Source organism: Talpa occidentalis, unplaced genomic scaffold (assembly GCF_014898055.3).
Source record: "Talpa occidentalis isolate TD23 unplaced genomic scaffold, MPIMG_talOcc4v2.1 talOcc4.13, whole genome shotgun sequence".
Classification (NCBI taxonomy): Eukaryota; Metazoa; Chordata; class Mammalia; order Eulipotyphla; family Talpidae; genus Talpa; species Talpa occidentalis.
The window spans coordinates 8,167,392-8,311,570 of record NW_023601322.1 but is presented as its reverse complement, the minus strand read 5'-3'; the positions used below and the strand labels follow the sequence as shown (position 1 = coordinate 8,311,570).

The window sequence follows — 144,179 nt, the reverse complement described above, 5'->3', positions numbered from 1 at the left end:
TTTAATGCTATTTAAAAATTATTCATTACTTCTTATATGGACATTTTCAGATAGAACACTAAGGCACTGCTCCAAGTGCTAGATAAATTAGAATATATCCACATAATTCTTAAAATAATCCCATGCAGTAGAGATGACTGTGGAGTAAGTGGAGGCACAGAGAGGTGAAGTAACTTACCCAATGTCACACAGCTGGGGAGTTTTAAACTCAGTTATACTCAAAGTCTGTGCTTTTAGCACTAAGATGTGCCCCAGCACAACCACTATTTGCAACATGTCAAGGAAATCTCTATAGGAGCAACTGAGCAAAAATTGAAGCACTATTCTTATTTCACGTGGTTAATAAGTGAAATGAGGTGTGCTTTATATATATATATATGTGTGTGTGTGTGTGTGTGTGTGTGTGTGTGTGTGTGTGTGACTTGACTTCTTGACTTTTAGTGTCCTGGGAAAGCAGTCTCCATGATGCATCAAGAACAGAAGTTCAACATGTCGGTCATTAATGACCCACCGATGCAGGTCCTTGAACTCAGGTATCATGGCGGCATTAGCATGTACATCATGCTGCCTGAGAACGAGCTCTCCCAGGTAAGCTGCTGCTGTCACTTTTGCTGTTGGGAAAGGCTTTTAGGATACTGTTAATTCTGTGTTCATCCATCAACTTGAAGATTTCAAGTCATTTGGAATACTAGAGACTTGTGCATTTATTCATTGACTTAGCAAATATTCAGAGCACCTACAAAGTGCCAGGCATGGTTTTAGCTGTTGAGATTTTACTAGCTTTAAAGTTGGGACCTTCTGAAATCTCAACTATGGAGTGACCAGGGCATGAAGTTCAGTTTTCCTTGCCCTTAGCTATGAAAAACACTTTTTTGGTGTATTATTGAGTGATAAGCTAAAAACTTCAGGTAGCAGGAATCGAATGGCATTTTTTGTGTCTTTGAGTGTTACAATGTATGGTCTCACTCTGTGCTGAGCCTCCAGGAGAAGCAGAGGCTAAGGGGTTACCCTGGAGGGGTGTAGCAAGAGCTAGGACCAGTACAGGCCAGCAACCCCCCAACCCCCACTGCCTCACCCTCAGGCAAAACAGAGATCATGGTGGTAGCTCAGGTCCCAATCCCCTGTCAGCCCTGCGTCCTCTTCTCCTTGTGAATTTGGTCCCCTGAGTCTGCATCCTGTCTCAGCAGCGGGGATTTCGCCTCCCATCTGTGTGCTTCCAATCCACAGGGATATTTATTGAGCCACTCACTGTGTGTCAAACCACGTGCTCTGCATTTGGTTAATGAGATCTGATTTGATATGAACAGCCAGGAAGCTGTCATGAAGTTGGCACTGGTAAATCTAAAGTGTGGCAACATGAAATATTGTTACTCAGTAAGTCAAAAAATTAAGTTGATAAGCGTAACCGTCAGATTTTATAGCTTTAAATTATTTTAACTTCAAAGAATCTGCAATAATAGATAAGTTGTTCAGATAAAACAATATATTTATATATTTCAGAAGATAGGTTTGTTCTTCTGCTTATGTCCTGAATTTTTTTTCTATAGTAGATTGTCCTAACGTACAGATCAGGTTTTTTTAAAAGCTAGAGATCCACCTAATTCTACATAACTCAATAAAGATGAAAATGTTGGCCAATCAGTGGGTTAAGTGAGGAAAAAATTGTAACTGAGATTAAAAATTGGATAGTTTTGCAAAATATCCACAAACTGGACATAGACAGAAAAGTTAAAATACACTAAACTTGATGATATAAAGTTAGATCCTTGAAAAAAATACAAGTACGGTTAAATAGCTGTGAAAAGATGTTTAGGATTCCAGAGAGCCTGACTTCAAGAAGAAATGTCCACATGTAAGGTTTGTAAACAATGGTCATTAATAATCTCCTCGTGGTAAGCCTGGAATAATTATGTGATCATATTCTCAGCATTTAAGAGTCGGTAAATTCAATATGTGAATCATTTGGGGGCAGCGAGGGTGCTGGAGAGAGACATGGGCTTGTAGCTGAGTAACTGAGTTTCCTCACTGTGGCCCTGGGCTATTTCCACTGTCTTGAGCATCAGCTCTTTCTTGCATTAGGTAGCAGCATCCTCCTGGGTCGGCTCCCAGGCATTGGGGGTGACTGTGCTGAGAGATACTGATCACCCAATCCTGGAGGCTAGAGCTCTGGGCTCCTTGCCCCAGAAAGCTGGAGTTGCACTGATTACTCCTGCAAGCTGAGAAGCACTATCATTTACTGAGCCTTTCCTGTTGAGAAAATGGCCAGGAAACACTAATATAAACAATCATGAGCTCCTTTCTTCCTCTGAGGCGCTGATTCTCTAATTCCTCCCCCTGCTTATCGCTGATGATATGGCTCTAAATTGCCCTTTACATATTCCTCCAGGTCGAAAGCAAACTGAACTTCCGGAATCTGATGGACTGGACCAATCCAAAAAAAATGAGGCCTCAGTATGTGGAGGTCTTCCTTCCTCAGTTCAAGATAGAGAAGAATTATGAACTCAAACGTCATTTAAAAGCCCTGGGGCTGAAAGACATCTTTGATGAATCCAGAGCCGATCTCTCCGGTATCGCTGCGGGAGGTCGTCTGTATTTGTCCAAGCTGATGCACAAGTCCTACATAGAGGTGACAGAGGAGGGGACAGAGGCCGCAGCTGCCACAGGAAATAACATCATGGAAAAGCAGCTCCCTGAGTCCACGGTGTTCAGAGCCGATCACCCATTCCTATTTTTCATCAGGAAGGATGACATCATCCTATTTAGTGGCAAAGTCTCCTGCCCTTGAAAATTCAATTGGTTTCAATTACAACTATGAACAAGGAAACATCAAGGAAACACTGCCAGTGACAGATCTGAGTTCCTCTGGAAGCAAGGGAGGGTTCCTTTGCATTTACTTCCTTCTAACAGTGCTTGGCAGGTGATTTTGGTGACTTGACTCTTTTCAGGCACCTGGTCGATTGTCCCAAACTCAGCTCTTAGCATTTCTACCACCATCTGCCATTTCTAATCTCATTGTCTATCTACCCCCGCTCATTCTTACCTCTCCCCCATAGCCACTACTTGCACACAGATTTGAGCATCATCTGGGAATTAGAGGGTGGACTGTAGGTCATGGCAATGTAGAAGCAGACCTAGGGCTCATTCCTGAAACTCTATACTTATCATAGATATTCTAGTTTCTTTGTAAACCCCAGGGAGTAAACCCAATTGCTGGAAATAAGTGTGAAGGATCATTCTCCCTTGCTGACCTAAGAAACCATTAGCATTTGCTTTAACACATCTTATTTAAAGCCAGGGTCTAATCTGGATGCTAAAAATATGCATTCGATTACATGCAAAAAAATGAAACACCATCTTACACCTTACACAAAAATTAACTCAAAATTGGACTAAAGACATGGATAAAAGAGCTGAAACTACAAAATACATTGAAGAAAACAGGTAAAACAATTCATGATATTGGCTTCAGATTCATTGTTGGGGATTCATCTGCAATGGCAAAGAAGCAAAAGCAAATATAAACAAATGGGATCACATCAAACTAAAGAGCCGCTGCACAGCAAAAGAAACTATCAAAACAAAAAAGACACCCTACTGAATGAGAGAGAATATTTGCACATAACACTTTTGACAGAGGACCGATATCCAACATATATAAAGAGCTCATACAAATCAACTAAAGAAAACAATCAAGAAATGGGCAAAAGAGCTAAACAGATACTTCTTCAAAGAAGACATACAGATGGCCAATAGGCACATGAAATGAGGCTCGTCATCAGTAACATAGGCATATACAAATCAAAACCATGATGAGATACCATCTCACATCCTTGAGAATGATCTGCCTCATAAAAGACTAGGAGCAACTACCGGTGAGGATGTGGAAGAAAAGAACCCTCATATACTCTTAGTGGGAATATAGACAAGTCTAGCCTGTATGGAAAACAGTATGGAGGTTTCTTAAAATATTAAAAATGGATCAACCATATGATCCAGCAATTCCACTCCTAGGTATCTACCTGAAGAATATCAAAATACTAGTCTGAAGGGATTGAAGGGATCTATGCCCTCCTTTCTTCACGGCAGCACTATTTACAAATACTAAGCTATGGAAACAGCCTAAGTGCCCGGGGGCAGAGGAGTGGATCAGAAAAACATGGTATATTTCTCTATAAAGGAATACTATTCAGCTATAAAACAGATGCACTCCTGCCATTTGCAACAGCATACATGGGCTGGAGAGGATAATGCTAAGTGAAATAAGCTAGAAGGAGAAAGACAAATACTGAAAGATCTCACTTATATGTGGGGTGTAGAGAAACATAACAAAAGTCAGTCAAACCAACAATAAACTCATAACATCTGACTGCAAAATTGAGTCAATAAGAGGGGGAGGGTGGCGGCATGGGAGTGGGGCAGGAAATGAACCCAATGGCAGATGGTGGGAGATTGTTGGGGCACTGGTGGTGGGCGGGGTGTGAAAATATTAATTTGTGGAGTTTTGAACCTATAACTCCTAGAGCAAATACAGGATGTAAACTCATTTCATGTCAATAAACAAATTTGGAAAAAAAAGAAAAAATATGGATTTGGGATTGGGAGGGTCAACCAGTACATTGCATTAATTTCAAGTTTATATCTTTTAGTTTCTCCTTAATAGAGACAAAATGTATATAGTTTTCAAAGATCAAATACCTTTTCACTATTACCAGTTTTTATTTGCAGTATATTATTTCAGATGCTGTGTAGTTTCAAAGTTTTTTCTCTAATTTATCACATTAAAGAAATGTAACACACCTGGACACTGTGATTGCTTTCTTCTGCCTCATTGTGGGACTCTCAGCACTTTATTTCCTAGACCTAGCAAAGCAAGGAATGTAAAAAGAAGCAATATATTTTAAATATAAATCTGATTTGGTTCAATGTTACTAACTTATTGCACATGAAGTTACATTTACAGATACTATGTCAGCCTTCTTAAATGGAGTTTATTAAAGAAGTAGAATTGAGGAGTCAAGGCCTGAACAGCCTCCAGAGAGGCTGGGAAAGCTGCTGGGACTCTGCATTTCTAGGAGGATTTTATACAATTTGCAAGGGACACATCTCAAGGATCCATGCACAAATACAAGAATTTAAATATCTATTTTTAAGAAGTTCAAAAATCTGTCGAATATCAGCCATAGAGCCACTGGTTAAAAATATTCTAGGCATCCCTAAATGAAGCATTCCAGATGGAGTCATTCATTGTGGCACACAGAGAATCACGAGCAAGGACCAGGTGGGTGCAATTGTGGAAATGGGATCCAAGGGTCACCACTCACTATGATATGTGCGGTTAAACATCTAGGACAGTAGACAGAGACACGCCCTCACTCCTAGCTATTAATCAGACTCTTTACAGACAAAAGAAACCAGCAAACGTTCTTTTGTTAACAACAGTTTACAAGTGTGCACAGTAGCCACTGAACAAGTTCAGTCATCTCCATACAGTCACCTACTGAATTATTAGCTGTTCCTGGAGTCCCTGAGAGAGCAGCAGCTATACATGAACCAAAGTCTCTGTGAAGCTGATAGAATTCTTTCTCCATTGTTATCCCCTCTATACCCCCTTCTTCCTTGCAGCTAAGTCTTCCTCAAAATGGAAAAGTGAAATTCTCTAAATTGGTGGACAATCTGACTCAAGCTGTGTGTCTTTGAATCTAAAGAAGACTTTGCAGCCACTCACCTCCAGGGCATGGGGACCCTGCTCCTATTCTGGCTGCACTAGTGTTCCTGCCTCTCCTGGGCACCTGGATTTGGTTCTCCCAGAGGTGGGGGCTGTTCAGAGTGCTTCAGGAGGGGCCTGACTCTTTGATTGGGCGAGGTCTCCTGAAGAATATAGCTCATCCAGGCTGCTGCTCACTGAGGTTATGAATAATTAGTTTGTTCCCTCCCCTCCCCCTTCTGAGGCCCTGGGAAGGCATGGAGCCCTGGCGCTGTTTCTATTCACCTGTATGGATTTTCTTTTCACCCTTTTATGGTGAAGTCAAACACCCCTGATTGTTTCGGTAGGGGCAATTGCCGTTTTGTTTTGTGAAGTTTATACTCCAAGCTTTTATGGCTGTGTATGCGATGATTTCACGAAATTCACTATCAATCCTCGAAAATTTAATAAGGGGAATGATTTGGATGTGCTTCCGGTTGTAACTGTATTTGGAATCCGTTTTTATGTTACCTACACACATGGGTCTATGTAATAAAAATACAGAAGATCTAAATCACATCTTTGTCTCTCGATTGCCTTGAGTTTTCTTCTTTCACTAATTAGCTTCTTCTTCCCCTGGATGTGCTTGTAGTGTGAACACCATTTTATTGATGTATGTGTGCCTGTAATTTGATAAGAGGAGCTAGTGTGAGTGACTGGATTTGATTTTAATCGCACACTTTTTTTTTCTATATCAATTTTGTAAATGGCATTTCCAAGATCACCAGTACTTTAGCTCAACCAATAATTTTGGGGAACTGGAAGAAATAGTTTTTAGTAGGAATCTTTCAATATGCCTTCATCATCTCTGTTTATTATAGATGGAATGATGAACTAGTGGAACAGTTTCTCCTTGGTCAGGATTAAAAGTGAAATGAATTTGAAATACTAAAGTCAAACTCTGAATTTAATAATATGTAAACTTGAGAAAAATTAAATGCAAATACTCTTGTGTTCAATTTTATTCTGTTTCCATCTAGGTGAAGAATAGTTCCCAAATGTCTTGCCCGTAGTAGGTGCTCAATAAATACAGGTGTGTGGAGAGGGAGAAATAGTGGACAATGAAGAAGCTGTGAGAGAGTCTTTACAAGTCAACTTGGGTTGAGTATGACTGAGTCACTCTCTCCCTTCCAAGGGACAGACAGTCGGATGACTGGTGTGCCACCTACTCCGGTGCATGATTCAGGTTCTGCAACCAGAGAAGGCAAAACGTTTGGTGCCAAGGGCATAAGTCAGAGAGTAACCAATGATATTATCAGCCAGTAAATGATAATAAGATTCACTTATGAACACAACCCTTCATTCTTTGACATGTATTTCCTGCTGTGTTTCACAACTGGGGGTGGAGGGTTAAACATAACTAAGGGACAATACAAACGAGTAAGCCTGGATTAATTTTTAAATACTTTTTGGAAGCTCAGCGTGCCTTCTTACACCAGGATTATCCAGGTCAATAAGTGCACGCTTCAGTGAGTGTCTACACTGCAACTTCATACAACCCGACTTGGGCTCCTGCCTAACAGCACGGAAAGTTTTTGTTTTTCAGATCCACCGTTCCTCTTCAAAATAGTATCTTTTAAAAAATGATAAACTAAACAAAGAAGTGGAAAAAGAAAGATGCCTTTGAAAACGGTCCTTTGTTCCTATTATAGATGCTTCATTTGAATGAATTAAAAGGAACTGCAAATTCTTGTAACACAAAAGTAGATCTGTTTCCTCCTTTGTTGCTCTGATGACAGACTGCCTTGGTCAAATGAGGACTAAGTTTAAGGCAATAAATCTGGTTATTTAATCCACTGTCTTTTGAATCTAAATAATAGATACCCTCAGTCAAACTCTTGTGTGTGCTGTTTTAAAATATATTGAGGTTTGCAAATGAGAGATGACAAAATGGGGACTGTCAAAAAGTTGAGGTTATGGATTATTTGGGAGGACTGAGGGTGTGCTGTGGTGATGTCCATCTGGAGAGTGTGAGCCTCCACATCACCATGCTGCAAACCCTCGTCACCTCAATGAAAAGTAATAGAGCAAAAAATTGACATGGAGTCAAGTCAACTTTAGGAATAAGAGCTATTCCTTTCCTTGAACATGTGCAGAAGGGAGAACATTCTCAAAGCAATTTCATCACGGGACTCCACAACTACCCAGACAGAAATGCCTGCACCGTAGTGAGTGTTCAAAAAAATAGAAATGCACCTCTTTTTTAGGCAAATGTAACTAAAGATGGCACATCTTTTTGAGTTTTATGGGTACATACTTTTCCTGGAAGACATGACCTTCTGGTATTACTGTGTTGAGGTTACTAAAACCATCTTTAATGACTAGAATACTTACTAATTAAAATTTAGAGTAAATACAGTTTTCCTTTTGCCAATTGTACTTACATGGACATGTGAGCACGGGCTGAGTGTGCTGGACTGACTTGTGGCGGAACAGGACAAGCTTCCACAAGGCACAGCCCCTGCCTGCCAGCGCCCCCACCTGCGAGTGGGGGAGGTGCTTGTCCTCCACGTGTATCAGTGGGGGGTGAAGCAGTCCAAAGGCAAAAACTTCAGTGTGTTCAAATGGTGGAAGAGTGTCCTTTGAATCTATTTTTTTTTTCTAGAAATGCACGTCCTGATGCAAAACCAGAACATCCTCTTTATCCTCGGTCCATACATGTGTAATATGGTGATCCCCAATTTCGAATATTTTCCAATTTCTTCTTAGTGTGTGTAAGATGCAGCGGTTCCCATGCTCAAGCAACCTCTGAAATCTGCAGATCCAGCCACGGTCAAGACCACAAGAAGCCAGTCCAAACCTGGTGAGTTACACCGGTTTCCCTCAGGGAGGCAGAAGCCTTTTCTTTGTGTCTTTAAGTAATTATTTTATCATTGTGTTATCGAAAGTGTAGAAAAAAATTATCTACTTAGATCTGGCTCCACATAAAAAAATACGGAAGTATTTTGTGTATGTATTTTATTTCATGTAGAAAAGTATAAAAACATCTCATTAGAAGTATAAAAGGACTCTCATCAGAAGCTAATTTGTAGCACATTCAGTGATGCTTCAGGTGCGTTCAACTGAAGCGTTTAAATCATACATTTCTCATAACTTAGGATCTGACAATATTTTCACATCAGTAATGAAAGAGGAATTGTTGTCTTGGAACCCCAGACTGAGGACCTGATATCCTAAGTGTGATTACCCCAATTATGCAGTTATGTAACTGGAGGCCGGAAAGAACAGGTCCTCTCAGGAGAGGAACAGCTGGGAGCAATTTGTCAGTTTTCTCTAGAGCTCTTCCTCAAACACAACCAAGATGGATAATTTTATTACATGGGCCTAATCCTGCATAATGCTGTTTTATATGTCTTCTGCCTCTAATGATATGATTCCTACCACGTATGGTCCAAATGTAAAAAAATCATAATATATTTGCTGTGTCTTCTTTTTCCATTCTCACTATATAGAAATATTTAGACTGCATTGAATGACTATATCAATATAAGTGGAAGCTAAAAAATTTGGATTTCAAAAATAATTTAGAAGAAGCCGGAATGCAGATTAACTCATGGATTGAAAATAAAAAAGGTAAGAGACCTAAGGTCTTCCATCACTTTTCTCTCCTTCCGGGGGTAATTTACATTCAGTGAAATGTTCAGATCCTTTCGACTGATGTATATTATGTTACAAAACATTTCCATCACCCTGAAAATTTCCTTACGCAACCACTGGTTTGGTGGTTCTGTTGTCAGAAGTCGGTTGTCTGCTTTTTCTAAATTTCCAAATGAGTGAAATTACACAGCACTCACCCCCAAATATTCCACCTTTTGCTTCTCCAGCCTCATGTTCATGGGCATCTGGGCTGATTCTAGTTTTGGGTTATTATGATTAATATTGTTGTGAACATCCTTGTCAAAGGCTTTTATGTACATATCTTTTCATTTTTCTGTATAAATACTTGGTAGTAGAATTGCTATGTCTTAGGCTAAGGGAGAGATTTAACTTTTTCAGAAACTGCCAGAGTTTTCCAAAGTGGTTGAACCATGTCACATTCCCACCAGCACTGTATGAAAGTTCCAGTTACTCTAAATCCTCTCCAGTTGCTGGAGTTGTAAATAGTCTTCACTGAACTACTTTAGCAAGTGTGTAGAAGTATCTCATTTTGGTCTTAATTTGCATTTCCCTGATGACCAATGATTCCCAGCATTCTCTGTCTACTGATCCCTAATTTATATTGATTTATTAAGTGTTTGCTCCGGTCATTTTCCATTTAGGTGGTTTTCTTTTTAATATCAAGTTGCAGGAAGTCTTTCCATATATTTTGTCAGATATATATGTTGCTAATATGTTCTCCCAGTCTGGGTCTTGTGTTGCTCATTTTTCTAACTGTATTTTTGATGAGCAGAAATTTTTAATTTTAGTGATGTCCAATTCATCATATTTTTTACGGTGTGCGTCCTGTATACTCTCTAAGAGATTTTGCTATGCCAAGTTCACAAAGACATTCTCTTCTGTTTTTGTTTTAATAGATTTATTGTTTTCCTGTTTAGATTTATAATCCATTTCATTGATTTTATGTAGGATGTAAAATAAGGATGGGGTTTTTTCTTCTTTTTTTTCCATATGATAATCCGTTGTTTTAGCACTATTGGTTGAAGACCAAAATAAAGACATTTTTTTCATTTCATGAAAGGAAAGTCCATGACAACTTATCAGTTTTACTCGAGAAGTGAAGAAATACAAAAAGCAGAAAATCTTTATTTCTGCAAATTTCCCAACTTTCTCTTTTGCTTTTCAATGATAATCTATATAATATACTGTTTTGAGTATTTTACATCAATTATCTCATTAAATCTTCCCCAAAGATTATGAGTTAGGTACTATTATTAGCTTCATTCTGAGACCTAAAAAGTTTAAATAAACTGATTAATTTACATACAAATCAGTGGTAGGTCCTGAATCTGAGGTCCATTCCTTGCTCTCAATTTTAGATCATTCTACCTCATGGGGAACATGAGGATGAAATCAGGGAATTTCACTGTCATGGCAATCTCATCATATTAACTGAGAGCTAATTTACTAAAAAACAAAAAAGCCGCACTAACATTTATGGTGTAATTGGATCAGTATGATAGCTTCCCGGAATGGTGGTTTTGTTAGAACTGCAGCCTGGGGAACACAAACCCAAGAAGGACACCCCAAGTTATGTGTCTGACTTGCGAAGGGTGGGGTATGCTTATATACACAAAAGGCAGGGCTAGTTCACAGTCAGGTCTCTGGTTCAGCTCCTTCCTGCAGGTTGGTGTGTCTGAGCCTGGACATACCTGGATGAGCCTGGACGTGGCTGGCCGTGGCTGGCCGTGCCTGGACACTTGTGTGAATGTGAATGAGATCTGACTCTCAGTAGTCTCCCAACTCTGTTTTAGTTACCCAGGCTTAAATGACTCCACAATTATAATGCCAATTATAATGTTTTGACAGTATTAGCAGTGTGAAATTTATATATTTTATAGATACAAAGCTTTTAAATCTATATCCTTATAAAAACTAACTTTCTAATGCATATCATATTTTATAGCTATCCTTACATAATATCTTTTTATACTGATACCACCTGTGACATTCTTAGGAGCAGGATTGCTGGTTAATGAGTACATGTATGATTTAAATAAAAATTGTGGAATTTTTTGAAAAAGTCTGCAGTAATTCACAGCTTTACCAAAAATGTATTAAAAAATAATGTTTGTTTAATCTCCTTCCTGTAAATTTGGCAGAGCTCATTGCATACTATAGGTATTAACATTTATCTTAGGTCTTGCAAATCTGTTTGAAATCTTGTCCTGTCTCTGTTCCTCCCCAACTACATTCTGCTCCTGTGGGAAGAGCTTTACTCCCCCATGTTGTTAGGAGGCTGCAGTATTTCACGCCAATGACTTACCTTTGCGATGTAATTTTGCAAACAGTCTCCATTTCTAGTTTTATCTGGTAGGAATGATCCAGAGAATTTTGAGTATTTCTCTTAAATAATTGAAAATTTGAATTGGACTTCGACATTTTAAGTGATTGGGGGCATGCTCCAACTGCCCACCATTTCAATCCCTTAGCTCAAGTCAGAACCTTTTCTTTTTCAACCATTCAGCCTCACATTTAAGGATTTATTACATCTAGCAGGAACCACTTTCCTTAACTCACTTGATCGGTGACTTGTATCAAGGGCATCTTCCCAATGTTTGTTCATTATAATAAGATTGTTTCTCAATCTTGACAGCTTCACAATTTAGAATTTAATAGCTTTAGGTTGGTTATAGCAATTATAATTTGACAGGAATGAATAAAAATTCAGTAGTGTCTAGCTACCAAGAAATATTGGTAATACTGTACTATTAAACATTTACTAGTTTCCTAGAGTATTTTGCATTGAGTAATTTTGCACACCTGCTATTCTTCAAGTGTCTTGGGACACCCTAATAACACATTCCCAGAATTTGCTGTGAATACCTTCCATTGTTTATGCTGACATCTGGGTCACCATAGTTTCCAAATGAAGTCTGCCAGAAGCAGCCAAAGAGGTATGAGGAGACAATTAATGCTGGCTAAACCGAGGAAGTTATATAAAAAAAAAAAAAAAGATGGAGGATAAGGACAAAATCAAATTGAAAGCAGAACAGGAGAACCTATGAAATGAAGACCTTTGAGAAAATCAACCAAATTGACAAAGCTCTGGAAAGACTGAGCAAAAAGAGAGAGACAGAGACAGAGAGCGAGAGAGATATTCACTGTGCTGTCAACTCCACAGGGGAGCTGCATAAATTGAAAGCATTTTCCTCATTTTCCTTTCTTAATTTTTCTTGTCTTTCTTCATAGATCCAAAAATCCTACCAAATTTAGAAATATAAGTGTTAGTATACGCATTATATATATACTACATATGTATTGCATGCTCACGTGTGAGCACCCACACGCAGCACAGTGCCACGCACAGGTTTCTCCACTTTCAACAAGGAGATTCCATTGCACAAGAAAGTCCCAGCTTCCTCCCAGAGCTGTTGTTCCAGGACAGAATGCCTGGGACTGTCCTCCCTGCAGCTGCCCTACAGATCTGTGCTGAATCATGTGTCTCTGTTTTAAGAGAAATCTGGCATAAGATGAAAGATCCAATTTGAAATGAACTATCTCATGAATTAATCTCTTTGATCTGAACATTCAAAAATTGAGAACAAGGAATGAAGAGACAAAATCTGCCAAAATAGTGAATCAATCATTAAATGGAACATTTAAAATAAGCCTAACTTGGCACTAAGCTAGACCAAGACACCTAGAAGTTCAAAGGATCGGCAGTAAAAACTTATAATTAATTTTATGGGAGCAATTAAAATTTTAGAGCAGAAAATCACGTATTTCTATGTGGGACTAGTATTGTCTGAGAAATAAAATTTAAATATTTTTCTAAATTGCTGTTTGGCAACAAATGTTCTACTTAAGAATTATTTCTAAATCAGAGAATTCTAAAGTTTATAGTGTAGGAACTGTAATTTGCACAACTTCACGCTGGCACTAGGAACATGGAATTTTCTAGAAAAGGATCTTCTAAAGAATTTTAGGAAGCCATGTCACATGCTCTACTACCATACTGGTGTTTTAATCACTATGGTGATTAAAACTAAAGGCAGAGGAAAGGTGTTTATTTGCTTCCAATTTTAATTAATTTTATCTGGGTCCTGATTTGCTTAAGATACTGACACTTGTATTGTTAAATTTGGTAGCATTTTTCGATCTATGAAGAAAGACAAGAAAAATTAAGAAGGGAAATGAGGCAAATACTTTCAGTTTATGCAGCTGCCCTGTAAAGCTGAAAGCACTTACAGTGAGTGATATTCTCTCTCTCTCTCTCTCTCCATCTTAAAGAAACCCAGGCTTGAATTTGACCTGGGATCTTTATTTAAGTGATAATGTACTTTTCATTATATTGTAGCTTTATATGGGTTAATAAAATGGGAAAATATATTTGAAACTTATTAATCTCTCTTAGCTTGCAGATTTAGTGATAATTGTATTTTTGGATAGCTCTTTTTTTTTTTTCCAATGGGCTCCAAAAGAATCTGTAAGAATTCATACATTCAGTCTTGTACATTATTATATATTGCTAAATATGTTGCTATTGTTTAGTATAAATATATTACAATATTATTGTCCTCTATTTTCTGATGCCCACTTCCACTTCAGCTGAGGCGTTTTTAGGGTAAAAATTCATTTCAGTTCCAGTTTATATGCTACTTTTAGAAAATGGAGGGATTTGGATGGGAAGAATTTTTAATTATGCACCTTAGTCAGTTGTTAAATGTCCTGTTTTTTAATCAAAACTTCTCACTCTCTCTCTTTTACATTTTAAAAGAACAGGTTGCACATGTATAGGCTCAGGTGGGCAGGAGAGCTGCCCTTTCAAATCTCTACCATCCAGGAATATGAAGCAGGCCAGCCACCCATCAACGCAATCTAGAATCAGACAAGATTGGGGAAATGTTCAAAGAGAAAAGCAAATGGAAAGCAGGCTTGAAAATGCCTCTAGCAGACACCAGCTTCGTCTTCCAAACAAAGCTTAATTTGGTTTGCTTTGCAAGACTGACTTGCCCTGGGTCATTTCTCATGTATGTCTCTGGAAATCCTGAACAGTCATGAGGTAGCCACCGGGTGATTGCTATCTTTTAAGAAAATCCTAGCATCATAGCCAGGCACTGTGAAGAGTAGTTACATAAGCTGCCTTAGTCCACTGTGCCCGAGGCTCCCTCCAGCTTGGCTGGAGTGTTCTTTCTGCACACTGTCAGTTAGTGTGTAAACAGTACACCAAAGACTACTTTGGTGATTCAACATTGTCTCCCCAACAATTTGAATGCAAGGTGCAGACATGCCACTTTCCCCTAAAGTCTTTAATATGCCTAAGAATATGCACACAATACCATTATCAAACATGAGTTCAATTCAGTCCTGCAGGGTTTTTCCCCACATGTCCCATTTTTATTTGTAAACCCATCTCCCACCGCGAAGGTGCTTGCTTCTCAAAAAAACATGAATGGATTTGCTCTCTTCCTATAGTACACAGAAAAAAGGGTTGAGAATCAGTTTGGAACTCCCTTTGACAAGCTGAGGGTTACTTAGGAGTGAGCTTGCACGCGCTCTTACTGACCCCTAGTGTTTGCTTTGCTGCTTCTGCACTTTTCAAAAGGTCACCCACAAAGCAGAGGCCTGCTCTCCCCAGCACATTTGACACTTTGTGCCAGACGAGTCTCTGTGGCTGGCTGCCCTGTACATGGAAGCTACATCTGCATGTAGTGCCCTTGCCTCTGCCTGCCAGACACTATTAGTGCCTCTGAGGTGACTGTGGAGAATGATGCTCTCTGGGGAGCAACAGGCCCCCTCCCCTGTGGAGAATCCCTCTCTGAGGGAGAGTTGCAACTTAAAGGAACGTTGCTCTTGGATAAAATTGGGGGGCGGGGATGATGCTGAAGGAAGAAAGTCAGAAGGAGAAACACAGATTCCGAATCATTTTGATGGAGGACAGGACTAGGAAAAAAACTGAAAAAGGAAGCGCCACAAGACCAGAAACCTGCCTCACACACGGAGGTGGGGGTAGAAGAGATTAGCATAGCCATTGACACAGCTATGGAAACCAAGATCCTTAGGCACCCACACCTAGATTACCAAGCATAACATCCAAGCAGGTATCAGAGCGCATCCAAAGATAAAAGATATGGAGATTGAGCCCATTGTGGAATGTCCGGTGCCTTTCAGATTCTGCAGTTATCCAAAATCAGCAGCCAACCCGAAGGCTAGCAGGGAGTGAGCCTCTCCCAAACAGAAGACTATATGAGCTCAGCCTCTGCACAAGCTGGGGGCAGCACTGTCTGCTCACCTGTGCCCATGCAGGTGCCTCTTTTCACCAGCTCTCTCCTCTGCAGGGCAGCAGCCTTCCTGCCTGCCCGTGACCTGCCCGGACTTCTCTTCACTGACCTCCCTCTGCAGAGGCCACTCTCCTTGAGACCACCTGCCTGCAACCATGCAGGCCTCTCTCAGCAAACCTGTCCCTTCTGGGGCAGCGCTTCTGCCCACTTGTGTCTATGCAAGTTATTCTTCTGTCCCTTTCCCTAATAAACCTGCCCTTTAAATATAACTAATGTCTCTGTCTCGTGGAGAATCTCACTGAGTGTCGCTGAAAAGGGAGCTCTGGTGAAACTGTTATAGGGCAGCCCCCATAGTGAACGGGTTCCTGGCTGTGGGTCCTCACCCGCGCGCTTACAAGGGACTTATGAATACTCCACTGCAGGCACACACAACAGGTTCATAAAAGGTTCATTTACAAGGGAAAGGGAATTAAGGAAATGTACAACTCAGGGAGAAAATAGGGAAATAAAGTCTTTAATGCGTCCTACCCGATCCGATGACCTGGAAACCCAAAAAGCACTCTCAGAGCTGGCCTGAGGCTGCGAGCTGGCGGAGAGCCAAAATGGGGGAACCTCCAAAGCCCACGTGTCTGGCTTTATACCAACCTGGCTGCTGAACCCCACCCTCAGGTCCCAGCCACCTTCCCTTGGGTGGGGATGGGATTTGGAGTTCCCAGTGTCTTTGGCTTTGGCCTGGGGTGTGGGGGAGTCCACAAAGCCTGTATGGGATTAGCTTTAGGACAGCCTTTTCCCCCTAACAAAACCTTTTTCAGAGTGAACCCAAGGACCCCGCCCTCCAAACCCACAGACTCCAAAAACCACATCAATTTCACTCCTATGTGGAATAGGAGAAACAGAATAAATTAATGCCACTTTTGAGTCAAGATTTGACAAGGATTTTTAAAACAAAGATGGACTACCTTGCTGTGGTAATCAATTCAGTGTTGAAGACAAGTCCAGGACTTGACACTGGCTCAGGAATCTGGAGCCTCAATTGTCTCTCTGGGGCTCTGCTTCTGCTCCAGTGAAAACAGGAAGACAAGCAATAATAGCTTTGGAGAGTTGTGGGGATGGCATATAATGTGCCTGGTATGGTCTCAGGCACACAGTAGGCCCTCCATAAATGATTGTTCATTATTATGGAGGTATTGCAACATTGCCTGTAGCAAAAAATAACCTGAATACTAGGTGTGCCTGTGTTTTTCCCCAAAGTGCTTTTCCCCAAAGTGCTTCCTGCTTAAAATCTGCATGAAGCTTTATAGGGCAGCCCCAATATTGAGCGGGTTGCCTGGCTGTGGGTCCTCACCCGCGTGCTTAAAAGGGACTTATGAATACGCCACTACAGGCACACACAAAAGGTTAATAAAAGGTTATTTACAAGGGAAAAGGAAATAAGGAAAATGGACAACTCAGGGAGAAAATAGGGAAATAAAGTCTTTAATGCGTCCTACCCGATCCGCTGACCTGGAAACCCAAAGTCACTCCCAGAGCTGGCCGGACACTGCGAGCTGGCGGAGAGCCAAAATGGGGGATCCCCCAAAGCCCACGTGTCTGCCTTTTATACCAACCTGGCTGCTGAACCCCATCCTCAGGTCCCAGCCACCTTCCCTTTGGTGGGGATGGGATTTGGAGTTCCCAGTGTCTTTGGCTTTGGCCTGGGGTGGGGGTGGAGTCCACAAAGCCTGTATGGGATTAGCTTTAGGACAGCCTTTTCCCCCTAACAAAACCAAGTGTTCTTAATTTAAGATTCTCTTTAGTCTCCTGTAAAGGTTTCTCTTCTTGTGAAATGTTAACTGTTTCCACCCTCACTCAAGGGAAGTGGATTTTTTGGAGAGTGGTCTGGCAGAGATCTGTCATATTAAAGCAAGCCATTTTTTTTTTTTTTTTTTTTTTTTTGAGGGAGGGAGGGAGGCAGGCAGGGAGAAAGGCAGGGAGAGAGATTCCTCTAAATCATCTTAAGGCAAACTTCCTGAGCGGAGGTGAGCCAGTGTAATTAATTAGGAGAGTCAATTTTTTTATGGAACAAGCCTGACCCCTAGAGGCAGAATAAGCGTTGCACACAAACCGCCCAGCCTAAACGTTAAGTGCTGGTAAATTGTGGTGTAAGGAGACAGATGCTGGCAATTTGGGAGTGTGGGATCTTAATTCTGCACCAATTGCTTGAGCAAAATTCCATATCTCCTTTATCTAAAATGTGTGCTTTTAAATAACTTTATTGACATGTTATGCATACAAAACAGACATATTTAAAAAAGAAGCATTGGATCAGTTTGACAGTTGTGTGTATTTCAGCACCATCAAGATGACAAACATTTCCATCACTGCCCAAAGTTTCTCCTTCCCCTTTTGTAATCTTCCCTTCTTTCACCCCCATCCTCAGACAACCTCTAATCTGTTTCTTGTCTATAGATGATTTTCTATTTTCCAGAATATTTTTTGTAAAAGGAATGATTCAGCATCTACTCTCTCGGGTCTGACTTCCTTTAATTAGCCTAGTGATTTTGAAATTCATGTAAACTTCTCTGGGTTTGTGATTTGTTCCTTTTTTAATACTGGAGAGTAGTACTCCTTTGTATGGATATACCACATTTTGTTTAACTTGAGGTGATCATGATGTGCAAGCTGAAACTCCTAGAGGGAAATATGGGAGAAAACTTGTGTGATCTTAAGATAGCCAATGCTTTCTGAGACTACCAGATGAACACGTGATACATGAAAACCAAACAAAAAAAGAGAGTTAAAAACATTTGCTCTTTGAAAGAAGCTGTTAAAAAAACAAACAAACCAACAGGGCAAGGCACAGATGGGAAGAACCTCTTTGCACACATATATCAGATAAAGGACTTATATTAAAAATATAATGAACTCAAAGACATTCAGATTTTCAAAAATAGACATTTCACGGAAGAAAACATATCAGTGACCAATAAGCACAAGAAAAGGTGCTGTACATCGATTCCCAGGGAAATGATAAATGTTTATTTTAATGCCTCTGAAATTAGTTTAGGTCTTATAATTGATAAGCTTATAATTGATGTACTTCTTTTTATGTAGAATTAATACTTTTATGTCTAGGTGCTAATATTTATTGAGTACTAAGGTTTAGTAATGTGCTAAGCACGTAGAATGGTTAGAGTTAATCTTCACAAAACCCTTTGAAGGACATGATGTAATTAAACTCATCTTCATGGGTAAGTAAATTGAAGCCCAGTGAGTTTAAGTAAGTAACTTGCCCCAAGTCATAAGCTTATAGATGGCAAAACCAGGCTTGGAACACACTATTAGTCTCTGCAGTCTGTGGTTTGATTATTGTGACCTGCTGTTCTTTTATTTTGACATTGAAGGTGAGTCTTTACTAGAGGACATCCAAGCGAGTAGGGCCTCCCCGGGGCCTGATGCTAATTCACTTGATTATATTTTGTGCATCACTACGAGTTAAGCACCTAATATCTAGGAGGTGTTCTATTAAAGGTGCTGCCCTTTCTTCCACTTACTTTGAGACTTCAAAAATTACCAAAGTAAATATTTAAAAATGACAGAATTTAATAAATGTAAGCCAACTTTTATTTTCATTCCTTCCTTGCCTCCTTTTCAACCCTGTCTTTTTTTTTTTAAGATTTATTTATTTATGCATACAAGAGCTGGGGCACAGGCCAGAGTTGTGGGGGGTGGTGAGAGAACCCACCAGAGACAAAGTGGGGAGCAGAACAGGCAGACTGACTGAAATATACTGCTGAGGGGAGCAGCGGGCGAGACAGGAGGGGTCTGCTTCGCCATGTGTGTTGCTCCCTGGCCGGCCAGGGGATCAAATTCGTGCTGCAGAGGCTTCAGATTGCTTCATAGGGCGGTGCTTAACCCCTTCCGCCACCAGGGACGCCCTACAACCCTGTCTTAAGTGAAATCGTTTGAGCGCTGCAATGTTCTTTATCAGTGTTTCTCAACCAGGTGACTTTTGGCAATGTCTGGAGACATATTTGTCGATATTTTTTGGCAGGTGAGGAGGGTCTGCTGATGAGTAGAAGCCACAAAGTGCTGCTCAACATCCTCTAGTGCACACAAAAGCACACCTCGCCCCCCAAATAAAAACCATATCCAGCCCCAAACATAAATAGTGCCAAGGCAGGGCCATCCTGCCATGGGGAGCCCTCAGGATTGCTCCTTACCGACATTGAGAATTGTGAGGGGTGTCAGAGAGGAAGACGTGCTCCCATTATCACGTGGGATCTGATCCATGAGGCAAAAGAGGAAAAAAAAGCCAACTCTAAGATGAAGAACTTGTCACAATAGGAAACAATAGCATTTTTTTTAAGATTTATTTATTTATTTATACAAGCACTGGGTATAGTCAGAAGCGCGGGAGGGTGAGAGAACTCACCAGAGCCAGATCGGGGAACAGAACAGGCAGACTGACAAAATACACTGCTGAGGGGAGCAGCGGGCAGCAGGAAAGGTCTGCGCGCCATGTGAGACCCTCGCCCGGTGGTGGCCGGGGATTGAACTGGCGATGCAGAGGCTGCGGGCAGCTTCGCAGCCCAGTTGCGCCACCGGGGGAGGCCCAACAATAGCATATTTTAAGACTTCATTCAAGGGGGATATAACCAGATAATCCAGTATAGACATACCCTCCTTCCTTAACACAGATAAAACTTGGCTCCTTCAAGATTGGTGGTAGCAGATCATTCTCAGCTGGCCAGTGTCAGCTGAACCTTCTAATGCTCTGAGATGCAGCTAGGTTGAAATCACTTAATAAGACTTAGCTAGAGCTGGAGTCAACAGAACAGACCAATATGAAACTAGATGATGTTTTACAGGCACACTTCTCTCTGGGGCACATCCATTTCTCAGCCCTCAGACTCAGGGGCTGTCTCTTCGTACCCAACACTCTGAAACGGGAACCCAGGCATTTAAATGTCTTTAACTCCTTCTCCAGAGACAATTGCAGTCTCAGCTCTGACCTTTACAACCTTTATAGACCTGAGCCAATGCCTTAATGTCTTTAAGCTTTAATTTTCTCTTTTATGAAACAGAGGTAATAATAGCACTAATATATGGCTAGTGTGTAAGTTAAATGAGATAATACATGTAAATTGGTCAGCACAGGGAAGGCACATGATGACACCCAGCCATCACTATTCATCACCATGTTGTTGCTATTGCTATTAATTGAACCAAAGCTTGTGCTTTTTCATTAGAAAAAAGTATCATCTACAGATAAGGGCAAACATAGGAGAGCACAAAAATGAAGTGGTTATGTTAGCCTAGCATTGATGGTAGAGGACCGTGGGGTGTGGGGAGAAGCAAGAGATGAAGTGATCCCATGGAGCATTCACAGAGAAGGTTCTGGAAAGGATGTTCAAAGAATACAGAGCATGGCGTTGAGTAGCTGGGGTCTTGATTCAGTACCATGCAAGACAACTGAATTGAATACACTCAACATTCAGGAATACCAGTTCCACTCTGTAAAACCATAGCCCAGAGAACAGGACAGACGTGTAAGCCACTACCTGCTTGAATGTGGGGTGAGGGATGCAGGTGTGGGTGATGAGGAACAAGGGAGGGTCTCAGCCCAAGGAAGGGTTTTATCAAAAAATGAGGAGCGAGAACTAAAAGTTACATGAGAAATTCTTTATCCAAATGAGTCGTAGGGCTAGCGGAGAGCTGCTAGGGTCAGAAGAGAACAGGAAAAGCCTCGGAGGAATAGGAGGGCGCCAGAGATAAGGGCAACAAACTTCACAGGGGACGTATCAACACCTCAGAACTAGGGGCGACAGGACATTCTGGAACAAGGATGATAAAGAAAAAGGACTCTAAGATGAGGGCTGGGACACAGAGACTTAATTCTGGGCACAGAGACATTCAGGCAGAGTGAACGAGGCCACTGAGAACTAGCCAATCACACAGACTGGTGGGGCTTTAGAATAATTAGGGCAAGAAGGTGCATATTCCCTGAGGCCCGGCTCCACTTCGGCCTCCTTGCTGCTCCCTGGCCTGGTTCCTTCGGCCTGGGAGTCCCACTTTATTTCTGTTCCTTCTCTCCTTAATAAACTTTTCCTTATATCTATTTCTCTAAACAAACCTGCCTCTTCGCTTGCTGGCCTGAGCGTCAGGGAAGTTCCCGCTGCGGCTTCGTGAGACACCAGCCCGTGGGGGTGTAGTGGTTGCAGCTCAGCGCTGCCCCCGCAGCCTGGGGTCCGGTCCTGGCTGGGAGACTAGGCCTGAAGACCTGACATTATGGCATCACAGAGAAAGAGACAAGGGAAATGTAAAATTTGCCAAGGACAAAGGAGGTCGAAAGCAACAGGAAAACCGAACCATGGAAGCAGACACTGGGAATCGGGAAGGGATAGACACGTCTCAACTAGCTGGGACTAACTGGGTGCCGGGGGGTAGGGAGAGGCAGATGTTCTGCACAGATCGTGCTCATGGAGAGTTTTATGACCATAACATGACATTTTTTAATTAATGTGAAGTAAATCTTCATTTTGAATAGAATTAAACATTTTAATGATTTTTATTGAATTAAATAAAATATTAAATTAATAAATTATTAATGTGTGAGGGTTCACCATCTCTCTCATCCCTGCTTCCCACCTCTACTCTCTTTACTCTTTTTTATGGGGAGGTTTGTTGATTCATGGACTAGCTTCCAGGCAGGAGAAGCTGAGTAATGCAAATAACCAAGATACAATGAATAGAAGGGTAAATTACCTGAGCCACAAAGGACTGATGAAGAGGGGAAGGGAGAGAGGCAGGATGAACTGTAGCATGAACAGCCTTGGATACATGAAAGGGAGCGCGGAAGCTGGGCCAGAGACTGCAGCAGAGGCTCAAAGGCAGGAGCGAGGTCAAGTGTGGGATTAGGCTGGTGTTGACAGCGGAAGAGTTATATATAGATCTATGTGGTATTGCCATGGGTTCCCGACTGGAAATCTTTCATATTCTTCCAAGAGATGGCGGTCAAGGTTGAAATTGCTTCTTGATCATTTCTGGTCACTATGTTGTCAGGACAAAGCGGATAGCTGTTTGCACTTTACTGTTGATATTGAATATAGAACTCAGGTGGGCTTGATGTTAATAGAACCTGGGAATTGTATAAAAAAGACCCAGAGAGAAACATTCAGAAAAGTAAAGAAAAAATTAACTTTAGGCTTCAAAAGGGAAACGAGTATGAATTATGATCAAAGCTTCGAGATTTACGATACATGTTGGATAAATGACTTCCATGTGTCATTTTCATTTTCAGAAAGGTTGAGGCATAATGGCAGATATCAGTACAGCCCAAATCAGAAATACAATGGTTTCTGTCAAGGTTTTATTATGGGAAAGGTTGTCACTTGATGATGACTATGTTATGAATGATCTCAGGATGCAAATATGTCCTCCCTGTGGGTGAAGTGCTTAATCACATTGGAAGCAAGAAGTCAGTTTTTCCCTGCACACCAACAAGATTTCATAGTCTATAATAAAAGCATGATGGACTAACCAGACCTAAGCTAGAATGGGTCGATGCTACAATAAACCGGTAAACAAGAGAAAACCGTGTGAAGAATTAGCAGAAATACATAACAAAGCAAAATGTACAACAGAGAGATATTTGCTTACCAGTCAAGCAGAAGGGAGCGTGCTTTCAGCCAACATCTTTAACTATTCACGTCTCTCCTTGGGAAGTCAAAATAAGATGTTTCCCACTTCTCAGGGATGGAAATGATTACTTGGGCAAATGCTACTTCAATTAAAAAAAAATACTATTCTAAAATGTCATAGAATGATAAGTTTACAAAAACTAACCCAAACAATAATCCAATAAAAAAAGTTGTGACACCTTTTCTGTTTCAAAAAATAACCAGACAATTGTTTTATCTTTGTGTGTTTCACTTGTCAACTCCACCTATAATTCTCTGGTCTGGCATCATGTCTATGTCAACCAGGACACACTTTCTCTCCCATTTCTTGTTATGTTATGCGATGATTTGAAGGAATCAGAAAAGTAAGATTCCTGTGAAGTTTCTTCAAAATGTTCCATGAACTTTCATTGTCCTTCAAACGATGACGCTTCCTACCCGTGTGCATCTGTGGACCTGCATTCTCAGAATACGTGACCACCGCTTGCCACATGCCCCGGCCACTCACTGGGCTGCCGTTGCAGAAATGCAGGAAATGAGGTTGCATGTGGCATGCCCCTCCTGTCTTACCTCATGATTAGAAAGACATCAGGGAGGAGCGCTGGGTCAGCGGCTCTGTGTTAGTGTAGCAATTACTAGACTCTCTGGTGATCTCTCCCCGCACAAGGTGGAGGGTGGGGCTCAAGCAGCAGGCGGCCAGCTGCCAAGGCCTCAGCAGAGATCTGTGGTCCAAGGAGTGGGGTCTGGAATCATTTGGCACTGAGCTTTCTCCCAGGGATCCCTAGGTAGCATTCACATGCTTTAGAGGAGAGGAGTGAATGGGCCAGCCCTGCCTAGGAGCTATTTGGGTACAATAACCTGGGGTACCAGCATGTGGCCAGCACACCAGCCTGGCCGCTCTTCCCTCCAGCTGGAAGGCTGTTGTCAGGATATAAAGATGAAGAGAGCGGCAGAGGCATGTGACTGAGCGCCAGGCCCAGTGGGTCTCCAATTGGCGGAATGGTGATCCAGGACCAGGAACTTGCTGGATACATAGAATCTCAGACTTCACCAAGGAGCTAGGTCATTAAAATCTAAATACTAAGAAGATTCCATCCAATTTGTATGCATATTAATTTCTAAGAAACTCGGTTCCAGAATATTAGAAAATTGATATACTCTCCTCCTAAGCTGGTAGGAAGAATTAAGTATCCAAATCAGGGCTGCGCTGTGGTGGACTTGGAAGGTTCTCTATCTGAAGACTCCCTGGCTTAGCAGCTGACACCAGGGGGACGAAACACATCCTCTGGTGAAAGCTGGGCAGTGCCTACTGCTCTCCTAAGTGCTCTCCTGCCAGGTGCTCATGAGGCACAGACTCTGTGGCCTCCATCACCACTCCTGGAACCAAGGTGGTTTTGGGTATCATGGGAGGGGCAAAGAGTCTAAGGAGGAAAATTTGGATGTGGACATAGCAATGAGAAAAATAGAAAACAAGGCAAGATTTAGAATTGACCCCGCCATTTCTGCTTGGAAGGCATTTTGAGAGTCACATGGAAATCACTTGCCTCAGATTGTCTCTGAGGTGTTGTGACCAGCTCAGACATCGGGAGAAACTGCTGTCTGCATTGACGTAGGTTGGTTATCAAGAGGCCCCAATAGTTCAAAACTGTCTCTTCCACAATGTTGAAAACTCCCCATCCGAGTCAAGATGGTGTCAGTCCACTAAAGCAAGGACACCATCTCTGGAAGGCTGCTGTGGGGGTTTTGGGGGTCCTCTGTTTAATGACATGATTTTGGTCCTTTCCAAAATCACACAAGAAAATAGATAAACTTTCTTATTCTTGTTAGAGTTGTTTGAAAACATTAACCAAGGATGATAAAGAGACTTGAAGAGAATATGACAGCAATAAATGTAACAACACCAGATGGGGAGAGCCTATACTTCCAACATACAGCAATGTCAGCCAATATGGCCTCAGTAAACACAAGCAAGTTAATTTTTAAAAGTGGATTGGTTATTACGAGTGGAAATTGACTTCGCAGAACCAAGAAAGTTGAATCCTAGAAAGTGAGCGATGGGGAAGGATGGTAATCAATTTAATGTACTTACAGGAAGGAAAGGCTGCAGAATTAACAGCACCACTACCTCAGGAATGGAGGGAAGAGCCAGAAATAGACGCACAGATTCAGCCTGTTAAAGAAGCAGGTGACATTCAGATTCTCTCCCACACTCCTAGCCGTCCCTCCCCGACCCAGGTGACCAGAGGTTGATTTTCTAGAAAGTAAGAGACAGAGAGCAACCAGCAGATTGCAGTACACCAGACAGACCTGCTCAGGGTTGCTCTCATCCTCTTTGAGGCAAAAATTTTAGAAATTGCTGTGAGATAACATCTTTGACTTTGAAGTAGAAGACACAAAATGTCCTAAGAAATCGTAGACAGATTTAATTGTTAAAAAACACACCCCCAGTTTTTTTTAAATCGCAAATATTTTTGCAACAAAATGCATAAAGAAAGCTAATAAAATGACAAGAGAAAGACAAATAACAAAACAAACAAAATCCTCCATCCCCAAGTAGGAAAAAAATTCGAATAAGCATTTCCTAGAAGAGGAAGATCACATCGTCATTGAATTATGAAAGAATGTTCCATGTCTTTGGCAATCAGGAAATGAAAATCATGACACACCATTTTATACATGCCAGACTGTAAAAAATTAAGGAATTTGACAGTATCAAGTGCTGGAGAAGTGTCTCTTGGGGATGTGTTTATAGAGTGTCGGTGGGAATATATGCTCAAAAACCACATCGGAGATAATAGTTAGAAACAACTAAAATGTGAACTGACTGCAGAATGGATAAATCACTCGTGATGCTTTAATTCATTAGATGGAGTAACAAAGATAAAACGAATTATACCCACAAGAGACTACCTGGTTGCAGTTTATTTTATTATCTATTTATTTTTATTCACAATGTCTACCTCTTTTGAATCTTTATTTTTGTTTATTTATATTAACTATTAAGTAACATTGCATTATAAACATTCTATACTTCAGCTGTACTTCCTTGAAAATCAGCATGTGTATATATTACAATAAGTTGGACTTTTAGTGGCTGAATTTTAGAAACAGTGTAGAATCGGACAACCAAGTTGTAGAAGACTATAGAATATGTCAATTTTTTTTGTAAACTCTTTGGCATTGTTTCTTATATGCTCTGAAGAAAATGCTCTTGCATTTCGAGTATCAATGTGCAGTTTCTACAGAGTCAGAGATGGCAGCTACAGCATAGGGCCCACCATCTGATCCTGGAAATGAAATTGTATTTGAAGGCAGCTGCACCCACTTGTTATGTCTCCCTGCCCTCCCCTGTCCCCAGGGCTGAATAATGGTGACAGAGACCACGTGACCCTTGATAATGAAGTGCCTACTCTGCCCCTTTACAAAAGAGTTTTCAGATCTCAGCTCTAGAGTATGTATAAAATAATATCTGATTTTTATGAAGCTCACACAAGCAAGTCAGCTATTACTTGGTCAAGCATTCATCAGCGTTTGCTGAAATCAATGAGTTATTGGCCATCAAAAGAGAGAGAATTGAATCCAACCAAGACAGAACAGGAGTCCTCGGATCTTGGCATCATGGGAGGACAGACCTTCAGGGAGCAACCTGCTGGTTAGAACAGGTTGGAGCTCTCAAGTGTCAATATTTTAACAAAATGAAATTGTTTAGACACTTAGGTGTCTGAATGTATTAAAGCAAGTTCTTTCCAGTTAGTAGAAGCTTTGCGGTTGAGTTATTTAAAAGTGAAACTAAACAAAATTTTGCAAAGAGTTAATTAATAATGCTTGGAAAACAAAATATGTAGAAAATACAGTTATAAATGTGGCTGAGCTATGGATTCCCTATACATAGTCATAATGTAAACAACAAATATTGATGTAACCAAATTTTTTTACATTACGGTTTTAGATATATGGCAAGAGGGGAACTGTGTATGTGTATCTCTAAAGACCATGCTTATACTGCTGTTCCTTAAACTTTTGTAGGAAAAATATGTAGGTAAAGGGTTAGCTAAAGGATTTAAAAATAATAGCCTAAGAAGAGGGAAACATTGTATGGTTTTATTTAAACAATTTTAAATAAATGACACAAACGCAACATAGACTGCTACCTGATGTGTTAAGTATGATCAGCTTCTCCCGATAAACAAAATACATACACCAGAACTGGCCTTTCTTTAAAAGAAATTAATGGGGCAAAGTAGCTTGACTGCACAAGGATGAATTTTGTAATCTACCATATTACACAATCGATTTTTCAATTTACGTGAAGTTGTTCATTCAGAAATAAGTGCTGTTTGGCAGTTAGAAGAAAATAAAAATGTCAGCAAACCCTGACATCCAAAAGCTGTTGTGATACTCACAGCTAGCGCCTGCTATTCTCCTGTTAGATGAAAACCAGGTCACAGAACACCAACCTCAGACATGTTACTCTGAGACCATGATAAAATGAGACAAGATAAGGTCATTTCACACTTTCGTTCAAGCATAGACAAAAGGTCACTGGGACACCAAAAAGTACCAATACCCCACTCTCACTCCAGAATGATTGCTACTTCCTTCCCATTTGTAATCTTATCCTTGTTCTGGTCTCCCCTCCCAATAGATAAGATTTGTGGTAATACGAATCAAAGATTTGTACACATACCCCTTTCTGAGAGCATCCAAAGTAGAGTGAACCCCAACTATATGTGAGTTTGGGATGCTGAGGCAGAGGCAGCATGGGGGTGCAGGATCTAACTTAGCACATTGACTGAGAACTTAACTACTTGCTAGTTGCATTGCCAGGTACTGGGGAAGTCCAGAGGGAGTGGCCTTGTTTTAATAGCTACTTAATTAATCCAGAAAGATAGACTCACACGTTGTTTCAAAACTTGAAAGTAAATGAAAGTTACTGTCTGTGGAAAGAGTATTGACCTAGATATGTGGGTTTAACTTCATCTTTACCTTTCATTAACAGTGCAGCAAATTCCTCGACTAAACTGCTCTTCTCTTTGCTCAGCTGTAAAACAGTGATTCCTCCTACTCAAGCAGATACTGAAAATATTAAATAAAATAATGTACACTGAAGTGTTTTATAAATTGTTTGGGACCACTACAATGTAGAGAAAGGGAAACCCAAAGAAGTTGTGAGTTGTGACCGCGTCAAAACCACACGGTTAATATCAGATGTTAGTATAACAATCAAGTAGAGATAATGACCGATAGTTCTTCAATATTATTATTATTGGGTAATATTATTATTATTAGTAATAATAATTGTATTAATGAATGTTTATTTTGATTAGATACTCTGCCTAAACTTGACTTACATTACTTCATTTGTAACAGCTATCCTCTTGGGTATTTTTTTTTTGCATATGGGTGTATGACTTTTAAATTTCCCCTACTTCATAATTTTATCCAGAGATATTGGAACTCATGAGATTTATTATGTTAAGTGATTTTATCAGAACTTTTGGAAATGAGGACATCTGCTTATCTTTTCACATCAATATGATGATGAAAGAGGATCTTTGCTTCAAGGTTATGATGCTGTATTAGCAAGTCATGCACCATAATTTTGACATGAGTCATAGATACAGGATAAGGGTCATGAATCTTTATTAGAAAAGTGGAATGACCAAAAGATGAAGTCTCCCCAAATTTCTTTTGAAACGGGCTTCATGTTCTCATGACCAGGCAAAAAGAAATCTGTGGTAGATTAAGAATGCTTAAATACTTTTAATTCTAAGAGAATGGTCCCAAAGATATATATAGCTGAATGTTGTAGAAAAGTCTAGAATGTTCCTTGAGTAAGTGGTATGGATCTATTTCCTATCTTTCCATGTATTTTGGGTTTCTTAACTCTGCTTGATGAGATGTGAGACTGATACAATGTGCAGCTGGGTCTGATGAGTTAAAGACTCTTTGAACACAAAGTTACTACTATAAAAACATTAAATTAGGACTGCCAGTATTACTCTGAAAAGCAGTGGTGAGAGTGGACATCCTTGTCTTGTTCCAAATCTTAATGGGAATGCTTTCAGCTTTTCACCATTGAGGATGATACTGGCTGTGGGCTTGTCATAGATGGCCTTTATGATGTTGAGGTATGTTCCTTGTATCCTGAGAATTTCAAGGGCCTTTATCATAAATGAGTGTTGTACTTTGTCGAATGCTTTCTCAGCATCTATGGATATTATCATATGGTTTTTATATTTCTTTTTGTTGATGTGTTGGATTACATTGACTGATTTTTGGATGTTGAACCATCCTTGTGTCCCTGGAATAAATAATACTTGGTTGTGGTGAATTATCTTAGGGATGAATTGCTGGATTCTGTTGGCAAGGATTTTGTTTGCTGGAAGGGATCATGCTCAGCGAAATAAGCCAGAAAGAAAAAGAAAAATACTGGATGGTCTCACTCATAGCAGGAATCTAGAAAACCTAAATATGGACCAGGAAAAAGAATAACCATAAGAAAGAAAAAAATCAAAATCAACAAACAACTATGAACCAGAGACACTGTTTGGGGGAGGGGATGGAGGGATTGGGGTCAAAATTGGGGTTGCGATTGTATGGGGAATATAAAAATAAAAATAAAATAAAATAAAATATAAAAACATTAAATTACTGTGCTCAATCCCAGTGAGTGAAAAAAAAAAAAGGGAACACTTCTGTATTAAAGCCATAAGCATATGGGTGTGATCAAGAAACATGACTGAAATAGTGTTGGAAGGGTGTCAAGAGCAAAACCACTGGGAAGAAATATGCTCCTGGCGATAGTCATTCCTTTGACTCAGACTGCAGATAAGCAAGAGATTCAATGGTATGGATTAAGTATCAGGATAAAATAAGCCACCACAAGTCCTGACTGGATGGAAAACTGAGCTCTTCTGATCTTTGGATGATCTCACTGTGTCAAACATAAATCATTCAAATTATGTTCTTTCTCCGAACCAGTATTCTTGTGATCTTATATAATCTGTTACCTGGTGCATGGTGACTAGCACCACATTCAAAAGTGTTTTGCTTTTCCCACTGAAAGTTTTATTTCTGTTTGTAGCTAAGGGTTCAGTACAAAACTTAGAATATTGAGGCAACTGAGGTAGACGTTTGTCCATGAGCTTACTCAGACCTTGATCCTTTCCATCTTAGGTCCTTGCCTCCATCTTTCGTACTCGACACTTACTCCTGCTTACCAGTCTGAGGATCCTAGTTGCTATCTTCCCTCCAAATCCTGGGGTAGAGCAAACATTTCCCCGGCCACAGGCCTGACCTCTTCTGTGCCTATACCAACCCACCAAAGTCAAGGTTTCTGTTTCTTTGACTGTGGAGTCCTGCCCCGAAACTGCTGCTGAAGTCTTTGAGCTCCTAGACCCAAGACTCAACATCCCTCACATCCTGTTCATGGGGCACGCCCTCACTGCTCCCTGTCCTGGAAGTGAAAGTTTCTAATCTACATAGCGAAGGGGAAGAGAAGGAAGCTCACACTTTGAGGTTACCTCAGTAGTGCCAGGGAGGATCAAAATAGGGATACAAAAGTGTGTCTTCAGTTTGTTTTAAAATGTAGTAAATCAGTCTCTCCAGTGAGTATGTATTGTACAGTATTGTGGGTTTGCAAAGTTGAGATACTTAAGTACCTGCTCTCAAGAGGCTTACTAGGGAAGCACACATAGAAAATCAAATTAAAAAATTTTTTTTTCTAAGCACAGCAATGGAAGTGATAATGATAGTAATCATTAATGCTAACTAGCTTGAGTATCCACTATGTGACAGATATCACTTTTCTACAGTATCTAATGTGATAGGAGAAGTCAGAGAGCAGATCACAGATGATCTTGAACTCATGTGAACCCAACTGGGACCTTATTCTGTACTTAAAATGGGCTTACTGAAGAGTTTTTAGGAGGTTAGAAATACACTGTAAATAGATCTAGCTTATAACTTCAGGGACCAGACACTAGGGAATTGGCAATTAGATGATGAGGTCCAGAGCAGACAATTGCTTTAGAGAAAAAAGAGAAGCATGGCAACTCAAATCAGGTTTCAAAACTAAAATCAGTCAGATGTTCTAAGTGATGGACTGAACGCAAATGAAGAGAGTCAAGGACGTCACTTTGGTTTTGTCTTGACGACTAGAAGACAGATGGGGGTAGATGAGAAACAGGACGGGAGAATGAGGCCGAGTTTTGGATGTGCTGAAAATGCAGTGGCCACAAGCGGTCAAGAGCAGACGTCCACTGGGAGGCTGGATCTGCCATCTCAATCCATGGAAAGGCTGAGGCTGGGGGAGAGTAGGAGTCTTTGTGCTGTTCCCCTTCCTCCTGCCCCCATCACCCGCTCATCTATTTCCATATCGCTGCTCATGACTAATTAACGGGGGAAGAGCTGAGCAATAAATTTGCTCCCTCCTCCTCATCTTTACACAAGTCTAAATGAGGTTGTCATGATTTGTACATGATGTCAGTTCTCTGATCCAGCCCTGTGATGAAACCCATTCCTGTCTCACGATTCATCTAACATTTCTTTGACATTTCCTTCCTAGAAATTAATTGACCCATCCAGTCTTTTTAGAGATAACCAAGATCTGAATTCTGTGTTTGAATCATGTATGTATTTTAATACTAAGTGTCAAACAGTTTCTGGTCTTTAACCTACTTGTAACGAAAAGAGATACAGACATTTTTAAGGGAGGAAACAAAAGGAATTGACATGTAGATTTGGAATGCATCTATGATTAGGAAGCTTATGGGTACCTTCTAAGTACCCATGAAAGTCAAGTTGAAATGACTTTTGCTACACATACAGCACTGGCCAAATGTACTAGGAAATTATTAGATAAGACAGAAACACTAAATTAAGATTCTTAAAGTACTATAAATAATCCATTATCCTGTAAATAATCCATGAGGATAACAGAGTCGAATGAGGCATGCAACAGTGGTCACATGCATCCAATGTTATATCATTAAATCCCTTCAAGAAATGTAGTGCTGTGAGCTGCGTTTCTCCTGGTACATGATGAGTGAGTTCGTGACTCACCATGCATTCTTGGGTGCTCTGAAAATGCATTTTCTCTTTGCATGCTTTTGACATGATAAGTTTTAGGAAGGTTATTGGCTTTCTCGAGTCACTGAATCACACAACACTGGTTATCTGTTCCCACAGTCCGCCAACCAAAGCAGCTATGTTGGGGTATCACTTGGCAACAAGGTAAATACTCTGACTGAGGTGTTACACTCCCTGAAAAAGCTTGCTTCATGTGCAAACTTTCTCACACTCATGGCTGGCCCAGGGCAATATCCTAGAATAGGCGAGGTTTGCTTCTGGTGCTTGGATTCCTGGACGTCCTTGCCTGTGGTCTAGGCCCAGTCTATTCAAAGCCTTCTCATTCTTTTGCTTAGCCTCTTCACACACCCCGAAACTCCTTCTGTGACTTTCTCTCCTTCCACTCCCTCAAAACCCTCTCTATGGGAATTTGGACGCCTGTGTTATTTTTCTCTGAGCCATTAACAGATCATGCTGTTTTATTGTCAATTGTAAAGGAAGAATTTATTCTCAGATAAAGATACCTCAAGAAGTATATGTTGGAGGATGCTTGGTCAGGTGACCCCAAATTCACACCATGCAGGGGACCCCTTCATATATATTAGCTTGTGCCAATAATAGCTACTTACGTTTCTACAGTGATCCATTGTTATCTGAAAAGGGTAATTTGTCTCAGTGATCTTTGTTACGATTGAATAGGACTTCAATCTATTTAACCGAAAGTCATTCATAAAATAAGATTACTATGTGGAATTTTCTGTCAAAGTGGGACTTCCTTTTTGATATAAAATTATATCACACATTAGATAATTCCAGAGCTGACATTACTATTGACGTAGAGGTGAGACATTTTCCTAATTTGTATATTCTCAAGTTGCCAGTAAGTCACATGTAAAGGGCAGAGGTGGAAGTACCAGTGCTCATTCAAAGTAGAGAAGAGACTAGAAATGCATCACAATGTGCTGCACATGACTAAGTCATTTAGTGAACACTTAGTGAGCACCTTGATATGAGCCAACTGCCTGTCCCAGTCATTGAGGAAGACAGGGGTGGCTGTGGAAATCACAGTGCTTGACATCTAGGGGTGAGGAATGAATAGTTACCCCCAGGCTAGGTGTTTCCTAGCCTGGCTAGGTGTTTCCAAAAAATAAAATAAAAGAATGTATGCAGTCTCCAAATTAGAATATTAGAACTTTGCATATACTATGGTGGCAATACCTGATGGGAATAGCCAAATATTACTCAACAGAAAATAAATTTAAATAAATAAATCAATAATGGGGGAGAACATGAATTAAAAAAAATAGAATATCAGACTTTTACTCACAAAATTTTCTTACTTGGGATGTTACTTCTCCTTTTATACATGATTCACTGCAGTGCTACTGGGAAGGAAATAAATCCCACCATATAGATATTTTGATAAAGTATTTCTGATTTTAAAATGCACATATATCTATTATGGAAAATACGCTGAAAATTTAAAATTGTCAAGAAGAAGATAAATGCCCATAAAGTTACCACTCAGAGCCAAACTGTTTCTATCTTGATGTAGTTCTTTCAATTCTTTTTCCAAACATTTATGAATAGAGTTGAAATCTTACTGCGCTTATGATGATGGCAAATGCATATTTTAGAAGTTAAGGAAGCAAGAGGTGAGAGACTTTTCCTTTCACTATTCTCAGCTTCCATCAAAGGCCTCTGCTCTACTATAGTTGCATGTGCTGTTCCAGGTAATCTGAGAAACTTGCCCTTAACCTTGTCTCATGGCAGAAGGGCCTCTGGAGCAGCAAATTCTTCTTCTGCTTGACCTTGCTGACAGGGTTACTGCAGTGGCCGTCTAAGAGGTGTCTCACCCTTTGGGTTCTTCCTCTTTCAGAATTTCCAGGACTTTCTTGTTAAGACACTCCTTTTTACCAGTCGTTTTTCTTCTCTGGAGTTCAGAAGAGGCTGCCTTTAGATTAGGCCTCAACTCAAGCTGGAATCAGAGTCTCCCTGTGGGACGTGTCCTCCTTCGTCTCCCTCTCTCCCCTACAACTCTACACCAGCTCTGAGCAGATGTCATACAGCCACTCTGTCGTCGTGGCTTCATGCTTCTCTAGTTTTAGTGCTGTCCCTTTCCAAGCATCCAGTTTTTAATTTTTCTCATTCTTTTCCTTGAAGCCCTCATGCACACACAATCCTTTCCCCTCCTTCCTGTGATACTACCATTGACATCACTCACCTTGACCTCTGTTCATATATTACCTTTTACATCTTTCTCTGATTGGTGTGTGAACACCTTGTCTTCTTATACTGAATTCATATAATTCTTCTAATTGAGGAAGGAAGATAACTCCTAAACCTGGCCACCAAAAATCACCCTGTTTTACTGGCTAATACTGTGGAGCACTTACCTGTTAAACACTTGACAAACATTATCTCATCTATTCACAAAAAACTGTGTCATTTAAGACTGCTTTTAGCTGTAAATGATCGAGGGCCAAAGGTGTGTTAAAATGCTGAAATAATGCAGATTTATTATTCATTGCTCTGTGCAACAATGAGAACAAAAACTAGAGGTTGGTGGTTTCCAGCACGGACTTAGGAGTGTCTGAAGTCAGGGCTCTCGTTTCACATCTCTGTAAATCTCTCTCTCTCTTTAAAGATCTATTTATTTATGCATACAAGAGCTGTGGTGTAGACCAGAGGTGCAGAGAGATGAGAGGATTCAGCAGAGACAGAGTGGGGAGCAGAACAGGCAGATCTACTGAAATACACTTCTGAGGGGAGCAGCAGGAGAGACAGGAGAGGTCTGCTGCGCCATGTGGGTCAGCTCCTTGGTGGGGGATCAAACTTGTGCTGCACTGGCTGACGATAGTTTCATAGTGCTGAGACTTAACCCGTTATGCCACCCTCTTAGGTTTTTTTAATGGTTGTGATATTAACAGTAAGATGTCCCTGCGTCCGATCTTCACACACCAGTACTCAAAATCAGGTAGGATGAGAGAAGAGAGTATAGGAGAGAGAGATTCTTGGTGTGTTTATCGGAAAAATTTCCCTGGACATGCCCAACAGACTGAAAAGTGAGCAAAGCAAAGGGTGGCTAAAATGCCAGGTCCACTCACTGCCAGCTCAGCAGACTGTTTCTAGAACCATGGTAAAGAACCATGGAGCAGATTGGTTAGTAGACAGGGCCAGAAGAGGCCCTCCAGGGGACGGAGGCTGAAAGGGGAGAGAGACCTAGAGCAGCAAGGGGTAGCATGTACAGACACTCACTGAGGCAGCGACCTACCTACTAGTGGGTTAACTGTCCGTGGTGAAAAAATGTTTTCTTTTGTCTCATGAAGGAACTTAAGGGTAGGAAGATCAGTGTTGAGGGTGGGTTTGGATTTTTTCTCTTACTTTTTTTAAAAAAAAATCTTTATTAAAGTAACATTAGTTTATTACATTATATAAGTTTCAAGTGCACAGCATTATAAGCCAACATCTGTATACACTACACTATATTCACCACCCAAACTCTGGTTTGCATCCTTTGCCATAAAATTGACCCTTTTGACCTGATTTACCCACCCTCCTTTCCTCTTTCATTCTGGCGACCACTGATTTGTTCTTATAGTCTAACAGTTTATTTTTGTTTTGTTTGTTTATTGGTTTTGCTTCTTTATCTTCCCCATAGTACTGAAATCATATATGATTTTTCTTACTCCATCTGACTTATTTCACCAAGCATATCTTCTAGGTCCATCCATGTTGTTGCAAATGGCAAGATTTCATGTTTGTTGGCTTGTTTTCATAGCTGAGTAGTATTCCATTATGTTTATATACCACACCTTTATCCACTCATCTGTTGATGGACATTTAGGTTGTTTCCTGCTCTTGGTTATTGTGAATGATTGAGGTCTTTTTCTTTAAGTGACCTGACATCATCCAGCAATTAAAAAAAAAAAATCTGGTAATTTGTCTTGCTGTTAGACACAGATTCTGAAGACTATACCTATACTCTTGCCCTTCTAGTAGTAATGAGGGTTGTGGGTTAAGTAACCCTGGAGATCCTATTAGCAAGGTTGTGGAGAGCATAATATGGTTCTGTGGACCCCAGTCAAGCTGAAATGAGCTCAGGTGGACTTTCTTCATTGACACCCCAGAGAGTTGGCAGAGCTTGTGACACCAGCTTCCTCTCTGTCCCTTTGTTGCACTTCCTAAAACACAGGAAAGAGAAACCGTCTTCAAAATGTGTTACACTTTTCAGTGAATGCTAATGATGGGGCACTTTCAGACTTAAGTTTCTTTTATCTATTTTTACCCCCCCAAATTTCTTTGGCTGTGTCTAAATATATAGTAATTTTAAATCAAGGTTTGAAATCATAATATCCAATCAGCACCTATGATTTTTACCCAGTTATAAATCAACTAAAAATACTCAACTTTTACTAAAAATCAACTAAAAGTGAATTTTTACTGCTTAGTAAAGGATTAGATGTATTTCTAATGAAGGCCAAACAAAAACCTCTTTGGGTGTGGCTTGTTCCAGGGGATTAGGGTGGAACCTGGAATTATTTAAGAAATCATAACAAGAAAATGTCAGACAACTTTAAAATTAAAAAAATACACATATAGAAAATATAATGAAGAAATATAGAAAAATAGAAATACAGAATAAAAAAGGATGTTTTGCTCTTCTTTTCCATGCCTAAGGAGTTTCTTGGGGGCTGCCTTGCTCAAGAGAGAAACTATTCCATTGTCTCTTCATTGTAACAAGCCCACGGGCCATGACTGTGCAAGGTAGGAGGAATATTCTAAAATTTGGTAAATATCTTTAAGCACAGGTGTAGAAGAGGGTGACTTAAAACTGGGGCTGGCAGACTTGAGCTGATTTTAACAGGCATGTATAGATATTGCTAAATTCTTTGGTTTCTGAGTGATGTCATCCTCCTAACCAATTTCCTAAATGGTGCCTAAGCAGGCAAACACATCTTTATGATGTCTTTCTGGTGAAATGTTGAATCACTCCAATCACAGATTAGAAAGAGAGAGAGAGAGAGAGAGAGAGAGAGAGAGAGGAAAAAAAAAAAAAGCTTTGTGGGTGGGTCAGAGCTTTATAACCAGTCCTCACCATGTCTCTACTCCAGTAACTCCTGGAGGATTCTGCCTGTCATCTAACACCTCAGAGAAAAATAAGGTATTTCAGCCATTCCCATGGCCATCTCTATGAAATATGGTTTCATTTCTTTGTCGTCTTTTGTACCAGTATTATTACTATTTAGAAAATTTAAATGTGGGACAGTCTTAGAGGATAAGTAAAAATCTAGAGCTGTTTTCTTTGTACATTTGTTGGTTTGCCTGAAAAGATTTTAGTTCAAAATTTTAATGAAATGCATAGCAAGGCTCACTCTTGAATCTCAGTAGTTGGAAAATATCTACATATCATTAACAAAATCAAAATGTATATTCAATTTGTGATTTCAAGGCTAACATATGTATATTCTTTGCTAGCTAGTGTTTTGACACTGACTTTGATGGAAATTGCGAGATCAATTGAAATGTACTAATTTAAACAATTGAAAGTAATCTAAGAATGGTATATAATGTAATTAAAATATAAAAGATGAACTCAGTGTTCATTTAAAGCAATGAGAAATGGCAGAAATTAAACAGTATTCTGGCTTGGATCATTTCCATATCAGAATATATTTACTAAATTTAATTCAATGATTTGTCTGTTTAGTGAAAGAATCAGCTAAACTGGCTGTTGAAGTGACTGAAAACTCTAATCTATAATTTAATCACCTACAGACAGCCAATTATTAGTTATGAAAGTCATAAAATAACAGAAGTTGCCTTTAATTTTGTGTTGGGGGGAATGTGGTTATTCTGGGTGGCAAATTTCTTTGGAGCTATTGTTTTGTCTTTATTTTCATTAATTTAAAGGGGTTAATATCAAAATAATTTGCATTGTGAGTCACACACAGAAAATTGTTCTAAATGCCACAGCAGAGTCAGATATAACACCAGTAAGCAAGAAGAGGGACTGTGTTTCTATGCCTGTGCTCTTTGCCAGCTGTGCCAAGTTTCAGTGGCACATTTGTCAACCTGTGTTACAGGAATAACACGGGCATCACGGAGCCCCATGATAGTTTTCCACCCGTTCTTCCCAATGGGAACAGCAACCATTAATTAGGAGCATACATTTTGGAAGTTACTGAAGTTGTATAACTTATAGTGTATTAAGAAACTCACAACAGGTGTTACCTGTTCTGGGAGATTCTGACACTTGATGTCACTCCGTGATTTCAGTTTTGCACATTTGTAGGCAGATTGCATCCAAATGTAAGACGTGGACTTGTCCTGGAATCAGGAAACACTGGCTAGGTATGCCTGCACAGATTTCTAGAACCTTCTCAAACCTGTGAGAGGTGTGTAGGAAACGTGCCAGGCTTGGAGTCAGAAGGGATTCAGTCTTGGCTGTGCAGTCTCCATTTCCATAGTTTCAATGGTATAACAGGAATTACTAGACTTTACTAGACATGTAATGACACAGACTAAACAAAATTAGACGGCTGAACGAGGTCAGTAACTGCAACACAGACTTCAGACATTCATTCTTCTGTTAAATGCAGCTAATTATATTAAGAATAAAAGTTAGACTATTTTTAAGAGGTAAATACATCTGGGACCATTGAGTCTTGTTCTTATTTACTGTTTTATTTCCTTATAAATCTGATACCCTAACTTGGCATTCAAAGTCCTCCCTGCTATTTTGTCTTGATACTTAAATTTTCTTAGTGTCAAAGGGAAGATTATGCAGATTATTATAAAGGAGTCAGTGAAGGAAAAGCCTGCATTTACTTTTTCTGACCCTGATCTCTATTCAGAAGGGAATAGAGAAATATTTTAAGTTGTTCATTTTTGTTATTTCCAAAAAGTTTTTGAGATAATTTACCAAAAAAAAAAAAAATACCTGTTCAATAAAATATAATTATATATATGTAATTGTAAGGTTAGTTTTAAATTGGTGGGAGGATGAACAAACAAATTCTTGAATTGATCTAGTCTTAGTGATAAGGCAAGAAGAAAAATAGTGATTTATTTTTTTACTTAATAAGCCTCTCAGGAGCATTAAAGACTGATGAGCTTCCTCTTTGCGTTCCTTTTTTCTAGCACTTCCTAAACTAGTGACTTGCTTAAGCTCTTCCACATAATACTGAGGTTAGACACCAGCCCGTGAGGCAGTGAGGGGTGCTGGAGAGAGTGAGTTTTTGAAGTACACCTGCTTGAATCCTGCTCCGTGGCATATAAACAGCGTGAGCTTGTCCAAGCTACTCCACCTCTCTGCACGTAAGGGCGTAACCTACAAAACCTGCAGAGCCCATGAAGATTAAACGGGGAAGCAAAAATTGCTGGGAGAATTTCAGGGACAAGTTTTGCTTAATTTACTATTTTTATCTTAATAAAATGCAGCTGGGTGGCATTTCAAATAAGAGCTTTGAAGGCACATTATAATCGCTTTCTTGAAAAGAAGAACTCAAGAATCAAGTGATCGCAGCAGAAGTCGCAGGATCAGGGAGAGAAATGATCACTGGCCCTTATTGGGCAGCTCTGCGAGTGAGCCAAGAGCACAGTTGAACGTCAGTTAGCATCTTGGATCCCTCCTGGCTCCTCCCTCCCCAACTCTGGGAAGCTACGGTCACAAGAAGCTTCCTGTAGGATAATGAGCGCCAGCGTCGTTTGGTCTATTTATATATTTTGATAATTATAGGATGTGTTTAAAGTCACTATGAAAGCATAACACAGGGTAGGGGTGCTTCCTGGGTAGCTCCCGCAGGCACCCACACATGCCTTGGGTGTGTCCAACCAGGGGCTGCATGTGGAGCCTTTGGTCATGGAAGGTGTGTCTGCCACCTGCCTTCAGATGACTGATAGCATGTTTGTTTCTCATGCCCATGTACCTGCAGTGTTGCCTGGCAGTGACTCCCTGCTAGGGTGGGTGGGGCAAGAGTAAAAGATGTCACCCCAGCAGTCCCAGTGATAACTCCTCAGGATATGAAGCAACTTTCTAGTGAAGTTGTGGAATGTGTGTATGTAAGATGCGGTTACAAGAGGTGGGGGTAGACAAAAAATACCACCCTTAGATAAGTCCAGGAAATTTGAAAGCGGATCAACCATCTGTGCATATTTGGGAGTATGCGTATTTGCACATATATGCGTGTGGTGTGTTTGGATGAAGAACAGGTTGAGAGCATGACCCTGGAATCCACCCACCTTGTTTCATTTCCTGTCCTACCTCCTATGGCTGAGTGCCACAGTCACTGTTCTTATCTTATATGTGGGGCCATCTGTAAAATAGGGATAGCAATGCCTACCTCATAGGGCTCGGGTAGGAATTTAATGGTTAGTATAGGTAAAATATATAGAACAGCATCTGTTGTACAGTAAGAATTCAGTAAATGTTAAGATTGCTGATTGCTGTCATTATTATCATTATGCGGAGTGCTAGCAAGTGTCACTACTTATCATGTAAATGTTCTCTGTATCTCAGGACTGGCTATATAATATTTAGGATCCAGGGCAAAAGGAAAATGCAGGGCCCCTTGTTTAAAATCACTAAGAATATCGAGCTGGTGATGGCACAGCTCCCTCACCAAGCTTGGGCCCTTGCCGGCTACGTAGGTCATGTGGCCACAATGCTACCCTGCTCTCTGCCGCGTGAACAGAGGAAGAACAGGGACAGAGCACCTGCGCTGTGCTGGGCACAATCTGTTGCGGTCTGCTGACATCACCTGAAATCCGGAGTCATCTCTCAGAGCCATTTTTTTCCTTACCTTCCTGTTCTTCTAGGTTGAAACGATGGAAGAACTTTACGTGGCCAACACAATCTTTGCTCTCAATTTCTTCAAGCATCTGGCAAATACAAGCGCCTCCCAGAATATCTTCTTTTCCCCATGGAGCATCTCCTCCACCATGGCCATGGTCTACCTGGGAGCTCGGGGTAACACCGCAGACCAGATGGCCAGAGTGAGTTTCTGTTTTTGTGTTGCAGTAACATTGCACAATAGCATGATGTGACTTTCACACGTGCCTTGTTGAGAATCAGCATGCAAACACATGGCATAAAGTCCAAATTTATCCTTCCCCACACCACTGCCCCCTTTTCCTGATTGGCCATGTAGACAGTAAGTTCTGATAAACTCCACATTTGGACTGAAGGATTCCTGATCTAAGCTGCACAATAGCTGTGGTCTGGGGTCCCTCGTCTATTACAAGGTGAGCATCATTTTATGTCATCACAACACAAATTCCTGAGATTCAAAGCTCCAAAACAGCCAATCCATGAAAACCTCAACCGTAGATCGCAGAAAGGAGAATTGGGGTTTCTTAACTGCAAGGTGGAAATAGTGAACAGGGACAACATCCTACACTTGAATCATACAATGTGTGTGCAGTTCAAAGTCTCTTGCATGCCATTCTCTTCTGGTTTGAAGGCAACTCTTCCATTTGCAGACAGAAGGACGGGCACCAAAATGGAGTGCCTCTCCTGGGTCTCCTGAGGTTTCCTCACTCCTGGCTCAAGCGGTTTCCTTTTGCTGTGCCCTGTTTTAGGATCCCCATTCATGTCAAGATTTCCTCCTAAGGGTTTTAAGAGAGTGTCATGGAAAGAAAAAAGAAAATCATCTCAGAGCTGTGGTCACACCACTCTTGTAGGTGTCTGGGAGCCACGAGTCTTCAGAGGGCCTCAGCCACCTTAGCGAGGGCCTGTTACCCGAGGGGGACCTGGCATGCTCGCTGGCGTGCCACATCCTGGAGCGGGGCACATGAGGTGTCTCGATGCCAACGCTGCTCCCCCCTTCCTTGGAGAACAGACACAAGCCCAGTCGGGGACCCTTCGGATGAGCCCGGGGCCTTGAAAATACCTTGAACTACTTTGGCTTTGCCCGGGAAGAGTCCTGTGGGAATGATTTAGCGAGTTAAAAATTCACGTGGGTCTGTTATTTCCTAGCCCAGTGCCCCAGAGGCAGCCATCATGAAATGAAAACTCGTTCACATTCTTTAACACGAGCCTTGGACACGAGTGCTCCCGGCACAGGCTCTGGTTTCGCACGCACGAGCTGGGCTTTCAGTCACACCAAAATGCCACAGGCAACTCTCGGGTTTCTGTGAGAATTGTATCTGAGTGTGTCGATAGAGATCCTTCCCAGGTACGTGGTGACCCATTTCAGATGGGCCTCGCTTGATGTCGTTCCGAGAGCACCCTGGCCCCGCTCACACAGGAGGGACCCGAGGAACGCGTTGCTGCTGTGCTCATGGTGGTTCAGGGGTGGAGACTTAACACCAAAATGCAATTGTGTAACCCCCTGACACCAGCAGCATTTTGTGACACAGCTTCCCTTTTATTTTCTTAGGAAAATAGAACCATCGAACTGCATAGAAATCTCCAGGAACCGCCAGAGTCTTGATTTTTAAAATGGAAAGGAATCTGGAGCAATGTATTTTGAGAAAAATGACAAATGAATTGCTCTTTTAAAGTAGAAATCTGGATTTGATAAGAGAGGAAAATGAATGTATTCGTCCCTCTGGACATGATGTAGCCTCTCTGTGTCTGGAACGTGCTTTATCACGTGGGATTTATGCCAAGATTTGGATGGTTTTCTTATGATTCTGTGGCACATCCAGATTTTAAAATTCAAAGGCAACTCTGGTTAATTTACTACTAAAAGGAAAGAAGAGAGACTCTTTGGCTGTAAAAAAATGGACTTCGGAACAGATCTATTTGTATCCGATTTGTGCTGCATGAGCAAAGGTGTTTAAGCCGCGTCTCACTTTCTCACGTGCAAAATGAGAATGAAAACGCATCACTCACAGGGTTGTTTTGGAAACTAAAGATTGTAGGTAAAACATTTAGCAGCAGCAGTTGTTAAAAGTGCTAATACTTCTTAGAGCCTTTGCCAGGGACCTTTCTATGAGCTTTCTAACTGCATGTTTGTACATGTCCACTATGATAAAGCTTGAGAATATAGCAGTGGCTTCCTATTTCTATTTTATGTGCTACCATACCGCATTTCATGTATTTTGTGAATCAAATTGAATTATAGTGACTTTCTAATTTCAAGTACCAAACAGACATAGGACCACTCAGAGGTGCCTGATAGCCATTGGTTTACATGTAAAATAACTTAGCCTGATAATGCAACCCTTTCCTCTAATTCCAATTGTAGGTGCTTCTGTTTAACAAAGTTGGAGCCTATGAAGTGACCCCAGGGACCCCTTGGAACTTTACCGGTTGTGAATTCACACAGCAGATCCAGAAGGGCACTTATCCTGATGCCATTTTGAAGGTACTGACTCATTTTTCATATTTTTATCATTGTATTTTATTTCTGGAATCTTCTTGCCTTATAATCACAATGTCAGACAGGGAATCTTCTTGCTTTAAAATCACAATGTCAGGGGCCTCCCCTGGTGGCCCAGTGGTTGAGTGCTGGGCTGCAAGGCTGCCTGCAGCCTCTGCAGCGCTGGTTCGATCCCCGGTGAGGGTCCCACATGGAGTGCAGACCTCTCCTGCTGCCTGCTGCTCCCCTCAGCAGTGTATTTCATCAGTCTGCCTGTTCTGCTCCCTGCTCTGGCTCTGGTGAATTCTCTCACCCTCCCTCGCTTCTGAATGTGCCTAGTGCTTGTATAAATAAATAAATCTTTTAAAAAAAAATCACAATGTCAGGCAGGGAACTTCCCTCACTCACAGAAAGAAAACTAAGGCTCAGAGGCCTGAAGTAAACATCTCATAGCCACATGGATAAGGAAGGGCACAGCCAGAGAGCAGCCAGACTTCAGACTTTTGGGCCAAGATTGTTTCCAAATCCTAGCAGCATCACTCTGCCATTGGTTGGGTGTGTGTTATTTATTTACTTAAAAACCATGGTAGAGACTCCTAGAATATATGCAGATGGATGCATTTTCAGAGGGGAGAGGCTCAGGAGAGACAAATACTTGAGGAATGAGAAAAATCAGGCTTGACGACTTCATGGAAGGTGACTAACCCTCAAGCATCACTCCCAACTCTGCATCCATCCATGCATCCATCTCAGGTGGTAATATCTTTTATCAATACTCTATTTCCTTAAACACCAGTTACCCAGCTAAATAATAGCAACTGTCCTGGATGTACACCTACTGTCAACCATCTTCTTGAGTTAGGTTATGGGGAGATATCTCCCATAATGCTCTTTTTGGGAATAGTGATGTCCTGTCTGCTCCTCCCCCAGGGGCCATGTCTAAAGGAGTTGGAGAGCACCATTCTGTTTTTGAAATATTTTTTATTGAGTTAATGTTAGTTTCCATTGTTGTTTGCATGATAGAGTGTGCGCTATGGCACCAAAGAACTTAGAGTCCACCGCCATAGGGAGAGAACAATTCAATGTGGAGATTGACCAAGTCTCCTGGGATTTTTAAGAGCCCACCTGCAGGGCCCTGTTCTCTGCTTCACATGGTCACTGTTGTTACCCAGCCCTGCATCTCTCGAAGTAGGTTGAGGACTGAATTCCCCTTCACTTTTGTGGTTTTCCAAAGCCGTGGGTTTCCACACATCATCTGCCTTAATGACAAGATGGAACTTCTAGAAGTGATTTCAAATTTTTAAAGAACATTTCTGAGGCAGCATTTTAAAAAATTAAAATTCTTTAGCAGTGTTGAAGTTTGGGAAACTGAAAAGAACGCTGCTGTCTTCTAAGATGTTGAATACTGCATGATAGAAGTCCAATCCAGAGACAGGGCAAAATTTGAAAGAAGTCATCTTTTTGTAATTGCATAAGGGGCCATAATTAATAATATAGGGGGAATATTCTACAATGCACACTCTGGCTTCATTCTTTTTATCCTTGGACTGCACTTACCAAACAAAACTGTGCTTACAGAAAAACAAATACGTTAATCTTGCCCCACTGTCGGCAACTCCCAGCAAGACTAATTGTCTTACACGCCTTCTGTGGTCACGCTTAGGGGCTACCAGGTCCACATACATGATTACTTTTCACAGATGAAAAACTGAGATTTTCTTCTTGGAATCTGAGTTTAGAATTCCATGAAAGTTTAATATGTGCCCCACTTCAATTTAGGAGGGAAAAGCAAAACCCCAGATGAGGTAATACTTCTGTATTATTATTATTATTACTATTTTTTAGAGGTTTATTTATTATTTATACAAGAACCGGGGTACAGACCCGATGCATGGGAGGGTGAGAGGATTCACCAGAGACAGAGTGGGGAGCAGAACAGGCAGACTGATGAAACACACTGCTGGGGGAGCAGCGGGCAAGACAGGAGAGCTCTGCCGCGCCATGTGGGACCCTCGCCGGCTGGCCAGGATCGAACTGGTGCTACAGAGGCTGCGGGCAGCTTCACAGCCCAGTGCTCAACCACCTGCGCCACCAGGGGAGGCCTTATAGTATTATTTTTAATAAGGACGTTGTACATTAAAGCTAACAAGACAGTTTCTAAATTGTGTCTCCTAAAATGCCAGGAGAAGAGTACACATGAGTACAACGTTCTATTATTGCAATGAAAAGTCAAAGCACTGTTTAAGAAACACCTTGTTTCTTGGTATTGGCTGATCTAAAGATCATCTCCCTTCTATCTTTAAGGCACAAGCTGGAGAGAGAATTCATTCATCCTTCAGGTCGCTCAGCTCAGCAATCAACTCATCCACAGGGGAGTATTTATTGGAAAGCACCAATAAGCTGTTTGGAGATAAGTCTGCGGGCTTCAAGGAAGTAAGTGAACCCTGTAATTGAGATGGCAGGGCCCCAAATCTGTGAGGAGCTCACTTTCAGGGCTGTTCTCAAGGGCTTATTCAGAGAGTTTGCCACATGCACCCCGAGGCCATTGAGGGTATGGGGGGCGGGGTCCTTCTGTCCTGCTTCCTCTCCCTGCCATGAAAGTCCCACTTGCAGAACCCGAGATCAGGAGAACACGACTGATTTCTGGAGCCGTTCTCTCCCAAGTAGACTCCACTCTTATTTCATGTCTATAAACAAAGAATGTTTGCAACAAATAGAGTTGGAGCCAGAGAGTGGGGCAAGGGAGTCACAGAAGGTTTCTAATGGCATCATCTCTCCTTGCAGTCCCTGCCCTCCCCCAAGAGCCAGCCTCCACCTGTACCCCCATATCAGGTCCCCTAATCTGGATAGGAACTTTGCAATTTACAATTGCACCAAAACTTGTTCAATAGATATTCTATGTAACCTTTGGCTTTTGTTTTGTTTTATGTTAAAGGAATACATGCAACTCTCTAAGAAATATTACTCTACAGAACCCCAGGCTGTCAACTTCTTAGAATGTGCAGAAGAAGCCAGAAGAAAGATTAATGTCTGGGTCAAAACTCAAACCAAAGGTAAAAAACTAAGGGAATACTTTCTGTTCTTTCTATTTAGAAAGCTCATCTGTTTTTTAAAGCCACCCTTAAACTTCTACTTTTCCTGGTAGATAAATGGGTTGATTTCTAAGAGGAAAAACAAATACAGAACTATTTAGGTATTTCACAGGTTTAGGAGTTGTTAGGATTGGAAAGGTCCTGGAAAGCATTATCCCAACTCACCGTTCTCTGGCTGTGGACCACCACAAATCTGTGCCCCGGGGGTAACTGTCTCTACCAGGATCCACTACCAGTTAGTGGTGAAACTGGTTTCCTTCTTCAGATCCTTCAACTAACTCTGAAATTCTTCATTTGGTGTTTAAAGAGTTTCCGGACTTAATACAAAACCAATGGATAGTCTTATGTTTATAATATTGTTTCAAATAATAGTTGAAACAATAGTTTGGTGTTTTGTTTTACCACCAAATGGGAAAATTCTATAGAGCTAAAAAAAGAAATAGTTTCTCTAAAAATAGCTGAAATGTTTTAGCGTTTCACTTCCAGTATGGATTTTTTTTTTTTTTTAAGTTACTGTACTGAAATGCTGACAAATCCCTAGTACAAGGAAAATAGGGAAAATAAGGATTATAAAAAGTGAAAGTAAAAACAAAGTGCAAAATTAAGGAGACACATGACAGCTTTGCTTTTTGAAAGTACCGTGAATCATCTTTCTCCTTAAGCATTTGTTGAGTGGCTGTCCATCAGTTGTATCGCCAGAATGCCAAATAGTCACGGAGGCTAATCATTTTACCACATTTTAGAGTAATTTGAGAGAATTTTTAGTTTTATTGGTTATGATCAAATTTTTGTCACATGTATCATATAGTTAAATGAAACATTAGTAGATTTCAATCGTAAGCAAGACTTTTAGTTGCATGGAGGATATAATGAGTGGAGATACGGAACTGGTGAGACTGCTGCTTGCCAGCATGTGAGCTTGGGAATCAAGCTTACCAGCATTGTGACCTTGGGAAGACCTCTAGCTTCTTTCACAATGGTATCCTTTTGTGTTAATAATTCTAATAATTGTCACCTAATAGAGTAGTTGAGAGGATTAAATAAAAGAATGTAGAGGTTGAAATGTTGCAGAGGGTGTTCACTATAATTGGGCATTTCTTAAATCAGCTTTTCAAAAAGCCATCACACTTGGATGTTATCATTTCTGGGGCCATCTCTGGCTCATTTATTAACTCTATTTGTATTGTCATAGTACTTTGCTCTACTTAGCTTAATTATAGAACTTATCACATTGATTGACAATTGATTTTGAAGGTCTCTGCCAGTGTTCTCAGCCCCCTCCAGGACAACTCCTCTCACCTCTTAGGATAGGGTTGGAACAGTTTCTCCCCAATACTGTTATCTTCCTAAAAGACTTTTTTACTCCCTTCTGAATAAAAAAGCTTTGTGAAAACAATATAAAAGAAAGTGAAAAATCTCCTTTCCAAGTTTGATAGTAATTTTAACATTTAACTATATTCTTTCTTCATTTATCTTGAATTTTATAAACCACCTGAGAAATATAGTCTGAGTTTTTCCTCATGCTTTTATTGAATCTAGGGAAAAGTTTGAGCTTCAAGATCAACATCTCTGTAGAGCTTGACAAATGTGGATGCTGAGTTTAATGGCAACTCAAAAGACTCAAGAAATCATAATAACTTTGCAATTTTTTTTAAATAATAGATTTTATTTTTATATTCCCCTTAACCACAAAATCTAAACATGTATCATGTCATCTGCAGGTAAAATTCCAAACTTGTTACCTGAAGGTTCTGTTGATGTGGATACCAAGATGGTCCTGGTGAATACTGTCTACTTCAAAGGAAAGTGGAAAACTCCGTTTCAGAAGAAATTAAATGGGCTTTATCCTTTCCGTGTGAACTCGGTATGGGACAGCAAGATGAATTTTCCTAACATACATTTTAGGACTCTAGACAAAACAGAAAAAGAAAAATTAGGGCCCACTGGTTAATGTTCTTATATAATTCATGCACATTGGACAATTGATTGATTCTTTCAAGCTACAGAATGTGACTCATTAATTTTCTGAGAGAAAATGTGAGTGGTGATGAAGAGCATGGGTTTTATAATTACACAATTCTGCATTCAAATGTGGAATCTCCATTAAATGATGCTACTCATGTTGAATGCATTCCATTTATTGATCAATGAAGATGAGATAATAATAATATCCAACTCAAAAAGATGGAAGGATTTGTTGATGTTTTGCAGGTTTCTTTGCCCTTAGTAGGTACTGAACAAATATTTTAGTACCATTATTACTATGATTATTCTCTATCTTATTAATAATAGTAATTGATCTTGAACTGGTACCATCTAAGAAGATCACAGCCATTGTAAGGATACACAAATAATTTACTTCATGGATTTTTAAAAACTCTATTTCTTCAACTCTAAAGCACAACCCATTCCATGTAATTGTAAACCTCTTGACAACTTGGCATATATGTACTTTCATGTATTACTTTTTCATAATTTTAGACTCAGCGCACACCCGTGCAGATGATGCATTTGCAGCAAAAGCTGAACATTGGATACATAGAAGACCTAAAGACTCAGATCCTAGAACTCCCCTATGCTGGAGGTGTCAGCATGTTCCTGCTGCTTCCAGATGAAGTTGGTGAATCGTCCACTGGCTTGGAGTTGGTAAGGCATTCCAACTGTAATTGCTTTAACTCTAGATAATCTTACTGTTATGATAAATAAGTCTATACTTTAGGAAGTGGTGCTCAGTTCCTCTCAGAAACATGTGAATTTCTTGATAGTAAACGTGGCCATGTGTCAGACTTTCATTCAAAACCTTGTACTGTGCCATACGTGCTACCATTTTGCAAAATTTTCACCATCTATTAAATGTTCTATCACCCACAATAAAGTTAAAGTCAGGGATTTTTAACATTAGCTCTAAAAGTTGTTTTCTTTCTTTTCCAAGCGCTCATTAATTTAATTTTATTTTGGGGATTTGTAGCTGGAAAAAGAAATAACTTATGAGAAGCTCAACAAGTGGATCAGCAATGACACGCTGGCTGAAGATGATGTTGAAGTGTTCATACCCCAGTTCAAATTGGAAGAGCATTATGAACTCAAACCCATTCTGAGCAGCATGGGCATGGAGAATGCCTTCAGCAGGGGCGAGGCTAACTTCTCAGGAATGTCAGAAAGTAATGACCTCTTTCTGTCCCAAGTCTTCCATCAAGCCACCGTGGATGTGAATGAGGAGGGCACTGAGGCAGCTGCTGGCACCGGAGCCGTGATGACTGGGAGAACAGGACACGGAGGCCCACAGTTCGTGGCGGATCACCCTTTTCTCTTCTTCATCATGGACAAAGTAACCATGAGCATCCTGTTTTTTGGAAGATTTGCTTCACCCTAAAATGGAAAGTCTCTCTGTTTGCATAGGATGTTATAAGCCTCAGAATTGCTAACAATGTCAAAAATTTGGAGTTTCTTTTTTATTATTATGTATTTCTGTTTCTCTGAGCAGCTTCTACTAGATACTAACTACAAGTACAGGAATCACTAGACAGCTGTCAATTGTAACATTAGAACCCTTTTAATCATTTGACCCCCTAAATGGGAGTATTATTTAGTTAGTCCTTATTATTAGCTTATTTTATAGTGTTAGCCTTTACTGTATTATTTATTATTTTATATAATGGTTTTGTATTGTTGCTCACTGTCTACTTAATGTAACTGGCACAATTACAGAAACAGGTGAGCAGTTATTTTTCTGTGTAAGGAAATGCATGTACTTACTCTGATAATGAAGTTTGTGTAGTGCGCTTAGACGCCCTTCTATAATAAGAGCCTAGAAGAAAGAATTGAACAACAGGCTAATATTTGTTATGTGCCTTTCTAGCACTTTGTGTCATGAAGATGTGTTGCATCTTGAGTCAAAATTGCATCTTAAGTAAAAAAGATATAAAAAATAAACATGTTTCCTCACAACCAGTTGTTTATTGACATCTCTTTAGGTTTTAAGAGTATAAGACCTGGGCCTCCCTCATGGCCTAGTGGTTAAATCTCAGCGCTATTACCACCATGGCCCAAGTTCAATCCCCGGCCAGGGAGCTGACCCACAGGGCACAGCAGACCTCTCCTGTCTCACCTGCTGCTCCCCTCAGCAGTGTACTTCAGTCTATCTGCCTGTTTTGTTCCCCACTCTGTCTCTGTGAATCCTTTCACCTTCCCCCCCACACCTCTGGCTTACACCCCAGTTCGCTACATAAAAATAAAATCTCAAAAAAAAAAAAAAAAAAAAGCATGAGACTTGCCATCACTTGGTTATCCCAGGAATCAGGCATTGTGGGTGACTTGTGTTTAGACACCTGCCCCCGCAAGGAATCAGAATAAAGGCATGGAGAGAATAACTGACTTTATTGCCAAAAGCCTGAACATTAGAGGAGAGGTGTGGTTTGTGAAAAACTGTTTAGAGCTGCCTTCTCACAGCTGTGCAATGCACAGCAAGTCAGAATAATCTGGGTCAGAGTCACTTGGAGTCTCCCGTGTGTACACCTCAAGGGTAGCAGTCACCCAGACATAGAATCACTGACAGTCACTGAGCTGAGAGTTCAGAGGTGTGGAGATGCTGTGTGCAAGGAGGAGGGAAACACAAGTGGCCCCTTTTAAACACCTGAAAGCACTTGCTGCTTTTGATGGAATCAGAGGTGGAACGTAATTTAAATCCTGAGAACAAGGCAGAGTTGATGCTTAGAGAGCCTCAGTTGACTGCAGAGTCTGCCTGCAGAAGTTGACTGGATCCTGGGGATATCTTCTAGGCCCCACAGCCCTTCCTGGGGTGGAACGCAGGGATGGGTCCCTAAGAGTGTGGTGGCCGGTGAGGGGCCATGAGAGCTCGGCCTTCTGAATCCAAATCCTTGTCTTTACACTTACCAGTCATGTAACTGCAGGCCAGGAGTGGGGTGTCCTCATGCTTCAGTTTTCTTTCATTGTAAATGGATGAAATAATGCTTTTCTCACAAGGTTGCTATAATGGTTAAATGAATTCATGCATGACAAACAAAAGAATACTTAGCTTACAGAGTATTTATTAAATACTAGTCATTTTAATTATTGTCTGTGTCAGTAACAAAACGGCTGGTTTTGTTTCTTAGCTGGTTAAACATAGAATTCCAGAAAATTATATAGTTAATATTTTAAACCTTGAATTATGGTTTATTTCCTCTAATCAGACACTTGAAAATTATGGGTTCTTGCTTCTTGCATTATCCTACTTACTTTTAGATTCCTTTTTCTACGTACTTTAATAATGTTTCATTGAGCAAGGTGATAAGTATTAATTTTCTAAATCATTGTGAGGCTTAAAATACCCATATTTTGCTCTTATTATTGAGAAAGACTATAAATGCAGAATTCTAGGTTCAAAGCACTCTTCAGCACTTCAAGAGGATGCTGTTATTATCTTGTGGCACCAAAGTTGATCTTTGCCACTGATGAACAGAATGCTTTTTCATCTGCAAACTTGCATCTTGCTTCAGTTGTGGGAATATTGGTGACTTCCCTGGTCCCCATCCCCCCAAATTTAAGAAATGAGGTCTTTGGAAGGTAAGTAGGATTAGATTAGGCCATGAAGGTGGTGTAGCCAGTGCCCATATAAGTGGAGGACCAGGACTTCCTCCCCCTACCATGTGAGGACACAGAGGATGGGCAGCCATGAGCGAACCAAGATGAGTCTTCATGAAAAATAGAGCCCAGTGGGCACTTCTGCCAGACTTTCAGCCTCCAGAGCTGTGACAATAAAATTTTGTTGCTTAAGTGTCCCCATAAGTGTATTCTGTTTTCATTCCCTAACTGATAACACCACACCCACTCACTTATCTCTGCCTGGCCCTATCGACTTTCTTTTCTGAATTCCTACTCAATATTGATACACCTGGAATTCATCTGTCAGTTTCAAGACTTCTTTAATATCACATATATTTAATATCTCATATATGTGGTCTGAACATCAAACAGTATGCATGGACTAGAGCAAGGCTCTTCCTCCCAACCCTGCTCCCTGTTCCTTCAGCAGCTACCCCTCAATCCCTCCATATGAAATATATGAAATATATAACAACAGATCAACAAATTTGTGCTATCAATATGTTGTTACCCAGAGAGTATGACCAGTTGCTATTTTCATTCCCCTCCCCACAAAACTGGCATCAAAATAAAGCACACCCATGGTTTTACCTATGTAGACAGGATGCTTAGATATAGGATCTTAATTGAGAGGTAAGTGGGAAAGGAATCTGGAGAAGCGTTAGGGGAACATAAGTCAAACTTAGTCTGTTACTCTAAAGAAGATGAAACCATTTCTTGGCGTGTTCAACAGAATCTACGGTGATGCATTTAACACAACACAAGTCAGCTTCACTTACTTACCAGAGCATCTTTAGGCTGCACGGTGATGGCGTCCACTCAGGAAGAACAGTGCCTCTATCTAGAGCCTCCACATGCTGCTTTGTGCTAATAATAGTCTAGAGGCATCCTTGGGGAATAATATCTACAGCATGGTCAGTTGGAGTCATGGAATTTCCTGCTCAGAATTATATTCCCTGGTGAAATCCAGAGAAACATTCTGCTCTAGATTCCATACCAACATTCAATATTAAAAGCTGAACCGATTGATGAGATGCTTGTGCCTCCATGGAGAGAAAAATGCAGACTGCATGAAGTCAAGTCTTCCAAACATGTTCTAAATGAGAGGCCCCTTCTTCCTCTTCACCCCTTCTGGACTGTTCCTCCATGCCCATCCCTCTCTCTACGCCCTTCACCATTCCTCCATGCCCATGTGTATGGAAGTAGGAGGTGGAGCTATAACCAATTGCTTTTCTTTCTAACAAATATGGAGGGAGAAATGAAAGAGAGCTGGACAAGGGCTGCGACTGTGTGCAGAGCATTAACCCTTGTCCCTGGGTGAAGAGAATGTGCCCCACACTTGCTGGAGTCACACTTGAGGCTCAACAGTAACAGGCCACATGGCAAGAACAACAGGAGCAGTTGAACAGCAAATGTCCCATGGCATTATCAATTATTATTCCACCCATTTGAAGCTTTCTATTTCTGCTTCTTATAAAAGATCTGCTGGAGTAGAGCTCTCTAATTGTTGCCAGTTGGCAGAATAGAGGATACACGGAGATAGGCAAGTGTGTCATTCAATTTGTCAGGATTCAGGTCTCTACCTGTGGGCAGACATGGAAAATGCGGGTAGTTAAGTCATCCAGGTGAAATCTTAATCATCGTACTCTTGGTCTTTTTATTTGAGCTTCTGGCCAAAACAAACATGACAAGATGAGAATGTGAATCAAAGGGTGTGGCCAAGAAGAGGGAGGTGCTAGAAGTTCTGTTTTAAATTTCTACAGTTAGAAGTTACTTAACTCAGCCACAATCTTTTGCTAAAGGAAACACTTTCCAATTTTGCTCCCGCAGAAGAAAATAAGGTATTGTAAATATTTATTTGTTTAACATTTGTTTACGTTTTTCTTCTTTGTTTCATTGACTGATTAAATAACAAATGATTGGGGTGACTGCCAGACAGAAATAATAATAGTTCTACCCTTTCCCAAGAATTCAAGGGTTCTGTGTAATTATAATGGATGGATTTAATGGGCAGATCTGAACGTGATGTAAAGTTTTACTAGAAAGAGGGCTAATTTCCAAAGAAGTTAGAGAAATTATTTTACCAGGAACCATGAAACTATGAATGGAGTTTCTTCCAGTCCTGTTCCCTGACTTGCTATTAGTGTAGGCAAAGAGGCACAGAATATTATCTGAATTATTGAGCCAAAACCCTCCTAATCTTCGTAAGAGTGGACTTGACAATATTAATTTGATCCCAGTCATTAAAGGGTGAAATCAAATTCAAATCTCTACCCTGATCCCCACTCAACATTGCCTCCTCACCTTTCCATGAGTCATTAGCTTTCTTGTTTTCCATGGAAAAAATCTATCCCCCTAATCATTCACATTACACTCAGTCCTCACCACGAACACCCCAAATTATTACATCCCCTGGAGAAGAGCTTTAGGTAATATATCATGCTAGGAGGGAGGAGGTGACATTCCCTGATGTCAGAACCCCAAGATGGAGCAATATCATTGGTTTCCACGGGAGTCTGAGGCCTTGGGCATTCTCTGTGGAAAAGGGGATGAAAATCTTTCCCACTTTCTCCTTTTCATCATCATTTGTTTTCTTCTGTTCTTGCTCCGTCTTCACCCCACCTCTCTCTTTTACCAGGTGATTCTTAAAGACAGTGAGATACAAAGACAAAAACAACAGTATTCAGAATTCAGACAGGGATAGCAGTGCTGGTTCTGCTTTTAGCTTGCTGTGAATGTCAGTCAGCTCATTCAAACTCTCTGGGCCGTCATTTCTTTTTCTTTTTTTTTTTTAAATAATAAATTTTATTTTTATATTCCCCATACAATTGCAACCCCCCCATTCTGACCCCAATCCCTCCCCTCCCACCCCCCACCCCCCAAAAAGTGTCTCTGGTTCATAGTTTTTTGTTGATTTTGATTTTCACTTTCTTATAGTTATTCATTTTCCTGGTCCCTTATTTAAGTTTTCTAGATTCCTGCTATGAGTGAGACCATCCGGTATTTTTCTTTTTCTTTTTGGCTTATTTCGCTGAGCATGATCCCTTCCAGCGCCATCCATGTTGCTGCAAATTGCATGTGTTTATCTTTTTTGAATGCTGAGTAATATTCCATGGTATATATGTACCACATCTTCTTGATCCAGTCATCTATTTTTGGGCATTTGGGCTGTTTCCAAAGCTTAGCTATTGTAAACAGTGCTGCTATAAACATAGGGGTGCAGGTGTTCTTTGGAATTGATGTTTCTGTGTCCTTTGGGTAAATACCTAGGAGTGGAATTGCTGGATCATATGATCCAGCAATTCTCTGGGCCGTCATTTCTTAACAAACAAAACGTTGGAGCTGTACTAGGTTGGACGGTCCCTCAAGGTCCTTTTGACTTTGTGCTAGGAGTACCTGGAGCTCTGAAACTTGATGAGTGACCATCCTTTTCTCTCTTTCTAGTTCTCTTCAGCTCCTCCCTTAAGCTCATTTATAGACTGAGATACCAGTTTACATATATATGTTTATAGCGCCTGGAAACTGCAAATGAGCAATTCATTCTGAAAATGGCACAGTGATTCAGACCTAGACATTATAGTCTTCTCTGAAAAGACCTTTGTTCATTTCTCTATGGGTAAATTATTTACTATAGAGTCTCTTCCCAAAATTCTGCATTCTTTGGAAGGTAAGTGGGATTAGATTAGGCCATGAAGGTGGTCTTGGATGTAGCTAGAGCAAGTTCATTTCAGGGTAGGATTAAATTTTACCTATGACTGCTTTAGCACTTCTACCAACTTCTTTAAAAATGTGAAAGGGAGGAATGGTTCTTCTTGCCTGTTCTGGGCTACACCTAATATATTAATGATGATATTTAATGAGAGAATTATTGAGGCTGGAGATAACTGGATTTAATTTCCCACAAGGAATTTGTTCCTTCATTAGAGAGGATTGTTGTTTCAGGAATTTGTCACAATTAACTTAACTTTAGAATAACCACGAACTGTAAGTAAAATATAAAAATTCCAGGCCCTGTGATATAACTTTCTTCACCCCACCTGGTGAATAGCCTCCGCCATGGACTCACGCATTTTCCATTTGAATGAGACTCCTGAGTTCTAAAGAGACAAAGCTTAATTATGGGCAGTAAAGAAAACATTATTTAAATGACTATGGTTCTAAAGTCAATAGAGAGGTTGTTTGCAAGAGGACTTTGCATCTGCTGAGAAAGAATACTCAGGCAAGTTTCACATATTACATGAGGGTCTAGAATTACTGCAAAACTAGAGTTACTGCGTTTTTCTGCAATCAAATAATATTAGTCTGAATTACCATCAGTTTTTGGATTAGACAGCAGCACGATTTAGATACTGGGAAGTTGGGTATGTGTAGGCAAGACCAGGAGGGATTACAAAAGTATCACTGTGAATCCACATCATGATGAAACCAAATTCTGCCTGCACACGCCTCTCCCTGAGTCAACTCTTTGTGCCTCTCCCTTTGTTCAGCCACTTGACAGTGCTACCTCTTGACTTTGCTGAAGTTCATCATGGTCTTGGTTTCCCCTGGGCCAGGCAGTGCCAGCACAGAACTTGTTTCCTCAACACTGGCCCTGTGTAGGTGTCAGGCTTTGGAATTTTGTTTAAGTCATTTAACCAGTTTGAGAAATTATTTGGCTATAAAATGACAATAGATTTTTTTTTTGATTGACACCCAAGACTTAAACCCAAGACTTAAATTGAAATATCAGCTTAAGTAGATACGAAATTTAGAAGTTGAATTTAATAGCAGAAACCAAAAAACCAATAAAGCAAAACACCTGAGTTTGAGTTCTTTTGTTCAAGAAGATCAATTTCAGAGGGTCTCAAGTAAGTGAAAGTGAAGACTTCTCTACTTCTCCATGAATGTCCTCTAAATTACACATGATTTAAGTTTAAGCAAATTGAAAAATGGTGATAGAGCCCTAACAATGGCATTTAAGCAAGTAATCAACAAGTATTTAATAAATATCCGATTTTGTCAAAAGTCCTGAGGTAGGTGTGTTGGATGTGCCAAGCTGTACAAGGCAATTTTTCTCTCAAGGAACTGACCCTGGAATTGGAGAGAGACACATGAAAACACAAGTACCAGTGCGATGTGTCAAGCAAGTGACACAAGCTATGTTACGAGACTTTGGTAGCATGTATGCTTTTGTAGACCCAAAAGGTCAGGAAGGGCTTCAAGGAAAAGAGGAACTTGAAGAGGTGGGATTTCAATAGAACCAAGGGGGATAAAGGAATTCCAGGAACCACAAAGAGCATACAGCTAAGTAGGAAAAAATAAGGTTTAAAATGATAAAAACAGGGATGAAGATAAGTGAGAAAATGTGCACTGTTGAAAAGATGTACATTTATTTCTCATTTACTGTGTAAAGTCAGCAGGCCTGTGGCTTTTTGAGAAGAAATCCTGGGCAGAGAACTCACTGACTGGGATCCTGTGTTCCCTGGTGAGACTTAGCACTCAAACTGGAGGACTGTGAACTTCAGTTTTCTGCTATGTAAAATAATAATGTTGGAGGGAGTCCTGAAGTCCATTCAGCTCATACAAATATATCTACACATACAATGAGTTTACATATATGGAAAGATGGGTATATATCTATACATATGGACACACCACTATATACAGATATGTAATTATATTGGATATAATACATTTTTTGTCAGTTAAATAAAGTATGACTTAAAACAGATAATTGTGTAAGCTAATACATGCTTTTACAAGCATGAAGTAAATGGAAAGAGTTATTAACGTGCTCTCTGTTTCATTTTCCTTAGGATCCCTCAATGGACTCTCTAGCAAAATCAATCAACCAATTTGCCTTAGAGTTTAGCAAAAAGCTTGCTGAATCTGACAAGGGTAAAAATATCTTCTTTTCTCCCTGGAGCATCTCCACTGCCTTGGCCATGGTATACTTTGGCACCAGAGGGACTACGGCCTCCCAGATGGCACAGGTGAGTGGGAAGGGCAGTCATTCTCTCTCTGCCTTCAGATGAAGTGCTTTCTTTGCTTTTCATATTTATTTTTCTTCTGAAACCCAAGTAATCTCTATTTTTGCAACCATCACCTCCAAAACAAAAGAGAAACTTAAAATTTTTTTCTAGACCATACAAAGGAATCTGGAAAAGAGAACCCATTTGAAAACTGCTCCTAGAAATGCCAGTTAAGAATTTGTGTTCTCTGGCACAGTCAAATGGAGAGATAATTAACTTGTCGAGTTTGGTTCCACACAAAAAATAACTTTATTTTGATTATTAAAAAATTTCAAGAAGTTAATGACTCAAATTTTAAATAATAAAAGCAGTCAGCATCTCTCTCAGAGGATATTCATTTTTAAATATATTAATTTTTTAATTTTTTTTACATCAATGTTCATTTTTAAACAGTATTTGCTTCCCCCCACTGCCTCAGGTGTAGTACCCATAGAGTTTCCTTCACCTCTCAGGGGATATTCTTGAAGACACAAGAAACATCAAGTGAATTCTGTTTCCTGTGCATTTTGGGGCTCTTTTTTTGTTCAGTCTCTGAATAAATTTGAAGAATCCATCAGAGCATAAAAAGAGCAAAATAATATTATTGTATAAGAAAATATTGATTTGTTGTAAGCATCCCCAAAATGCAGTATGTGTAATAAATACAAATAAAAATAAGATAAATAAAATAAGATATACAATAAAATAACCATGTATATATGTGCAAGTGTAATTATATAAATACACTTTTTTTTAAAAAAAATTAAAAAACTCTAAAAAACTGAAAAGAGCAAATTGTTCAGCCAATGTAAGTTCAGGTGACAGAATTTCTACCCAAGTGGGTACTCTGTACACCAAGTGTGAAAATGGGGCCATTCAGTAGTTTTGAGTCAGACAGACAGAATATCTGTTCTGTTGGTTTGAACCTAGGAGATCACCCTTATTCTTGTAATTCACAAGGTATCCTGTGGTTAAAAACAAAATCCAATTCACAACTAGTGAAAAACAGTTAATGACGAAAAGACTTAACCATGAATGTGACAGACTTTATTCAAGAAGTTTCCTGATTTGGGTCCATTTCATAGAAATACTGCCAGGTGTTGTTTGCTCTCGTTTTATTAAATGTTCTTTAAATATTCATGGTTTCAGTTTGTAATTCCACAAACGGCTACAAACCCTTTTTATGGTAAGTGGCTCCCGGCTGTCCCATGGTCAGGGCGGCCTTTGGTAAACTATCATGCTCCTCATTGTGAGCTGAGACCCGGGTCTGGAGATGGCTTTAATATCTTGCTTTTGGCTGTTGCATAACTCAGGAAACAGAGCTGCCCACATCCTTCCTGTGAACTTGCATGTGGGCACAGAGAACATGTCAGCAGATGTCAAGCGGGGTAGACAGTGAGAGCTGAAGCACTTCCCAAGCAAAAATAACTCCAGTCCTGATTTTCCAGCTAACTGGGGCCACAGTGGCTTTTGCCTCAATTGTCCAAATGACACTCTCCATTGAACACCTGGCTCTCCTTCCATGTCAACAGTACGCAGAAATGAAACATGGAAAATATAAGCTTCTCTCTTCTCTGATGGTGGAGTGCCCAGTGCAGACCCTGCCTCCATCCTTAGACTCAAGGGCTTCCTTAGTGGGTCACCAGAGCCAGCATTTACTCCTCTGCCCAGTGCAGCCTTTGGCACATCTGAGAGGAGAGCAGGGGAGGGTGCCCAGAGACCAGAGAACAAGGAAACTGGAGAGAGAGCAAGAAACAAAATAACGCCACCTTGTGATTTCACAGTTGATGTCAAGCAGTGCTATCCTGCCCATATCCGGGTTTCTAAGTATATGGCCAACATCATCGTAAACATCCCACAAAAAGTGTTAAAATAAAGAGACTAACAACTTAAATTAGACTTTTAACAATCTATTTAAAAGCAGCTCTTGACTTACTGCATTAACTCAGCTGACTCACCGGAGCCCTCTTGGTAACTCATTGCATGTTCTGCAGCTTTAGGAAGGATTGACTTGTGTTAGTGGGTGTATGTTTGGGATGATCATCTGTCTGCAATTTATCTCTCATGATTTTTTTTTACTGAAATTACAGGTGCTTCAATTTAGCAGAGACCAGGACACCAAGACCGGTCCTGACAGTGAAAAGAAAAGGAAAATGGTATGTCTTACTTTTAATATCCATCTGGCGATTAAGGAGAAAGCACATTTAGTACATGCATTTTAGTGGTTGATTTAAGCAAACTTTAATGGGTGCTTTATCTGAGAAACGCATTAAAATCATGGAAACACTTCAAAATACAAATACTTTTTTTTTTAAATACAAATACTTTTTGGAAGGGCCATCTTCTTACCCTTTATGCTTCCCTCTTTTTTTCTTGCCTTTCAAAACTGCTCCAGTTTCAAAGTTGTATTTGCCTTTGCAAAATAAACATGAAGGAAAAAAATACCCTCAGTAACTTAACTTTTTGCATTCATAACATAAAGAAGATGTTTGATGTGTCTTTGACTCAAGTATAGTTCTTGCTCAGAATATACAAAATCATTTCATTTAGCTACAGGTTGTGTGTGTGTGTGTGTGTGTGTGTATGAGAGAGAGAAAGAGAGCGAGAGAGCACATGTGTGTGTCAATATTTGCTGAAAAAAGTATATATAACTCTTGATCAACATTTTTTTGACTAATCCTTTTTCTTTTCAAGGAATTCAGCTCAGGCAAGGCTGATGAAATACACTCTGATTTCCAGAAACTTATCTCAGAAATCAACAATTCCAGCAATGCCAACATACTTAAAACAGCCAATGGGATATACGGGGAGAAAAGTTACCCATTTCACAATGTGAGTGCAAACGTGTTATTTTAAGGGAAAAGGATGAGTCACATGAGCCCAATCAATAGCCTCTTTGTATATTTCTCTAGGAACAACAGGGAACTTTATGTGGTCACCCCTTCCGGTAAATCATCATGTAGACCAGACAATCAGTGTCTTCTTGAAAAGGAAAATGGGTCTCAACTCGGGTGTAGTGATCTGATCCTTATCCAGAACAAAAGGGTTCACCTCAGCAATCGCCTACGAGCACACACAGAATTTATGTAATCCTCGGGCCAGCCTGTGTTCACAGGACATGGAACCACAGTTGGAGAGAAGCTCAGTAGGGGAATTCCTGAGGAGCAGAGGGGGTGTTGGCCACAGGGTGTGACCGGACACTGCTGAAGCGTGACGCTGACTTTGGGCTTGGACAAGTCCCTTCACATCATGACTTAGAGGGGTTAGGAAAGGCTCTTCAAGCTTCTCCCTCCTCTGATGGTGGAGTGCCCAGTGCAGACCCTGCCTCTGTCCTCAGACTCAAGGGCTTCCTTAGTGGGTCACCAGAGCCAGCATTTACTCCTCTGCCCAGCACATCCTTTGGCACATCTCAGAGGAGAGCAGGGGAGGGTGCCCAGCAACCAGAGAGCAAGGAAACTGGAGAGATAGCAAGAGACAAGATAACGCCATCTTGTGATTTCACAGTTGATGTCAAGCAGTGCTATCCTGCCCATATGTGGGGAATTTTGGGAGGTCAGGAAATGGGCTTTGTTATTACTAAAAGCAGAAAAGCCACAAGAAGTCTTAAAGACATTTTTAACACTGAAAGTCTTACAAATTCTATCTGATTCAAAAGATGCAGAGCTGTTGAGCTGGGTGGGCACCTGGGAATGAGGACACAGGGATATTCAGTGACACATTTAAAAAATGTCCAGAAGCCCTGGATGTGCTCAGAGAGGTCAATCAGAGCCCATCATCAAACAGTGTCTGGTGTGCCCTGAGGCCTTCAGTTTTGACTAGATTATACATTCTACAGAACTTTGAATTCCTATCTTCAATCTTCCTTCCGCTGCCTGGAAGCTGAATTGATTCACCACTTTATAAACACACACATTTCCTGCAACACGTGAGCAAGCCACAGGAGCACCACAGCTGTCCTGGGGAATTAATTATGTTCCCAAGGGCTGTGTCCCCATAACCTCGGCTATGGTCCACTTAGGACAACTGCTGGGGAGACCATCAAGGGCTGGAAGAAGGAGGCCCAGATTTCCCCTTCAGAATGCCCAATGAAACCTTAGACCACGCTTCCACACCAACTTCCACAGTAGTATAGAGTTGCTTTGTTTTGTTTTGTCTTTGCTCAGTGACCCTGCCTGGGTCTGGGGTTACGTAGAGTCCATGGCCTCACTTCGGTGCCAAGTACATCTCCCACTGCCTCTCAGCACCCCAGTCCCTCGTGGATGCTGAGAGGGCTCTCCCTTTTCATGCAGCCCAGTTTCCCAGGAGTGGATACAGGTAGGAAGGGCTGTGGAAGCTCCGGGACTGTGGGAAGCAGATTTCCCTTCCACATGTAGAGTTCTGGGTGGCTTGTCAGCGCCCAGCTAAGTTTAAAGGGGGAAATGTTTAGTTTTTGATCAAGGTTGGAGATTGGAGAGAGAGAAGAGAGAAATGAGTTGGGAGCTTGCAATTGTCTCTCTGGTTTTTTTTTTTTTTTTTCAAATAATCTAAATAGACTTGATTTCTATTTTGGAGATATGGATTAACTCTACAAAAGTAAACTTTGCCTGTATCTTCCAGAAATATTTAGAAGACATGAAAACATACTTTGGTGCAGAACCACAATCTGTTAACTTTGTAGAAGATTCTGACCAAATCAGAAAGGACATCAACTCTTGGGTTGAGAGTCAGACCCAGGGTAAGCTTTCTCCAAGTATCATTTCATGATTTTGAATCCGTGTTAGCATACGTTTTATATATTTCTTAAATAGAACTATTATACATTTGGAATATTCGCATTTCTGCCTATGCATGTTTATTATTTTTAAATGTACATCTCTCTCAACAAGTCTTATCTAACATGTATGTCAAACCACCTACTAGTTTGCCTAGTAGACAAGAAAACAATCATATCCAGAATTCCCAAGAGGAGTCCACTGATAAAAAGCAGGAAAATGTATAAAGGATATAAGAAATACTGCTGCATTTGTGGTTTTCAGAGAAAACTAGCTACTAATTAATAACAAAACTGAAAACTTCAACATTCTAGGTGATCTGAAGTATTTTTCAAAGTAAGATCATGTGTATAAACCAGCAGCCATTGATGACCGAAGTGAAGTTTCTGAAGTTAAGGGGGTGGGGGGCGCGGTGGGAAAAGGATCAAGGGAGAAAAATGACCTGTTCGAGCCCAGACTTCACATGCTTGTATTTTCTTCTGTCTCGCATAAATTTAAGGGGGGAGCAGGAAGAGGTGGGAGGTGATCTGATGACAGTTCCAGAAGCATCTTGTTATCGTGTGGTGATGGTGATGGTGGGTGACCTTCCCCCCTAACCTGGCTCTGTGGTGTTGTGGTGCCATGAACAGTCCCCCATCCTGAAACACTGGCATGAATAGCTTTGCCACTGAAGAAATGAGGGCTTCTAATTTCTCCCTCAAGTCTCCTAAGTAGGAGAGGGAAATGCTGGGGCTTGTCAGCAAGGGTTCTGCATATTTGATGCACTCACCCCCAACCTCCCTCCCACCTACATGTGAGCCCAAACTTTCCCTCAAACCCAAAAGTGCTGGCTAAGCTTAGAAGTTCATGCTGAACTTGCACCCTATTCTCCCACATCTGTCTTTATTTTTATTGGAAAATCAAAAAGCAAGACGATGAGAACATATATTAGTTCAGGCACAGGCTAGGCTGCTATAACAAAGAGAACTAAAGTTTGGTGACTGAATACCAAGATAGAAATGGCTCTTTCTCTCCCAGAGTAGTGCAAACATAGGTCAGTGTCTTGTCCCACTAGGATGTCCAAAGGTCCAGGCGAGGAGGTCAAGTCCACCCCTCTCAAGTCATGGCTGTCATCTCTGCATCTGAGATGATTCTTGAAATTGTCACTTAACGTCAACAGGAAATGGGGAAAAGAAAGCCCAGGGAAAGTGTTTTGATTTAAAAGGAAGTTTCCCACCTCCATTCCACGCCAACTCAACTGGTCCAAACTGGGTTATGTGGCACACTTCCTGCTAGGGAGACAGCTTGTCCAGATTTATCTGAGACTTTTATGGTTTTATCTCCTAACTTCCTCTCAGTCCTAGGCAACTGGGAAGGTTGGTCATGAGAGTTGCTGCAATAAATTTCTGTGAAATACAAATTTTAGCTCTTTTTCTGAAGCTTTAGAACAAGCTTTCTCCCAGACAGTCATAGGGTCTGCCAGCTCATACATGATGCTCACAGCCAAGTTTCACTGATAAGGAATCAGTCATATGTTGCCATTTTTTTGTCCCAGTTTGTCTATATAGACTACAAATGTCTTACAAGTGGGGGGCCGTAGAGTCTGTCTCCATGTTTGTAATTTCAGAATCTATCACATGCTTGCACAGTGGGTATTGCAGTGTCACATTAACATGTGTCCAGTAGGATTTACCCTTAGTGTGGAGAAGCGAGGTCTTCCTCTTTCCTGAACACCAAGGGCCTTGCAATGAACCAGCCAATAGGTGGCGCTTTAGCTTCTAAGAAAACAAATTTTCACTGCAGTCAAATTTGCTGTGTGTTCCTTTGAAGTTGTATTTTTGATAGATTTGGTACATACTTTGTAAGATAAATTTTATATTTAATGTCCTAACAATTATGGGCTCAAGCAGCTAAATTTCTTGAAAGCCAATGAACCGAGAGAACAATGCAATATTATTAAAATTAACTGACTGTTAACCAACTTGAGATAAATCTGTGCAAACCTCAAGCCTCAATGGGGTCTGTTTGCACCCCCAACTCTATCAGCGATGGAGTGTTTAACAGTGACACAGAGCTCTAAACAAGGAAACTTTTGTACAAAGAAGATATTTAAAGTGACACAGAAGACTTCCCCATGTTGAGTCATCAAATTAATTAAAAATTATATTCAATATACATCTATATTAAGTTTAATGTAAATTAATTTTAGTAAGCTAGTAAAGCCAATTCTTAAGTACCTTGGAAAGTTTGGACATCACCATTTAAAACCAAATGTAAATGCAGTGTTTAAAACCTTTCAGATTTTAGTCTTCCTTTTGACCTTGCCTTACTTCTGCAGATTTTCTACCAGCTCATGAACTTGCTCCAGCTGTATTCACTCTGCTGTCCTGGCCATTTAATTAAGTTTTACTTCAACAATTATGTATTTTCTACTTTGCAATTATTTTTCCTCTTCAAGCTTCATGGTTGTTGGTTATTTCTTTTTTTCAGGAGTGGAACTCTACCAAGTCTCTCCAGATTTATAAATCTCACTTGTGTTATGTCTTTGTTTTGCTGTTGAGTGCTGTTTCCTCATTTCACTTGTTGAGTTTGGTGCTTCTCTGTCATGTGGTTGATCTTAATTTTTACTCGTGTTGGTTTTCTGCTTATCTTTTTATGTAAATATGTTTCTCATCAGACTTTTGATCTCTAATTTTTGTAGCCATGGATGATCTCATGCTGAAAATACTCTATTTCCAAATAAGACCACATTTATAGGACCTGAGAGTTAGGACTTAATATATCTTTTTTAGGGTGACACAATCCAATCCATATAGAGGTAGTTTTAGAAAAATGTACAACTTGAATATCTTGAGAAAACATCAGATAAATCTTAACTGAGAATTTGAGGGATAACCACAGATATTTTCAAAAGTGTCAAAGTTATAAAAGATGGATAATGAGAAACTATCTCAGATTAAAGGGGACTGAGGAAATGACAAATAAAAGTAACATGAGATTTTGATTTCTGGTCCAGAAAAAGGACTTCATTGGAGTTACAGGTGAAATTTAAATAGGATCTGTTAATAGTAGACTGTCAATGCTAACTCCTGGTTTGGATGATTGGTGGATAGAAGATGTAATCATAAAACAATATTTCGTAATTATCATTTTCCTAAGTGTTGTATATCACCAGGATGTAACTATACCATCTGAAACCTGCACTTTTGCTCTTGTAGGTAAAATCCAGAACCTTTTACCTGAAGATGCTGTGGATGCTGCAACCAGAATGATTCTGGTGAATGCCCTGTACTTTAAAGGAATCTGGGAATATCCATTCTTAGCCCAAGACACTACAGAAAAACCTTTCAGAATAAACAAGGTAGGAACCTGTTAATAATCATCAGGAATTTTACATGGCATTGTGAAGATTCTATTTTAAATTCCATCTTCTTTCTGGAGACACTATCTTATAACCAGTGACTCTGACTAGGGCAGGGATGGCTGAGCTGTAGCTTCCCAGTTGTATCCCACCTGGAAATTCCTCTTTCATCATTTTTCTCTGAAATGACTACATTTATTGAGCTTATCACTCAGTCCTTGTCACATCTGTAGAGAAGGTAAGGCAGTAACCACATTTACTCAGTGCCCAGGTGATCAATACAGTGTGGCTGAGTGACTGGAGCCCAACCTGAGCCAGCCGTCGCCAGAACCATAACCCAAAGCTCATCACTTCTCTGTTCTTCTTTTACTTTTACTAAACCAGAACTCTCGCTGCCAAACTCTTATCCTTCCATAAGTAACAGAAATAAAAATATAAACTCTCAGTTCTTTCCTGAAGGTTTCTCTGTGTGTTAGGATACAACATACTTGTCTTTGAAGTTGGAACCCACTACAGCAAAGAGCAGATCATGTAGGGAGACAGATACACCCACAGAGCTCCAGGACTGGGCTGTGGCTGGGTTTGGGGATGAAAATGGAATCAAAGACTCCAATGTTGTCAGGATCATTCTCAGTCTCCACCACTATTTCTCCATCATTCCCTCCCCGACTGAAGTTTAACTTTCTCGGCTTCCCAGTCCTACTGGCAGGACACAGCTACCCGCAACACCTCCTCATGCCAGAGCCCGGCTGACAGTCTCATGCCAGAGCCCAGGACAGGAGTTGATTGACCAACATTTATTAAGGCTGCTTAGGCACGGGGTGGGACAGCTCATCCAAACAGAGCTGCCTGCCAGGAACCTATTGCAAGAGTCATGTGGAAATTGCAATAGGAAGTTTGCAATCTGTGGAGTAAAGATGGGGAAAAGGCCCCAACATACAATCTACTAGGCTAATACCAGGCCTAGTACACGCACCAGGAATTCTCAGCTGCAAGTGATAGAAAGCACATTCCAACCCAGTTCCATATGAAACAAGTTATACTGGCATTAGCTTATGCAACTGAGAGGGACTGGGAAATCTGGCAGTAGGGTCACTAGAGTATCACTACAGAACCTTAGTTCCCTCCCTGCGTTTGTCTCTCTCCTCTCTGGAGGTTGCCTTCATTCTCTGATATACTGAGGATGGACTTTTCCCACAAGACCAGGGGCTGCGACTGCCTTCATTCAGCCTTCTCGCTCATAACCCTAGTAGGCAGAGTCTGCTCTTAACTCAAAGCACTTACAGAAAACTCCTGAAGACACTGGTTGGTTCATTCATGTTGACGTTGGCAGCAGCATGGCATTGAGATTGACCTCTAGAATGGATAAACAACGAGCGTACAATATCGGCAACAGGGATTTGGTTTTGTTTCACCATTGGTTTTAGTAAAAATAGACTTTATCTTTTAGGGCATTTTTGGGTTTTCAGCAAAGTTGAAAGAATAAATAATTCCCATATACCACTTCTGCTCACCCGCCTCTCCCCTATTAGTAACATCTTGCTTTAGTGTGGCATGCCTGTAATACTTCATGGGTCAGTATTGATGCATTATTATTAAAGAAAGTCCATAGATTGCACTATTGCACTCTCTGTGCTGTACATTTTGTGAGGTTTGACATCCTCAGCATGCTAAGGAGGTCCTGGCCTCCACCTATTCATCCCTCCTACCCAATCTCCTAGAAACCATGGTTTTTTATTTTTTTTTTACTATGTCTATAGCTTTGCCTTTTCCAGAATGTCACAAATTGGAATAACATAGCATATAGCCTCTTTTTGGAGTAGCTTCTTGTATTGGGGGTTCTCCCAAGTCCATTTGGGTGACTCCATGGCTTATTTCATTGATGGCTGAACAATCTTCTGTTGTAAGGATGTAGCAGTTTTTTTATTCTTTAACCGGAGATGGGGACATCTTGCTTGCTTCCAGTTTGGGGTAATTATGAGTAAAACTGTTATAAACCTTTGTGCACAAGATTTTTCATGACTTAAGTTTTTAACTAATTTTGGCAAATTCACTGGGGTGCAGTTGCTGGATCACATGGGAAGACTGTGTCTAGCTTGATAAGAAACTGCGAACTGCCTCTCAAAGTGAGACTGCAAGTCCCTTTTGCATTCACACTGGCAGGCAATGACAACTCCAACCTTCACCCACAGTTTGCCCGGTCAGTGTTTTGGATTCATAATTATTATAATAGGTAGGTGGTGTCCTCATTGCTTTAACGTGTAATTTCCTGATGACATGTGATCGACAATTCTGTCATTGACTATTTGTCTTCTTTTAGGGAGGTGTTGGTTCAAATCTTTTGCCTATTTTTAAAATAGGGTTGTTTATTATTGTTGAGTTTTGAGTTCTCTGTAACTTTCGGATGCCAATCCTTTACCTGATATGTACTTGGAAAATATTATCTGCTAGTCTATTGCTTGTCTTTTCATTCTCTTAGTGTATTTCAGCTTTATGACTTTAAAATATTTTTTTATGATTTATTTATTTATACAAGAACTGGGGTACAGGCGAGATGCACAGGAAGGTGAGAGGATTCACCAGAGACAGAGTGGGGAACAGAACAGGCAGACTGATGAAATACACTGCTGAGGGGAGCAGCAGGTGAGACAGGAGAGGTCTGCCACATCATGTGGGATTCTCGCCGGCTGCTAGGGATCGAACCCACGCTGCAGAGGCCACGGACAGCTTCACAGTGTGGTACTCAACCGCTGCGCCACCAGGGAGGCCCTATGACTCTAAAATATTTTCTCAAATACTGTCATGTGAAACACACCCTACTCAGTTTCTTAACTGAATAAAAGACATCTGTGTGGTTTACATAAGAGTATATATCTCTTTTATGTAGTTAGTGGAACCCAGCTTGCTGTGAATTACAGAGGTTGTCACAATAGTGTGAGAAAAGAAACTCCCACATTGTGTATTGATATTGTTATCCTGTGTAACACCTGCCCCCAGAAAGCATGGGCCACGTCACTTACTCAGTAGTTAGCAGAGGACTGCTGGTATTGCCAGCGCCCCCAACTAATGGGAAGTGATGCTGAAAAAGAAAGGTTTGGGAACATCTCAGTGATTTCACAGCTTATTTTCTACAGACTACAAGCAAACCTGTGCAAATGATGTCGATGAAGAAAAAACTTCAAGTGTTTCACATCGAAAAGCCGAAAGCCACAGGCCTTCAACTCTACTATGAGAACCAAGACTTCAGCCTGTTCGTCCTCCTGCCGGAAGACTTTGGTGGGCTGGAGCAGGTAAACACATTGGCCTGGGTGATGTGAAGATGGTTCTGGTGTTTACCTCTCCTGGGAGAAATACAAGGTCTTGTCCTGTTGTTTAGTTCCCATAGAGGAAGGCGAACCACATACCTGCTCACAGGTGTCTCTCCTTTACATACAACTCTGCAAGGCTGGTTTGCACGTCCTCAGAAAGCTGAATTCATGGATCGATACATCTGGGGGGTGAGGCTGCCCCAGCCACACATCAGCCATACGAGCAATAGAAGCAGGTGTTCTTTGGCAGTCTCAGCGTTGTGTGGACTCACCCCCAAACCTTTTAGTCAGTCTTCTCCTTCTGGCAAAACCTACCTGATTAGAGATTTATGTTTTTAATCACTAGCATTAATCTAACTTAGATACACATGTTTAAACATTAAACTGACTTCTAAAATGTGGTCTCCCATGTTTTTAAAACAAATGCTTTTTGTGCCTTGACATACAACTTGTTCTAGAGTGTCTGCTTTTCTGTAGACAATGTCTTAATGAATATTTACATTGATATATTTGCTGGTATAACTGATGTCTTGCATATTATTGAAGTACTTCCATTTTGAATCAAGGTCTAATTCCCTTAATCCCTGAGATTCTGATGGGTCAGCAGTGTGGAGGGTTCCACTGTGCAAAGAATTTCGAGCTGTGTCTGCTTTGTCACCTTTAGCATGGGAGTAGTCCCAGTTCAGCCCCGTGGTGCTAGAAGTCTTACCTGTATTTGCCACTCCACATTGAAGTTACTGACTCTTCTTTCTCGGTTCCATATCCGCAGCTGGAGAAGGACATCACCTACGAGAAACTGAGAGAGTGGAGCAGCGAAGACATGATGGAGGCATATGACGTCCGGCTGCACCTGCCCAAGTTCAAGCTGGAGGAGACTTACGATCTCAAGTCTATCCTGAGCAGCATGGGGATGAGCAATGCCTTTATCCAGGGCAAAGCTGATTTCTCAGGAATGTCTGGGGAGAGAAACCTATATCTGTCCAATGTTTTCCACAAGGCTTTTGTGGAAATAAATGAGCAAGGTACCGAGGCTGCAGCTGCCACTGGAAGCGAGGTGGGTTTCCGAATTAGACTCCCCTCCATTGAATTCAATGCAGACCACCCGTTCCTCTTTTTCATCAAGCACAACAAGACAGACAGCATTCTCTTCTTTGGGAGATTCAGCTCTCCCTAATCCCTGCATCTCACTCACCAACAAGGTAGAAAAAGGCACCATAAGATGGAAAATACACAATGAAAATAAAAACCGGTTGGTTCCCTGGATCTCTTCTCGTTTGAATATTAGCAAGAAAATCTGTACTTTAGAGATCTTATTAGATTTGCATAGCTAGACAGAATGGCAAGTTTTATTTTTACCACTAAACATTTTATCTTCATGTGACTTTTAGTTACATTTTAGAAATTTCATTGTTCAGCCACTTGCTTTCGATCCTTGCATGTCCTGCATCTGTGCCCCACTGCCACTTTCATTTCACACGCATCATCTCATGAAGAAAAATCTTTAGGATGGTGACAGATTAATAAGCAAGAATTTTTCCAAGAATTATCCTGATGGTTCATAAATTACCACTGTAAATTGAAATCCCCGATTGTTGCTGACTATTAAAAAAATACTTGTGTTGACATTAATGGAAAAACTTGTGAGGTACAAGTGAAATCTAGAGTTTATTTAAGAAATCTTGTTCGGCTTCTTAGTTTTAAAACATTTTACCAAGACAATGGTAGCTCTTAGCCTTAAGGGAAACTGTGTGGACTGTACCATCTTTACAACTTTTTGTGCATCTAAAATTATCCCAAAATAAAATTTTATCAGAATTAATTATTGTGCATAAAAGTTTAGGCATATTGGCATTACTGCCTTTAAAATCCTTATGAACTAGAGGACTAAATTTCTAATTTACGTACTGTTTGTTACAAGAAGATACTCTTAATAATACTAAATTGCCATAAAATTGGTGATGTTTTTCTAATTTTGTTTAAAAATGCTGAGCTGCCCCTCTGTGTCGCTAGTCTCATCAGCTGTTACTCCAAATGTCGGAACCGATAGTGTCCTTCTGGGCTGCTTTTTCCATGTGCACAAATAAAGTGAAAGACTGATCTGATAGTAAAAGGATAAAAACTAGTACAAGAATAAATGTTTTGTATCTCAAGTCTTGGTTTGGTCTTATAAGGTTAAAAAAAAATGATTTTCTGTTTCAAAGATTGGCAATTGCCCTGTGTGGTATTTTATCATATCTTCAAGAGAAATGGCTTGTATCCATAACACCTCACATTTAAGAAGCGATGGAGGAAGTCCCTGTAGCTGTGTTCCAGTAAGTTAAAAGTCCTTAAATGTTCTATATCATACCCACCAGCCAACACTCTCTGAGAGGCTGCCAGTGAGAAAATATTGCATGCTTTCTTTCGAACAATCAACGAGAAAGGGTAAAAGATACTAGAAACTTCACATTGGTAAGAGTCGGGGAAGTGTCTAGTTAGGTTTACTGAGCACCCAAAGTGTATTAGTAGATATTCTGGAGAAGGAAACTATATGCCTCAACCACAGCAGACCTGGGTCCCCTAGTCTCCTGGAGACATGTTGCTTACAAATCCTGGGGGAACTGGATTCAAAGTGGAAGTTAGTGCAAAGAAAAATCATTGCAAAATACCATGGAGTCATCTTGGAGGGGTATGTGTGGGTTTTTATAAATAGACTTTAAGTGGAGAACACTGCTGACGTTAAAAGTTTTCCTCCTTCAAAGCAAATGTATACCTCTCTTTTTAAAAGGATTATGGAACTTAATACATAGAAAATCATTGAGGTAAAATACAGACATTCTCACATACAGATTTTAATGTATCCAGTGGTGTCTGGTGGAGAAGACTATTTTCCTCCTTATTTCTATTATTCTGCACTGGTTGGTTTTGTTATAAATTATACTTGCACTGCTTTGGCAACATTGCTTGATAAACTATACTCTGGGCTGAGCTTGGTGGATGAAGAGATGTCTATTTGCAGAATGTAAAAAATAATCACATTTACACATATAAACGTACATGGGAAAACCCCACTTTTTTTTTATCCCATTGTGCTATCTCCCTTGGGGGCCCCCTCTTCTGCAGTCCTCTTGGTGGGTGGAATGTCTCCTTCCAGGTCCAAGGGATGGGAGGCAAATTGGCTCTCTGGCTCGCTGCTCCCAGGACACCAAGTAGAGTCAGCCTCCATCTCCCCTTCCACCACCATGTCCTGCCCACCTGGTCCTTCCAGGCCATGAGCAGAGCATTCTAGCATGTGGCTCAACTTCCTTTCCATCCGTCCCTCCACCATCACGCACGCATCCCAGCTATGTGTCTTCCTAGATGGCAATCCTAGCCCGAGCCCCAACCCATCCAGTCCTATACCCGCTCAATCCCCAGGACGGTTACTGTTTGACCCATGGCCACTCATCGACCTTGTCACCTCCCCAAACCCCAAACCTTGCCCTCCCCTGTTTTGGTATTGCCACTGTGAGTAATCGCCTCCCTGGTAATTTTCATGTCTCCTCTGGCCATTCCACGTGTCTTTTTTGGCTTCCCCCCTCGACTCATTCCTTATATATTGGCATTCTGTGGCTCCTTTGCCTTTTCACACTCCCAGGAAAATCTTACTATGCCCATGGCCCAGGATTTCAGCTGTGGGCATTTGCTCATGACTCCCAAATTACTGTCTGATGCCCAGAACTCTCTGTGGCCCTTCCGTGCAGCTGTAACCTTCCATGACAAAGCAAAAGCTTCAGAATTTGTTTCCTCTTCTCCCAGCCTTACATAGTGCCCCATCATCAGGGGTTTGTCCAAATCAATAATCCGGGTACAATACTCAGTTCCTTCCTTGTCCACCCTCCTAGTCTACCGGAGCCTTCCAAACACCTTTTATGTAATTATTAGTTATTCCTTTTCATTATTGCAAATTTATTAATATTCTTTGTCCATATTTCTATGGGAATTTCTTTTTATTATCAATGTTTTCTTTGAGCCCCTTAAGTGATATTTAAATTACTTTTTCATACATTTTCTTATTTTGTCATTTATCTTTTCATGGTTGGCATCTTTTGACATATGGACATCAAATGTTTTCAGTCAAAAGTATTGAATTTTGATGCCTATTTTCAGGTGCGTCACTGTGGGTATCGTAGAATCCCAGCCAGCCATGACTGGTAAAATCTTAAACGGTAAATATTTATAAAAGATATCAGACAAAGAGGTGCTGCTCCCCACTGAGCTCACCCACCACCGCCTTCTCTGCTGCTGTCCACTTTCTGAGTAATTTTGCCCTGAATTCCCCTCTGGCTCGCTTAACCTGGTAGCTGGCTCTTCCTTCAGCCCTGGACCCAGGCTGCTGCAAGGGAGTGTTTTCACGAGGACAAGCTTGAACATGACTGTGATTAGCACGTCTCCACTTGGGCCTTGCTTCCATTGGCTTAAGGCAGTCACATGACCAAGCTCCGGCCAGCCTGAGTGACCACACAAGGTATAAATGATGGAAATAGTGAGGGGCGACCCTGAGGCCACCGATCACTGTCATAGTTGTTCCCCTGACCCCCGGTGATTCATCCCTCCCACAGGCCAAGTACCCTGACCCCCCTGGGCCTATTAGGGGACCAGGCTCAAGCTGGAAGACTAGGAGTTTGTGCCATCCAGGCTTTTCAAGATGCAGTTGCTTCCTTGAGTGTAGAGATTTGTGAATTGAAGAGGAACACATAAATATACACCAAACAGGCAGGAAGAGCAGACCATGGAGATGCATTTTAAGACCAGCAAGGTGAATAGTTCACACTGTCCAAGCAAGTGCTGGGACCAGCCCTGTGTCCATGTTGGTTTTATAACATGAGTGGGGCTTCAGCTCAACGACATTGACTTTCCACGTTCCTGTGGAGCCCAGCTCCTCACTCCCACAAACCTGCAACCTCCCTCCCAACTTCCTCTCCTTTTTATCACTCACAAATAATGCCACGTGCTTGGAAGCTGCTGGTCCAGGCTCCTATATCAACTGCATTGTGATCTACTATATTATACATCAGATTGTACTGATATTGGCTCTTTTTAAAAAGAGATTTATTTTATTTATTTTTGCAAAGAAGAACTGGGGCATAGGACAGAGGTGAGAGGGGTGGTGAGAGGATTCACCAGAGACAGAGTGGGGAGCAGAACAGGCAGATCTACAGAAAATACCCTGCTGAGGGGAGCAGCAGGTGAGACAGGAGAGGTCCTGCTGTGCCATGTGGGTAGCTCCCTGGCTGGGGATTGAGCTGCTTCGGGGCTGTGGATAGCTTAAGAGTGCTGAGACTTAACCCCTTAAGCCACCAGGGAGGCTCTGATTGTGGCTTTTGAGATTAATACTCCACAGTATAATGTTTGAAGCTCTTCATAATTTGGATACAAAATTTATGCTCTTTGCATGCTCTTTGCTTTCCATTGGTGTTACCTCAGGGAACCCTTCCTGGGGAAGCACCACTGTCCCATTTGATGCTCTCCTCCCAGCCATCACAACGCTCCCTGCTGGGTGAATAGCATGGCAGGGGGAAAGAAGTCTTATCCCCTCTGTTCAATGGTATTCAAGGGCAGAGAATGCTTTCTCAGAAGCACCCAGCATGGATGTCATAGTGTTATAGAGCAACCCCGATATTAAACGGGTTCCTGGCTGTGGGTCCTCACCCGCGCGCTTTAAAGGGACTTATGAATACTCTACTACAGACACACGCAAAAGGGTTAATAAAAGGTTTATTTACAAGAGAAAAAGAAATAAGGAAAATGTACAACTCAGGGAGAAAATAGGGAAATAAAGTCTTTAATGCGTCCTACCCGATCCGACGACCTGGAAACCCCAAAGTCACTCTCAGAGCTAGACAGACGCCGCAAGCTGGCCGAGGGCCCCAAAATGGAGAGAGAGCCCCCAAAGCCCACGTGTCTGCCTTTTGTATCCACCTGGCTGCTTAACCCCACCCTCAGGTCCCAGCCACCTTCCCTTTGGTGGTGATGGGATTTGGAGTTCCCAGTGTCTTTGGCTTTGACCTGGGGTGGGGGTGGAGTCCACAAAGCCTGTATGGAATTTGCTTTGGGACTGCCTTTTCCCCCTAACAATAGTAAAGAAATACAAACCCAATGCAATATCCTCAGTCTTTTTTGGTGACAAAAATAACAGAGGCACCAAATTTTGTTTAAAAATAGATAAATAAAAGGTATGTGTAGGATGGACATGAAGCTTAGTTATTTTCATCTTTGAAAATGTTATTTACAGAAAAGATTTTAACTTTCTCTTGCCTAATCCATTTATTTTATTCTTTATCATTTGACTTGAGACTTTTGCACATTCACAAAGGTAGACAGAATAGATTAACTAAGTTTATTCTTGATCATTGAACGTTAATTTAATGTCCCCAGTAGGATGCACCTGCATCTTTAGTTTCTCAAAGAAACATGTTTTCTTCTTTGTTTTATTCTAAAATGAACCATTCCATTTTATTCTAGCAAAAGGTCTGTCCTTGAAATTTCTTTAAAGATTCCATGTTAGGATTTTATTGAGGTAAAGTTGGTATTTCATTTTATTTGTTTCAGGGGCTATAGGTTAAAATCTCTTCAAACATGTTTTTACACCCTTCCTGCCACTAATGTCCCAATAGTCCTCAGTGGTCACTTCTCCATGAGGACAGTAAAGGGGAAATCCTAAAGATACAAGTGTTTTGGATCAGACCTTTCCTTGTCCACTATCTGCTCGAGACCAAGAGAATGATTCCTGTTCTTTGTCCCATTCATCATCAGTCAAGACTGTGTCAGGGCTGAGGACCTTTCAAGAATGTGCAGAGTACGAGGTGTCTGAAAAGCCAGAGGTGGCCCTGAAACTCTTCAGAAGTGTTCTGTGACAGCCCTTTGACAATACTCTGTAACAATCAATGTAGTGTCCTAAGTATGGCCCGAAATCAACCCAGACTTGCTTATTATACTTACAACACCAGTTTCATTGTATGCATTTTTTTTTTTTCTTACAAAAAGCCCAAGGTTCCAACTGCGCTAACCCTTCCGGTGACAAGTGGCCATCACTAGTGACCCCTCGCAGATATTCTGGGAAAACAGCTGCTGCCATCAGGTACAAGTACATCCATTTTGAGAACATCTATTTGGATATTTTCCCGGCATCATCTGATTTTATTACTAAGAGGATGTAATCTTAAAATCTTGGGAAATGAAGGTTTGGTTGGTCTTCAAACTGTTCAGAGTATTGAAAATAATTATAAAACCTTTTGCACGAACAACTGATGTTTAGTGACTTTTGCATTTTACTGATTAGATTTCAACTACAGCTCTTTGCATGATTAGTGTGCAGATTGAAAATCAAGGTCAAGGTCAAGTCTGTATTACCAGTGATGAGTTTTTGAAACCCACCCAATTCCTGAGTAGCCATTCCTCATGGCAGCCTTTAATCCAAGATTAAAGGCTCTTAACCAGGTCTTCAAACAAACAACCCAGGTCCTCCTATTATTGTTTTGCAAAGAGCTACAGATTATTAAAACAAACAAATGCAATCACACGGTTCTCATTAATTCTAAAGTAATTTTCTGAGAACAAAAACGTTCATTTCTACTACTTCTCCCCTCTCCTGTGGAACTTCTCTTTGTTCACAGTGTTCCATACACCCCGGCTATTAGCACAGACATCCATGCAGGCTGGGGTATGTGTTTTCAAAAGTTGTTTTGCTGGGTTTCTGCCAAACTAGCTTGGAAACCACTGGCTTCCAGACTCTCTTCCCTCGGGTTCTGGTTTTAGTAAATCTGCATCATAAAGCTCCTTTCTGAAACCACTGGTGTTTGCAAACAACACCCAGGGCAAGGAGTGGGGGAACCCTGCGCCCCCGGATCCGGGCCCCCGAGGGTGAGGCCTTCCCGGCCAGGGCTAAGTGACCTCGCCCGCTAATCCTCGGGCTCTCGGGACCCGGCCGGGGAGCTCCGGCCCCCAGGGGTGCATCCCCGGAGGAGGAGCCGGGACGGCGGCGGCCTGGCGCAACCTCAGCTCTGAGTCACCTGCCGGAAGCCTTGCCCGAAATCCCAGAGACCAGACCGCATCCGCCGGCTGGAGCAGCAGCAGCAGCAGCAGCAGCACGAGCAAAGGTGCAAACTCCAGGTACTGAGCCCGGGAGGCGCTGCGGTCCTGGCGCACCCCCTTCTCCAGGCGCACCCCCTTCCCGGAGCCCGGGCTGAGCAGGGCGGCGGTGCAGGGAGCTGGGGCGCAGAGCCTTGGGGTCTCGGGGCATCGGCCTGGCCCTCGGCCCCACCCCGCGTCTGGCTCCGAAGTGGGGCTCTCCGGGCCGGCTGACCTCCGGGGCCCCCGCGGGGCGCAGACCACCCGGGGTGCCCCGGCTCCCCGGCCTGCGAGGGACGCCCCGGGACGTGCAGGCGCCGCTGCGCGCGATTGGCCTGCGCGGGGGAAGAGGCTGTGGCCAGCCGGGCGCGGAGGCCGGGCGAGGAGTGGAAACTTTGCGCAGCTGCGTGGGAGGAGCCCAGGGGTGCGCTGCAGGCGCCGCCCGCCTGGCGTTGCCAGGGAGCTCGGGCGAGTCCTGGGAGGTGCTGGGGCCGTGCGGCCTCCAGCCAAATCCAGATTCTCTGCCCGCTGCATCGCAATGCCTCCTCCCCCCACCCGGCTCTCCAGCCCCGCAGGCGCCGCCCTGCGCCCCGCAGCGCGCCCTCCCCGCGCCCCGATGGCCAGTCCTGTCTCCTCCGGGCCCGCAGGGCCTCAGCGCGTCCTGTCTTCCCTCCACCGCGCAGCCCCCGGTCATTCATGCTTTCCCTACATTCTCCCGAAAACTGGATGCTGATACCTTATATCCTTATATATATTTTTTACTGAAAATCCCATCTCTCCAGCCCGTGGTGTTTTGATAACACCGTTGACTTTGACACACGCCCCCCAAGTACTATCTTTTGCTATGTTGAAATTAATATTTTTTTTTTGTTGGCAAGATCCATGTCGGTTCATGGCCCAACCTGCCCCAAAGCTGTAAGGTATAGATGTGACTGGGACAGCGGGCAGGGTGGGCAGGCGCTGAGGCTTTCCTGGAGAGGAATGGGCTGCAGAGACTCCCGTTGTTAACTCTTATTTAACTGACTCCTTCGTCCTCAGTGCGGGGTTTTAGCCACAGGCGGCAGGTTTTTGCACAGCTGCTTCACAGCTGCAAGTCTAGCAGTTGGCTTTGCTCTGCCTGCTAGAGCAGGGAAGCCTCAGAACACTTCCCAGCGAGTTCTTGTGGTTCTGGAGCTCGGAAGTCTGACAGGTCGCCAGCTACGCTTTTCCTGGTGGCTCTAGGGGGCAGGTCATTTCCTTGCTCTTTGGGTTCCTTGCTCTGTGGACCCACATCATTCAGACCCCTACTTCCATCCTTCTGTCACTCTGACCCACCCGCCTCCCACTTATGGGGACACTGAATACAACACGCCCACCCAGAGAATCCAGGAGAATCTCCCCACATCGAGATCCCAAATTGATCACATCTGCAGAGACCCAGGGACATGAGGATAACACAGTCAGTTTGGGGGGATGAGACCCGCCAGCCGCACCCAGAGTCCTGCTAGCAGAGGTGAGACCGGCAAGTTCGGCTGATGTGCGTCTATGCTTTGACACAGGCCTTTTCTCATGGATGACCTCTGCGAAGCAAATGGCACTTTTGCCATCAAATTATTTAACATGTTGGGGGAAGAGAACCACTCAAGAAACATGTTCTTCTCCCCGCTGAGCATCTCCTCTGCCTTGGCCATGGTCTTCATGGGGGCCAAAGGCAACACTGCCACCCAGATGTCCCAGGTATGTGCCGCCACAGAGGAAGAACAAGGGTTGGCCTTTCTGTGCACCGCCCGGAGCGGCTCTTTACCTGCCTCACACAGCAACTGAAAGTCCCATGGCTGGTAGTGGTGGTTGGGAGGTGGGATGGGGCAGGGAGCATGCAGCTTTGTCCAGAGGACAGACATGGGCAGGAAGGTGAATTGTGAGGACAGACTCCCTTAGTGCTCATGGGAGCCAGCAAGTCATATAAAGAAAGCATCAGTGGGTTGTAGCAAAACTGCATTTTTGCTGGAGAGGAAACTCTAAATTCCACCCCACCAAAGGCAAAGCATTTCAATTTTATTACCTTCGAAACATTTGCTAGCATCGTCTTTCCAATGGCAATGCGGCTGTAGAAGCAAACTGCCTTCAGTGGGTCTGTGCTGGTGCATGATGATGCTCGCTCGGGAACAGAATATGACACAGATGTGGGCTCGTCTCCTGGGGTGACTTAAAGGCAACATATAATCTGATTGATCAGAAATGGGTGACATGTGAGCCGAGTTACAAATGAACTAGCAGCTAAGAGTCTAGGAAACCAGCCCTTAGCCTCCTCCTGCCTTGTTTCCTCGACTGTCTGGTGAATATCCCGGACGGCTGCCCTCTGCGGCCACCTTGCCTCTAAGGCCGGGGAGCGGGGACCGTCTCTGCAAGTGCGTCCAGGGTGTCAGTGGAACTCCCTGCGGTTGTCCTTCTAGTCTCAGAGGAGTGAAGCTTTGCGCTGGGGGTGACGGCGGATGCAGGAACAACCTGAGTTCCCATTCTGCCTTGACAAAAATCACTGGCCTGCAGAACTGTGAAGTTGCTGATGAAACATTTTTTATGTTTATTTCTGCTCCTTTTTGTCACGGTAGATTGCTTCCGAAGGCCTGTTTGTTTTGTTCTGCCTCCTCCCTGAGTTATCACAACTAGCTGCCTGCCTGGGGGATCACCAGGATGGCTGAGTGGATAAACTTTCTAGGGGAGAATGGCCAGGCCCTTTGGCTGGCGGGGACAGAGTGCTTCTCTTATCTGCGGGGTGCTGCTGACATCTAGTGGACAGAGGCTAGAGTGGCCGCAAGGTGCCCTGCAATGCACAGGGTGGTCCCCACATCAAAGCATCGGCCCGGTATGTCAGCAGCGCCCAGGCTGAGAAACCCTGCGAAAGGCAGTCAAACCAGATTCTTTTATGCTGTGGTCCTCGGTGATTTTCAGCACAGAGGTTGGTTTGGAGCTTGCTCCTTGGTGGAGTGAAATGGCAATGATCGAATCACTGTCCTTGTCTCTGCTCACAGGCCCTTTGCTTGGATAAAGGCGGAGATGTTCACCGGGGCTTTCAGTCTCTTCTCGCAGAAGTTAACAAAGCTGACGCTCAATGTGTGCTCACGACCGCCAACAGACTCTTTGGAGAAAAGACCTGTGATTTCCTTCCTGTAAGTAGTTCTCACACTGGGGACAAATTGAAAATCAGAGAGCCGTGGCAAACGCGTGACTTTAAATTGTATGATTGCTTCTGAATTATGTCCTTTGCTTTCTTGCTCTTGATACATCCCTCCCGGATGTCAGTGTCCCCTAGGCCACCCTCTGCTCCCCGCCATCTCAGCGACTGCAGCGACTCCCCGGGGGTGCAAGGCTCCTCCCTGTCCCCTCTCTGGGAGTTGAGCTGCCCCTAGCCTGGCTGAAGACTCTCCTGCATCTTCTACATCCTTATTTAATGGGTTCCCAACTGCTTTCCAAGCCCAGCCAGCTCCTTTGTTTCATCTCATCCATCCACACTACTGACAGAATAGTCTTTCTAAAATTAAAAACTGTTCATAAAAGGGAGGTTTGAAGTCTGAGGAGTGTGGCATGCAGTTCCAACGCTCCCTAGTCCAGCAAAGGGCGTGGTCCTGGAAATCAGGCCCAACGACTGTGACTGTGGCCATGCAGTGACCTCAGAGCACCCCGCCATTCTCTGGACTGGAAGTTCCAAGGGTTCTCTGGAAGCCTCCTGTACACCCTGTCCTGATTGCTCTGCCCCCCCACCCCACATGTGGGCTGCACCCCATGGAGGGTGGCTGCAGTGGGCTGAAGTACCGGTGGAGCTGATTCTGCATTCTTCCGCTGGCTCGGTCTTTCAGGAGAGACTCGGGGTCTCCTGGTTAATCAGTGTTCCTTCTGAATAGCCACCTGATCTTTGAACACTGAAACTGGGGAATATCGGGGCACAGGAACCACCCTCCACCTTTCTTGGTTCCTTTGCTCCTTCTTTCTACATCTTCTGTAGAGGCTAAAATATTTGCAAACACGAGATGAGAACAAGGCCCTGGTTGCCAGGCATAGTCTCTCAAAACTGAATATTTGTGAGTGAGTTATTCTTGGGTTTTAACATATTGCGGGGAAGGCCCTTCGTGACTTGACCCAGCTTACCTTTCAAGACTCATCTGCTGTCACTGTGTTTTCTCTAATCCCTTACACACACACACACACTATGATCTCGGTCTATCACTTTCCACTCCTACAGGGCCTGTAAGATTTCTGGATAATCTGGTTCCACCATGGGCTCTCTCAATTATTCAACAAGTATGTTCTAGACGCCGTAGTTGGTACCGATGATGCAGAAGTGAGTACAGAGAGTCAGCCTGCTGGTGAGCAGGACAGGGGGTCAAACAGGAGGTGGAAGGAAGTGTGTCGGCTGGGATTTTTGTGGGCTGCTGTGGGTCTGGTACCCCTGCCAGGGTCTCTAACATGTGTGACCCTCCGGTGCACCCGCATTGCTCAGCGGCCTGTGAGCCCGCAGTCTGCATCACGACTTCACCCTGGGCTGCAGCACAGGCCAGTTACGTGGACAAGTCTACAGGACAGGATGTCCTGTGCGAGCGTTTGTGCTAGAAAAACGTTAAGAACAAGAGGTTTTCACGCTGTGGGGCCAAACCCCGTCTGTCGCCCATGCAGGCTTTCAAGGACTCCTGCCTGGAGTTCTACCATGCGGAGCTCGAGGAGCTGCCCTTTGCTGAGGACGCCGAGGGCTGCAGGAAACGCATCAACGACTGGGTGGCCCAGAAGACAGAGGGTGAGAGCTGAGGGCTTCGGGCACTTGAGGACGGGAGGAAGGGCAGACGGGGCTGGCCGGGCGGTGACCTCCTCGCTGCCGCCTCTGGGACTGGATTCTGCAGAGGCTGGTGTGTTTGCTGGGGTTTCAGGTCAACTATGAAGTTCTGTTATTCTTCTTGGGTTTACTGGATCATGAGGTCCTGATTGCTAAAAATACTTGAACCTAGTGTAAGACTCTCAGAAGCCTCCCCTCTGGGCCATGCTGGAGAATTCCTGAAAGATGCTTCCTCTTGGGAGACCTGTTTACGCCGCCTGGGAGGGCCTGGTGGGGGAGGGTGGGGTTTTGCTCGGTTGCACATCAGCCGTGACAGAGTTTCTGGTCCCTCCTGGTGCCAATGTGAGTAGCTCTGGTTTCACCGCCTCCTCCTGCCTCCCCAGCCGGGCTGTGCTGTGTGGCTTTCAGAGAGGCAGCTTTTCTTGAATTTGTTCCTGATGCCAGAGGTACCGCCGTGTACCCTGTCCAGATCACATTCCTCTCACTAGAAATATTTCTCCCAGTTCTTGACTAGAAGGCAGAGAAAACATGCTTGTGGGCACCCTAAATACCTAGTGTATAATTTAGAGGCTTCCAGAATGTAGGGGCGTTACAGCCCCTTTCTCCACGCTCCAACCTGGCAGTCAGGATCCATCCATCAGTCTGGGGGCGCCCTCTGTGCCTCAGGGAGCAGCCATGGCCTGGGTCTTTGTGCTGAAGCCACAGAACAGGGATGCCCCAGGGGCTTAGCCTCTTGCAACAGCACAGGTCACCTGGGGAATTCAGATGCTTTTCCACACTCACCTCCCTGTACCCACCCCCTCCCCCCACAGCTGTGTACACGTCCTTCCATCAGCTGACCACCTGCCATTCCTCAGAATTATCCCCTTGTCCCCACCGTCACTGCACAGTTCAACTTGGGCCTCCTTCCCACACGCCTTTGCCCCACTCCCTCCCTCCAGGAAGCCTCCCCCGCTCACAGGGCTGCTGCCCATCCTCTGGAAGCCTCTCCTCACCTAAGTGAGGGCTGAGAGTTGGCGTGGAGCAATAGTTCCTGATCAGGATCGACCTCCTGGTGACACTGGCAATGACTGAAGATGATCTCAGTTGTCACAAACAGGGGCGTGTACTGGCCACACATCCCAGGTTGCGCAGGACAGTCCCACAGGGAATTATCTAATTACAGTGCAAGAGGGGAATCAGGGCTCTTGGGTGATCATCTTAGCTCAGTCACTTGCTGCCTACGTGATCTTGGCACAAAGTCAGGTGGATGTTTTGAATCTGAAATTCTCCATTTTTAGTTAGGGCAAAATGATAGTTGTCCTGCCAGTTTCGAATGGTTATCGAAGGACGAACAATGCATCGTGTGCAAGGACCTGACCCTAAGCACCACCACCCTCACCTGGTGCCAGAGGGACCGGGCTCTGGCTGCTCTCAAAGAAGCCAAGGATTTACATGCTGAGGAGGTTTTGATGCAAGAATATTATTCACCGCCAAGTAGCCATAAACTTTTCTCGTATTCTTTACAGGTAAGATTTCAGAGATCCTGGGTGCTGGGACTGTCGACCCCCTGACTAAGCTGGTGCTCGTGAATGCTATTTATTTCAAAGGAAAATGGAACCAGCCATTCGACAGAAAGCACACCAGGGGAATGCCCTTTAAAACCAGCCAGGTAGGGGAATATTTTTCAGATACACTTCTTCCTGAAAGTAACACGCTGGAAAATGGAAAACATAAATAAATTACTTCATGCTGTCTTGATCCTTAATCTATTCGTGAATGTGTTCTGTGCCCGCTGTACAGCTTCTCTGGGAGAAGGGACGGGAGATGCTGAAAAAGTTTTTATGTTGCTGCTTTTGTTTTGCATCCTTGGTCAAATTGATCTTCTATCTGGTTATATTATCTGGATTGAAAGACAATTTCTTCTAAGCCTTGGTGTTGTGTTTGTTTGTATCGTCACTCTTTATTTATTTACATGCTTTTTTTTGGTAATGTCAGTGACAACTGTGTCTATTTATTGCTTTAGAATCCGTGGCTATATAATTCTGAACACAAGACCAAAGTTGTTAGTAGATGTTATAGCTAACTTTATTTTTTCATTTTTGGATCTTTTAAAAAATAAAATTGCCACTGTATATTTTAGGTGTGCAAAATGATTTGATATACTTAGCTAAATTATTACTTTTATTACTACAGTCAAATTAATTTATGTACCTTCTCTTCACGTGGTCACCATCTTTTGTATTGTGAAAGCACCTGAAATCTACTCCGTTAGCAAATTTCCAGTGTCATTAAATATAGTCATAGATATCTGTTCCTAAAAGCCTGACATTAAAGACACTTTTTTTCATTTCCTTTTCATATGATAATGGCTGGGGGTCAGTAGACATTAACTCAGAATTTGACTTCCATCCACTTCATAACAGCATACATATTGCACAATGATTCAGAAGTCTCGAATATATTTGGTGTAAGCTTTAAAGATGGCAGAGCTGCACATGTGGCTGTTTCCCTTTCAAAGAAAAACAGTTACTTTTCAGAATAAAAGTGGAAGTTCTTCCAGCCTGTACTTCTTTTTCAGAAGAATTGGGGTATAGGCCAGAGGTGAGGGGGGTGGTGAGAGGATTCACCAGAGACAGAGTGGGGAGCAGAACAGACAGACCAACTGAAATACACTGCTGAGGGGAGCAGTAGGCGAGCTCCGCCATGTGGGTCAGCTCCCTAGCAGAGGATCCAACTCAGGCCACAGCAGTGATATTGTGGTAGTGCTGAGACTTAACCCCTCAGCCACCCGGGAGGCCCTGGAGAAATAATTTTAACTCTAAGGTCCCTGGTATACTTCTCTATTCATCTTCTCAAAAGAGAAGAACACAACTTTTCGCAAACATCACGTTGAGAGCTTTCTGGCTGTCCCTGTTGGTCAGTTTATTCTCTTATCTAGCAAATACTTGATTTGCTAGGACAGTAGCAGGTTGTGCTCAATACTAATATGTAATAAAGATTTTATAACTATCAGTATAAATGCACAGAAATAGTAATTCTCTTGTAGGCGCCTAGGGGTACTAGAATTTGACATATCTCATTGTCAGTAAATGTGCTCGTGCTTTCATAATCTGATATTAATACCGCATTTTTCTAGGAGCAAAAGACAGTGCAGATGATGTTCAAGCAAGCGCAGTTTAACCTGGGGTACGTGGACGAGGTGCACGCTCAGGTCCTGGAGCTGCCCTACGCGGGGGAGGAGCTGAGCATGGTCATCCTGCTCCCCGATGACGACACTGGTCTCCATGAGGTGAGTCCCTGGCCGGGGGCCCGAGTGTGGCTGAGCAGCGGGAGTGCACTCATCATGCAGTGATTAGATAACGCTGTCAGGTATTCGAGAAATCAGCTTTATTTGCAAATAGACTGGCAAGGAGGTAAGAGATCAACTTAAATCTTCCTCTCCGATAAAGACAGGAAATGAGGGTACAAAGGTTTACAAATGTTCTCAGGCTTGAGAACATTTTATTTTATTGACTGAGTATTGAGTTAGGGGCAAAGAAATGAGAACCTGGCTGAAGTTCATTGGCAAGGCACAGGGTGCTTGATGCATGAAATCTGAAGGGGCTACTCCTCGGGTAGTGGAGTTTGGAATTCTGTCCGCGGCCCCTGCCCGTGGCAGCCCCATCCTCACTTGCATTCTCAGTCTCCAGATGGTCCTTTGCTTCTTCTGGCTTCGGCTGAGTCATCAGGCTCTGCTTTCTGTAAATACAAGCCTCAGAGAGAAAGGCCTAGAATATGGGTTTGTTTTGTTTTGTGCTCTTAGAGTTTGAAATAATTTAACCATTTAGGCTCAGATTCAGGAGTATCTGTGCATGCAGCCTGAGCTACTTTCTTTACGTTCCCCCGACAGAGGGTATTGGAGGAGCTCCAGTTTAGGGTGGTCGCAGGAGTGCTGACAGTGACCCTTGCGTGTTTAAGCCAGCAAGTGTATTCATTGCCATCGAGTGTATACCTAGGAGTGGAATTACTAAGAGGACAGATTTTGGTGAAGTTAAGAGTTCCAAAACTGTAAGAATAGTATTCTTCATTTTGAAAGGAGCTGCTGATCGAGGGTCCAATAATTATTGAACAAAAGTGCTGAAGAAAGAGAGGGATGGATCTGATAGTGTTTCTCAAACACTAGTGTGCATAGGAGTGTCCTGGGGGTCTTGTTAAAGGCAGATTTTAATTTGAGGGCTATTGTTCATTTCTAACAAGATCCCAGTAGTCAGGTGTTCTTGGTCACGGACCACACATTGAGGAGCAAAAATCTAAAGTACAGGTGAGGACCTTACCTTAGAAGGAGAGAAACCTCTTCTCAGGACAGAAGATTCCCGAATGGAGAAAGCATATTCGTAAAAAGGAAGGTGCAGGGTCAGTGGTATGCTGGTGTCCTGCGCTCCGTGGGTACAGGTAACATTTGCTGATTTCCTGGTATAAATACTGAATTTATTTCATGAAGGGTTTTACAGTTGACTGGTCAGAGATACAAGCCAGCGGCAGCCCAGCAGGGAATAGGATGCTGAGGGTGGGCCAGCCTGATTTCCCTGGTTTCTATGGAACCAGGAAGTTATTGGCATGAGTTGAGGATGAGACCTGTGATGGCCACTTAAGAAGAATATTAGGAGCGTCTAGGAATAGAGCTAAAGTCCAAACAACTGTTAAGGGAGCGCCAGACTCACCTGGGCTCCAGGTGGTAAAGGGAGAGATGCAGGGGAAGGCCCGCTCCATCCTCTCCTTCCTGTGGATAAATAGAATGAGTGATGGGTCTTCGAGGCTTTGGCGCTCACGAACTCCAGGGCAGACAGAGGGCGAAGGGATGCCAGCAGCAGCACCCTGTTGAATTCCCCTTTGACTCTCCCCGTCTCAGAAGTCACATCTCCCTTCCTGTTCAGATGCTCCTCACACCCACCACGTACCTGTCAGTCCTGAGTCACTCTGTTTATCTCTGTCAAATAATCCCCAACTCACAGGAAGGCGTGTCACATACAACCAATTGGTTGAGAATTTTCTAACCTAAAAAACATTTGAAATGTACTTGGCACAGATGGTTTAAATGAAACTTTCTTATTGTCTCTTCTCAAACGCCTTATTGTCTGAGGTGCTTTCTGGTCATATTGTTCTAGAGTCCATAAGATGGGGGTGGGGAAAAGATGAGAATTTGAGGTGAGATCATGTGTGGTTACTAGAGGAATGATCTCTGTGGGCGAAATGGGCCGGGACCAGCACTCACCATCTCGTTGCCTGTCATGGGTGGGGGGCACAGTGTGGGGGCGGGTGGGCACCGAGCCGCTGTCCTCTAGATGTTGAGCTCTGACCCGGCATTATTCCAGGTGGAAAAAGCACTTACCTATGAGAAGCTGAGCGACTGGACAGATCCAGAGAAGATGACCAAGGATAAGGTTCAAGTTTTCCTTCCTCGACTAAAGCTGGAAGAGAGTTATGACCTGGAGTCTGTTCTTCGGAGTTTAGGAATGACGGATGCTTTTGAGGAAGTCAGGGCAGACTTTTCTGGAATGTCGACTAAGAAGAACGTGCCGGTGTCCAAGGTTGCACACAAGTGCTTTGTCGAGGTGAATGAGGAGGGCACTGAGGCGGCCGCCACCACGGCCGTGGTCAGGAACACTCGGTGCTGCAAAATGGAACCCAGATTCTGCGCGGACCACCCCTTCCTTTTCTTCATCAAGCACCACAAAACCAACAACATTTTGTTCTGTGGCAGGTTCTCATCTCCGTGAAGAGCTCAGGGCTGTCCACACGTCCCTTTCCCTCCCGTCTGCCCCCCTTGCCTTAACTCAGATTCCAGGGGGCCCAGTTGGTTATAGGGGCTGATGGCCAAAATAAAGTGTCTGCCCTTGGGGTGTTTGTGAGCATTTTACTAATTATTCCACAGCCATGGGGAACCAGGGAGGCTTCAGATGCGTGAGGTTTGGGGTGCAGAGGGCGAGGCTTGTTCTGGGGTGTTCCTGGAGCTCCTCTGTCTCTCAGGTCCTGTCCTCACCCACCTGTCAGATGACCAACTCTCCCCAGAGTCTGTGCCCCTTGTTTGTGGGTGTCTTCAGGAGGGTGTCAGGGACTGGTGAGTCCTTCCAGTCTTCCATGCCGTGATGATCTCGAAGCTCTGCCACCCCCACTGCAGAGCTCAGGGTAGATGCCAGAGCAAACCCTGCAGCTGCCCAGGCCTCAGGCACAGCTAAGATAATGTGTCTCTGGCCACGTCAGTGTCACAGACAGCCCCTGTGTCCCTTATCTCACAAGAGACCGTCAGATCCTCTTGCCGTGGACCCCAGATGCAAATTCAGGCCTCAGCAATGAGCTTCAGGACTGAACTTGCCTGTGGGCTTGTGTTTTATGACCTTTGTTATATTGATTTGGGTTCTTTCTATTCCCCTGTTGTTCAAAATTTTTATCATAAATGGGGGCTATATTTCATCAAATGCTTTCTCCACATGATATTAATATCATAGCATTTTATCATTTTGTTTGTGGAGAATATCAACATGATTAATAACAACGATATGAATGCATGATTGCATTCTATTCTGTTGCCTTTTTAAAAAAAATTTAATTTTGCCATTCTAAATTATTTGCTATAAAAAGCTTTAGGCTAGGATGATATATAGTTGAAAAATTAAAAAAAAAAAAGAAAATTTAAGTCACCCACAATCCCACTATCTGATAATCACTACTGTTAACCACGATATATATGCTCCCTTTATATATAAATATTAGTTTATAAACATTTTAACACAATCATATATTTTGTAGCTTATTTCTATCCTCACTATAAACGTTCAGAAAATTATTTTTATGTCATTGATTTGATGTATGAAATTGCATGACCATCTGTAGCTTCTACAATCAAATTTTTTGGATGATTTGAGTAATTAAAATTATTTTTGTACTATATAGTTATGAGTATACTAAATATAAATCTAAATATTTTTTAAAAGACAGTCTTAAAAATGATACTGTCAAAACAAAAGTTGGACACATTTTGAGACCCCTGCAAATTGGTCTCCACAAACTTGACTTCTAGCCATTCCCAGCACCAAAAATTTGCCTGACTTTTTTCTTATGAATTGGACTGAAAAGTGGTTATTCCTCACTCTGTTTTTGGTTCACAGTTCATAGATACAAGAACTGTTCCTATTACAGCAATATTCATATAATTCATACTCATACATTATTCTATTGTATGGATAGCCCACATTTTATCATTTTCTCTTTCGATGCACATAAATGTACATCTGAAGATGGCGCCCAAGATTTTGTCTATTACAAATGAAGTTTTTATTAACATTCTTATCCTTATTCATGTCTTTGCATGGGCACATGTTGTTATTTCTTTGGGGTAGATATATGAAGTAGAATGGCTGGGTAATATGGAAGGTGAACTTTTAACTTTTTAAGAAGCTACCAAATTGTCCAACATGATTGCACATTAACATTCCCAATAAAGCATATAAGAGTTACAGTTACTCTACATCCCCATCAACATTTGGTAAGTCAATGCTCTTATTTTAGGTGTGTAGTGGTATTTCATTGTGGTTTTAACTTGCTTAATTTCCCATGGACTAATTATGTTAATCATTTTTTCTGTGTGTGTGTTTGTCATCTTGCAAGTTTTGTCTTTTTCCTGACCCTTTGTTACCTTTCTCTATATTCCACTTACAGTGAAATCATCTGATATTTCTTTTTCCTTCTGACTTACTTTGCTTAACAAAATCCCTTCCAGTTCCATCCATGTTGCTGCAAATGGCATGGCATGATATCTTCACTGCTTGCTTTATTGTTTTTCATTTCTTTTGAGAAATTTTGTGTTACGGATACCAAATCCTTTATTAGCTAAGTGTTTCATAAACATTTTATTCCAGCCCATGGCATGAATTTTCATTTTGATAAGTTTTCTAAAAAACTGGAGTTATTCATTTTGATGGAGTCAACTTTATCAATCTTGAACTCTCTCTTTAAAACAAATTAGATTTTATAGTTTCTAGATTTTAAAACAGTGTCTGTAAATACGAAATCTTCACCAAGAACAATAGCAACTTTCACAAAAAACTGGTGGGAGCAGAAGCTGGTGGTAAAGCCACTTAGAAAGACAAATGACATTCCTGAGCATTTGTATGTTAAACATTTGTACACATGCCTCACCTCTGTCAGGGTGACCAGATAGTCAATGTGAATTAAAAACCCTAGAGAAATTCTATGTTCAGGAAACATGGAAAATAACGCTCATAGCAATGTTGTTCGCGGTAGCAAAAAAAATAAACAAAACAAAACACACCCACACACACACACAAAACCCCCCCAAAAACCCAAGGAGAAACGCTGAATTGTTAAAATGAATAAATCATGTTGTATTCATACAGCAGAGGCAGGGTCATCATCTTGCTCAGTTTTGGGCTCCAGTCACATTGTTAGCACCTTTCAGAGAAATCACAATATTACAGGTGTCTTCCGGAGGTTGAACAAATGTGTGCAGAATATCATATATTAGGGAAAATGAGATCATTTTCTCCTGGTCACAGCTACTAGCATAAACACAATGCTGACCCAAAATAATAAGCAGCAATTGCATTTGTTTTAAACAATAAAATGACCATTGTGCTTATATATATATAAACATATATAAATATACATACAAACACACATAAAAATTTATACAAACACACATAAATAAATATAAACATATGTACATATATAAACATATTTTTAGTAAAGGTATGGAGAAAAACAAAAGAATTATTAATACAAAATGTAGGATAATATTTAAGATAGCATTAAATCCAGGGCAGAGAAAAAATATGATAAAGTTAACAGGAAGCTTCAAAGTTATTCATGATTCTCCATTTCTTAAGCTAGGTAATGGATTAGATGTTTATTCAATTTGCTATTAACCTGTTAACCTTTGAATATATATATATATATATTCATGTATATATGTGTATATATGTATATATATCCTTTGTTTTATGCTGATATGTTTCACAATACAAAGAAATTTAGCAAACAAATGGAGAAATTATGGCATAATATGATTTGATAAGAACTACAGTCAGCTAAGAGACATAACATTAAATGTTATAAATTTAATAATCAAGCTAAATGTAACTTTCCTATTAAAAGACAAAAATCTTTGAGATTGGAGATGAAAAACTGTTTTGCCAAATATAGTTTTTCAATTAGCATATTTCAAACTAAATGAAAAAAATGAACAAAGATATAGCTGGAAAATTAAAACAAAAGGACAGCAGAAGTCAAGCTATTAATATCAGAAAAAGTAAACTTGAAGAAAATGAGTTTAAATGGAAAAGTGCTGTCATTTGATGGAGAAAAAGGTATGACTCATGGTGGAGGTAAAATTCAAGCTTTAATGTGCCCCTTCTGATACTGAACAGAAAAACATAGAAAAAAGATAAATGAAATAAATCACAAAAATTTGACTTAAACTCTCAGCATTACACTGAATTTTACATTAAAACCCATACTGTACATCTTCACACCTCTGAAATTGAAACTGTCTTATGTAATTGTCATTGTTTATACAGTGCTTGTATTTTGTCACATTGATACTTTTTTCACTTCAGTTTGGTCCTCTATGGGTTGAGGATTGTCATAAAGTTTTAAAGGTTATATTAGTATTTGACACTGAAAAAAATCATTGTGAACACTAAAAATTATTGAAGTGAAACAGTGATATTGGAGCATCAAGGACTGAGGTTTGGAGGAATGAGTGAGCTTCCCTGTCGTCTTGCAAAGCAATGACTGTGATTCTTAGAACATAAGAAAGGACACGAGAAGCAACTGGGTTGCAGTATTATCACCCACACGCAACATGAAAACTTGCAGAAAGGAAATTTAGGCTCACATTTGGTAGTGTTTGGTGAGGCACATATAGCAGAGTTCTTAATGACACAATAAACAGTACAGTGATTAAAAAAATATCTATAGTTTCAAGTCCCAAGACAAGAGTCTGACTCTGAATATGTTTTAAGTGTACTTTGTAATTTATTTTATAAATATTTAATTTTGCATGTGGACAAGAATATGATATAATAAAGACATGTACAAATATATCCAAAAGAACTCTTTTCATATCATAAAATAAAAATTCAAGTAAGAGAGAGAATTGTACCATAAATTCAACTGGCAGAGCCTTTATTTCCTTAGTGATACATGAAATAATAATGCATTTTAGAGCTGAGGTCAACTTAGCATTAATGAAGTGCACTGCAATTTGATCATTTCTTCCTTTTGTATCTAACTGTCAAGAATGCATGCACACCAACTGATCATCTACAGTTCAACTTTTCTCTGTTTTTATATCCTTAAATCCTGACAGAGTTACAGAATTTTTCCTCCTAGTCCTTCTATTGATTTTTTTGGCAATAATGTTTTAAACTTCACAAACATATCTTTTTGCCTTTTGATTATTCCTTTTTTTTTTTTTTTTAGATAAATCTGTGTGTCTGCATGTGATTTTGTGCACACGAGCTTGTGAATACTTTCCTGGATTTGCTAAAAATACAACTTGGAATATTTGTGTACTTCGTCAGTCTGCCTGCTCTGCTCTCCCCTCTGGCTCTGGTGAATTCTCTCACCCTCGCGTGCTTCTGACTATACCCAGTGCTTGTATAAAAATAAATAAATAAATTAAAATAATTAAAATTCCTTGAACATTTTTAGCACTGCTCCCTCAAGCACCTGCTGTTCCCTCAGCATCTGCAGCTTGTCTGGAGGCTGTGCCCCCCACCAGAACCCCAACATTCTCCTTTATGGATGATTCTCCCTTATGAATGCCACGCTAAGTATCTTTCCAACTCGACTGATCCATCAATATCCTGCCATAGGCAACATGACTTCCGAAGCCAACCCAAACCTCCACTCCTATTTTCATTGGTGTATTTCTTTTTTTTCTCCATCCACACAGTCACTAAAACAGGGTATTTAGAAGAAAAGGAGGCAAGCATAGGTTCTTTATTGTGTATCAGAAGATCGCTATTTGTGGGCTGTGGGCTTGTTCCAGCCCCTCTGATATGATGGAGATTATGATGATGAACAAAAGGGACGCAAAACAAGATCATCACAAGCCATCTAAGTACGAGGAAAGGAAGCTGTTGATGCAGCAAGGGTGGCCTGGGAGATTCTTCACAGTGGCAATGATGGAAAAGACCTCTTTGAGAAAGAACCATTTAAATTAAGCTCTAAATTGTAAATAAGAGTAACCAGGAAGGTGTTGCAGGAAGAAGGGAGAGCTGGCCCAGGTTCCTGTCAGATGCTTCCTGAATGCCAGCAGGAACAGTGCTGGTGTGGGGTGTGGGGGTGCGGTCATCAGCCAGAGGCAGTGATTCAGGGGTGGTGGCAAAGGAGTTGGGTCATGGAGGGTGGGATATGCCATAAAAATATTTCTATTTAATTAGTCACGCTGTTAGCTACTTTTATTCCACGGGATTTTCTTCTCAGGGCACCCTGCCTTCCCCAGCCTGCCATCCTTTTTGCCCAGGATCCGTCTGAAATTTCTCACTGTCCGTTTTCTCAGATGCCGTTGGTTCTGCAGTGGTCGAGGGAGTGGGGGAGGCTGGTTTCCTGCAGGCCTGTGGCTCCAGGATCCCAGCACAGAACGGATCAAAGGCAGCCAGACAAATCGTAGGCCCGCCCTGGTGGTGAACTTGAACTTCAGGGCACAGGATAGGTGGGCACAGGCGGATAAGTGGGCACAGGCGGATTTGCAGACAGGATTCAGAGGGGGCTGCATGCCGGGAAAAGGCAGCTGCTAACAATGGAAAAGCCAGTAATGAGGTAGAGGTATACGACCTTGAGCTGGTTACTGAAAGTCCTTGGGGTTCAGAGTCTCCCCCTTTGTAACATGAAAGGGTTGGCCCGTGATCCCCGGCGGCTCCCGCCCTCACCTCCTCCAAGTGTGCAGCCGAGATGGTTCAGGCAGGCGCTTTACTTTCCGCATTGAGATTTTTCATTACTTTGTAAGCTTTTGTTATTTCAAAGATGATTTTTGTTGTGAGAAACCTAAGTGGGCTCTTGTGTGCTTGTTACATCCACACCTTTTTCATTTCAGTTTAAGGCTTTGATGATCATGTCCAGGGAGAGCCGGGCAAAATAAAATCATGTTTTTCTGTTTGAATGTTTGCTTCATCTTCATCTTCTGTCAGCGGAAGTGTTGCTGTTTGTCTCTTCCACATTTTCCAGTGACACGTCTTTCTTCGTTTGGGGCCTTCGAAGTTTCTCTCAGCAGAATCAAGGCCTTTGCTGGGTTCTGCCAGCCAGACCCCACTGTCAGCCGGGTCTCTGCCTGCAATGACAGGACTAGGATTGGGAGGAAATAAAACTGCCGCAGGCCGTGGTGACACTTGTCTCAAAGCTGCTGTTGGGAAGCCAGCCTGTTTGTAGCCGCAGACCTTCGTGCCTCCTCTCCTCGGCTCTCCTTGCCCGCGGGGTGCTGCACAGGTGAGCCCCTGAGGGGCGCTGCACAGGTGACCCAGCCAGCCATGAAGTCCTTCTCTGGGAAGGGGCCTTGCTTACCCTGGATGCTTCCAGAAGGTATCCAGAAAAACCTTCGTTATGACTCACTGAGATCATTTCCTCAGAAATGGGCCTCCTGGCAGCTCTCTGCACTGCTGGGGAAGGTAAAATTGTGGGCTCCAGGGGTCGCAGCGTGGAGCTGAGTCATTTTGGGGGAGGGGTGGTGCAGGGAAAGGAACACTGGCCTCAGCTTCTTCAGCGCACCTGTTCCAGGATTCTGGGCTCTATCAGGAAGTTGAAGCCTCTCTGCTGGATTCCAGGCTCCAACACAGCCCTCCCATCCCCAGGTGGTTGTTAAATCTGCGAGAGGAGGGCGGGATTGAAAGCCTCTGTTCTGCCATCTTGCTTGTGTCACCCCCAAATCTCTCCGTCCCCTGGAGTTTTTTATTTTCTAATCCCATAAGGAAGGTTTAAGAACTGCATGGAAGGAAGCAGAGCTTGTCACAGGATGCGACAGTGAGTTCGCCTGTGGGAGCCTGTGGGAGCCAATTATAACAAGGTCACAAATCCACCCAGGAACAATCCTCTCCTCCAGGTGACATGGCTGTTTCTGGGATGCTCCCCATAGCCTGCAGCCTGGTGGCATCAGCAGAAGGTTTGGGCACAGACTTCCTGTCTCCTTGCTCTGCTCCTGAGTGAGCTGCACGTAGAACTCTAGGAATCTTTGAAATAGAATCAGGATTTGGTGAAGGACTCTTCAATAAAAGATTTTTCTATGTAAATCCTATGTCATTTGAAAAATGCTTTAAAATCACTAAGGTACATCTTTAAAGAGACAAATCCTGATTCTAAAACAATCTTTTCCTTTGAGGACAGGAATCAGATAAGGCTTTGATCTTTAATCTATCAGTGATCTTTAATCTATCAGTGATCTTTAATCTATCAGTCAAGGAGAGGATCCTGTGTGTAGAACCACAGTTCCATCGATCAACTTGCTAATGAAGAGGTTGAGGGCAGCCAAGTCAGACACTGTCTCTGGGTGACACTGCTCTCTCCTATGGCAGGCAGTGCAGGAAAGCTTTTTGTTCCCAAACCAACTGAATCTTCACGAAAATCCTAGAGTTAGCTCTTCCTGCTTTAGAGATGAGGGGAAAATACCCACCAAGAGATTTTAAAGAACTGACTACAAGTCATACTCCTACGAGGCAGGGAAGGACTTGACCTTCCTTGGTTGAACCTTCCCATTGGCAGCGCCCGTCATCCGGGCAGCAGCTGCCTCTGCAGGGTGCTGAGATCTTGCAGAGGCACATCTGTCTCCTCCTTTCTGAGACATCGATGAAATGACTTATGCGCCTCTATCTACCAGTCATGGCTTTTAGTGTGGAGTTTCTTGTTTGAATGAGTCTGGGCTAGAGACAAAATTTTCATTACGGATGCAGTGGGTGTAATTGTAACACAAAATCCCACCTGCTGAGAACCAGATTACATGTGATACTGGTCGAGACAGCCGCTTCCCCAGACTGTGATTTTAGGTGTTGAAAAAAAGATTAGAAAAAATCTCCAATATGAGACCACTTGGTGTCACTGTTAGTCTGTATGGAGTTAGCTGGAAGGCGCTTTTGTTTTCAGATATTCTAGAGAAATGACAACTTGTTCATTAAAATAAATACCTTGTGCTAACCTGGAAGAGATTTACCAGAATTCAACGAACATTTCTGCTTTTTAATTTTATTTTTCAAAACCTAACTGACATCAACTTTAGGTTTCTTTCAGTAGACATATTCCTAAACAAATAAATCTTCTCTAATTAAAAATAAAAACTCTCAGATACTGTATTCAAGTCATCTTGGTGTGTTGAACAGAAATAAAGGGAACAGAAGGAAACCCTTGAAATATCAGCGATGGTATCAATGCAAAGTAAATTGGATGGTTTAGAATTGATGTAATTTTTAAAATATTTATTTATTCATAAGATTTGTTTTATTTTTATTTATACAAGAGCCAGCATACAGGCCAGAGGTGTGGGTGTGGGAGGGTGAGAGGATTCACCAGAGTCAGAGCAGGTAGCAGAACAGGCAGACAGACTGAAACACACTGCTGAGGGGAGCAGCAGGCGAGACAGGAGAGGTCTGCTGTGCCATGTGGGATTCTCCCTGGCTGGCCAGGAATCGAACCCACACTGCAGAGGCTGCGGACAGCTTCACAGCACTGCGCTTAACTCGCTGTGCCACCGGGGATGCCCTAACCCTATTGTAATTTGATGATCAGTATTCTATTTCTATGGTGCTGGAGATGCTGTAAGCATTATCTAGCTCAAGTTTTCATCATCCTCTCTCGTTGTCTCTGTCTGTCTGTCTGTCTCTCCCTCTCAGCTATTTCCTAACTCTTACTTCAGTTTCTCCTGTGACTCCGAACTATGATTCTTGGACCTGTTGATGTGGGCTAAACAAATAACATTACTCACTATTTATGGGGTGAAGATAGTGGTTAAGTGACTTAAACTTATAATCATCGCTAATCATCACTGTCACTTTTTTTTTTTTTTTATGTTTTGGCAGCTTACAAATCACTTTGTCTTAATGCCTCCCTTGAGGCAGAGAGCAAAGGGCAAAAATACTCAGGAAAACCTTTAGAAACCAGAGAAAACCCAGGAAACATCTGTGAGTTATACTCCCTCACACAGATTTATGAAACTGTGTCAAAGACACGTCTTGATATTTAACTGCATGTTTTTCCTACGACTTGCTAAGATCATCATATTTCTTCAAGGTTAAAGAAATGTCAGAGAGAAAAATGAATGACCATCTCTGGTTTTTCAGCTCTAAGGATCCTAACCTTCATTCAGGATCAAACCCCGTCGAGTTGAAGAATCGAGGCTGGCCGTGAGTGTCGACGGCTTCATTACTCTCCCAGCTTTAGGCTTGAAGAGTTTGGTCTTGAGGTCTGGATCTATATCGTGAACTGCCTGTTGGAAATTGTCTGCAGTCACTTCAACCCAACATATTTCAAAATAAGGACTTTTTGCACATTGCTGCATCTTTTGTACTCCACCCAGTGCCCAAGGGATTCACCCTGTGTTCCAGTCTCCCTGAAAGGCACCATCGCCCACCCTGCTCCCCAAGTCAGAAGCCTGGAAGTCAGCCTTAACTTCACCCACTTACTTGTGCAGCAGTGGAACTTGGTGGCTAATGGATTCACGTGTCTTCATCCCATCAAATGTCACAGTACCATTAAAACGTTCTTCTTTTGAGTCCTGAAATTTTGTTAGATTTAAAAATCTTCCAAAATTAAATGAATGAGTGAATGCATGTGAAGAGATTTGGTAGTATTATGGTTTACTAGTTAATACATACACATCTATTTAACCAGCAAAGGCACTTCACCAGGCAGAGGGAAATCCTGGCTGGGGTGTGGTCAGAGTTGTGACTGCAGGCCAACCTCCACGCCCCCCAACTTTTTCCACCAGGTGTCTCGGGGCCATCGTTGGGAGGATTTCTGCTGGTGTGATTTTGGCTGCTGAATAACCTTGGATACGTTCCTCTACTCCAGTTTCTCCCAAGCAACGTTAAAATAGCAACATTAACCTACCCCCCACAGGCATGCTAATAAGTACATTTTCCCCTAAAGTGCAATGTACGAATTTTCATTAGTCATAGGGCTACAATAATAGTTAATTGTCCCTACTTCTCCTTGTTATTTACTGCTCACTCATGCAAAAGATGTTACTGAAGGGAATGGAGTAGGGAAAGTTGCAAAATATGCTGATGCACCAAATAAGTTGCCAAGATAATAAAAAAATGTAATCAAGACTGCAGAAGACCTTCTGATTTCCATCCCAACTAATCATTAGAGATTCTATTGCAAACTCATTTTCTTATCTCTTATCTCTAAGTCAGCTCCTCTGCCAAGGACTTAAGGACTCAATTCATCATCTCCCTTAACAGGTACCTTGGCTGCCAGTGGGCCTTGGCTCTGAACCTACCCAACTGATTTAAAGCAAAATTGATCCTGACTCGCGATATTGTGCTCTGGGTTTTAAATGCAAAGGCCTAAATGCTGGAGTAATAGACAATGCAGCACAAAATCAGTATGTGCAACTTTTGCTCTTTCCATCTCCCTCTTTGGAATGACTAATAGTATCTTTAGAAGCAACCAACCATATCATGCTACAAAGGATCCTTCCTTCCTCTCACCTTCTACTAGGACATGGGAAGAAAAACCCAATACAAAGAAAGCATCCTAGAACATCAAAAATCAAAGCGGCTTACCAAGTAGGCATCTCAGGTCACCCAGCTAATCTTTCCAATATACTTGCTTGTTGGTCAGTTGAGAGGACCATTATACTGACTGGTTCTAATAAAGAAAGAAACAAATCAATAATTGCACTGGGTTTCTGGGCAGAGATGAATCATCTGGGCATCAGTATTATTAGCAAGTGCAGAAAGGAGGCTTCACATTTTTGATCTTTTAAAAGGGGTCCAAATAACTATAGTGTGTAACCAGTCCAGTTTTAGACTAGAGGGATGTATGCTTCCCAAGCATCGGGTTTGGAATTTTCTATTTTAGCTCGATAATATCTCCCTTAGACTATTCTCTTTCCTGAAGTTTTAGTTCTCAGTTAGATTTGAGGCTACCTCAACCAACTTTTAGTTCCTTTCTTCTGCTGCAAATTAATTGATCATAATGATCTAGAATAATTAAGGCTTGGAATTTTAGAGGTTAGAGACAATGTAAATATAATTTTGCAGATGAGAAAGCTGAGAAAACATTTACCCCAGATGCATAGGTAATGCTACGGACAAACAGCGATGAGATTCAGATATGAAGGGGCAAGTTTAACTTTACTAAGAAAATCATGCGCATTTCAATTTTGATTCTAAATAAATTACTGGTCTGTTCTATTTACGTGTTAAGCCATGTGAACTGAGTTTGTGTAGGTTTCATGTATTGTGGTATGTTTTGTATATTTCACAATAAGCTGTGATTATCAGAAACCATGATCATAGTAGTCGAGTATTTATTTATTTATTTAAAGATTTATTTTTATTTATTTATTTATACAAGCACTGGGTACAGTCAGAAGCACGGGAGGGTGAGAGAATTCACCAGAGCCAGAGCGGGGAGCAGAGCAGGCAGAAGGACCGAAGTACACTGCTGAGGGGAGCAGCGGGCGGCAGGAGAGGTCTGCGCGCCATGTGGGACCCTCCTCTGGTGGCCGGGGAGCAGCTGGGGATCGAACCGGTGCAGCAGAGGCCCTGGGCAGCTTTGCAACCCGGCGTTCAACCGCTGCGCCACCGGGGAGGCCCTAGTTGAGTATTTATAAAGACAGGGCATCAGAGATAGCTATTTATTTGCCACCTAAGGTGGGGGGGGTGAAGGGGGATTGGGGAGGGAGGTTGGGTATTGATACTGGGGTTTTGGTGGCGGGCGAGTGAATCATGCATATGAAGCTGTGAAGTATAATCCTAAAATTATGTACCTGTGTAAACCATTGACAGGTCAATAAAATTGGAAAAATAATTGATCATCCATTCATTCAACCCATTCACCCCGACAGAATTAGACTTGTCTTGTTTCCTACTCCATTTTGAATCAGTCCCAAATTCAGTGTTAGCTCCTTGATATTCATAAATACCTTTGATTTTGTTCCATTGCTATTTGTCAAGAGGTTGGCAAATGTCTTTGGTCAGTACTTAATAGTAAATATTTTAAGTTGGGGGGGGGGCAACCCACCTCTATCATGACTGTCAAGACCTGCAATTGTGGGGCTGAAATAGACAGAATGATACATATATGAATGTGGCTGAGTCCAAATGAAATTCTCCGAGTGGTGACAGCTTGCATTCTCCTGCCTTTACCACTGTGTTTTATCGGGATTACTGAGATCTGTTCCCTTAAACTAATCTAAATCCTTCATCCAATCCTTAGTAATGCTAATCCGATCATGCCACAGCCTGATGAATGCCCTTAACAGCTGCTGTGGGCCACTGGACAAAGTCCACACTCTCCAAGGTGGTATAAGATCATTCACGATTTGGGTTATAGAAAACTTTCAAGTCTCATCTTTCCCTCATACAGGATTACACTGTTCATTTTATCTAAACTGGACTGTGTCAGTTCTAGAAGGCTACCGTGAAGTTTTCTTCCAGGTCTCCACACAGGTTATTTATTCTGTCTGGGTTACACGCTCCTTCAAAACCTTTCTCACTTCGCTAAATTTTCCATATCCTTTGTTCCCCCCTTGGCTGTCAATTTTTCCAGAAAGACTTCCTTGCCCAAGACTGGAATACACGTGCCTCCAAGGATACCCTATTTCTTTCTCTTTCTATCAGATCCACAGCTGTGTTGTGTTGTAATATCACACTCTTTCCAGGAATATAAATGCTAAAGGTGGAGAACTGTTTACTCATCACTGTTTCTTTGATCTGTTTTAGTAACACAGTATTTGGAGGTACAGTATGTATTTGTGTGTTCTTTTTAAAGATTTATTTATTTATGCATACACGAACTGGGGTGTAGGCCAGAGGTGCTGGGGGTGAGTGAATTCACCAGAGAGAGTGGGGAGCAGAACAGGAGGATCTACTGAAATACGCTGCTGAGGGTGAGGCAGCAGATGTCTGCTGCGCCATGTGGGTTGCTGCCTGGTCGGCTGGGGATCCAACTTGTGCTGCAGTGGCTGGTGATAGCTTGATAGCTCTGTCTTTAACCCCTGCGCCACCAGGGAGGCCCTGGTACAGTATGTATTTGTGAAATGGTCTTTGTACGTGTTAATACTTTGGGGAGGGGTGTAAATATGACTTAACCAGAATGATCAGCATAGATCATAACTAGTGCATGTAACACTTGAACGTTTGTGACTAACATTACACGTGATATGGCATGTAATTAATCTTCACATTCGCCTTGCATAACAGAGTAATCTCCATAAAAAGGGAAGGTTGTGGGTTCCCTACTTCACCTAATAATGAGAGGCATGATGTGTGGCTAAGTGAGGCCATTTAATACAGAAGGCAGGTGGCTCAAGAGACACAGAAGAGACTGAGGAAGGAGAGTCACAGGAGGAGAGGTACGTGGAGGAGAGAGACTTGTGGAGGAGGATGCACTTGCTTCTCAGCCTTGGACTTGCACCGGGGACTTGGGGGGCACACATGGACTGCAGACACTTAGAAGCACATGGGAGAGATGTGGGTGAGAGGCTTGAGGTTCCTCCCAGATTTGTCTGGGCCCTTCTGCCCCTTTCCTATGGATCCCCACCAGAAAGTACCTAACCTAAGACTTGTGGCAAGCTTTCAGGCCTCTGTGGCCCTGCTCTGGGCCAACCCTGTTTGGCTGGGCATTTACCCACAAGGGGATGAGTAACTTTGGGTATTTCTTTGGAAAACAATGTCATTTCTCTTCTTTCCTCTCTAATCAATTCTATAAAGATTTTTCACTCTAAGAGGGTGTTTTGACTTCATGTAGTAGATGGCAGAATCCCTTTAGACTATGCAAGTTTGGGTGTCCTGGGATGCCCCTCAATATGCCCGATAACACTTGTTAAGTAGGTCACTCACAAAACCATCTCAACTTTACAGTTAAAGCAGAAAATGAAGATTCAACTTCTAATTGTGTGGAGCTGGGAAGAACTTTATTATTAGTTTTAACCTGAAGAAAGCTCACGAGACAGAGGTTTAATATTCTACAAAATGGCTCTGTCTTGATCTCTTAAAGCTTTCAGTGTCATATGTTTGGCCTGTGGACTTAGGTTACTTTCTATTCCAACCATAGGAAGGCAGTGCCCCAAAGCTGCTGCAGTGTGACTCTCCGAAGGCCTGGTCCAGATTGCACGAAGTCTGGACACAGCTATTGTCTTGGCCAGTAGCTGCAGAGAGTGGAGTTCAGCTCCCAGCAGGCCTGGGCATGGTTCTAGTGAATAATTCATTAGGCTCGCCACTGGCTGGGGAGCACCCTTCTTCCACAGATTACTTGCTTTTATCCACACATTTATCTTCATTAAAGACTTTGTTTCCTCACAAATACCTCATCTCCAATTTTCCCATTTAAAGCTACTTTTCCCCTGGCTTTGAGGTTTTAGATACACTTTATTTTCTACCCATACCAATGTTAACCACAAATTCCCAGTGCAATGAAAGCTTAAATCCGAAAATTGCTCTCACTATTGAGACATAACCAAATGTCACAATGTTCAGTCTTGACATCATTAATATAGGGTATAACTAATGGAAATTAGCCCTCTGGCCAACTATTGTGACCCTTCACTAGAGACTTCTCTCATGTGAAGATAATTATCAGTTTTCCCTTGCCAAGGACAAGTTTCAATTTACATAGCTGAACTTCTAAACAAGTCAATTAAAAATGATTCGGCAAGTGAATCTTTGAGTTCTTACAATCCAAAATTATATTGAACGACACATATTTGATAGTTAATGCAAATTTTCTTTTTCTTTTCTTGTATTTCAAGGAGAGTGAGGGAAAAAGAAGCAAGATTGCTTTGTTATTTTTTTTTTAAAGATTTTTTTTAAAAAGATTTTTTGCTCCTTTTTAAAAAAATTGTGGTAACATTGGTTTCCAACCCTGAATGTGATTTGGAGGTAGAGGTTTGTTACCACACTACACCCACCACCAAGGAGTCCAGAGTCCTCCACCATATTCTGTTGGGTCTCCCCCACTCCCTGCTCCCCACGCCCCCTTTGGTTGCCTTAATTTTACAGTCAGATGTATAAGGTTTGTTATTGGTTGGGTGTTATCTGACACTTTCTTTGATTTTTCTATATCCAACATATAAGTCACAGGATCCAGTGTTTATTTTGTCTCCAGGTCCATTGAGGTTGTTGCAAATGGCACGAGTTTATCATTTTTTACATGCAATTTCATCATTTTTTTTATATGTGAGTTCATCATATATAAATGCACCACAGCTTCCTGATCCACTCACCTGTCATTGAACACTTAGGTGGTTTCCACAGTGCGGCCATTGTAAACAGTGCTGAGGAACATCAGAGAGTACATATCATCCCTTTGAATTGGTCTTTTTGCATTCTTTAGATAGATAACTAGGAGAGGGATTACTGAACTGTAAGGCAGATCTAGTTTTAAAATGTAGAGAAATCTCCATACCGTTAAGTATGCTTTTTGTACAAAATAATAAAACATGTTCATGATTATTATAATTCATGTCACGTGATCTTTTGCTTATGCACTGAATTATAACCTTGTGATTTTACTAGTGATTAATATGAGTAGTGGGAAAATTACCATCTGGTTATTTTTGGACTCGTTCTTCCTAATCTTTTTCTGAGGATAGGTACCCTTTACCAGTATCCAATCTACTGTAGGAGTTTTGAAAAATCATTATTAGTTAATTAAGTTTCTTGACTAATTTTGTTAATAGCTTTGGACATTAGTTATTCAGGCCTGTTGCTTAATATATGTCCGTGTTTCCCAAGCATTTCTCACTTATTCTTTGTAAATAGCAATTTTTACAAAATCTTCATTAGTTCCTAATTGTGCAAATTTATCTTCTTCATTATACCTGCTAAAGACCAATTTTAAAATGAGTTCATTTTCCCTGCTATTTTAGACTTGTTATTATATCTTATATCCTTTGTTTATTATAGGTTTTAAATTATTCCAGTATATTTTGCCTTTGGTTCTGGGAATGGCTAAAAAATCCTTCGCGTATAGTTAACATAACCCATAATAACTAAAATTAGGCGTTTTGAGAATGAAGATTTTTTTCTTCATTAAAAAAGTAATGTAGTAATACTATATCTACATCTTGTTAAATAAAGCATTAAACAGGTTTAGCTACTGAAGTTTGTGACTCACTCAGCTTTTGTTTTAAACACATCTTACTACTAAGTAAACTAGAGGATGGCTCCTTTAGCATTTATGCTAGCTGCTTTTTTTTTTTTAGCACCAATCACAGAAGATTTGGTCTTAAATATTTTAATTTTTTAAAATTTACCCATTTTTTTGCCTTGATGGAAAGATTTTATTCTTTCATATTTAAAATTTTGTCATCTATAACTTTTTTTCCTACTTTAATATTTGCTTCCAAAATGGGAAAACTCAGAATCAAATATTTTGAATCTAATAGATAGCTGAAAAATTGTGTTGTTACTTTCTCCTCTTAAGAGTTTGTTTGCTGCACGGGACAGAGTCTAAATACAAAGTCTGACTTTCACATGGGAAAGTCTCTAGAAAACCCTATTAAGTTCAATAAGATTCATAATCTTTTTATAGATGATATCAAACATCAAAAGTTTAAAAAGTGAACACCAACACACAATTGTAAGAGGAACAGAAAACCTTGTTTCATTGTGAATTCCCACCTCTCATCAACTGTGAATTAGGGGCCCAACTATGAGTTTGGGGCCCTTCTCCAGCCTGCTGATTTTTCCACTTCCAGTTTCAAACCCAGGCCGAGAGCTCTGTTTTATTGGCCAAGATTTCTACCCTTTTGGGTCCTGGATCCACTCCCCTTTTGGCTCCTCCCCCCACCCCTGCTTTTCCCAGAACACCCAGCCCCACCCTCCACTTCTATCTGCCCCAGCTGCTCCCAGCACAAGCTGGCGCTCCTTGGCCTTCTCCACCAGCTCCCACCTGGGGGTCCCTCTTCCTCACTCCACACCCAGTCGTCAACAGGCTCCAGGTCCAACCTGCCCACCTGGAGAAGCAGATTCATGTCCCTAACAGCTTCCCTCAGAATTGACAGTTTCAGTAAAAACAAAAGGAGGAGCCCTGCACTAGAAGGAAAACAAAGGAAGGAGGCACTAGGTTCTCCCACAGAGCGCACAGCTGGAGCCTGGCCAGGTCTGAGGCTCTCTCCTGGCTCCTCCTTCTGTTATAGAGCAGCCCCCATACTGAACGGGTTCCTGGCTGTGGGTCCTCACCCGCGCGCTTACAAGGGACTTATGAATACTCCACTACAGGCACACACAAAAGGTTAATACAAGGTTATTTACAAGGGAAAAGGAAATAAGGAAAATGGACAACTCAGGGAGAAAATAGGGAAATAAAGTCTTTAATGCATCGTACCCGATCCGCGGACCTGGAAACCCAAAGGCACTCTCAGCGCTGGCCAGACGCTGCGAGCTGGCGGGGAGCCAAAATGGGGGGAGCCCCAAAGCCCACGTGTCTGCCTTTTATACCAACGTGGCTGCTGAACCCCACCCTCAGGTCCCAGCCACCTTCCCTTTGGTGGTGATGGGATTTGGAGTTCCCAGTGTCTTTTGGCTTTGACCTGAGGTGGGGGTGGAGTCCACAAAGCCTGTATGGAATTAGCTTTAAGACAGCCTTTTCCCCCTTACACTTCTTTCTCCCAGATGGTGCCCTGAGTTCATGGAGGTTCAGAGGGAGCCTGGGAGGCCACGTTCATTGCCTTCCCAGGCGTTCACTCCACATGAATGAAGGAGACTCTTACTGCGATGCTTTTAAACATTTGCCCTTATTTTTCATGTTAACACAATCTTCTGTGACCCACCCCTCGCATCCCAATTATTTAGCCCGTCAGGTTCCTCAGACACAGACACTTTTATTCAGTGTCTTGAGGGCAGGTTGAACAGAGAGTGAGCTTGGCTGAGGTAAGGGTGTGTCTCTGTCCCCCTGGGGTTCCCTGTGGGCTACACAGCTGTTCTGACCCTTCTGAGCAATGTTTGAAGCTGCCAGTTTATGGCCATGGCCGTTCTCTTCTCGGGGCTCTTTGCTTCTGCTTCTTCCGTGTCTTGTGTCCTGTCTCCTCACTCCTTCCACAACTGCAGCCCCCCAGGGTCAGGTGATGTCTGCCGGTCTAGTTGCTGCTGATGGTTGATTGCCGCCTGACTTCAGAGCCATATTCTCAAATTAATTCTGAAATGTGAGACAGGAAATCCTGGATGGTACTTTGCAATCATCCATGTTGTATCAGAAGAGTTTTGTCTGGAAACTCGGAATCCCGGGGTGTGGAGGAGGTGGCTCTGATTGCCCTCATTCCAGGCCTTCGCTATTCTGATCGAGGTTCACTGTTAATGGCCCCTGGCCCTGTGGGTCTCAGCGCTTCTCAAACAGCCGGAGCGAACCATGGTGAGGCCAAGCCTCCCTGACAGTGGGAAAGGCCTGTGATGGCAAACGGCCTGCCTCGGGTGGCGCACAGAGATAATTGCTATGAAGTTCTTAGCGTGGTTGACAGGGGTTTTCATTCCTCGGGGCAGGATGGGTATCTCCCGCTGGCAGCTACAGAAATCATTTACAGGCTAGGAATGGTGGTGAGTCCTCAGTCTCTGCAGCCCCTGAAATGCCAGCAGCACCCCCTGGGGATGCCATCATTGGAGGGCAGTGACCCTCCAGCATGGAGCAAGATTTCCATCAAACTGACCCTTTGGATTTGAGGGAGCCAGGGTGAAGGAACTGTGGTGTCAGCCCTGGAGGCCAGTAACTGGCACAGATGGCCCAGGCCCCATCTGCTCTGCCCCGGGCTGGGAGTGAAGAAGGCTTTTGAAAACTATCTCTTCACACTCAGCACATCTGACTGCCTGAGGGCCCATGTCCTGGGGAAGCAGCTTTGACAGACTCTTCTTATCCTCCTTGCTAATAGGAACATCACAGCCATTTGGGAGGGAGGCGGAGAGCCAGTTGCCTCAGGAGCAGCCCAACGTTGTGGCTTTGATCCCCGTGAGGCAGCCTGGATGGTGGCATTTTATTTGACTGTTCCTTTGAAACTGAGGTGCATTCATGATGAGTCTTCTCTCATGTCCAGGTGAGTCATGGGAGCAGGTGGACCACACAGAAATAAAGATTTATTTTTCATGTGACTGTCTTTGGCGATTGAATATGAAAGGAACATTGGAGAAAGTATGTGGAGAGACTCAGGAGGTGCTATCTGTCTCCCCTGCACCCCCCACACAGGCTGAGTGCTGGGGGGGCTGCCTGGCCTGCCGGTGTCTGTCCTAAATGGTGTGCGGACCAGCCAAGCTTCAAAGCCTCCATGGGCCACAGGGGAGACCTGGGCAGCAGGTAGCAGGCTCTATGAATGTACGTGAAACCAGTGGCTTGTGGTCAGTTTATGAATATATGAGGCTTTTATTTATTTATTTATTTTTATTTATTTATTTTTTTACAAGAACTGGGATACAGGCCGGAGGCATGGAGGTGGGGGATGAGAGGATTCACCAGAGACAGAGTGGGGAACAGAACAGGCAGACTGACCCAAAATACACTGCTAAGGGGAGCAGTGGGTGAGACAGAAGAGGTCTGCCCGCCATGAGCATATCTCCCTGGCCTGTGGGGAACCGGTGCTGCAGAGGCTGCGGACAGCTTCACAGCCTGCACTCAACCCTCTGCGCCACTGGTGAGGCCCAAATATATAAGGCTTTTAGCTGGTCTTATGTTCTGTTTCCCTCATCCTTATCTCTATCATCCTGTCCTGTGTGTTGTGCTCAGATTTTACATACATGATCCCATTTTATCTTCACTTCAACCTCATAGGTCTATTTATTATAATCACTTCACAGATTAGGATCATGAGTCAGAGAAGATACATGACTTGCTCTAGATTACTTAGCTATGAGAAGAGAGAGCCAGGAAATCAAACCAACGTCCCTCTGGTTCCAAAATCCATGGTGTCTACCTACAGGAAGGCAATCTCTCTGCCAAAGATGAATTCATTTCTTATACCTCATGCATTCATTTATGACATCCTTCAGTAATCTGTCTAAAATCAAATGCAGATCATTATATTTTTGAAGCAGAGACAGCTAGATTCCTGAACAATATTTATTAACTTATCTATAAAAGGAAAATAATGATGTTAGTTGAACCAAGTTTGATAAGTTGACTCAGATGAGGTAAGAGGTGTGTGGGAACTAGCAGACACACTGTGGGTACTAACCAGATTATTGTTCTTTCTTCTTTTTGGATAAACTAGGGTGAAACCCTGAAGAAGGCCCCATCCCTGTGATATTGCAGCCCTAAACAATTTCCACTGGATTTCCAATCATCTTTTATTAGGATTTGTGAATGAAAAGACTTAGAACGAGTAACAGGGTTAGACTGAAATCAGATAGAGCCTGGACGTGGCTCTCAAATCAATGGCAAAGAATCTTCTGAGAGATTGTATTTATTCACCGGAAGCCCTCAGGGCACAGCTGGAATGTGTGGGAGGAAGCCAAAGGTGTCAGTTCAATAAAAGAAACAACTCTCTAACAATTTAAGCTGTTCAAAGATTGAACAAACTGCCTCAGAAGACAGTGAGTCTTCTATCAACGGAAGTCTTGAGATGGCACAGGAAGAAGGAGATTCTTTGTTAAGAGGGTTACACCTGCAGACCTCTGGGTGCTAAGACTCCATGCTTCAGAGAGCTCAAGAATCTGCCAAGACTGAGTGGGTGTTCTGGCGGAGTCCAAAGCCCCAGGACGAATTGCTTATTTGTTCATTTACGTATCTCTCTCTCTCTCTCTCTCTCTCTCTCTCTCTCTCTCTCTCTTCTCTCTCTCTCTCTCTCCTCTCTCCCAGCCCTGGTTAAGCACTGGGGAGATAAGATGAATAAGATATATTCCTTCCCCATGAAGAGCATAGTGTCAACTGTGAGAGACACAGGTCAAATAGAAAATGCAATAAAACTTGACTGATGGATTAGATGATCGAAGAAGGTGAAATGCAATGCACAAGGAGAGGCATCCAGTGCTCTCTGTTTGGGGTATAATAGCTTATTTTCTTTGATAGTTTGATGAGTCTTTGGTCTGCAACATACTGATTCAGCCACTAGCTTTTTCTGAACCCGCTCTCTGTATCTGCTCCACAAGTTGCAATCAAGGAAAGAGATACAATTTCAGTCATTTTGATAGGTCTTTTGTCCCAGTTTCATGTGTTTAGCTGAAAGGTCCTAGCCAGTATTCAGCTGGACTTTAAAAGTAATTTTTGTGTTTGTTATTACAAATATAATTACTATAGGATTTAGAGAAGACAAAAAAAAAAAAAGCAAAATAAACATCATCAGCCAGAGGTGACCACTGCACATATTTTTCCCCATGTCTAAACTCAAGGCCTCCACTGCATGTGGGAGCTGAATTGGGAGGCCCCTTTTTAAAATAGTCTTATTTTATAAAGCCCATGCTATAATTTTTTCTTGAAAGTCTCTTGTATAGCAAGAATATTTTAGTTGAATTCATGCCTAGCCTCTTTATAAATGTTTTATGGTCTATAAAATTATGGATGTGAAGAAATTAAATAAATACAGATTGATAAAACTGAAAAAAAAAGAGAAATACTTATTTTTTCTCCACCCAAAGAAGCAAAAGTCCACTGAGAAATTAAGTCAATAAACATTTTGAGAATGCCTACTTGAAAGATATCATTTTAGAAATTGTTGGAAGAACAATAAATAATAGGAGTTATTATCCACAAGACAGTCATTTACAGTAATAATACTATAATAAGTATTGGCCTTCATTTGTAAAGCACTTACTGAGTACCTGAAGGGTAGCAGGCATGACAAGGGCAGGGAGGCAGCTATGATGGGGTCAGTGACAGAAACAACCACCACTTACTGAGAACCTTTTAGGTGCCAGGCCCATATCAAACTTTTTTCACTATTTATGGGATACAGGACAGAGGTGTTGGGGGTGAGAGGATCCACCAGATACAGAGTGGGGAACAGAACAGGCAGATCTTCTGAAACGGGCGAGACAGGAGAGGTCTGCTGCACCATGTGGATAGCTCCCTGGCCAGCCGGGGATAGAACTCCTGCTGCAGAGGTTGTGGACAGCTCCACAGTGCTGATGCTTAACCCCTTGCACCACCAGGGAGGCCCCTTATCTCCATTTTTAAGTTGAAGAGCAGAGGAGGCTGAATCTCTAATACAAATGCTTAGATCGATTTGTAGAGCAGGCAGCTAAATTCCAACTAGTTTGCCTCAAAAAGCTGTTTCACTGTATCATACTACTTCTCATACAAAGACAGAGATGACAAGTCTGTGTTCCTTCAAAATCACCAATTGTAAAAGGGATGTATCTATACACTCACACATATAAATATACATATATTTATTCAGGTGGGTATATGCACAAATACATACATGCACATTTAGATATATATGTAAATAGCTACAAAACTATGTGGAAACTGCTCTATGCAGGTGTATTTAAGGCAACATGCAGCAGGGAGAAGAGGACTCTGTCTCATTCAGAGAAGAGGTGATGATGTCCATTTTGAATTGGTGCAGGAGCAGGAGCTCACTCTCTGGCCAAGGACAGGGAGATGTGCAAGAAAAGGGACTAGGAAGCTCACTGGGTAGAGGCAGCAGCATCCCTGCTGAGTGACTCTGCACGGAGTGAATTTGGAGACTTGACAGGGAACACTGATAGAAGGAGAATCCGGCTGAGGAGGATCAGATATGCCATGGCTAAGGAATTTGCTCTTTATTCTGCGAGCAGTGGGGGGAAATTAAAGCTGAGTATTACCTGATTAAGTCTGTCTTGTCAAATGATCGCCTTAGAAGCTGTGGAAATGGACAAGAACAGGAAGATGGTTCGCGATATTCTAGGGGAGAAATGATGAGACTCAGGGAGGCTGCCCCGTGCAGTAGAAACGGGGTTGGCTGCAGGGTCAATAGGTTAAATCAAGAGACCCCCTCAACAGATGTGTCTGGCGCATGTGCCCTGTGGCTCTGGCTTGAGTGGCTGAATAGAGGGTGGTACTAATTGGGGAACTCTGGAAATGGAGGGAACTTTAGTGGTGGGTGGGTATGATGAGCTCAACTTTTAGGATGCTGAATTTTATATGCTGAGGAAGTCGTTTTTCCAGACGTAAAACAAAACCAAATGGTGGGATTATAAAGAACATGAGGGACAATGTATTGTTTTTAAGAGAAAAGAAAATTTAGCAAGTTTGAATTTTACAGAAAATATTCATCAAGAATAAACCTTGAAAGAAGCCAAGGATAGGCAGGAAAAGTCCTTGGGAAGGGGTGAGAATTGAAGCATCAAGTTGGGGCAGATACAAGGCAACAGTAAGACAGAGACCCCTTCCAGGTGTTTTCCTGATCTGGCTTTCTGCACCTCTTCTGAGAAAAGCATGTGTATATGTTTTTGGTCAAGGCCATTTGCAAATTAGAGGTAGCAGGGAATGAACAATCATTCCCTTCCGAGCCAGTGAGAGCTCTCACTCCCTGTATGTGTCCTGGCCCTCACTCGGGGTGTCTCAGAGAATTAGGGTAATGTCTAATTACCCTAGGGAGGGAGGAGGGGCAGGTTTGCAAGATCAGGTTTTCCTTAACCTGCTCAGGACAAGCAGATATTTAGACTCAGTCTTAAATGATTTAAATGCTATGTAAGTGTGCAAGGCTGAAGATTGATGGAGTGTTTTTCAAGTGGGTAAGTGAATAGTGATGTGGAAGCAGAACAAAGAGAGAGACCAGGGTGCAAGTGCAGTGTCCTTCATGGGTTGGAAACACTCAGTTCAACTTCAGCATCTGAATAGCTGGGAAAAAATGGGGAACCTGTATGAAAGAAAGTGACAGAACATAACATTTATTTTTGTGATGTTTTTGTTTGTTTTAAATGTGCTTTCTTAGATCTATTGATTACTTAAGTTTCTAGCATCCCAAGACTTAAAAAAGTTAGGGATTTACTGTAAAGACCTATCTCTAAAGTTGAGCCTGGCATCTGGGTTGAGCCTCATTAAGACAGATAAAGCCTGTGTGAAAGGATACTTAGGTCATGGAATCTTGCTAAACTTGTCTAGAAAGAAGCCTTGAGGCCAAAGAAATTTGACTGACTTAAAGATTTGCTTCAATACGAGAGATCCCCGTGCTACTTTTTAGTTTAGCATCCGCTCCATAGAATTGTATTTGTTTCATTTATTTGTTTAACAAGAATACTGCCCTTTCTTTACATCTTTGGTGTTCATTTTTCTACCTTTTCTGATTAGAAAAGTCAACAAGGTGGATTGGAAATTTTCTTACTGCTTGTTGATTTCTTATTGTTGAGATGAATATTCAGCACAACCTTTCGATTTTAATGAGAATGCAGAATTTTCAGAGTCTTTTCAAAAAGACTCTGAATTTTATTTTGGGTCCATTATGTTTACTGTAGTATAATTCTTCCTCATTTTATTCCTCATTTGGAAATGTCATTAGGAGAGAAAAGTAAAGACGCAAATGAAGATGTCTAGGGAAGAAGCTGCCTTGCTTTTCCTCTGGATAAATTATACAACAAGGTTACTCTCCCAATTAGATAATGTCCTTGGGAGGTTACCAGTCACTTCCTAAACACAACACATTTGGATTTTAAAAATGTTAGCTTTAGGTGGATCCTTTTTCCATCTCAGGCCAAGTACACAGTGCAGTAGGCCAGCCTGTGTGTGAAAATACAATAATCCAGGTCCAGAGACTTTGACATCTGTAACTATGGATACTTAGAGTACTGCCTACATGCCTAATACTATATAAACATTTGCATAACACTTTTTAAAGATTTTTATTTGAGTGCTTCACTGTTGACTCATTATTTGAATTTATTTCCTGTAATGTCTGGCCATTATTTTTTTTTTTTTTACTACAGCCACCATAGATATGGTGGAATAAAAATTAAAAGGGGGGATTGCAACAGGGTGGTCCCCAGGAAAGGGGGAGGTTCCCTGCCCCACCCAAGGGAGGGTGGAGCTGAGCAGGAAGGGGAGAAGCTGAAGAAGAGACTAAGGAAGGAAGCAGGATGGAGCAAGGAGACCTGGAGGAGGCACATGGAGCCTAGAGACACGTGAAGAAACTGCGCTTGTCTTTTGGTCGTGGACTAGGTGACACAGATGTGGGTGAGACCCGTGGGGAGGTGACAATGGAAGCTTTTATCTTGATGTTGATTTTGCTCTTTTCCTTCCGGGCTTGTCTGGTTGTTTGTGACCCTTTTCTGTGGGTCCCCACTGGAAGATGTTTTAGACTTGTGGCAGGCTTTGGGGCCTTGCTCTGGGCCGACCCCATATGGATGGACTTTTACCCACGAGGGGACGGGTAACTTTGGGTGCTTCATTTAGAAACTAGACTCTTTGCCTTACCTGTATTGTTTCCTAGCTTTATTAAAGTTCCTTCCCATTAAAGTCTCATGTGTTTTGTGTTGATGCGGCGAATGGCAGAACCCATTTAGAATAGGCAGGTTTGCGGGGTTTGGGCTGCCCTTCTCCCTGTCCTATAACACAATGACTTCATTAATATTAATATTTTTGAGAGGAGAAGGGATTCAGAGGGAGAAACTTTGGTGTTTCTTAAGGTCAAATGGTTGTACTTATTATATCTTAAAATGTGATATTTCTAAGACTGGAAATTTTGAAATGTTTTTTAACCTTTGACTTCTCCTTCAGGAAATCCACTTTTTTGTGGACTGCTAATTAAACACAATTGAAAAAATTCAGTGAGTAAGACAAATATAATGATGAATATTAAATGATGAATATATTTGAATGGTTCATCTAAATTCAAATTGTAAACAAGGCCTTAACTTTTCAATTCAAAAACTTTTTTCCAATTTCTTTTGTAACTTAATGAAGATATTAAAATACTTTATAAACTTTCAAAATGACTTAAAAATGTCTTTTCTGGAAGTATTTACATTTTTCAGCAATATAAATCATAGTCTTCATTTAGCCTGACACTGCTGGCTCAGGAATATGGAACACAGTATTAGTTTCTGTAAGAATGAATTGACTTCACTATGAAATAAGACTCACAGTATCAGCCCTGCAGAAATATATTGGTTACAGCTAAAATGTATGGTGATGCTTATGCTAAAACATAGAGACATTATAAAACTGTATATTGGTTTCGGTAACAATGTATTCTTTCCAATGGATTCATGTGGCTTTCAGCAAGAATGTATTGATTTCATTAAAATGTGCTCCTTGAGATAAACAAAAATTCAGTTAAAATGCATTGGTTTCTGTTAAAGTTCATTGACTGAAGTAAAGAACATTACACTGTTATTGGGTAGCCTCAGGGTTTGGTGAGTATTGAATAGAGAAGTATACATAAGTAATAATAAAGGTTGGGGAAAACAAAGATATTATAAACCATATAAAGATGTAAATATTCACCACGCGTTATTAGATTGAATTTTCTCACAGGCACTCAGAGCTCTTGGCTGGGGTACTTTTCAGAGTCATTTCAACCTCAGTGTATTCTAAATTCAAAGGCACTCCAGTAACTTGCAGGAAGTCTGGTTTTCCCTCTATCTCAATTACTCTCCAGGAAGGCATTAGCCCAGAGGATATGCTTCAAGTCACATAATGTCTGAAAGTTTCCACTTAAAAAACAAGAGATTGTCCTTCTATGAATGAATGAATTTTTTTTTCCTTCAGGATCTAAAGTATTCACAGAGAATAGCCCCCACACTGGAAAAATATGAATTATTTTGTTTGACTCTAGATTGCAATTACCTACTAGTTCCAGGAAAAGGAAACAAGAGAAAGAAAAAAAAAGAAGGGCAAATTAAACCCAAAATAGGTGGGAGAAAAGAAACAACTTAAGTTAAAGTAGAAATCAATTAAACAGAAAACCACAAAGCAATAGAGAGAATGAAAAAAATCCCACCATCTGGCTCTTTGAGAAAAATGAGTAAAATTGATATACTCTAGCCAGACTGATCGAAAAATAAAAAAAGAAATAAACCCACACATATACAAAAATGTGACTTTTGACAAAGGATCAAAAGCAATTCAATGAAAAATGCACAGACTCTTGAGCAAATGTTGCCAGAAATGTTAGATATGTGTTTTAAAAAAAAAAGAACTTCAATCCAGATCTTGTAATGTATACAAAAATCAACTGTTATAAAAATGGATTATATGCCTAAATGTAAAATCTACAACCATAAAATTTCTACAAGAAAATAAAAGATAAATCCTTTGGGATCTGGTGTTAGATTTTAAATATAATACCCAAAGTATGACTTATAAAGTATAGAAGAAGTTATAGAAGTGACTGTAATAAGTACATGAAAAAATGTTTAATATGATTAGTCATTAGGAAAATGCAAACTTTGCCAAAATTAATACCAGTTGACATTTAGTAGAAAGATTAAAATCAAAAAGTCTCCCCATACCAAGGGTTGACAAGGATGTGGAAAGACGTATCCTCATTCATTGCTGTTAGGATCTAAAATGATACAGTCACCTTGGAAAAACAATTTAGCAGATTTCTTTTCTGATTCATTTATGCTTCAAAAGTTAAACATACATCTTGCATATTATTCATCTCTCCTACTCTTAGAAATTGCTTGAGATAAATGAAAGCATTTGTTGATACTTATACTTGCATATTATTGTTCATAGCTTCTTCTTGGTAATAACAAAAACCCAGAAACAACTCAGATGTCCTTTAACCAGGGCATGGATTAAAAACTGTGGCACATTTATATAAATGGATACTTTCAGAAGTGAAAAAAAAAGTTAAAAAATGGATTATTGATACTTACATCATGAATCAAAATAATTTTGCTTAACAAAAGAAAGCAGTTCCCCTCACAGTGCCCCCCTCCCCCGCCCCTGCCCCCCCCCAAAAAAAAGGTTTATTTATACAAAATTCTAGAAGATGTAAACTAATGTCTAGGAAGAGCAGAGCAATGGATGCCAAAAAGGCAAAAGGACTGAGAAGGAGTAGAAGACTATTTTTTGGGGTGATGTTCATTATCTTGATGGTCATGACCTCTTTGATGTATACATATATTCAAATTGACCAAATCTAGTGCTTTATAGATGTACAATTTATTTTATGTCAAATTTTCTCCCATAAATATGCTATTTTTTAAAAAAAGAAAGCCACAATAAATCTGTACTGAAATGACAAATCCCAAATGAATTAACACTTAGAACTATAGACTAAGAGTTAAGGTGTTAGAATTTGTTCCTTTATTTTTTTTTAACACATAGTTACACCAGAGATAGTGAATGCATATATAGTCTAGGAAGACTTTCTTTAACAATAAGTCAATATACTTCAAGCTTTGCCCACTTTTACCGAATTTTCTCTGCACAAGTAGTTGACTTAGCTTTTGTATTTTTTGGCGACTTGTGGTTGCCTCTATACTTTCTGGAAATTACTTTCTTAGAGAAAGCAATTTATTGTGCTAAAACATAATTCTCCTTTTTAATGTAGAATATTGCATTTTATTCCTGCTATGTAGGATGGACTTGGAAATCTAGAGAGAGGAAAGCTGGCAGACACAAGATGGCGGGCAGGGAATAATAACATTTGATCAATAATGAAAAGGAAGCATTTACAGGGACCACCCAGGGTAAAATTGTATCTTAGCTAATACTTTCCCTTGTGATTACCTTCTTTTTCTAGGCCTTTACAATTTAGTTGGAAATAAATTTCTTTTTCAGCAGCTGGTTTTCCTGTCCATGTCAATAACTCATAATTCGGTTTGATTTTATTTATCACTAGCCTGTAAAAGGAAGGTTGAGAAAATAACCAACTTTATGCACAATTTGGAGAATTTCCATGCAATTCAAGTTCCAGACAGACAAGTGGTTTCCCTTCTCTAGGATGCTCTGTGATTATAAATGTCAAGACATCACAGAGACTTCGCTCCGAGTCACTGTAGAGTTGAAAAGCTCTCTGTTGTCATGGAAATATTTTAATTTTGTGTCAAAGGACAAGCACTTGTGTTTTGCTCAGATTATGACAATAATCTAGGTGGGATGGGTCCCTCTGTTTGCCCACCAGCCTGTGAACCTCCCTGAGCCACGTGATCCAGCAACTCATTTGCAAGTGTGGCGAGAGGAGACTGCCCTGACCAAGTGGGGGTTCTGGAGAGCCTCCCTCTGTGACTTGAGGCACAAGAGCAATGGAAGGATTCTTTGTCAACCCCACATCCTCAAAGGCCTGTCTTTGTGCACAGAAGTGCTAGGGCAGAGAGCTTCTCATAAAGAACTCCCCACCAAGCAGGGAAAGGGTAGTGGGGAGCAAATGGGTGTTCAAGCTGCGTTTTTGATAACCACCTACGCCGGCTGTTGTTTTTACGTGAACTATTGACTGTTTCCATGAAAGGCTATTCTTGTTATAAAATTTCATCAGAATTTAAATCCTTCTGAGGCTGACCCACTTGCATGTCACTGCATGGTCCCCGACTCTTATTTGACAGTTAATTACAGAAAGCCTGAACTGTTGAACCACATGCCTCCCAGTCCAGTTCCAGTCCTCTGACAATATAAATTTAGCTTCACATCATCTGAATTAAAAGGTTGAAGCTTTCATCAAGAAACTGGACTCTGCCCCCGGCTTTGAAAAATGATTCGCACTTTGAGACACGATTTTTCCCTTTTAAATACCCAGTGGCTGAAACAGTGAAAGAGAAACAGAAAACATTTGAGTGAAAGGAAAATCAGGCACTAATTATGGGAAGTGCAGGTCTGGGTTCCCAGTCAAGAAAAGCACACGGCGGGGTTTTTAGTGGAAAACAGCAAACTTGGAAACCGGTCAGTTGCTTGCATCTTAATTTGTAGGGGGCCTTCTGACTTCAGGGAGCAGACAGAGATAAGAAGCAGCGAGACAATAAGAAGCCAGCACCACTGTCCTTTGCAGCCTTGGTTCTCCTTGGTAGGCTAATTACAGACGCTTTGCATGAAGAATTCCTTTTGAAGGTAATGAGGGTGCTATATCCAGAGGATGCTAATGAAAGAGTTGAGCAATCTGTTTCAAGGGTGTCTTATAAGGGCTTGTCTTTCAAGGGAAAGGGAAGAAACATTCATTGTGGAGGCTCTACTGGGTGACAGCCTTTGGGTTTTCTAGCTGAGATCTGAAGTCTCCTGTCTTTCTCTGAGTGTGAGTGTATAAAGGAGGGTTACCTTACAATATAAGCTGGAGCTGGACGGCCTTTTATATCTCATCTACCTGCACAAGTCAGGTCAAGACTTCAGGGGATGCCTGGAGCTTGCTTCTCAAACTGACGTGATACTCTGAACTCAGAACAGCCACTACCCACCTTGCTTCCATAGGGGGGAGCACAACCTGCCCTTAGGTGGTTTTGTGTTTTACTTCTTTAAAGGGACCCTGGAGTGGATCCACTTGGGTGGATCTAAGTTTCTAAGTTTCCCATGCTTCTTAGCCGTGGCTCTCTCCCCACTTGTGGCAAATTCCCTTCCCAGCTGTTGTGAAGAACAGCTCAAAACTTGTCTTTTGTCTCCTCTCCTCATACATGACTATGAAATCTATCATCGGGAAACCACTGTCATAAAACAATTCAAATGCATTTTCTCTGATTCTCTTCTCTCCCTGAAGCGGATCATTGCGTATGATAAAGACTTGACGTCACCTAGATAAGAAAACTGCTAGACAAATATCTCATTAATTCTTGTAATAGCACTGCCATTAATTTTATTAATTCTTATAATATTTTCTATTATAATTGCACAAATTCAGGGACAAAGTGACCCACATACATCTTTTTTAGACTGTGCTCCCTATAGGCCCGGCTAGCTCAGTCAGCAGAGCATGCGCTGTGAGACCAGGTCACAGGAGGAGCACATCCCCTGTGGAGAAGGGATGATGGTATGTGACTGCATGACAGGCATGAGGATGCTTGGAGGTGACTGGGCCCTAGAGAAGAGGAGGCACTCATGGAGAAAGGGAAGTAAGGCTCTGAGAGAGGAAAAGTCATGTGAAGCACTGTGAAAATGGCGCCTTGATGCAGCGTGATGGTGGGGCCACCTCCCAGAGTCAAACAAGGTGATGGAGGAACCCCAGCAAGTGGGTGACCACTGGTGAGACTAGTTCTGTGGAAAGTAATTGTGAACGATTGGGCTGGCAATACAAAGGTGGGAGACTTTGAGAAGTTTATCAGTAAGATGAAACCACAGGTCACTTAGGTGATGGGGAACCTCTGGTGGAACCCCCAGGAAATGGAGAGCTGACCACCCCACATGTAATCTTGCTGCGTTGTGTGGGTCTATTCTGTCCTCTAATTTAGAGAAACTAACTGTCTCTTGGAGCAGCCCTGTTGAGAGGAAGAATAAGATGAAGATCAGGTACAAGAAGAGCTCTGTTTGGAATTGCTTGGCGTGCCTTTTATGCCTCCTCAAGTGATCTCAGACTGAAGGGCACTCTTCCTGCCTTGCTAAACATGGCATACTTGGAAATCATAAATGAATTTTTAATAAAGAACTCTGTTAGCTGTTAAAAAAAGAGCTTAGTGGAAAGGACCTATGGGACAGGCACTTAGAAAAAATTGTTCACTCACGTTAGCTTGGCATTTCAAGTCCTCTCTAATTTGCCCATTTATTAGTTGTCCCCCAACTTGGCTGCCCATCAGAATCGCCCAGGGTACTCTAAAAATTATAGATTCTTTGAGTCCCGATTCTGAACCTACTAAATCAGGATCTCAGGAGGGGTGACCCTAGAGTCTTTATTTTCAGAAAGCTTCCTGCTAGAACTTATGTGTCTAGCTTGGAACTGCTCTGAAAAGCCTCTTCAACCTGCTGCCTCTGCCCATCACTGCCCCTCATTTGTCCTTTCATTCCCAGGCTTTTAGTTTTTTGTCCGTTCCCCTGTAAAATTATATCCCCTTAAAATTCCCTCAGTCATGTTGATCTGCCCAAATGCTCCCAGTCTCTGAAACCCAGATGTTGATCACAAATGTCCGTGATTGTCCAGGTAGAAATGACCTTTCCCTTCTTGGAATTCCAGTGACCACTGGTGAGACTAGTCCTATGTAACTATGTGATCACAGTCTCTACTCCTTGCAGGCAGGATGGGTCTGTGAATTTAACAACTTTCTATCTGCCCAGCAGAACTTGATGTGAGTAAGTTATTCAAAGATGTTCACTCAATGAATGGTCGGTAAAGAACTGGTCATTAAGAAGGCTATTCTGTTACTAAGAACAATAAAGAAGAAAAGGGTTTGAAGAGAACAGAAGCCAACACCTATACCTCTTTTGTCTGAGTTATTTGTTTCAGTGGATAATTTATTGGAAAACTTGTTTATGTTCTGTGAGTGTCTGAAAGGTCCTTCCACTCATTAAATTGCTCTGTTCTCTTTCAAGAGCTACATTTTGCTTAATGAATAGAGGTAGCAATTTGGCTAGATGCATGGACTGATGCTGAATACCTGTGCTAGCTTGGTACCATGGGTCTTGTGGATGGTCTTCTTTATAAATACGCCTCAGCTAGGGGGTCCTCGGACTCAGTGCTGGAGACACACGGAGTCTGTGGACCTGGAAAAGGCCAGTATCAGATAAGTGATGCTAATTACAGAAATGTACATGAAAGAACTGGTGTGGTTAAAGAAGCATAACATTAAAAGTACCTAAACGCACCCTTGATGTTGGGGCTAGAATACCCAGATTTGGGTGCTTGTCTTTGATTTTGTGCTGGTGGTGACAAGGGTCCCTTGGTCAGGAAGGAAACACTGTCCTCTAACTACACAGAAATCCTACAAGGATTGCTCGTTCACGAATGACCAAATCGGAATGGAACCTGAGAGCTCTCTGGATGGAGCAAATCTTCCCTACTGAGTGTTTCCCATTTTAAAAAGCAGGGAAAGGAATTTGGGACAGTCACAAGTTGAATCCTCACTTCTCACCCCAAGGGCAAGTTTGAGGGGTTCCCCAAACAACCCTCAGCTTTGGTAATTCAGTATGAGGAGTCGCAGAATTCACTGTGATCTATTACACTTGGGGCTAAGGTTTATTGCAGCCAGAGATGGAGATTAAAATCAGTCAAAGGAGAGATCAGGTGGTCCACATGTGGAGTGCTGGTTGACCTCTTCCTGCGAAGTAAACGGTGGTGTTCCCTCTTCCCAACCACAGTGTGTGATATCACACACCGAGTACTGCCAACCAGGGAAGGTCATCAGAGTCTCTGGTATGTGGTTTTATTCACTTACAAACTGCCTCTGTGACTGGTTTAGTCTCCAGCCCTCCTGGAGGTCCAGCTAATACTTTTAGTCATCATTTCCTTTGTAGGATAATTAACTGATATGGTGTAGACCAAGGCCCTGTTGGGATTCACAATATTTGACTGTCTGCTGGCCAAACCCTGAGGAAATCAAAGGTGGTCCCATTGGGAAGGACGATCCCTGGTGTGTGATATCGACTCCCAGGAGCTGACAGCAAATGCCAGAGCTCTTGTAGGGTCAGGTTAATTCTTTGCTACACAAAGAACATCATTGCACCCCTCACCTGACCTATTGTTCCGGCCCATCTCTCCATAGAACTTGAGTTCTTTGAAATAGGCCTATTTTTGGAGTAACATTTGGCAGTAGTTAAAATAATAGGTAGCATCTGGCAGAAAGGGAAGGGCATTGACACATAAACAGAGGCCAACATGTGTTTTTATACACTCACACGTATGAATATACGTATGCAATACAATTATGTGACAATTATGTGTTATTTAACTATTACAACAATCATTAAAGGAAGATGATATTTTCTTTATTTATAGGCTAGAGAACAAAGTCTGGAGATGATTGAAAAGACCGTAAAGGAGCCGGGATGGGAAGCTGTGTCTGCTCTTTCTCCCACGGGTCATGCACCTGGGCTGCAGTTTCTCTCAGTCACTGTGCGTCAGTGTTTTGGTGCACACAGCAGCCACTCCTGAGAGTGATGAAAAGGAGTAAGGAGCCGATCAGCCTGAAGGTGAACAAAACCCACTGAACATTGTGCATTGTTTTCTTATTTTAAATGAAAAACTCTCTCTGTGGAGCCCATTGGAAGAACCTTTTGCCTATAAGTTTGTGTTTGTAATTTCATTTACTGGAGAAAGGATTTTAAAAAAAAAGTAATTATAAAAACCTCATTAAATGCCCACATGTTTTTCACTTTTGTTAGAATGCTCTGTAAAGTCGCTATGCTGTTTCCAATTTTACAGATGAACCAGTTGAGGCTCAAAGGATTAGAGAATTGATGAGTGGCAGAGCTGGGACTGAAAATCGGGTAAGCCAAGCCCCACGTCCACCTGTGGCCTCTTGGCTCCAGCACCTGCCTCACTCCAGGACCGTATACATGTAGCTGTTTCATAAGCTAGAAGTCATGCAGTTTCCCAGAAGTAATCTTTCCCATTCCTTTTATAAACTGATATGGCGAGCCCCCAATTACTTCACCAGTGTCGTGTATCCCTAGTATTTTGTAGGAATGCATCTTGGGCTTGGTGTCAAGCTGAAGACAAGTGAAGGCCCCTCCTCTGTGCTTTGGGTTCCACAGGACCTTTTCCCCAGGAAGAGTTGGTTAAACGTGTGCGAGAAAGAATGAAAGTTGGGTTGATCTACTCTTTAGACTCTAATATCCTATTACTTAGCCTTGGGAGGAGACGACACTCCTGCATCCTTCTAGAATTTGAAATTAAATTTGGGATTTAATGCTTCCTTAGCACATGGTTTTAAGTCTAGGGGAAATTAAGAGGCAAGTCTATTTTGAGACTTACGAGTTGCATATAAAGTGATCAATCCTCCCAAATGTTAGGGCTCAGAGCCCAGAGAAGGGTCCTGGGTGCCATCTCCAGGCTGGACACCGGGGAGTCAGCCAGCTCATTTCAGTGTCATTTTGTAAATCACCTAGAACCCTCAGAGGAGGTAAAAGCAGCCAAATGCTATATTTAGCAGATCCTAGACTTGCAATTAAATGACAAAAAGAGAAGCAGGAATCGAGGTGACTATTTAGAACCATGACTCAGCAGGACACAAACTTTCCATTTTGGGAATACTGTTATTTGGGGAGAGAAAAATTGATTTGAATTACTATAAATTCCCTATCCTTGGCTTCCTTCGGGATTAAGACTTACTTATTTTGTGGGATAAACATTAGATCAGCGGTATGATATACCTTGGCAAAAAACAAGATTTAAAGAGAAGCTCTTTAGAACTGTCCAAAGAGAATTTTCTGAGATTTATTTTCAATTGTAAAAATTTTAAAATAATGTGTACCAAGTGATTTAACTGATCTTGAGAAACATTTTACCGAAGCTACCCTTTTGAGCCTTTTGAGAGACTCTTCACATGTGGCTGGAGACTTCATTTTACAGATGTCTCATATTTTTATATGTAACAATTTAAATTAACACTTTATGTTTAATTCCATTAGATGATATGTACTTTCAATTAATACAGTTCATTTCATACATCATCATATCAAGACACAAATATATTGATTGATTTACTTGCTAATTACTAAAGTCATTAAAATATTTTGGATGGTACAAATACATAATAAATCTTAGGAAGTCTTCTCATGCTAGTAATATCTTCCTGACAAAATCCACTTTGGAAGCCAAGTTTGGAAAATGGCAGTTTAGGATTTGAGTGACTTGGAAGGAAACTTTTTGCTTTAGTGGGAAGCTAAGCATGTTATTAGGACAGACTCCTGGGTCATTCAGTTTGAATGCCGTGGGGACCCTGGCCTTTCCCTGCCTTTACTTTTCTGTTTATAGAAGATGTAAATAATTGAACAACACAAACTTAGTCTTACCTTTAGACAGATAAAAATAATTTTGTCTGGTGGTTTAATTGACTTTCCTCTCTACATAGTCAGCTTCCTTTATATTTATAAATTCATTTCAACATTTCTTTACATATTAAATTCTTCACATATAAATTTGTGCTTTTTCACTTCTCTGGAGCTACTTGTAGCATCTTCCTGTTTCCCTCATTATTGATGAGTTAAATAAAACCTTTAACGTGTATTCATTCTATACCTATTTTTGAGAATTATCCTTTTAAATGTCACTCTCAAATGTGACAGTCACATGTCATTTCTTTGGAAAACCAGAGTGAGATTTTTCTGTCCCTACTGTATATTGAATCCTATTCATTGTTGCTTCTATTTTAACATCTCCTGGGGAAGCTATTTAATCTGTCATTTTACTACTTGAATGTTCACAGGTGTGTGTTTGTCTTTCCCGCCCCAATTGTAAGCTCTTTGATGGTTCTGCTCTCTCGATGCCCTTCAGTGCTTAATAGAGTTTGTTTCATAGAGTATGTGATCAACTTTAGAAAATAGTTGAATAAGTCACAATGCTGGGTCTTGTGTGTCATCTGTTCTCTGTCCTTTCTCTGTGGTTCTTGGCTTGTGTTACAAGGCAGACTGCAAATATCTTAGGAGTCCTGTGCTGTGAGTGTGAAAAAGGCAACTGGGTATTTCCCAATGGTTTTTTATTTTATTTTTTCCTGTTATTTTCATATGTGGGCAGTAGTTGGTGAAAAAAATCAGTCCTGTATTATTAATAAATTTTCAGTCTTTACAGATGCTTTGTGATCTCAAATTATCTAGCGGGATCAGGTCAGAAGTAGTCTTCACCCAAGTTTTGAATGTCTGTCTACTCTGTCCTGAGGAGGACTGTGTAAAGGAGCACTCACTACTGGCATGTGCTTTCCAGAACCATAAATGGAAAGACAGTTTGTAAGTGTGTAGCTGTTAATAGAATACTTTAATAGGCATTTTCATGTTTGGTTTTTCAACAATTTTATTAAAGACAAATATACTGTTTTCCCATGTGAAACCACATAGATGTGTGAATCATTGACAGTAGCATTGGGATCAAAGTTTCGAGAATTAAGTACTAAAGAGGCCTGCAAGACATTTTAGGTAAACTACTAACTAAGAAAGTAATGTAAATAAATTATTATTTAGAAAAGCAATGGAGTAAAACAAATATGCAATAAAATATTTATTAAGACTGTGCCGAAGCTAAATGTTCTACTGGGAGATGTAAAAGAAGACAAACGGAGAGCAGCTCTTACTTCAGGAAGAGAGGATGGAGCAGTTTAGAATTGTCACTCCCCTGCACACAATCCTTCCATGGATTCTGAACACACTCAAAATGAAATCTGAAGCCTTACATTTATCCTAAGGTCTTTGTAGCACACCTCTGGCCCTTTCCAGTCTGTTTTCCTGCTCCTCTGCCTCTTTGCCTCTTCTGTTTGGTGAAAAAGGTGACTTCCTACAGGTCTCTGATCAATACTGGTTTCAGAAACCACCCTAATCATTGTTTGTACACTGTGAACCCTCTCATTCCTTGTTTCCTTACGTTGCTTTATCTTCTCTTCAGATCACTTACCCTTCAGCTGCCCTCACCCCCTAACTCCATATGATATATCTTCCCACACCCTGACTCCATGTGATTTAACCCCCAACGCAGCGCCCTGATTCCCTGCCATATATCCATTCATTTATTGGTTTCTACTCTTTTATGCAGATGTACACTATGGAAGGCTCTTTTTTTTCCTCCACTGTGCCAGTGTCTGGCCCATAGTAGGAATTAAATTCATATTTGTTAAACGAATAAATGAATGAATTCTCATTAACCGACTCTACAAATTCAGTAAGAAACCCATCAAAACCTCAAGGGATTTTAAAAATCTTAACCAAATGATTAAGAATGTATACATACTGGAATTAGGGTGTGCATACTTTTTGAAGTAGAAATTCTATTTGCAAGTAATTGTTCTAAAAAATAATTGCTTGGAATTCTACTTGCAGGCAATTATTCTAAAAATAATTGTATGAATCTATATCTACACAAGGAAGGTCATCAAGAATTATTCACAAATTAGGGCCCATAAACTAGTTTTAAGTTTATTGATTGAGATCTCAAGTCCTAGGTCATATAATTTATGGTTTATCTAATTAAAAGATAATCTTGAAAGAGATGATGATAAGTGGGAGATATTTCAATTAGAATCAGCTTTTAAGATACGTGGTTGGGGCCTCCCCGGTGGCGCAGCGGTTGAGCGCTGGGTTGCGAAGCTGCCCTCAGCCTCTGCAGTGCCGGTTCGATCCCCGGCTGCTCCCCGGCCACCGGAGGAGGGTCCCACATGGCGCGCAGACCTCTCCTGCCGCCCGCTGCTCCCCTCAGCAGTGTACTTCGGTTCTTCTGCCTGCTCTGCTCCCTGTTCTGGCTCTGGTGTATTCTCTCACCCTCCCGCGCTTCTGACTGTACCCAGTGCATGTGTAAACAGAACAAACAAACAAACAAATAAATAAATAAATAAACATGCCTCTATTAAAAAAAAAAAAAAAGATACGTGGTTGTATGGGCATTTACATGTACACATAACATATTTGTAAGACTATATTTAAAATCTTAGCAATAATTATTTGTTATAGGTATGACTAGAAATCTTTAAAGAAACTTTTACTTTCTTTTTACAATTCATTATGTTTTAAATATAAAATCATTCTGTTTATAAAAATGTAGTCCAATTATTTATTATAGAAAGGAAAAATATTGGTCTCAAGGTCCAAATTGTGTGTGTCAGTATTGAAGATGAGGATAAAGAAGTTTATCCAATATAATCCACCAGAAAAGAGGAACAGGTTGGGTTTAACTGAAAAGTTGAGAGCTGTTTGATTTTTTCTGAGCCAAATAGTTATTTTTTATGAACCTCAAGCTTAGCTGTCACCTTACCTGGTGGCAAGACATTGATTCTGAGCAGATATGCTCTGCTAATAGAATGCAGCACTCCTAGAATACTAATGCAGTGAAATGAAATCACACAAATAATCTCTTTAGATAGAATCCCGTGAATGTTCTTGCTCATTTCAACCCAGATCAAACCTATATTAAAATATTAATACAAGGATTACACCATACAAGGACCAGGTCAGGCTGGGGGAAGATGAAAGGGAACATTTGAAGGAGACTGTGGCGTGCTCCAGCTGTCACGTCGGGGGTGAGCTCTTAAGAGAGAGCGATTTGTATAAACCAACAGGTGCAGAGAAAAAACACGCTTCTCAAAGGCTAACAACACTAGTGATTCCCTAGGTTAATTTGCTGCCAATAAAAAGTGATTTATTATAGAATTTAAGTGGCTTTTGTTCAACATACCAGTTTGAATTTCACTCCTGCATATTTTCAAAGCGAATCATATACAGACTAGATTAAAAGAATACAGAGACTTAAGCGTTTGAGATGTCAAACTTTGGGAAGACCAGGCTGCTTGACCACGGGGAGTGGAATACCCCCTCTGGGTGGGCACAGTCCCCTGGGATGAGATGTGCGCTTTCACAAGACTATTCTTTGGGCAAATTGGGGGGAAATGACAGATGGCCTTGGTGAGGGTTGAAAAAAGGGGAACTCCCTAATTTTTCCAACCTGCGGCTTTGGGGGTTGATGTCTGTGAGCAGCATAAACAAAAAATGGATCCCGCGAGGCCTAATCAGGAGCTACCACCCTGGCCCGTGTAAATTCTGTCACTCTGGTCACTGTGTAAATTCTGTGCCTCCACGCCCACCACTCCTTGCCTGCTCTGCCAGGCGCCCTCTTCACCCGCAGGGGCTGTGCTTGGCCCCTGGTTGGAGAGCTCTGCTCTGTTTCATCATTTTGTCAACAAGATTTCAGATTTTTCCACTGTCTTGCTAAGTGATGACTAGTTCACATTTATTTTCCATTTATCCTTCAGTTAATCTCACCTGCTTGAGGCTTCTTGCTGCTTCCTTTTTGTCTTTTTCTTCCTTTGACACTCCTGTTTTTAACATATTTAAAGAAAAATAGTCGACTTCAACACCATGTAAAAATGGACAACTCCCTAAGTTATTTGATTCAATTCTTAAAATTCAAATTTTGTATATTATTGGGGTTTTCATTGTTCCTATTAAACTTTAATCATTCGGTTCTCTCTTACCTTGTCCTTCAATTTTACTTCTCATCACCTCTTAGCAACCTGCCTCCCTTGGTCTCCTGTTGCAAATTTTCTTTCCTGCTTTTCCATTGTTTTCTTTCTCTCTTCATAAATAATTCTAAAACAGCCAGAGAACTTCAGTATTTAGTCAGAGCTGTGGGGAGCTCCCTGCCCCCCACCACAGACAGGAGCTGCTGGGGCCACGTCCTCTTTCCCACCACAAGCTCTGTGGCTTCCCCGGCCTCTCCTCATGCAGTTCCTAGGCCGAGCGAGGAACACTCCTCAACCTCTCACCTTGAAATGCCAACTGTCCCACCAGCTATCATTCTATTTGTATGCCTGACACTTCTGACTTCCCAGAATAGTGTCTCATCCTAAATTCTCACACTTTCTGGCCTTTACCTAAGGCCTGTGAATTTAAAACCTACTGACAGATGCACACCCCACTGCATTTGAAACAAATGGCCAAGAGAAAAACACTATCTGGTTGATCACAGCCCAGATGAGAAGCTTCAGGCAAAAGCCTTGTCTGGCCTGCTTGTCCATGGTGAACAAGAAAGTGGGCTTGAGCTGCTCATAGGGAGGAGTGTGGGCCAGCGACTAAAGCCCTTCTCTGCAAGTTAGCCTCACGGCTATGCTGATAGAAGCTTCCAGGGGCTATTCTGCATCATCTCCCAGAGCTGCTACTAAATTTCTGGGTCTACCAAAGTTTGCAGGGCATCTATTTAGAGTAGAGGTATTTTTTCCCCCTCTTTTTTTCTTAAGGGATATATGTATACACATAAATAAGCTTACTTGATAGCAATCTTAATTTGCTAGGATTTGTACTGGCAATCTAAACTGCCTGGAGGGCCTTGCCTGAGGAGAAAGGCTGTTATCTTGGACATGGACCTTATTCCCCAGAAACTCTTCATGGCCAGGGCCCCTGCGCTGGGTTGTTGTTACCTTGGAGGATGTGGGTGACGAGGGCTTGCGATTCTGAACCTCCAGGGTTCACATTCAGACTGAGAATGGAAATCAGAATTGCACAGGCTTCCTTCCCAGACTTCTTGAAGTCCCTCGGGGAGTTCTCTCACCGTTAAGCTAGTTCCCTATTTTTCTTCAGCTGGTTAGCAATGTCTCCCATACAGATAGTGATTCAAGGAAGGCAATTTCTACTTTTAAATAGCTAAGTAACTTGTCTGTTTCTCTGTGTGCCACCTAATGGCATATTATAATGTCAACTAAACTATAGGTTTCTTGAGAACAGGGGTGATGCTTTCTATCTTTTGTATTCCCGTAAGTATCCATTTCATTAAACTAGACACAGCAGGACTGAGATAAAAGTCCAAAAAAAAAAAATCTAATCTCAATCTAATACATAGTTAGGATTGAACCAAGTGCAGCAAAGAATGTTACTCAATGGGAAAAACAGAGCTGATCCAGAAGTGTTATAGCTTGTTCAGTGATCTGTCAGTGAGAAAAGTCATAATAAACCCCATCCTTTATCAAATTATAATCCGATAAATTCTCAAGTGTTTGACTGTGGATTATACATATATATTTATATTTATTAAGGGATTTATTATTTTAAATTGGTATGAAAAATGAATATTCGAATTAAAATACAAGTGAGATCAAAAGCCAACTCCTAAGTCTCAGGGTTATCACCACTAAGTCCTGAGTTCAAACCCCAGCCAAGGAGCTAACCCACATAGGGCACAGCAGACCTCTCCTGTCTCACCCGCTGCTCCCCTCAGCAATGTATTTCAGGAGATCTGCCTGTTCTGCTCCCCACTCTGTCTCTGGTGAATGCTCACACCCCTGCACTTCTGGCCCAAACCCCAGTTCTCCTATGCAAAAAAAAAGTCACCCCCAACTTAGGGTTCAACAAAGTGGCCAGGAGAGGAGTGTGCATAATGAGACCACATAGACAGGAAGGCTGCACATTTCTCAAGAGTGAAAAAAAGAGATTTTCTTGATAGTTGCAGGTTTTGGCAATTTGTGAAGTTGCTTGTAAGGGTGATAATGGTTTCTCGTTTGGTTTTTGATTGAGTAAAACTACCCATTGAGATAGAGAACATTTCCTCTAGATTGCCTGTCCTCTGGTGAGGATGTGAATTTCTCTCCCAACTGTCCACTTTGGCAAGCTAAATATCATCATTTCACGTCAGGGAAGATTTGTGGGGCTGGATTCAGAGTGGGAGGGTTTCCTCCCCTCCTGTGCTTGCTTAGATTTTCTTCTTGCTCTCTTAGCAGGCTACACACTATTTTTGATTGTTGAGGTCCCTGAGATACGTGTGGCAAGTGAGAGGTGACTTCTTATCTAGAAGCAGAAGCTGCCTTGATAAACGGCAGGGATGAATAATTTATAAGGTAGCAGTATGGAAAGTGGCATTTCACACTTCTTCCCATGTAAAATGTCGCCTGAATTCCAAACAGGCTAAACAGTTTAGCAGGAAACGGAAACCTGACATCGCTAGCACGAGAAAGGCAAGAGAGGGCTCTATAATGTGGTGATTATGATATTACTCCAGAAGGATTCTGATCCAAATATTGCTCTCCATTGATTAAATGTGAAAGCAAATTACAGTTTCTCAAATCGATGTTAAGATATAATTATTATATACATGGAAAAAGCATCAATAAGGCAAATAGGCCTGGGTTTTTCTTCCACTCAATTTCAGTCAATTTACAGTAAATGAATCCTGAAAAATTACATTTTTCATTTTGTAACCATGCAGTAAGTCCTCTATTAAAAGAGAAGCAAAAAATGGGGTTTGAAATATTATTATGCATAATTACATTGCATAGTTAACATTAGTCCACTTAATCAGAAACTCCAATCAAATTGGGCTTCTGAATTCAAATCATCAAGCCTTACTAGCTCTTTGTTACTAATGAAGGTTAGTAAGATTAAGCAGATTCCATAAAGATCAAACTCTGGAAAATAAGATTGCATTTTTATTCCATTTGGTAATTAGTATTTACTAAGTTGATATTTTGGAAAGCTACAAATTGAGTTATTTTATTAAATTCTTGAATTATTAATGTGCCTTGTGATAATATATCATTTCTGAAGAACATTTAAAAAATCCAGATTGCTCAAAGAAATCTGTTCAACATCCTGATACATGAAATATTATAAGGAACACTGAGGGATATAAAAAATGGTAAGTTAATGTTTTTTTCTTTAAGGACCTATTTTTCAGTCTGGATGGAGGAGGGCAAGAGTTACTGGCTTAATGATCTACAAATAATGAAACTATTTCTCAATAGGAATTCAGAAAGAAGATATCAGCTTGACCTGGAATGTCCCACCGAAGACTTTACAAATGACTAGAACATTTGTTATTTCTCCATCTTTCCCTTTCTCTCAGTTTACTGGTAATTCTAGATGATTCTCCCAATCATCCAACATCTCATTTGCACTGCCAGTAGCCTGAACTATGGTGCCATCCTGTTAATGGGAACCCAGCACTCAGTCAGACATTCCTTCTGCATTCCAAATGCTCCTACTTGGGCAGTTGTCCTAACCTTCTACCTGATGTTCAAAATGTGCCACCCAATACAATTTCATAGTCAAAGACACCTTTGGGAAGGGAGCTCAGCTTGTCCATATTCACAGAGCCAGTAAGTCATAAGCCAGGATTCCAACCCATGTGATTTGCTTCCAAAGCCCACTTGCTTATCAAAATACCATAATGCAATCATATATGCATTTAGCCATATTTATCTAAATTCAATCTTATCCCCATGAGATTATAAATTCTTTGGGAATAGCAACTATACTGTCTAACTCATTTCTGTATCACTAATGTCATGCCCTCAACAGATACTCAATAATCACTTGTTAAATAATTTTGGAAATCTTCTAAGTTGAAGGTGGGAGACCCAAACAAGAAAGAAGACCCCATGACAGTTACATCAAGAGAGGACATTGACTAAGGATATTGACAGGACATCCAGTTAGAACTAGATAAAAAGGGTGGGGAGTATTAAAGTTTTACTGGTTACAGTATTTCAGTTTCCAAGATGAAAGAGTTCTGGAGATAGGTGGTGGAGATGGTTGCACAAGAATTTGAAGCACTGAATATCAATTAGCTGCACACTTAATGGTTCAGATTGCAAATTTTATGTGCTGTGTATTTTACCACAATGAAAAAATTGGAGATAAACAAGAGGACAGAACTCAAGCCAGAAGTTAACATCAACAGAACATGGACCAGTTTCAGGGCTAGAGGGACAAAGGGGAAGTTGGTGTTGTGAGCACTAAGGGGACAGGGCTGCCTGCGGTGAGCCAGGAGGAGGGGCTCTGGCAGCAGCAGCAGGAGACCCAGCTAGGGCCAGAGTTGGGGAGCAGTGGAAAGACATGATTTAGTTTCTCTTTGCCCACTGCTCATCAGTCGCTTCACTGGCCAAACCCAAAAGGTTACTAGTTGTCAACAAAGCCTGAGTAATATCATTTGCAGAAGTCAGGAATAAGAGGAGGGCGGGGAAATATTATCAAGCAAATAGGCACAGATCTGGCACAGGGAACGATAATTCAGGGAACAAGCAGGAGAACCAAAGACATAGTAGAAACACACGTAGCATTTGTGGGGTACAGTGAAGCAACTATTCAGGTTGCACAAGCCATGGAAACATGTATTTAGGAATATAAGGGCACTTGCTCAATGAATGAAATGAGACCAATTTGAAAGACTTCTTTAGGGCCTCTGGTGGTGCAAGGGGTTAAGTTGCAGCACTATGAAGCTATCTTACAGCCTCTGCAGCACAAGTTCGATCCCTGGCCAGGGAGCTAATGCACATGGCGCAGCAGACCTCTCCTGTCTGGCCCGCTGCTCCCCTCAGCAGTGTATTTCAATCAGTCTGCCTTTTCTGCTCCCCGCTCTGTCTCTGGTGAATCCTCTCACCCTCCTGCACCTCTGGCCTATGCCCCAGTTCTTGTATGCATAAATAAATAAATCTTTAAAAAGAAAGATCTCTTTAAACCCAAGTAGGAGAATTTTTACCTAATTACTAAATGATTGGAAGCAGAAAGCATAAAGTGTGCTCTTCAGTAGACTATAAAGATATTATGGGTCCATTATAAAATAAGAGGTAAATGAGAACACTTGCCAAACACAGACTCATATGCTAAGAATCAAATAACAGAAAGCTGTGATGTCATCTCCCACAATCTCATTCTTCTAAGGAGGTATTTATTGTCCCACATAGGGAGTGTTAATATTATCCCTATCTTATGATTCAGAAAACTGAGGTAAAGTGACATTCAATGTCACTTTGCCTGGAAAGTGACAGAACTGGGATTTGAATGAGGTCGTTAGTCTCCAAAGTCCATGTGCTAACTGTGGGATCTACTGCCTCAGCTTCAGCAAGCTCAGCCCTCCAGCTGCTATATTTGGAGATCTCTGAAGACAGATGGCACAGTCTTGGGTAGTTTGGTCCAATGATTAGTCACTCTACAATCAATAGATGATTTTTAATTTTAATTTCCAAATGACTTTTTCTCTCTGTGCTTCATTCATTTATCCAAGTTAAACATCTGCTCTTGTAGCCATATTTATCTAAATTCAATCTCTTTCATTTCCACACAAAGCCACTTCCTATGCACCGAGGTATGAGTGTAAAAATGGATTAGTTTATAAGAATTTTTCTCTGCCCTCAAGAAACTCAAATATGTTTGAAAAGCTAAAATTCCCTTTGGAAAACTTCACCAACATTGCCTTTTTTTTTTAACAAGTTTTCATATTTTCAAATTGTTCCTTTCCTCTTAACAGAATTTTTCTAATTTCTATTTTTTTTTAACATCAATTGCTATAGCCTTCATGATTTTTTTTTTCCGTCTACTATATTGAAGTGGTTTAGAAAATGCTTGTTGAGTTAACCAATCCCTCAAATTAAGCAGGTTGTCTTTTTTTTCCCTTCCACTGTATTCTGATACCTCTGAAGTACTCATGTATATGAGATGCTGCAGACGAAGGTGGGGGGTGCTCTCCACCAGGGACTCAAGTGACTTCTCTTCTCCTCATGAAATTCTCTGAGACTTGCATACAATGATTATTGTGTTGATGGCGAAAAATATGAGGAAGATAAAATCAAACAAAAGCATTTATTTGGCGGTGTTAGATGTACAAATTGGGGGGCAAAATTGTAGACAGTAACCCAAACTGTCCTGTTGCTGACTTTGTTTAGGGGGTTTTTAAAGGACAAAGGAATCAAGGAAGAAGATCAGAATTACAAAGACTGTCAAGTACTAGGATTGATTACAGATTTTTTTTTTAAGGGAACTCTTTTTTTTTTTTTAAAGATTTATTTATTTATGCATACAAGAACTGGGGCACAGGCCAGAGATCCGGGGGGTGAGAGGATTCACCAGAGACAGAGTGGGGAACAGAACAGACAGACTAACTGAAACACACTGCTGAGGGGAGCAGCGGGCAAGGCAGGAGAGGTCTGCTTCGCCACATGAGTTGCTCCCTGGCCGACTGGCTATCAAACTCATGCTGCAGAAGCTGTGGATTGCTTCATAGTGCAGTGCTTAACCCCTTGCGCCACCAGGGAGGCCTTCATTACAGATTTTATACTTATAGTGCATTGGCTTTTAGTTAAGTTAAGCTTGGTTCTAAGAAGTGGGGAAAAAAAAGTCTTTGCATTGTTCTCAGAGAAGGCTGTGTCTAGCTGGAAAGTAGTTCTTGCCAGTCAGTAAATAGTTTAAAATGAGAAGTTCTATAAGACGTAGTTTCAAGCACATGATGGCATCGATTTAATTTGCGTCGAACATCTTTTTTCACAACTGATAGCAAGACATGTTCTTCCTATTAAAAGAGGGAAAATCATTTAGGAATATTTGAAGAAGTGAGAAACTTCTCAGAACATATTTTATTAGGGGTGTAGTTGGGTGATTTTGAGTTGGCTGTAGGGAAAATGTAAACAGATACAGCCCTCACACCTTCTGGAAAAAATGTTCTTTAGGACAGGGAACATATCTTGAAGCACATTTGGTATACTATTACACATCCAGTAAGTAATTAATTATAATATTTTAAATGGATACGGAGGACAGCCTGAGGTACCAGTGCTCTTGGAAACAGATTTTGCTTATCTATTGAACAGAAGAATAGATTCTGAAAATATTAGTCTTAGAAGACTCATTCTTACTTTGCTCTTTGCAATTATGTCTTCTCCAGTGATGAGGTTTCTTCTAATTTGTAAGTATCTGAGATCATGAACTATATTATGTGATTTATTATGTTATTATTAGTGAAGTTTTCAACGTCACTACATGAATATACATGACATGCTAGTTAATTTACTTATTTTGTCTGGTTCACAATCATAGGCTGATATACTAATGCTATAAACATGTGCTTATAGTCCAGGGCAGGGAAAAATGACTACTTCAACATATCTTTCACTAGCACCTGCTTTAGGTATGGGGGAGGGGTTTAAATGCCACCTACCTTGACTTTAATCAGGGTAATATTGATTCTAGGCCCGAATGGATGCCAGCAGGGGTCCTTTGGATTCAGCTCTGGAGAGACTCCAGGCAAACACGAAGATGTTGATCACTTCACTTCTCCTAAAGAATTTCTGATCTGGTTGGGAAGAGATGTATACATAGAGGTTGAGAAATAATTGTCCTCAGTTGTGAAGAGGGAGAAATAATTTTCGGTTGAAAGATTTTAGGATTAGGTAAGTGCAAATCCTTAATATACCTGGGGACTGGAGGAGAAAAATTAAATGAATGGTATTTTAGTCAGATGGATCTTGATCAAGTCTGGGGGTTTCATTCCTCTCCTAGATCTTACTCGAAATGAACAAAATATTATAAAACTAAGGTAGACAATGTTGTTATACTGAAAACTAGAAAGAGAACCAATCTCCTGAGGGAAATCCTATAGAATTTCAACTGGAGAAAGAAAAAATGAGATGTTACCTAGAAATGAGCTTGCTAAATAATGTGCATAAAAACCTATTACTCTTATGCAGGTTTTGAGGGAAAAAAAGGGTTTATGGAAAATCAGTTGGCAAGGAGGAAGGGAAAAAACTCAAATATACCTTCCCAATTAAGAAAGGAAATGAAGTTACATAGGTTTGGGGAGTCTGTGGGGGGAAAATTTGAGAACAAAGGTGTTAAATTTTATTGACTAAGGAGAGACTAAGAGCAAAGAAGTGTGCACTTGGCTAAGTTTCATTGTCTACTTACAGGGAAGTTCATACATGGAGGAGTAGGAAGAGGCTTTTTTTTTCAGTAACTGGAATTTTGAATTTTCTATTGGTGGGTCCCTCAACTCTGGGTAACTCCTTTCTCTGTATTTGTAGTCTCCCAAATCTGGTTGGTTTGGGGTTCCGTTCAAGATTAGTCACTTCTGCTCAGATTGTATAACCTGCTGATAAACCTCCAGAGACTGCTTTACTGCCAAAGCAAGTCTCAAAGAAAAGTTTAGGTTGTTTTTGTTTTTATTTTCATACTTTAAGGCCTTAGCAGCAATTTAACTATTTAACCTCAGTTTCAGGGCCAAATTGAAGACTATTTCACAATGTCCTCTTCTGAGAAGATGATGCAGACCTGGGAGTTAAAGAGAGAAGTCCAGAGTAACTTCATGGATATTTCTTAATTTGTTATGTTGAGGGGGCCTCCCTGGTGGTGCAGGGGTTAAAGATAGCACTATCAAGCTACTGCCAGTCACTGCAGCATGAAATCGATTCCCCAGGCATCCAGGAGCTACCCACATGGTGCAGCAGACCTCTCCTGTCTTGCCCTCTGCTCCCCTCAGCAGTGTATTTCAGTGGATCTGCCTGTTCGGCTCCCCACTCTGTGTCTGGTGACTCCTCTCACCACCCCCCTCCCCTGCACCTCTGCCCCACACCCCAGCTCTTGTATACATAAATAAATAAATATTTAAAAATATTTCTATGGTCAGGGTGGTTAGACAGGAAGCCCTCTCTCTCAGAATCACTTCTGCTGCTGGGAATGAAGGAACAACCCATGACAGATCCTCTTGAGTGCTCAGGGCTTTCAGCAAAGCTATGTCAAGTAGAGTGCAGTGTGGAAAAGTCTCTTCTCCAGACAGTAATAAAGCAGAAATTCTTCCTGAACAAGCAGCCTCCTAAGGCATGTTTTGTCATAAAGCCCCAGACGAGTGCAGTCCCCTGCAGAGAGCTGTCCCCCAAGTCACACAGAGAAACCCAACACTTACTTGGTTGCCCACCATCCTGATTTCCTCTCATTCCATTTAGACTATTGGTTTCACAAAAGTGGTAAAACAAATTTAAATAAAAACAAACAAATAAAAAAACCTGTCAAGCTTTAAATGTAAGAGGAGATTTCCAACAGCAAACAGATGGACAGTGAGGAGACATGAGGAGAATCCTCCCACTCTATTTATGTGCAGACTCGAGGCTCATGGAGACCCTTCCTCTCTCAAGGATGTGCAAACAGAAAACACTGACAGGAGGCCCGTGAAAGGATTTTACAGCTCAAAATAAAGAAAGGGACATAATACTCAATGTCTAAGCAAAGAGCTGGTTTTGAAAGCACTTACTACAGGAAATAAATTATATTTGGCAATACCTCCTTTACAGCCTCAGTAGAATATAAGACAAAAGGGGGTTTTCTAAAGAAGTGAAAGATGCCACAGGAATCATGGAAGACAGGACTGTCATCTGAGTTGTCTGAAAGCCAAAAATAAAGGAAACTAAATGAAGTCAAATAATTTAAGAAAATCACAATGTAATTATGGAATTTAAAATGTATTAGAAGTCATAAAACAATCAAGATTGTCTATACTACAAGATTTTTAAAAACTAGATAGAATCCACATAGCAGGCACTTAAACATCATGGAAATGGATAAATGACCAATAGCTGATGCTACAGATTAGGAGTTCTGATAAATGCATATTTGATAATTCCTAGCCAAAGACTAAAACAAGTATAATTATTCAGTGACATAAAATAGAATTTTTCTGAGCTCTAAGAATTTCAAGTCTTCATATAGAGAGAGTTCAATAAGGACTGGAAAAGTAATGAAACATGGGGAATGTTATGAAAATACACCAAAATCTAAATTTTCTCTCCATGAATATTTGCAATGTAAACAAAATACAAAAAAAAATACTAGAAAGATGTTGACAGAGCCTTGTAATAATACTGATAAAAAATACCAAAATTGAATAGCTTTTCTAAATACTGGTCAATGCAGTTAATTAAAATAAATATTAAATATAAAATTAGTAATAATAAATAGCTAGGAACAAACTTATCTATCTATAAATTTTATGTGTATACTATAAAACTTGACTGAGCGATGGGGATTAGAACTATAATAAGTGGGAACTTAATTCCAAATCTTAGAGGTAAAGATTTGATATTGCAGTGATATCAAATTTTTCCCAAATTCCAATTAAAATAACAATAGAAATGTTTTGGGATTTGGCAGAATGAGTCTATGAAATTATCAATGTGAAAAAATGAGTAAAATTTTTCAAAAAGTTGGAATAACTAAGAGTGATTTTTGTACCATAGTGTTAATATGAACACAGCTAACTAGAAAGAGAAGTCAGTAAACAAAAATAGAAAGACAGAAATAGGAACAAATACAGAATCTTATAGTTTATCATTCAATTGACATTAAAATCAATGTACAAAATATGAATTACTTATTAAATAATATTGAGAATGTTTATTATTTGTAAACTGTTATTTTCTTTCTTTTTTTTGTGCTACAAAATTAACTCTAGATTAATTACAAAATTACCTATAAATATCAATTCCATAAAATAATAAACATAAGGGAAATAATATGTCCACATATAAATATGAGTTTCATTGTATGGCATATTAAAATACTCTTTATATTATGAAATATATTATAGCAAAAGAACATATTAAGAAACTAGTTAATTATATGAAGAACTACTTAAACCCATTAGAAACTCTTGAACACCCTACTAGAAATTTTTAAAAGAACTTTAAAGTTGATTTACAAAGAAGTGATAAAAATAGCAGCCTCTGCAGCATGAGTTCGATCCCCGGCCAGCCAGGGAGCAACCCACATGGCACAGCAGACCTCTCCTGTCTCGTCGCTGCTCCCCTCAGCAGTGTTTTCAGCTGTTCTGCGTGTTCTACTCCCCGCTCTGTCTCTGGTGAATTCTCTCACCCTCCCGTGCCTCTGGCTTGTACCCAAGTTCCTGTATAAATAAATCAATAAAGTTTTAAAAAAATAGTGTCAAAAGTAGGAAGGAAAAGATTTTTTTATGATTTTAATAAAATGTTTTTAATATAGCATTTATATTACTTTATGAATTTGCTGAATTACTAAGATCCTAAGAATCGAATTGAGGACATAAAGATAACTCTTACTGTTGATGGACTTGCTAACTTCTGTATGCTTCTGAATGGGAATTTAGAAAGATGTCTTAGTGTCAATATATATATTTTTTTCTCTAAAGATTTATTTTTATTTATGCATACAAGAACTGGGGTGTAGACCAGAGGTGTGGGGTGTAAGAGCATTCACCAGAGACAGAGTGGGGAACAGGTCAGGTGGATCTACTGAAATACACTGCTAAGTGGAGCAGCAGTCGAGACAGGAAAGGTCTGCTGCGCCATGTGGGTTGCCCTCTAACTGGGGATCAAACTCATGCTGCAGAGGCTGAGATAGCTTGATAGTGCTGAGACTTTAAGCCCTGCATCACCAGGGAGGCCCCAGTGCCAAAATGTTAAGAAATAATTATAAGTTTAGGGCCATACAGTTATTATGTTTTTCATAATAAAATAATCAGAAATATTTATTTAAAATAAATAATTGCACTGTTACTTACAATGGTGAAAACTGGAAATAATCCAACTATGTACCTTATGCTATTTTATAAGAAAATTAAGGTATATGATTATCAGAGAATATTATGCAGCCAGGAAAGATATATTTCAAAAGCTAATAATATGCTGTGAATTGAATACATTGTATATTTTCAGTAAGTTTTTTTAAATATGATATAAAATTATATTATTTTTATAAAAAAACAGAGTTCCAACACTGGTGATTCAGTAATATAGCATTGTAATAAAAACCACACAATTATTACTTAAGACAATGAATTCCAATTTTCTCAGAAATACTATTTACTATAACTTGGAGAAAAATAATAAAATTTACAATTGCTATGTTTTCAGACGGGGGTTTAAGTACAAACTATATTTTATATTATATCAGACTTGTTTGGTCTTATGAAGATTTGCAAGAGTTTCTAAAATGCAGACACTGTTTGAAAACTTACTCCACACAGTCAGAAGAGGGAGCTTTTAGATTGCAAAAAGTAGAAAAAATCTAAGCACTCTATTATCACAAGTATAATATTATTTCAAGTCCACACATTGAATACTAATGAAAAACTATGTAGCCACAGAAATATTTCTTTATGATAGCTTTAAAAATTCATTTTGTTTCATGATTTAATGAGATACTGAACTTTTCTTCATTCTTAATCAAGAGAATTTCATCTCTTACTCCAACTACTGTCCTCACTTTACACATTTGACCTTTGTAAATTTTGTTAACCAACAAGGTAGCTGGCTGTTTGAAGTATTTACTTATACATTTTAGTTTTTCTCTCTTGTATGTAGTAAAGTTGGTGAATGAACCAAAGAACAAGATGGCAGGTGATAAGTAGACATGTACAGGTCATGACTGAATAAAACTTTATTATGAGCTATTTAGTAGAGACACAGAGACAAAGTTCATTTGGGATAATGCTATAAATGCCAAATTTGAAAGTATCCATACATCAATCTAATCAAAGACATTTTTGTATCAACATTCAGATTTAAAACGAGTAATTCAGTTGCCCGTATGTTTGAGCACTTCATAAACTTAGGGGTGCTTGGAGATGCTATATTGGAACCAAAAATTGAATGCAGAACTTGTGCACAATCAATGCTAATTTAACAAAGAAGTATCTTCATGACTGTTACATTCTGCACTCTAGGTTATACTTCTTACTCCCATGCTCTTCATTTTAATAGCAAAACTACAGTTGGTGTGTAGTTTGCTCTAGCTTACTATAGCATCTCCACCTTGCAAATGATTTGCTGCACTTACCTGATCTATACAACAAAGTCTGCCAGTCAAAGTGCCTGGGAAAATGTAAACTGTGCTTTCCAGTTTCCATATGTACCACATTTCAGACACATTAGTTCAGTCGTGCTAAGCTGTAGGACCTTCCGTAGCAGCATTTGAGACTCTGTGTTAGCAACAGTGTCTATTAGTAATGCGACCCCACTTTTACATAAATCATATATTTTTTTAAAGATTGATTTATTTATGCATACAAGAGCTGGGGTGCAGGCCAGAGATGCGGGGAATGAGAGGATTCACCAAAGACTGAGTGGGGAGCAGAACAGGCAAATGTACTGAAATACACTGCTGAGGGGAGCTGCAGGTGAGAAAGGAGAGGTCTGCTGAGCCATGTGGGTAGCTCCCCGGCTGGGGATCGTACTTGTGCTGCAGAGGCTGCAGATAGCTTTATAGTGCTGCGTCTTAACCCCTTGCGCCAGCAGGGAGGCTCCATAAATCATATATTTTTAAAGAAAAACTTAACAGTTAATTATTATTATAAGACAACGGCTTGCTAACTCCAAGTATTAGGTAGAAGGGGATTTTGTTTGTTTTCAAAGGAGTTGGATGCCCAGATTCTCTGGTCCTCTTGAAAGTTCTGTGCACCATGTAACACATAAAGTAATGAGTGAGCTGTGGACCAAAGGAGTTGGTCTGTGTGATTCTTCAGTGCGCCAACAAAGCTAATGACGCACGGTGCATCATTTCATAAAATCCACACACAATAAACGGGAACCCTACACTCCTTGTATAGGTGAACAGGCCCCTTGGGGGAGAGGCAGTGCCACTCAATATAATGTCAGGACTGTCCCTGCACCAGGCTTGGGTCTTGCCCAGGGGATCTTCTAAATAACTTGCAGGAGTTGTGAACTCATTCCCTCCTCATCAGCAGCTCATGGCGGAAGATCAGTTTAACCTACCTTTCCCCACATGCTTAAGCAAGTAAAGTCGAAAAACTGAAATGACTCCAAGACTTAGGATACATTGAATGTCTCCTTTTATCTGAAATCAAAAATAAAGATTCTCTTTTTACCTGCCATACTGACTCTGACCCAGATTTGGCCTATGCATTTCTCTCGGGATTTACTGCATTTTGAAATCAGTGCTCTAGAGCCCTGTGCGCATCTGGGCCCACATGTTCTTACTCCTGCTTTATCACATCAGGCGTGGCCAGCCTTCAGGCTGTGGCCGGCCTCCTTCAGTGTCAGGGCTCCGAGTGGGATGGCAATGAACAAATTTCATCCCGAAGGCCGCTGCTGAGTTGTCACTGTGGTTTTGTTTGACATAAAACACATTTGTATCCCCCTTTATTTTATGGAGGGGAACAGCATGCTCATTTCCAGAGATCCGGACTCCTCTGCAAGTCCATCTGCTGGAAATTCTGGGCAGAATGATCACTGCTGATGAGGAACTTCATGTGGACATCAGGGAGGCACCGAGTAACCCAGTTTCTACAGGCCTAAGGTGCTCTTGACCTACATTCTAACTTAAGTCTCACTGTGGGTTTGTATTTGGTAACCCCATTATGGTTGCCTCAACTCGGGAGAAAGAACTCAGCTCAGAGAAGGAAACTCAGGGTTGAGGGAGGCGAACATGACTACCTTGAAGATAATATCACTCTTGCAGGACCAGAGTCTTATAGTTTCTCAGAGCTGTCAGTCATGACAAAATACTGCAAACTCAACTACATTTTCTTGTCTGTTGGTTCTGGAGGCCAGAATTCTGAAACAAAGCTACTGACCAGGTCCCGCCCTCTCTGAGAGCTGGAAGGAGGCACACTTCCATGACGCTCTTGCAGCTGGGCTGCGCCAGCCATCTCTGGGGTTCTTGGCTAGTAGATGCATCCCCCCATTGTCTGCCTGCATTGTTGATACCATTATTTCAGGTCTTCAGGCCTAGTCTTCCAGGCAGGAATGGAACCCAGGCTGTGGGGGCAGCACTGAGCCCCAGGCACTAGACCACCATGGGCTGGTGTCTCACGAAGCTGCAGCAGGAACTTCCCTGACGCTCAGGCCAGCAAGCGAAGAGGCAGGTTTGTTTAGAGAAAGAAAAAGTTTATTAAGGAGAAAAGGAACAGAAATAAAGCAGGACTCCTTGGCTGGTGAAACCAGGCCAGGTTGCAGCAAGGAGGCCGGAAGTGGAGCCGGGCCTCAGGGAATATGCACCTTCTTAACCAAATTATTCTAAGCCCCACCAGTCTGTGTGATTGGCTAGTTCTCGGTGGCCTGGCTCACTCTGCCTGAATCTCTCTGTGTCCCAGCCCTTATCTTGGAGTCCTTTTCCTTTATCATTCTTGTTCTGGAATGTCCTGTTGCCCCTAGTCCTGGGGTGTTGACACCTCCCCTGTGAAGTTTGTTGCCCTTATCTCTGGAGCCTTCTTTA

At 41.4% G+C, this 144,179-nt stretch overlaps 4 protein-coding genes across 7 annotated transcripts in view; all 4 read left to right on the top strand.

Annotated features, from left to right (window-relative positions):
• Window positions 1-2,785, top strand: part of SERPINB7 (serpin family B member 7) — an 18,007-nt gene extending 15,222 nt beyond the window's left edge. For both annotated transcript variants that reach the window (XM_037509693.1, XM_037509692.1), the window contains 2 exons: window positions 442-588; window positions 2,387-2,785. In XM_037509693.1, coding sequence (XP_037365590.1) covers window positions 442-588; window positions 2,387-2,785 — 546 coding nt within the window. The remainder of the gene's footprint in view (window positions 1-441; window positions 589-2,386) is intronic.
• A 34,703-nt stretch (window positions 2,786-37,488) lies between these two features.
• On the top strand, window positions 37,489-50,644 carry SERPINB2 (serpin family B member 2). Its single transcript, XM_037509691.2, has 8 exons — window positions 37,489-37,521; window positions 41,178-41,354; window positions 43,553-43,672; window positions 45,971-46,099; window positions 46,602-46,719; window positions 48,480-48,622; window positions 49,240-49,404; window positions 49,727-50,644. The coding sequence occupies exons 2-8, from the start codon at window positions 41,187-41,189 to the stop codon at window positions 50,129-50,131; spliced, it is 1,248 nt and encodes a 415-aa protein (XP_037365588.1). The 5' UTR covers window positions 37,489-37,521; window positions 41,178-41,186; the 3' UTR covers window positions 50,132-50,644.
• A 7,522-nt stretch (window positions 50,645-58,166) lies between these two features.
• SERPINB10 (serpin family B member 10) lies at window positions 58,167-71,038 on the top strand. Its single transcript, XM_037509690.2, has 7 exons — window positions 58,167-58,334; window positions 60,443-60,508; window positions 61,047-61,184; window positions 62,949-63,066; window positions 66,301-66,443; window positions 69,578-69,733; window positions 70,521-71,038. Exons 1-7 carry the CDS (start codon window positions 58,167-58,169, stop codon window positions 70,923-70,925), a joined length of 1,194 nt encoding a protein of 397 aa, XP_037365587.1. The 3' UTR covers window positions 70,926-71,038.
• A 6,754-nt stretch (window positions 71,039-77,792) lies between these two features.
• Window positions 77,793-88,589, top strand: LOC119243759 (serpin B8-like). 3 transcript variants are annotated; one of them, XM_037509688.1, is made up of 7 exons: window positions 77,793-77,881; window positions 79,378-79,555; window positions 80,848-80,985; window positions 82,487-82,604; window positions 84,149-84,291; window positions 85,759-85,911; window positions 87,974-88,589. In XM_037509688.1, exons 2-7 carry the CDS (start codon window positions 79,388-79,390, stop codon window positions 88,376-88,378), a joined length of 1,125 nt encoding a protein of 374 aa, XP_037365585.1. In that variant the 5' UTR covers window positions 77,793-77,881; window positions 79,378-79,387; the 3' UTR covers window positions 88,379-88,589. The 3 variants fall into 3 exon arrangements, with proteins under 3 accessions (XP_037365585.1, XP_037365584.1, XP_037365586.1); XM_037509687.2 differs by lacking the exon at window positions 77,793-77,881 and adding an exon at window positions 78,630-78,759; XM_037509689.2 differs by lacking the exons at window positions 77,793-77,881; window positions 79,378-79,555; window positions 80,848-80,985; window positions 82,487-82,604; window positions 84,149-84,291 and adding an exon at window positions 83,803-84,148.
• Window positions 88,590-144,179: the final 55,590 nt, after the last annotated feature.

Bases quoted from the DNA above. Each gene is read 5' to 3' on its own strand.
- SERPINB2 (XM_037509691.2), top strand. From the start codon at position 41,187: ATGGAAGAACTTTACGTGGCCAACACAATCTTTGCTCTCAATTTCTTC. The intron at 43,673-45,970 runs GTACTGACTCAT...TCTATCTTTAAG, and splicing joins ATCCTGATGCCATTTTGAAG to GCACAAGCTGGAGAGAGAAT. The intron at 48,623-49,239 runs GTATGGGACAGC...TCATAATTTTAG, and splicing joins ATCCTTTCCGTGTGAACTCG to ACTCAGCGCACACCCGTGCA.
- SERPINB10 (XM_037509690.2), top strand. From the start codon at position 58,167: ATGGACTCTCTAGCAAAATCAATCAACCAATTTGCCTTAGAGTTTAGC. The intron at 61,185-62,948 runs GTGAGTGCAAAC...TGTATCTTCCAG, and splicing joins AAAGTTACCCATTTCACAAT to AAATATTTAGAAGACATGAA. The intron at 66,444-69,577 runs GTAGGAACCTGT...TATTTTCTACAG, and splicing joins AACCTTTCAGAATAAACAAG to ACTACAAGCAAACCTGTGCA.
- LOC119243759 (XM_037509687.2), top strand. From the start codon at position 78,722: ATGTCGGTTCATGGCCCAACCTGCCCCAAAGCTGTAAG. The intron at 79,556-80,847 runs GTATGTGCCGCC...CTCTGCTCACAG, and splicing joins CTGCCACCCAGATGTCCCAG to GCCCTTTGCTTGGATAAAGG. The intron at 82,605-84,148 runs GTGAGAGCTGAG...TATTCTTTACAG, and splicing joins GGTGGCCCAGAAGACAGAGG to GTAAGATTTCAGAGATCCTG.